This window comes from Megalops cyprinoides, chromosome 2 (genome assembly GCF_013368585.1).
Source record: "Megalops cyprinoides isolate fMegCyp1 chromosome 2, fMegCyp1.pri, whole genome shotgun sequence".
NCBI lineage: Eukaryota > Metazoa > Chordata > Actinopteri > Elopiformes > Megalopidae > Megalops > Megalops cyprinoides.
Window position 1 is genome coordinate 53,603,166 of NC_050584.1, and position 144,179 is coordinate 53,747,344.

The 144,179-nt window shown below is 39.8% G+C and overlaps 3 protein-coding genes across 3 annotated transcripts; 1 reads left to right on the forward strand and 2 right to left on the reverse strand.

Moving 5' to 3' along the window:
• Positions 1-12,387: 12,387 nt before the first annotated feature.
• On the reverse strand, positions 12,388-18,173 carry LOC118772674 (uncharacterized protein C1orf226 homolog). The gene is made up of 3 exons (XM_036521209.1): positions 18,047-18,173; positions 15,718-16,054; positions 12,388-13,225 (listed from the first exon to the last, which is right to left on the reverse strand). The coding sequence occupies exons 2-3, from the start codon at positions 16,041-16,043 to the stop codon at positions 12,637-12,639; spliced, it is 915 nt and encodes a 304-aa protein (XP_036377102.1). The 5' UTR covers positions 16,044-16,054; positions 18,047-18,173; the 3' UTR covers positions 12,388-12,636.
• A 9,296-nt stretch (positions 18,174-27,469) lies between these two features.
• Positions 27,470-110,949, reverse strand: nos1apa (nitric oxide synthase 1 (neuronal) adaptor protein a). The gene is made up of 10 exons (XM_036521208.1): positions 110,426-110,949; positions 109,871-109,942; positions 72,233-72,325; positions 70,066-70,124; positions 54,652-54,760; positions 50,471-50,612; positions 49,457-49,614; positions 36,445-36,609; positions 28,775-28,940; positions 27,470-28,326 (listed from the first exon to the last, which is right to left on the reverse strand). Exons 1-10 carry the CDS (start codon positions 110,528-110,530, stop codon positions 27,887-27,889), a joined length of 1,509 nt encoding a protein of 502 aa, XP_036377101.1. The 5' UTR covers positions 110,531-110,949; the 3' UTR covers positions 27,470-27,886.
• A 26,239-nt stretch (positions 110,950-137,188) lies between these two features.
• Positions 137,189-141,159, forward strand: rgs4 (regulator of G protein signaling 4). The gene is made up of 5 exons (XM_036522515.1): positions 137,189-137,333; positions 137,889-137,993; positions 138,259-138,320; positions 140,173-140,339; positions 140,582-141,159. Exons 1-5 carry the CDS (start codon positions 137,290-137,292, stop codon positions 140,828-140,830), a joined length of 627 nt encoding a protein of 208 aa, XP_036378408.1. The 5' UTR covers positions 137,189-137,289; the 3' UTR covers positions 140,831-141,159.
• Positions 141,160-144,179: the final 3,020 nt, after the last annotated feature.

Below are 144,179 nucleotides of genomic sequence, written 5' to 3' on the forward strand. Positions count from 1 at the left end.
GTAAATGACTATGAAATTATTCGTTCCAGTTGACATTATGTAGCACTATGAATCACAGTACTCATTAAAAAGACCCATATTCTGTGGATCCCCCATCACTTAGTGAACAGAAACTAAAAGCACACTTAATACTCTGTGAATATGTTCATTTTTATTTTTTCTAAGATGAGATGAAAGGACTATGCATAAGGCTGCTAAGTGCCTGAATGGAAAATGTTGAACAGACATTGCAGTCATTCACTTTACAATCACAGTTTCATTATAAACTTGTGTTTTTTTTTTTTTGCTGCTTTTACAGCAAACTTTTTTTGAATATCACCCATACTTATGTTGCTTATTTTGTTAAAGGTGACTGTGCCTGCCACTTACACTGGCAGATCCTTACACGTGATCAGAACCTTGCCTCAACTCAGAATTGGATATTAAGAGCTGCTAGTGATATTTAAATGATTAGGTTTAGCTGTTTTCATAATTAAACAGGCAAAATAACCCTAAAAAATGAGAACACTGGAATGCACAAATTACCATGCACAAAGAAATTTGCAGCTTCAAATGCCTTGACTGGTAAATTTCGCCAAGAAATTTTTCAAAGGACTGTAAAAATAATTTGTACAATATTTAAAAACAAAGACAAAATTAATGAATACCTTTTACAAACCAAACATTTAATAATAGAATCCAGCTATGGTATTACTGTGAGTGACACTGGATATAGCATGTCTCCTGTCCATTTCACGAGGAATTTCAGAGCACTGTCAATTGTAAAGATTTGTAAAGTTCCTACAGATCATGAATCCACCCAACATCTCCCTCTATTTGTGGCTAATGCACTTCAAGGTTCACAAAGCACAAAATGAGCTATTCCCCATCAGACAGCCTTGTTGCCATAACCGTCATGCTGTTGTAGGCCTGAAGCACTCCTCGCATTGATTGATTTGTTTTTAACTTACATATTTTCTGAGGTAAATTATGAATGCTGACGTGATGTGTTGTAGCTCCAGCAGTCAGGAAAACTACTCTGTTGAGATAAGTGCCAAAACCAAACTGTAGCCTTCTCTTTCCTCCTCACAGCCTGGTGTTTCCTAAATCACAGCTGGTAAGATGAGAGGTCGATAGTCGATAGTCATTTCCTCAACTTACTTCACACCAGTTAGGGTTGACGTCTGGGGTCAGATATGAAAATGTCATTTGCTGACCTTCAGAGCCTTCCAAGTGTTCAGGGTTCAAATGGTCAATGTTGTTTACAGACCTTTAAAACAATCGGAGAGTAAATGTCAGGAGAAGGGATTCAGTGATAGAATGAGGGCTGTGCTGATAGGAGGTACAAGTAGTGTGGTGTTCTTAAACAGGGCAATGTGTCTGTCAAAGTTCTAAAAATAAGGTTCATTACCTGAGCACTGAAGTTTGTTATATTGTACAGTCACTAACTGTGAACATTTGATATTTTGTCAAGGTGTCAGGATGTCAGTGGCACTCACAGTCCAGACTAAATCAAAACTTTGACCCTGCACAGCAGAATGATTGATGCTGAACATTTTTATTCCCACTGAAGATAATCCTCTGTGAAAATGAAGCTGCCGTTGCTCCGGGTGGCTCAAAGGTTTGATTTAATCCAGGCTGAAGATCTTAAACTAAGCATATTCAAACTTTATTAACCTCTGTGATAATGCTGGTAATTTCTCCTGCTTCCACCCTCATAAAAGTCAAATCTTTGAGCTATTTAAAATGGATAAGCCTGATCCTCCACCTCAAGAATCGCAAATATAGCCAAGTAGACAATAAGGTATCTCATAAATAAAATATAATTAAATTTTATGGAAATTAAGTGTTCAGAGAGGTCACAGGGTTTTTAAGTTCATTGACAGTCAGGTTAGTAGGTTATTATGATTATCTGGATTTGTCTTGATGGGACGGACAGAGGTGGTATATTTACTGCAGATAAGCTCCCAGGTTGCGGGAGAATCAGGTCATGGTTTTAGCCTTGGTACCTCTGTTGAAAATCATGTGAAATACTAGTGATGAAGAGGCATGGTAAGAAGAAAAGGCAAAAATTCCCTTGCACTATGATGGCATTGATTCAGGGTGTTAAGTGGACTAGTTTTATTCTGAAGTAATTTGCAGTGAGTTGCTGTTTTAGGCAAGAACATTTGGCTCAGGCAGAACGCATTATTTAGATACAAAGGACGAGCTTCACTTTCAACAGGAGCGTGGATGTTTTTGTGTCAGTGTGTGGAGATAGGGCGATAGGATTAGTTTAGCTTGATACATGTTACCATGGAGTGAGCTTGTCTGCTTTTTAAGAGTGAAGTGCACAAAGAATCAGGAATGTTGGATGTGCTGTTTACAATCACTTTTGTTGTTCTGGCAGATTGCTGAATTGAGCCATCTACAATGGCGTTGGTGGGCAGTTTATAAAATGCTTCTGAAATTCGAATGAGCAAAGAAGAGGTAGCTGTGCTTTTCATCCCTGATGAAAAGAGAGATGTAAACGATCGATTCCTTGGCAGAAAGGATACAGAGTGCTGATAGTATGAATGCTTTGCTTGAACTGTACCGCTAAGGGTGTTCTTACTTTTCTGTTTTTTTTATTTGACTTTTTTCTATTTTCTGAAGACAATCATGACGTTTCTCTTCATTTTGTGGTAGCATCTATTGTTAACTTCATTTGCATGCGAACAAACTGGAAATGAGTGAATCGGGTGAATGGCGGGAGTGAGAATTTGACTGAAATGCCCTACTGCCATGCTACCATCCATCGAATGGGGCATTTAGGGTGGGAGGGGCTTCGGATGCTTCCATGCTGAATGTGGTGAAGTGGGGGGTGGAGGGTGAGGGGGGTTGGGGGGAAAAGGGTGGGGGGTATGTCGGGATGGTACTGCAGAACTTGAATCTTGCAATGTTACAAAGAGAATTAAACATGCACACTTGAATGTAAACATGGATTGTGAAGAGACCCTCCACAAGCATAAAGGCTAGAAACATGTTAATGGCGCACAGAGCGGATTTAATGCAGAGATCAATTTTCATGTGTTGTTTTGTAGAACTTATTATTTTTTTAATTAAATGGGAATGATGTACTCCATGATGTTTGCATTGCTCACAATAAAGTGTTGAACACCTATGTGCTTCTTTATTCCTGTTTCCCCTTTTTCTAGTGAAGTGCAGAATACCTCTCTCTTTCAAGCTGAATTCTGTTCAGCATTCTGTTCAAGGTAGTATTGTGAAATGAGATTGTTTAATTAAAAAAGAATCCATATCACTACAGTGCTAAAAGGGTTTAAGTAGGCAATCTCAGCAGAGTATTGCTGTTTGGCTAAATGCACACTGCTAGGTATGGACATTTGTCTTCAAGTCTCTGTCTTTCTCCAACATCTTCCATTAAATTACTTAAGAAGAAGCTTCATTATAGGCTCTTTGTGTGGTATTTGTCCTCAGAAAATTAAAAGTAGGTTTTATGTATGATTCATGAGGTTGGTTCAGTTTCTAAAGAAAAAAACAAGTTACAATGTGCCATTAATTTCACTAGAGGGTGACAGAGTTCTGCAGAAGAGAATGTTCACGAGGATTCTCTAACATATTTGCACTGTATTTATGGTCTCTTATATATGGCATTATTTCAGTGCAGGCTTACTCCTTTCTATATGAAGGAAATCAGAAGTGGAACAAATGAAATATAAGAGTTTAGATGACTTGAGGCCATCTTATGCAGGTTCATCTGGTTTTCCAAAAGTGCACATTTTCATATCAAACAAATGGTTGTGAGCCATATTCTGTTAAAATGTTTTTAATGAATAAACTACATGTACACTGAACTAGAATAAACTATATTTTAGTGATGGGTTTAAGAGACAAATACATTCTACACTAAATCTTTATTCTGATTTAATCACTACATACAATCTTGCCAAGAATAGCATGGGAAAGTCGGGTCTCCTCTTCCCACCAAACTGGATGTGAGAGGAAGAGGTGAGGTAGAAGGTGGCTCTGGTATTTTAAAGGACAAGCTGTGTAGCTCCTTCTTAATGCTAGTGTTCCACTATACCGTATTGTTTTTTCCTGGTAATGCTGGTAATGCTGTTAATAGCTCTGCTTCAATGCTACTTTATGGGAGTTTCAGTTTACGACATGTCCGATAAAGGAGGCCTTGTCTTCGCCCTCAGAGCTTGAACGCTGACAGTGTCCATGAGGCCAGAGGGGGAAGCAGATTGTCCGAAAGCCTTTCCAGTAGTTAAGCAGGGCTGTTGCCCATATCGTAATGTCTGACAAATGCTGGATTCTATCCTTTCTAGACTAAAATGGGGCAACTGACTGTCCTATTGTGACACGGTCGCTCATCTCAGACACAATCCCTGTCTGTATTGGTCCCTCAGTGGTGGAATGAACTTCCCATGGGGGTCAAGAGAGCGGAATGGCTAGCCATCTTCCGACACAGAATGAAGACCCACCTCTTGAGTGCCTCTCGGTTCCACCTCAGGCCCCACCCCCTAACACCTGCTGCTTGTATTACTTGTTTACTTTATGTGTAGTATCATGATGCGTTTTGAATTCTTTGATCTAGTTACTGATGGCAATACACTTGGATTTCCTCGTCTACTCAGGTTAGCACAAGTTAACTTCTCATGGGGCTTAGTATTACACTCACACTCACTGACACTGTTGCTCATTCAACTTGAATGGATGCACTTCTGTTCTTTTGTGCTGGAAGCTGCTCTGGATAAGAGTGTCTGCTAAATGAATGTAATGTAATGTAAAATGTGTATGTGTCACATTATGACACATTATGTTATTTGGAGAAACTAAGCATTCTTGCTCAGTAGTCTCAAATGTACTGTATACATGACATGAGATAGAGAGTAGTGCCCTCCTGATGGAAATGATTGAAGGAACCTGTGAGAGGTAGTGAAGTCTCACTGACACCTGGGTTTTGAAGTTGTGTACCTGGCATCTGCTCCCTGCTGGTGTGGGCGCTGCTGCTTGTCTCAGCATGCCTACACTAGACTGGAATCACTCACGTTTAGGATGATAGGAGCAGTGAAATACGACAGCCCAGCTGGAGCGGGAAAAAAACGCACCCTTTGTTCCAGACACGATGCTGGGACGACTCACCTTGTAGCTACGTGCGACGAGTGCGCTTGCCCCATTACCTCATAAGCAGTTTAACAGAGGTGGGATTTTTCCGTAAACCTCTTGTCTGACTTCATCATATTACAGTATGTTTGCTTAGCAGAGGCTCTCATCCGGAGTGACTTACACAGCTTTCAGTTTGTACATGTTGTCCATTTATACAGCTAGATAGTTACTGAGGAAATTCAGCATAAGTATCTTACCCACGGGTACAACTGCAGTGGGGTACACCTGGGAATCGGACCAGCAACCTTTGGCTTTCAAGCCTACACCACTGTACTGGTCCTCCAGGTTTGGAGATCAGGTATGCCTGCACCATTTAACTAATTATCTGACTGTGACGTCATTGGCAATTTCCTGCACATTTTTTTTATATAGGACTGAGCCTCAGGCATTACTAATACCTGTCAGAGCTGGCATCAAGAGAACAGTACCATTTCACCATACTGTGCTTCTCGGAACAAAATGAAAGGATTGCCTTGATTACAGAGTTAAGAAGCATAGGTTAAAAATGAAACCTCAGTTGCACAAGTGTTATCTTGGGTTTTCCCCCGTGCAATTTATGCAATAGTCCTTGTCATCAAGGTATCAGGACTGTTTCTCTTTTTGAACATCCATTCAAGACAGTTTCTCTCTCAGTGAATCACAGTGACAAGGCCCACTCGGATACAAGGTGCTTTCAGTAATAGCTACAGATTTCTATAAAAGCTCCAAGATACAATTGTAAAAATGTATTCACTTGTGTAATTGCCCTTGAGGTATTAATGCAGCTGTCTCATAAAAGCAGAAGAGAGCGTGGGCTCCAGCACTTTAACGCAGAGGCCAAGTCTGCACTGCAACCAGAAACAGCCTCCGGAGCCACTCTCCTGCTGCAATATTTCAGAGAACTCTAAGCATGGCATTTTCATTGTGGCAGTAATAAAGGGAAGGGTAAAAATAGAGCTCGGATCCATTCTCCTGGAGGGCCTGTCGCTCTCTCTACTTCCATTGCCCTGAACCCTGTCAGATGAACAATCCCCCATCTTGCATATGCCCCCCAGGGCTGCTCAATTCAGCTCCCAGCTCCCAGCTTTCCGTCGCTAGGCCTCCCTGACCTGAGACTGAGTGCAGGCTGAGGAGCACACGTACACCGTTATTTAAAGTCATTAAAAATGAATGATAAAATGCAATTAATTTCTGCTTTAAATTGACAAATCCATTCTCTTTCTGCCAGAGGCGTAATTATTATTGATAGGAATTGGCATGCACTCCTGTACGGATCAAAAGTTAATGAAGTAATGCACACTGGCAAATGCCACTCTGCTCATGGTTCAGACCTCGTCTGTGCCACCAGCATGCTGGGATTGGCATTCCCCTTCTTTGTCCCTGTCAGAGCCCCTGTCTGGCAGGACAGTGAAATGGGACAGCCCCTGTCAGGCAGGTGAGACAGTTTGCTCCTCTTCTGACATGAAGCCACCATTTCGCAGCCCTCTCCATGTCCACTGTAAACATCACCTCAGTGTCCCTGGTCAGGCCCAGGAGGAAAAACCAGCTAGACAGCCTTCTCATCCCTCATATAGTTTCAGAGTGAGACTCCAGTTAGGAGAGAGTCGCAATACATCACTTCTGTGAAGTAAATAAAACTGTGCCCTCTAGCACATGTAGTGTCTCAACAGACCTGCCACAGTCAGTTCTGAAAGAGGCGACAGACTATCTCCGGTTGCTTTTTCTTGACAACATAGTTTATGTGAATATCCAGTGTGACTTAAATGTTTTTTTGTTTGTTTGTTATTATTTTCCTTATGCACAAAACGGTATTCACTGAAGCAGTTCAAATTACCTACCTTGGCTCAAAGGTAAAACAGTCCCACCTGGGACTTGAACCTGCAAGCATGTACATACAGGGCCAGCTCCCTCATCATTCCACCACACTGCCCTTTTTAACAAACAAGCTGTTTTCCCAACCTGTAAAGCTGAGGACCACAGCTGATTGTGAATCTGTGCATAAATCTCTGAATATTCATCAGGCACTGTGTGGCGCTCTGTTCTGCTTCCCAATTACAACACCCTGCTCTTCTGAACAAGGCTGTGAATTATGAATAGCCTCCAGGCTTGAGCTGCATGCACAATCGCACCAAAACCATTCTGAACCACTGCCCTGGGTCAAATGCCCACTCATAGTGCGGGAGGAGGAAACAGCAGGCATGGGCAGAGTCATCTGTACCTTCAGGATTACAGCCCTCTGCCTTAATCTGTCTCTGCATGTTTACTCATGAGTACAAAGTATAAACACTATCATCCAGTTGTTCTATGTACCATACGCATCTCAGGGTTTGGCTCATAAATGGATGAGAGAGATTAATACTTTACATGGACACTGAGAAATTGTTATTCTTTCCTTTCTTTTTTTTTTGAAGGTCTACTGCAATGTTTATGGTGACAGGTTAGATTCCAAAATCCCATAAAAAGGATTAAATATACATTAAAGGGACTCTCTCAAGACTCTCAACTGAAGTTTCTCTCTGTAAAGCTGGATTTTTGCAATCATAAAGCATCTTATGTTCAATGGCACCTTCGTCTGACAGAATTATTGACTGCAATGTTTCCATTGTGCAATGAAGGCACACAAATGCATGCGCGATCTATATATCCCCACTCCCTTGAGTAAAATTTAGAATAGTAATGCTCCGAGTTAAATGTCATTTACACTTATTTTGCACTGTTTTACCACAGCCTCTTCTGTTAACTCTAGTAACCAACTCAAAAGAACAGTTGAAACTAAGTTCTAACTGGTTTTGCCAGTTTCCTTATAGTAGTGCATACCCCAGATCTGCGCTGCTGACCAGTGTCACACCATGACCTCAGTTGCTGAGGTCGTCCACTCTCTGTAGATGGCAAGCTTCACAGAATGAAAGTGAGTGACCAGAGCAGCACAAGGCACAGCATTGTAGTTGACACATTGGATTTGGCTTCACCAGGACTTGATTTAACTTTGCCACTGATTAAATGTCCCATATGTTTTCTTTTTCTCTCAGCAAATTGTGATGTAGACAACTTGGTAAAACTTTCAGTTTCAGTTAAGTTTATCCGATGCACTTACTCCCCTTCATGCAAATAGGTTTGGAAAGGAAGCAGGGCTTAAAAACGGAGACTGCATTTGAAGGTGTTTGTTCACTAAAATTAAATTCATTTAATCATGCCACAAACAAGCTTCTGAATTCAAACAGAAAATTATGATTAAGATAATGTAAGGTTTAAACTTACTGTCAAATGCTGAAACCTTCAACTTATTTGTCACATCATTGTGAGTCAGAACCTTGAAGATAACACTAATCTCTTCCATCCCTTAAGAGGAGTCTGATGGAACACAGAATGTCTCGTTCCCTTTCCTTCTGTCACCCTGCAGTCATTCTTGAAGCCTCGTCTCTCCACCTCCTAATTAATCCATTCCACAGTCACAGAGGTGCCTGAGGAGTGGGACCAACTGAGGACATCAATGCCATGCAGCCCCCTTTATAAAAAGTGGAGAAATACAAGAGTTCATTGTCTTTCGAAGAACACACTATGTTTGTGAAATGATGGTATATGCAAGCAGTTAAATTCACGGTAAACAGCATCTCTGTCAAATAAGCACATTGTATCAATGAATGCAATAAAAGCAAGGACCTCTTATGATAGCAACATTATATATATATATACAATTGTAAATCAAATGGTAGTTGACCCCAGGTCTGTTAATATTTCATTAGTCATGAGAATATACATGCTCACTGCTTATGTACATGTTTATTGCACATTTTAAGGATAAAATGTTTATGAAGGTCCCCCCATAAAAAGAACACAAACATAAAAAACAAGGATTTGTAGTGTGTCTATATCATGTTTATTTTGTATGATTATTTTGCGTGAGCACTATTTCAAATGCACTTCATGTGCATTTTAATTATTAACTACAAGGCTGTGAAAACCAACTGGAACACAGAACTTCCTGTTTGCATACTTGATCCCAATAGACCTACAGCAAATAAATCTGTCAGATTTACATATCCATCAATCCATCTTGCATAAAGAAATGTCAGTAACCCTAATTACCACAAGTACTAAGTACTAAGTACCACAGCGGTAGTGAAACATATCTGAAATTCTAACATATGAAGACCTACAGTCTATCAGCCTCAATATATACTTTATAAAGGAGGAATGCACAGGAACATCAAGTACATTCTCAAAGCACAGACCCTACTTTCAGAAGGCAGACTTGTTCCCTCCAAAATAGATTCTTTATTTTTGCCCCCTGAAACACTTCCAAAAGTAGATTGAAATTGGAAAAAAAAGGCTATCTTGTTCAGGCAAGCTCTGCTGTGGCACAGAGTCAGTCAGCCAGTCTAGATATCATTCTAAATGAATCCGGAATTTAAGAGCAAGCCCTTTCCCCATATTAATATCGTATCGGAAATGAAGAAGAGATGTGGGTGGGTATAACAATTGATGTGCTTCAATGTGGGCACTCTGATGCTGCACTAGAATGCACTAAATCTGTAAAGGCCAACCTATTATAATGAAATGCATTGACATGTCTATGTCCAGCTGCTTTTGACATGTCTGAATGCTTCTTCCAGGCAATTCTTTTTGAAGTCAGCTGATCCGTCCACTCTTGCACTGATAAGCAGCAAGTGTGGAAGGTCTTATGGTTAACCTGAGCTGCACCAAGCATGCCAATTGAAACACACAAGTAAATATGCATTAAATACTGGGACATCCTACCTATGTGATTTTCTCCAAGTCAGGACATTAATCCTTTTCAGGGCTACACAAATTAAACAGGATGTCCAGCTGGCAATGGTCAATGTGACATTAGTTGCCATGGTTATATGAAGGAAAATGAAACACAGGATGTGGAAAATAGACAGGCAAGGTGCCAGCAACATGTTAAAAATAACTCAGAGGTGAATAAAGTTTCCACTATTATCATTTGTCAGTTTTCATTTTTGCCAGTGTATTGTGTCTTAAAATGGAATAAAACATTGAAAACCTAAGTAAACATGCAACACTGAACACTGATATATACATTTTTTTCCAGAGAACTAAAACTGATCAATTTTGCCATTTAAACATCTGCAAAAGGTATAATATATGGCCAAATGAACTGAATTGAATAGATAAGGTGAAAGCACAGTGGTATATCTTGTCCAAATAGTGATCCATTTAGGCTTCATTCTACATCTACACTTGTCAAGACAGTGAAGTACAAACCTGGATAATACTATAACTATGCTGAGCTATGAGAACTGCAACAGATTACTGTCCATCTGAAAAAGGAGAAGGGTGTGTTTTTTCGGTGCATACTAGAATGTGTAGTTTCAGTGCATTTTTTAAAGAAAACAGCAAAAGAAACAACAAAAGAAAACCATCAGAGCCACATTTTCAGTATTGCAGTAAAGACTTCATTAGCTTTTCATCTGATTGATACAGCCCTTTCCTTCATTTAGTGGGTACTTTTATGAAATTTTACAGACCACTTAACATAATTAATTAACAAAGCTCAACATATAAAACAAATCTTGTAATTCATATTCTCACATTAATATCCACCATGATGGCAAACAATGCCTTTTCACGTTTGGTTTCCACTCTAAAAAACATACAAAATAAATCATTTTCCAAATTCTAAAAAATAAAATGTACTCTAAAAGACAAATTTAAACAAGTCAAGCAAATTAATTATCCAAAGTTAGATAATTCTGTGTAAATGTAATTTTCATATACTGCATAGTATCCAGACATACTTATAAGCTTAGAAGCTTATTTGGACCCATGGATCTTTCGTTAAGGTGTCCTTTTGGTGTTCTTGCATTTAAGTGATAATGTTCTCATAATTTTGCTTATCACACATACAAAATGCATCTCTCATTAACTGATACAAAACTATTGTGATTCCATAATTGCATCTTAATAATACAACTGATTCCCATTTTACTACAATCAGTAATACTCTCCACCCACACAAACTACACAAAACAAAGCAATACAATGTTATTGTCAAAGCATGAACAGCTGGTTAAAACACTGTCCTACAATTTTCTTTATAATTTTGTTTCCCAGGTGTTATTCTATCATCACAATGTTTATTTGTCCATTGCAATATCAAAATCTTACTTTGGAAAAGCAACTAAAATCCAGATAAAAAAAAGAAATACCCTTCAAAGTTGAATGTTTTGTTCTGGATTAGTGTGAATTGCTGTAATCTTATATTTTCACAGTTTTAGAATTTTCAGTGCTTGACTCATAGCACTGTACTTAGGGAAAGGTCATTACGTCTATTAGAGTTTAATTGATTTAACAATCTGTTCATTGTTGTATGACCTTACAAATGAGGCACTGGTGATGGGTTTGAGTACTCGTTAAGCAATCTATGGACTGGTGTAAATTACACAGAGAAGACAGATATCAGTCTGTAAATCTATGGCCACTGAAGATGCATAAAATTTCTTTTCTCTCATTCAAAACATGCACATACATTTCTGTATTTTTTCAGTCGTCAGGCAGGTACGCACGCACACACGTGCGTGCGCACAGAGTACACCAAGGGGGCTGATCGACTGGTTTTCTAATTAGGAGAGGTGAAATATGTGGAGCCAAACAAAGCCTGCCTTCATCTCATTCAGCTGCTCCTACATTTTTATCATACCAGCTGACCTGAGGCACCTGTGTGATCAGAGCTTGGGAAAGCAGCTCCTCTGGTCCCTGTCCATTAGTGACTTACAGGCAAAACACTGCTTTTAACAAAGGCTATCCGCCTGGAAGCAGCCTATAGTAGATATTTATGGGAATGTGGCAGGGCTGCGATTAGAAAATAAACCCCTAACAGCATATGTGCTGTTGCTTGACCAAAGACCAAGATAAATCTTGTGATGAAAATGAGGGCCTTGAAATACATTCCAGTACTTGTGTATACACCAACAGTCTGTTGAATAGTGTGTTTAATACAGCAGAAGACATGGCCCTTGCTTTGGTTCATAAATTATAACACGGTGGAACATTATTTTCAAGGGACATTTAGTGTCCAGCATTTACCAGATCCTGAATTTCACCATATAATGAAGAAAAAAAATCTCTCTGTGAAAAAGGTAATCCTTTTAAAAAAGAGTTTTGATTTGACTTCCATATAAATGTGATACATACTTTCTTAAAAATTGCTTTAAAATATTTTTTATGTATATATATGTACACTATAAGAAATGCCATCAAATATTTATCATCAGAGAGCATGAATATTTGGGCATTGTGTGAGGCTGTGTACTATAATAATTATGAACAACTTTGGTCTGTTCCCTCAAGATACTGCTATAAACCATTCACTGCATCATTGGAGGAGGGCTAATGTTTTGATGACATTTTGATTCATACAGACAAACTCCATCCAAACTCATCTTTATGAAGCTAGTGAAGACAACCTTTTTCTGCTCAGTCACTATACAGGAGAGGGATTGGGAGGGGGGTGAGGTCAGAAGGTCACAGACATGAAGACAGCAACTACTCAAAGGACAGCAGGTCTGGATGTGGCTCTTCGTTGTCTACACTGGAGGACCTCTGTCTCGGCACACCCAAGACCACTGATCCGTTGTCCAGGAGATCATCCTCACCCACACTGACACGGATGTCTGACTTCACTGGGGTGGATGCCATCCTGGTCTCTAGGCCTCCAGGCTTCTGCCTGGGGTCCAGGTTGTCCTTGTGGATAAGGTCAGGCACAGACAGCAGGAGCTGAGACAAGTCCTCCTCGTGGTTCTCCTTTGGTCCGTCCAGGCCCACAGCATCCGGTTTGGTGATGCCTTCAACTTCCTCTTTAACCTCACAATAAATAGCACTGGTCTGCCCTGAGTCTTTCTCCAGCTCCCTCTCGTCTGCTTCTTCCTCATTGAGCTGCTCCTTTGACTTGTCTTCCTGGATGAGAGGAGTTTTGTCAGGAGAAGATGCATAGGATGAGTCTGGGACCTCGGGGGTGGCCACCACGGGGTCAGACGAAATCATCATGTCTTGAGTGGTCTTCAGAGCACGAGGAAGGCGTTTCTTATTGGTGGGAGGGGGTGGATCAAGTCGGGGGAAAGCATCAAATGTGTGACTGTGAGAAGAAAAATACCATGCAAAAAAGTTTAACAACAAAAAACTTTTCAATGCAGAAAATTTTTGAGTCAATCATTAAACAGCAAAAACAGGTCTGTCATTTAGATTATTTGTCTAAATTGAGACAATTTACAACAAAGAATTTGGGCTACATTACCTCACAAAGTAAACAAGCACTATTCCAAAGCAATGGTACATAACATTTTAAAAATTACTTCATGAAAGAGAATGTGGTCTTTCAAACTTTGGAAAGCAGTGAGATGTAAGAGACATTTCACACCACATAGGGAAAAGGTTTGAAGTCCTACCATTTCAATTACAAAACAATCAAAAGTTCAACCGTCTGAGACTCAGCTCAGATAGTACTGTACAAATGTGGAGACCGTTCAGAGTGCCCAGCCTTATTTATAGCTGGACATTAAACTCCACATTACAACTCATCCCAAAAGATTACAAAGTGGGCATAACAGGCAGGTGTAAAAAGTGCCTGCAGATAAAATTGAGGAGGAGATGAAAGGCCATGTGATTCATTTGCTTTTGGAGGGGACTGGAGGAGGAATGCAATGTGAATAATTGATCTTGTGGGAAGCGCTCTGCTCTCCATCGGTCTTTCAGTTTGAATGAGAAAAGGTGAATATGAAGGACATGATTCTGAGCGTCCCACTATTCTATTCACCTTTCCTTTTGAGATATAACCAAAAAAACAAAAATCATTACATATACAAAATTAAAATCAACTTCTTGGCCATACCTAATATTCACTGTTGGCAGCAATTTGAATGTGCAATGTAAAGCACTGATCATGAACCAACAGCCATGCTGGCAATCACATTTTCCCTGAGTCTTACTTCAACCCTCCATAAATGTTGCACTTCCCTTATAACCCTGACGCCCTTATAAAACTGACTTTGTCGCAAAACGTGAGTCTCAGCAAAACAGCTTGCAATTTATGATGGCTAATAATTGCTGAACAGGCTGATGCAGTAATTCATTTTGTTGACAAGAAACTAGAGGAATGGGTATACCACAGATGTTTGAATCATAGCTTCAACTAAAATACAAACTTTTTACACAAATATTTCCCATTTGTACCAAAGTTAAATTGCAAATGCAATTTAAGTAAGGTACAATTAACTTTTCTGTATGTCCTGAAATATACTTTCTGTGAGTGGTAAAGGGGATGCACATCTTTTCTCTGTGTGATTATCAAATCATTTCAGTACTCACTCTCAATCATTTGAGAACATAGATATTTGTATTATTATAATGAAGATATAATGTTATCTGAAATACTTGATTGGAGCACAGATAACTAGTTTTTGATACTCTAAGCTTGGCAAGGCACATTTACATATTTACATATTTTCATGTGAAATACCTCCAGCTATCTGACCTCACAATCTCTGAACTTACTTCTGAACTGATGGATGTCTTCATTTCAATGGCCATCAGTTGCTTCTATTTTTCTGTTTTCTGTCCCCCCCCCCCCCATTTCCACTATATTCCAGGTAGAGATGAACGGTATGAACATTTAATATCACGATTATAGTGACCAAAATTATCACGGTTATCAGTATTATCACGGTATTGTTAAAATGAGCTGAAATGTTCAAAAAGTACTGATACACAAACTGAAATCATTTCACCAAGTTTTATATTGAAAACCACAAACAAAATTAGCAACACTATGCACTTTTTGTTTGCATGAACATTAAAATAATAATATAGCCAATACTAGCATATGTAAACATATGAAAACCATATGAAATGTGCATTAACATTAAAGGTGGCACCATGTGGCCATGAGAGGTAACTGCACTTTGTGCATATTGCAGATAAGAAAACCGTATTTAACGTGAGTTTTTCAAAGCGCGGTAATGTTTTAATGATAATTAAAATTTGAAACGGTAATACTAACCGTTGCGGTTTACCATGAAACCAGTAACCGTTTCATCCTATCACAGTATTTAACGTGAGTTTTTCAAAGCGCGGTGATCAACTGCGGTTTTAATGATAATTAAAATTTGAAATGGTAATACTAACCGTTGTGGCTTACCGTGAAACCGGTAACCGTTTCATCCTGTCACAGTATTTAACGTGAGTTTTTCAAAGCGCGGTAATCAACCGTGGTTTTAATGATAATTAAAATTTGAAATGGTAATACTAACCGTCTGGAATTTTACCGTGGTTTACAGTGAAACCGGTAACCGTTTCATCCCTAATTCCAGGAGTCTCTTGATTGCCTTTACCTGGGGCTGGTGAATCAAGGGAGATTGCCATAGTGTTCTTTATCTCATTTTTAGTTAATTCAGCCATTATCAAAAGTCGTTGTATGTCAAGTCATGATATATTATAAATAATGATGTAATCTATCTTTTTGGCACTAACTCATACATAAGCTATGATGCATGTGAGCCACTGGGTTTCGGCCAGCTGTGCAGTTGAAATCTACTGCTCTGGGTCCCTCAGGCAGTACACGGCTGATGTTACCTGTTGGCTGTGACGCCCTGTGTGGCACCCTCCATGCAGGCCCACACGGCCCCCACATTCTTGTTGACCTCTGTCACTCCGATGTCACCCAGGCTGCTGGGGTCTTTCCGCCTCAGCAGGTCATTCACCCTGGCCCCCATGGCCTTGCCGAGGTTGAGGGCGTTCTTCAGGTGCTGGCTGCTGCCAGTCTTCGCCCCCGCCATGCCGGGGGCATCTACAGTGCCTGCTAGACCCGAGGAGTTGGGCAGCGAGCGTCGGTTCAGGGACGGAGCCGACTTGGCGTTCTGGAGCTTTGACGGGTGTGCGGCGTTGGAATTCTCAAACATGCTTTGATCAACTGAAGACAAGAGACAGAGGCATTAGAGAAGTTTTGTCTGGGATGTGCAGAATGCATTACAATGAATTACAGGAAGCTACAGTATATATAATCTATTAATGCAGTTATATTCAGTTGTATTCAGTGCAATTCAGTGTAATGGCAGTATGTAAGAAATAAGTTACTACAACAGAGCACTAATGCTAAAGTAAAAATGGACAAATTTTAACATTCGACAAGTCAAACAGATAGCAAACAATACACATACAGTGCTGGCCAAAAGTATTGGCACCCCTGCAATTCTGTCAGATAATGCTCAATTTCTCCCAGAAAATGACTGCAATTACAAATGTTTTGGTAGTAATATCTTCATTTATTTTGCTTGCAATAAAAAAACACAAAAGAGAAAGAAAAAAAAGTCAAATCAAGTATCAATTTACACAAAACTCCAAAAATGGGCCGGACAAAAGTATTGGCACCCTTTGAAAAATCATGTGATGCTTCTCTAATTTGTGTAATTAACAGCACCTGTTACTTACCTGTGACACATAACAGGTGGTGGCAATCACTAAATCACACTTGCAGCCAGTTAAAATGGATTAAAGTTGACTCAACCTCTGTCCTGTGTCCTTGTGTGTACCACATTGAGTATGGAGAAAAGAAAGAAGACCAAAGAACTGTCTGAGGACTTGAGAAGCAAAATTGTGAGGAAGCATGGGCAATCTCAAGGCTACAAGTCCATCTCCAAAGACCTGAATGTTCCTGTGTCTACCGTGCGCAGTGTCATCAATAGGTTTAAAGCCCATGGCACTGTGGCTAACCTCCCTAGATGTGGACGGAAAAGAAAAATTGACGAGAGATTTCAACGAAAGATTGTGCGGATGGTGGATAAAGAACCTCGACTAACATCCAGACAAGTTCAAGCTGTCCTGCAGTCCGAGGGTACAACAGTGTCAACCCGTACTATCCGTCGGTGTCTGAATGAAAAGGGACTCTATGGTAGGATACCCAGGAAGACTCCACTTCTGACCCAGAGACATAAAAAAGCCAGGCTGGAGTTTGCTAAAACTTACCTGAGAAAGCCAAAAACATTTTGGAAGAATGTTCTCTGGTCAGATGAGACAAAAGTAGAGCTTTTTGGGAAAAGGCATCAACATAGAGTTTACAGGAAAAAAAACGAGGCCTTCAAAGAAAAGAACACGGTCCCCACAGTCAAACATGGCGGAGGTTCCCTGATGTTTTGGGGTTGCTTTGCTGCCTCTGGCACTGGACTGCTTGACCGTGTGCATGGCATTATGAAGTCTGAAGACTACCAACAAATTTTGCAGCGTAATGTAGGGCCCAGTGTGAGAAAGCTGGGTCTCCCTCAGAGGTCATGGGTCTTCCAGCAGGACAATGACCCAAAGCACACTTCAAAAAGCACTAGAAAATGGTTTGAGGGAAAGCACTGGAGACTTCTAAAGTGGCCAGCAATGAGTCCAGACCTGAATCCCATAGAACACTTGTGGAGAGATCTGAAAATGGCAGTTTGGAGAAGGCACCCTTCAAATCTCAGGGAGCTGGAGCAGTTTGCCAAAGAAGAATGGTCTAAAATTCCAGCAGAGCATTGTAAGAAACTCATTGATGGATACCGGAAGCGGTTGTTCGCAGTTATTTTGTCCAAAGGTTGTGCTACCAAGTATTAGGCTGAGGGTGCCAATACTTTTGTCCGGTCCATTTTTGGAGTTTTGTGTAAAATGATAATTTGATTTAATTTTTTTTTCATTGTCTTGTGTTTTTTCATTGCAAGCAAAATAAATGAAGATATTACTACCAAAACATTTGTAATTGCAATCATTTTCTGGGAGAAATTGAGCATTATCTGACAGAATTGCAGGGGTGCCAATACTTTTGGCCAGCACTGTAAACCATGCAAATAAAACATAAACAGGACAACCTATTTACCGACATATACAGTTTTAATACAAGATGAGAAAGATACAGTAGTCAGATATAAAAAAAAAACCCTCTTACCTCATTGAGAAAATAATTTCTCGGAAAGCATTTAGGTAAGACATAAAAAAGCAGATTTTCATGTAAATGAAGAAAAATCCATGAAAACATTTAGTTAAGGCAACATGTATATGGATGAGGTAATTCAGATAACATGAGCTAATTCAGACAAGCAACAGACAATCTTGTTTTTTAATAAAATTTACAACAGGAAAAATGTACTTCCAAGAATGGATAAACACAAGGGGCAGCATTAGTGTTCTGGTTATTTACTGCAGTGAGGTCCAATTCAGACTGTTACACAACACCAGCATGACCCCTATGTGGATTTACCCCTCTGAGTTTTGCTACCCTTAATGGCCTGTGCTTCAAATACATAAATGAAAGCTCCTGTCATTTTTATGGAATATTTCTATGATCTTGACATCTTTCTCCCCACGATTAGAAAATTACACTAATAACGGGCAGAGATGGATCTTCAAAATTGCGCCAGACACCTTTAAGAGCATGTGTAGCTCTACACTATTGCATCACAGGTGATACTAGAAAAAAAAAACCTACATGAATAATCGAGTTATAGAAAACGTAACTTACTGCTGGAGAGACTGGGGGATGGAGACATAGATCTAAGCAAGGATGAATGAAAGAATTCACATATGTTGTTTGTACAATGCATGCATAGAAATTATGTGATTCTTCCATACATTCTACATTACTGTGAAAGTAACTGAACCATACTGACCTGAAAAACATACTCCTATACTGAATGTGGACAAATATAATTTTGAATGTCATTGTACATCCTTAAGTCATTACAGGGGCTGATGTGTTAAAGTGTCCATAAGCAACCACAACACACACTGTAGCAGCAACCTTGGCTTGACGTGTTGAAACTTTAATTCAGGCCCATGCAAACAATTTCACATATTTGTTAATAAACAAAGTATAATTCAAAATCAATCAACAGGAAATCAAAGGTGTCTGAAGCGGCATAAACGGCGCCAAATGTGAGGTCGCCACGTTGATGTAAACAAATCCAGCTCCCTTGCAAGAAACAAAGCTGGAGAAAAACATTTTCATTAGCCTGTCAGGGCCCTTCACGACTGACAATGCTTTTAACAGCTGCGCAGACTGCAATCTACAGAAAACCAGAGGGACTTGAAAATGACAACACACGTAATGCTTCATATACATTTGGCTGAATGCAGCCATTTAATTCTGAACAAATATTTGGTTCCGCAGCATGAGCAAATTGCAACGCGGAAGTGCCAGAAAGATTAGCATTTAAATGTAAACCCCAGAGACAGCATTAATCTGACATAATAGACAATTCCAATGATTACTTATCGTCCGTGCATGGCTGCTGAAGTTTCAGAGCCAGAAAAAGTTCTAGAGGACTGGCAGTAATGGGGACTGATGTGCTGGTTGTTAATCAAGCAGCCACAGACCAATTAAGGCAGCTCTTCCAGGACTGATTGTCTTACTGCTACACTTCCACCATCACCAGAATGGAAACAGATCTCCTGCCTCTTTCCCCCATGGATCTGGTGAATTTCTCAGAATTCGGGCAAACACATTTATTCAAAGTATGAAGGAATAACATAGTGTGGCCCTCACATTCCGGGCAATGTGCATCAATTTGCGTGGCATTCTTACGCTGCTCACAGATTCAGAAATAAAGGGGACATATCCATCATGCTAACCCTGACATTGATTTTCGTGGTGTGGTGCCGGGGCTCGGAAAAGGCTCTACTCCGATGACTGATTGCTCATGTCAGTGTTGTGACAGCTGGCTCTCTCAGCTGATCATGTGACTGTGTGGATACCTGTAACCTTTGCCCAGGAGGCTCATTAGATAGGGTCCTACACTGAAACATTAGCTTCCACTCTACATTACACACCTAGCACAGAGCAGCGTGCCATAGAACCTCTGTGCAGAAATGCAATACAGAGAACAGATTATTAAATCATAAGAAATTCAAGAAGAAATTCAAGAGTAAAAAGATTATTCTGATAAGACACTATTATACAAACAAATTGACTGTCAGCTATGAACTGTTACTAGTGAGTATCCGCGCAGGATGTGAACCAAGTCATTCACTTGCTGTTCTGGCACTACAGAGGAATGTCAGCATTATGACATTTCCCTTCTACCACTAGGCACCATAAAACACATGCAACACCGGACCCCAGAGAGTACCATCTAGAATATCTGCGGAAGGGCAGCCACAAAACGCACAGGCGAATAGCATGTCTGACACGGGCCTTATTTAGGGTCATTTATGGCCTACCACTCCCACCCAGTCCCAGCGGGTGAGAAACCTCCGGCCAGAGCTGCAATCCTCCATTGGGCAGATCCCAAAACATCATTTCCAGCTGGTTACACTTAACTAGTGTGGCCTATTTCCTGCAGGGGTGAAAATATCTGTGGTCTAACACGATCATCACCCCAAACCCTGTGTGAGGCATCTCCGCGCATTAGAATGGACTTTTCTTGCTGTTTGAGGGTCGCAAAGGACAGAGAAACAAGAACGTTCATCCAGTGTTTGCTGACACACAGCTACAGTTCAAATGGAAAAGAGAAAGAATGCAAAAGAGTGCAAGAAGTAAGAAAAGGACAATTTATTCAGCAAAAGCAAGGTTAGTGACAAGATGCAGAGTAAGTGCACTTCCACTCCTAAAGATTATTTTGGATAATTTTTAAAAGACAGAAGGGCTCCGTTTGCACACATTTTGAGAACAAAAACTGATACTAAACAATACGTTTCAGTGCAATTAGCAGCCTTTCAGAGGAACGGCAGGTATTAGGGAGTCTAGAGTGAGGCTACAGTGTAAAACTCCAGTATGTGCCATTATCTCTCCTGCCTGATTCATACACACCAAGACCCATGCTCATTTGGCATACATTAAAATGAAACACACAAACATTAAATAAATCACTTTGTCTCACATCGATGCTGAATTTGTCACTTTCAGTGCAGTTATTTTTTTTCTTTCTTTAAAGACATTTTTTACTTAAATGATTAGCCTTCCAACTTATTCCCCATCCCTATCACTGCATGTCAGGAGAGATGAATCTAGTAAATTCAAATGAGAACATAAACATATGTGGTTCACAACAAACAGCAGAGATTTCAAACATAGATCTGCCACAGCGGTGATGCTCAATCAAAAGTTAATGGAAGCATGCTTTCTGTAGGTCTTACACAGATGAGTGACAATTACATTAAAAAGCAGATGAATGCTGTATGGAGAGGAAGGAGTCAGGCCTATGTAGGGAGACATTTCCTTTTCATAATGTACGTCTAATACCATGCAAAGTTATGCCAGCCAGTAGTCTGAAACAGACATTTATGCAGTGTAAATACACAAGTTAGCAAGCCAGCTGAGAGAGACTATACCATATGTTCGCATTATTACAAGTGGTCACCTACTTTACTCTGGATCAAGACGAGGCAACTCAACCCCTGAACATGGCCCATGCCCTGTTCTACTCAAACCTGCATCTGTTGTCATCTGTTTGATCTGCTAGTAACTGATAATACGGTGTGTGTGTGTCTGCTACAGCTTATTTTCTTTTAAGAAGTTGTTCTTACATTTTCTCTTTGTGTACCATCCAGGGGCTGAAGGGGTATTTTCCACTTTTTCCCCCACATTATGTATGAGCACTTCTGTTCTCTAAAGAGTAAATCTTGTACAATACCTTATTATACGCAACTGTAAAGGGTTCCACTGAGACGTTTTGTGCACTGACCACCATGAATGCACATCGCACACTTCTAAGACTATCACTCCACTATTTGCAAAGTGTCACTGCTCTTTCTTTCATGTCATATACACTATGACTCACATTGATTCTATGCTTTTTGAAGTGCTGTCTGACGATTCCTTTGTTCTGTAAAGTGCTACCTTAAATCAAAGTCTGACTGATTAGTTTTTATGTCTGAAAAGCCCATCATAATTCCTTCAAACTCTCTCTTTATCAGAAAAAGCAAGATGGTCCCTTCAACCATTTGAAATGAGCCTCCACTGAGTTTATTTCCTAAACTCCAGGAAGGGAGGCAAAGTTTTGAAAAGCTCCATTAATGCTGATTAAAAAAAAACAGAGGTCACAGAAAAAAAATGAGGTTTACATTATGTGCAAAGGGGCAAACATAGTTCTGCTGGTCCCTGAGTTGGTTTGTTGTAAACAAGGTTGATTCAGGTTCATTTAGAAATACTTAGACTAAATGCAGAATGATCTTATTGGCTGACATAATTCCAATCTCAAGTAAACTAGAGTTCAAAGGCTAGACAGTAGGCACCCATTACTGAGGCCTTTTATTACCTTGTGAAAATCATGGATTGGAAACAGGCAGCAACTAAGACATAAATGGAGATTTTCTGAGTTGATGAATTACTCTTCAGTGCCTGCTGGTGATAAAACGCTAAATAAAAGTTGCTCAAGACTTTGGTAATAAAGCTCTCAGTCCAATGCACAGGACAAATTAGAACAGCATGGCTTTCCAGGAGCAGTGTTTGCATAGGCCCAGAGTAGACACATGGTCGGAATCCTGCTGGGGCCACCATAAATATTTCACAATGACTTGTATTTGCACATAAATCTTTAACAGGGTAGAGAGGGGGAGGTAGGGGGAGAATTGGGGTGAGACGCTTTATGGCATTTTGTAAATCCCTGCAATCTCACTATCATGCTACACCCAAGGATCCAGGGGGGGGGCTGCAACAGGATTATAAACACTCTTCCTGTTATTAATCCTGTCCTGACAAGACTCCATAGTGGCACTTCCTGTTGAGCGACACAGAGAAAACACATTACCTGTGTGATTTTGTCTTTGTGCTCCTGATAAAGTGCTTCTCAGTGACATGGCTGTGTAACTTGAAGAGGGAAGGGACAGGTGTGGGGGTGAAAGTTACGCCTGAAGTATGTCAATGCGTCACTCTGCGGATGTCTCGTGACTGTGAGACATGTCGCATGTCAGTGGGAAAACGTCAAGGGGTACCAGCATTCTCCTGTGATTTATTGCTGATCAAAAGATGTTCGGCCTCAAAAATGCCGGTTTGAGGGCGAAAAAAAAATAGCTCAAAAAAAGTTGGAGAAGTTTAGAAAGGCAAAGAGATGGTTCATCCTATCACCTGAAACCTTCGTGCTCCCTCCTGAACTTCCTTGTCCTTTCAAGAAGAAGTAACACAATTGCTTATGTTCGGTGGTCACCAGGGTATGAAATCACGAAATATAGGCATCAGAGAAAGGAATGGAAGTGGGCAGATGGAGGGGCTGAATGTATCCCCCCTTCCCTTTCTGCCCCTATTAAAGCACTTCAATGAATATTTAATTTGCCATCTCAATGTCTGTCAGAGTGTCTGCATCACAGTGAGGGCAGAGTGGATTGTGTCCCAATTAATGTGCTCTTTTGAGCTCAAGAAATCGTGGTTTTAAGATTCAGACGTCTGATCGTATAGCCTTCACTGTACAGGTCAGAATACAATGCACTCAGAAGTATAGGAATACAGTCAGTTCCCTGGATTGACTGGGGTGATTGACTGTATGTAACACATATTATGTAAGTTGCATGAAGACATTAAGAAATAGCTCCATACTGTTTGTCTTAGGCATTATTACAAGACTTGCATCAAAGCTCGTTGTGGAAATGATGAAACTGCACAGTTCAAGGGATCAATAAAATAGAAACAACAAACTCCTTAGCATAAACCCACATATGTATTTCCGGTACAACGGACAGCCCGGTCTGAAATAATCTACAGACACAGAATGATCAATACTGTCCTCCCTCCTGTGAGAATGAACCTTGCACCATGTGTAATTAAAAAATGCTCACATCTGATTGGCCTGGCTATGACGCTTACACAATGGCAGTCACCTTGTACAATGTGCCTCATTGATCACCAGATTTCTGGCTTTTCAATGCTGGGATCAATATGGCCATTTTCAAGTTCACTGCACCTCCCATATGTCATGCTGGTGCTCCTCTCTCCAATCAGATCAATGCAAACAACACATCAATTCAAGCTGCCAGCTGATTTCTGTGAAATCTGGCATTTTTTTATGCAGAGGCCCTATAATAATAACTGATTGTCTATCACTATCAGGAGAATGCTAATTAATCATAACTCATGACCTTTAAATTAAAGCCAATTTATATGCAACACATTAAAGTTGATCAGTGAAACCAAATAACCCACTTCTAAGGGTGGAATGCTTTCAAGAGCTGATCATGGAAGGGGGAGATGGGTCCACATATCAGTATTCATCCAGCAGAGATGTTTCTACTTCCTACTTATCAAGACACTTTGGCAGCAGTGGCAAAACGGGACATGATGTTCTTATAAGATTTCAATTATGATTCAACTCAAAGCTTGGAGGTGATAGCGGCTTGCTGCCATGAATGGTTGATTTGTCTTTGACACTTTTATGACATCTCATGGTTCTGTAACTTTTCCACTGTTAGGGCACCTACTGCAGTTTGCATAGGAATCTGTTTTCCTGTTCCCTTTCCTGAAATGCTTAGGACCTCCTGATTGTTTTTTTACATGCCTTCAAGTATTTTTTTTGGGTGTTACATTTTGCTAACTCCTGCAAACTATCCTTCAAATTATCTGAATAAAATATCCAAGAAAAAAAAAACACAGTAATCATAACAATAACAATAATAATCATAACAAACAATAATCATATAATAAATGAAAATATTAAAATAACAGTTATAATTATTAGGCTCTGATATGGTAACTACACTGATATATTTTCTCTGTGTAAAAAGGAGTTATTTTAACATACAATATTTCAACACGCATTTTGAATCTTAAATTTTAAAAGTAATGCGATTCATAAACACAGAACGTACTTTTGAATGTACGAGACCAACAATGTGAGCAAAGCATTATCCATTCTTTGCCCAAGAAAACAAATCTTGCTCAGGTTATTCTGACAACCACACTAAAGTCCTGAAAGTAATGAGCTCATGAAAGTGAGCTGTCAGTGTGTCAATAAATACATAAATAAATAAATAAACAAACAACATTAAGACTAGTAACAGGCTTCCAGTCAATGGCTTGGAAGCTTACAGTGATATACTGTTGTTCTGGGCCACAGTGCCACAGCAGTCTATCAAGTATATGTTTCTCTCCAGGTCTTCCCCTCCCCGGGCTCAGCTCAGAACACATTACAGGAACTTAAAGTTGAGAGAATGTCAGCTTGTAACCTGTGACACACACACACACCTCAGAGGGACCAAATGACTGCTCCAACCAACTTTTACTTTCGTCATGTACATTTCTGAGCATTGGTCATAGAGACCAAGCAAAAAAAGTCATGAAAAGGTAAATACTTCAAAGCACACAAGAGGAAAAAACCCAAACAACTTAAATCTAAATTTTAAACAAATACAGACAGGTGTCTTCAAAGCACATACCAGCAAGTAACAGATAGCAGAAGCGCCATATTCCCAGTCACAGACCACTAATAAAGATGCACGGCTGTCTGCACCAACTAACCAAACACCCTGCTCACCCAAGGCAGCCATAACTTTTTAAGAGCACATTAAAGCAGTCTGTGGCCGCTGACTACTGAGGGAGAAGAGGAGGCCTCACTTTAAATGGTTATTACTGTAAAACTGACCTTAACAAGATGACGCACAACGTGCTGCATGCAATCAATCATCTCGGCCCATCACAATGAACTTTAAGGGCGTGCCACTTACTGTAAAGTGTACCAACTACATGGTAGCCCTTACAAGGATCTCATAGCATTATGTTCATTTTCTCACTGCCATCTGCATCCAAACGCATGCATGCTGTGAGTGAAATGAATAGATTAGCTGTTGAACATTACTATTACGGACTGACTGTTTTTACTCTACAGGACAGTCAAATTCAAAACAACTTTCAAACAAATCAAACCACTTGCTTTTTTTGTTTTAATCTTTGTTGTTACACTACATTTTCTCCACCCTCTAATTATCATGCCTCACTGAATGCCCGCAGGTCTCTTTCCCGCTCCTGCAGCCCGGCTCTACAGGGCGGCCTGTCCCCGAGGACTCTGGGCTCTGCTGCCATTGGCCCACCAGCAGGAGCGCACATCGCTGACATGTCAGAGAGATTATACTCGGGCAGACAGGGGGATAAATGGGCAGGGCCAGGTTCCGAATGGGCAATTGATTTTGCTGTGACATTACAATTTACAGCGATTAACAAGCGCTCCAGAAGGAGATGAAAAAATAAAGTCAATATTTTCCGAGAGGCCCGTGTTAGGTTACCCAGGACACTCCTCTGGGTGAGGCTTTTGGTTCCACGTTCTACATCTGGGCCTTGGCCCGAGGACCCAGCACGGTGCGCACGGGTGGCCACGAATCCCTCATTAGAGGGAGTGAGTGATTGCTATGCTCCTGGTCTACCCTCACCTCTGCGCTGCAGGCTCAGCGACAGACTCACACTCCTGCACATTTATTAGTCTCTCTTTGTCTCTGCAGACTCAAACTCAGGGCAGACGAAAACAAAACAAAACAAAAACAAAAACAAATTCAGCTTGGTAGTACACGCGACTGGATGAAAGGCAGACGCTGCGGCAAAGTCACCCACTTGACAAAACAAGGTCAAACACTGCAAGGTCAAAGCAAGAGTGCTGCGAGCAAGCTTTTAACAACTGTGGGGGTAATATTATGACTGAGGGGAGGAGTGATCCTGCTTAGAAATACCCAAAAGGTCACAATAACTGTTGTTCTGGTCAAATCAGAAAAAAGCAAACACGAAATGCTTGTCTCTAGATAAGCAACACAGACAGAATGATACATAACAAGACAGCAACTGATACAGATGCTTGAATCAGCACCTGGTCACACTGCATTATTCCGCAGTCTTCTATGCAATACAAACAAGGGCTTGTAGAAGCAGTGACATGGACCTTATCAGTGATTGGCTGCCCCAGTTCCCCTGTACTCATTTTGTTTTAGTAACTCTGTGTTGTCAGTAAAGCCTGATTGCTAAGCACACCTTGATGGGGACCATAACTGCCTATGAGCAGAATCCTGCGTTGGAGACAAAGCAATAGCATGCTGTAATTCGTAAACAGAACCAAATTTGCGTCAGTTTGAGTACATGCAATGAGTCATGGATGAAACTGAATTTGCATGAATTTGACTACATGCCAAGACGCATGAGCAAAACCAAATATGTGTGAATCAGAGTGTTGTGTGAAACAGCGCATACATGCTCCATGGATGTGAACAGGCTCTTCAGCACAGAGACACTATAATATTAAATTGTCATTGTACAGCTTCACAGTAACATGTATAAAATCTAATAGTCTTTCCTTCCATATACATATATATAGATAGATATAGATATAGATTTAGATATTCTGCTAAAAAAATGATCTTTGCTTGAGATTTTGAGAGGGCTGCCCTCTGACTAAACAGCAGCGGGTCACTGGATGTCCTAGATTTGTGCCAGGACTTTTGACAACCAAACACCTGTAAAATGAGCACACACGCACTGCGCCGAGCACTGCACTGGACACGCTACCCTTTACACCTCTGATTCATTGTTCCCAGCTCACACTCTTAATAGGTGTCAGCAGGGGAGGGGAGTTTAAGGGGATCAGTCTTCACGACCACCTGCTGGCTACTCTCTACACTCATAAAGATGTTGTGGGATCTTTCTGTTGAATCCAGATGCTCTACACAACGTACAGGATGACAGCCCTGCGTATGGGGGCCGAGGCAGGAGGAGCAGTGGAGGCTAAGTGGGGACCGACACTTCACATGTGTATTCACCAGGTGCTTGGAATGGGCGCTGGGACGGGGGGCAGGGTAGGGGGCTGCGGTCAGGGATAGAGGCAGACCGCTAGACCGCGATCTCGTCGTTGAGGCAGTCGGACGGCCCCTGCTTGTTGAGAACGTTGAGGAGGCGCAGGGCCCCCTCGTCCTGACCCCAGCTGTCGCGGTCATCGCTCTCGTCCGTGTTGGACTCGTACTCCGAGGCGATGCCCGACTCCCGGAACTTCAGGAATTCCAGGCTGCCCAGGAACTCGTCCCGGGAGGACTGTGGCGGTCCCTGACCCTGACCCTGCTCCTGCTGGGGGGGTCCCGGCAGGAAGCGGAAACACTCCAGCTTTACCAGGCAATTATCCCTACCTAGTGGGCTGCCCAGGGGCAGAGAGAGCTGCGTCCCATCATTAAGCGGCGGCAAGGCCACCTCCTCTGGCCGCGGCGTGGTTGGGTCACACAGCACCGGTGGCACGTTGGAGCGGAAGGTGATTTCCAGAAGGCTATCCTGGGAGCCCACTGCAGCGAGAGGGTGGCGCACATTAGGAGCTTTCCAGCCATATTACAATTACAACTCTCACAGAACACACACCAGCCTGCTTTACAATGCTAATGTAATCTAGACTGCTTGTCAGCAGGATCTCTCAAAACTGAATAAATTACTGCAGGATGTTTTTCCCCCCCAAAATTACAGCCAACAAACAGAAGAGGATAATTCTCACCGATTTCACAGGCTTATACAGCTTTAAAGCATTCATTTGTTTGACGAGCTCTATGGGTTAACCGGGCCATTCTGACTGAGACACTCAGAATGGGCACACTTCATCATGCTGAACGACTGGGGAAAAAGACATGAGGGAGTGAGGGCCTAACTCATCTTGGCCTTTTTCTCCTCTGGACAGGTTTAAAAAGGTGTGAAATGGCTGTCAAGGTGAGAGGTACAGGACATGATGGAGGAGGCTCTTACTGGAGTTGTGTCCAGAGAGCTTGAGCTCCAGCTCCTGGATCTGCTTCACCAGCAGGGAGATGTGCTGCAGCAGGTCTTTGTTCTGGAGTAGGAGCTGGTGAACCCGCGCTTGGGCCTCGATCCGGGCCGCTGCCTCCGCTGATAGCTGGTCCTTCAACAGGTGAACCTGTGGGAACACACACACTTGCTCACTCAGCATGTGAACCTGTGGGATCAGTCACACTCGCTCACACAGTAGATAAACCTGTGGGAAGACACAAGCTCACTAACAGGTGAACCTCTGGGAACACACACACGCACACACTCCTAACAAGGGCACCTTTGTACACAAACAGTCACTCGGCAGGTGAAAGGAGGTGACTCTTTGCACATACCGGTGCACTCATTTAATCAGCACATCTGTGCTTATGGGTTTCCTCTGTACGGACAGACTTCCAATATTCGCTGAGACTTTTGTTTTAGTTGATCTCGTCACCTGTTGTCCACACACTACAAGCCCATGTACTGTATATGATTTTATAATTTTTTAAATGCATATTTTTTCCATATACATACCAAATGAAGAGCAAATCTCATTAAGACAAACAAACACACAACACACATGCAATAAGTATATATAGCACCCCCATCTGCATTCCAGGTAATTAGCTTTAGTCCCTTGTACTCATTTCTCTGCCAGTTCAGTTAGAAATCGTACAGACTCATCATAAAGAAAAACATCCAAAGACTCAAGCATAACTGGTCGGATAAGAAAAGTAAATCAATAACAACAGTACTTCAATGTGAAAAACAAATGTTGGATGTTTCCAGCTAGACACTCACAAGGTTTCCTTATCATTAAAACTGGTTTTTGCCCAAGACTTTGAAAAAGTCTTCAAAGTTCTTTTAATGACTTCAGCCCTGTTGGCTACATCAAAACGTATGCACAGACTTCATCTAAATTTAATACAATAGTTTCCTGAGCTCCTGAAAAAAATTTTTGATTTCCATTAAGGCTTAGCTGACAGGGCCATTATGCAATAAATCATTCACATATATAAAAAAAGAGCCTGCGTCAAACTCACTCGATGTTCAATAAAACTGTCGGGAGAGACTGAGCATGCCACAGTCACTACAGGTGAACACACAGGGAGATAATTCTTAACTTCCTACTGCATACTGCAATTCACTGAAAACGTTGTCAACTTAAGCATCTGCATTCCAGCAAGAGACCACTCCAGTAATGCAGGAAAATAAGCACTTCTTTGTAAGCGTTTGATGCTAATGAACATAACAAGAAGAGCAGATTGTTGCCACTGGTACATGCTATACTCTGAGTATAAGTCATTGTTTGTCACTGAGTATTCATTACAATGACAGGTAACAGCATTCATAGCTCTTTGGTCTAATGCCTTACGACTAGTTGGTTGATTGGTTTTTCAAATTATATGCAGTGACCACCAAATTGAGCGCATTTATAGGTGGTATGCATAATTGCGAAAAGATAATCCATTATGTATTGATCAATCACGATACTCCCATATTACATGTGTTGGAAACACTCCATCATCATTCATATTTAATTAGCCTGGGGACATGATACAACTAATGACTTATCAGGTGGTAAAATATTCACACTGAGCCAAGCAAATTGGATTGTGCTACATGTTACACGCTCTACAATGGTGCTCCCATAAAGAAAACTTTAAGCAATCCAGACTATGAGATGGAATGTCTCCCAGCACTACAATAGTTTAGATTTCCTGTGATCTCTGAGCACAGAGTAAAAAAAGAACCAATATGCAGACTGTTCACATTTTCAATGCAAAACTTTGGAAATACATTACAGTAGACATTGACTCTCCACACTCTGAGTGAGGAGCAGATATAGAAAGAGCCAGTGTGCTTCCATTCCCACAAAAGCATATAGAGCCTAGCAATGAGAGAAAGTAAACCTTTTATCAGAAGGCTTCCTCCTTTACCTTTTTTTTGCAAAGTAGATAACCCTCATATGTATGCATATGACTGTCTAATAAATAGGATCCATTTTGAACTTTCTCTGTATTCAAACAATGTTGCTGAATTATATTTTTCAAGATGTGTGTTTTCATTATGCAAATGTGATACTAAGTACACCGTGGCCTCTGAATTGTTCTATGTATCATATTGTAGTGCACTGTAGTGCAGTTATATTGTTTCAGTCCTAATGCTTGACACAACTTTATCATCACTAAATGTGGTAAAATAATGTCTTCAGTTTCTTAAGATGTTTTAGAATGATGAAGGATGAACCACTAGGACTTTTCTCTCCTCATAACATGAATCTGAATCTGAATAAATTTGAATTTGGTTATGACTGCAATGTGTGTGTGTGTGTGTGTGTGTGTGTGCTCCTCGAGTACAGGCACACTGGTAACTGCCACCCAGGGTAATTAGTTAGCACACTGTCTACCACCCTCCTGTTAACTTGTGATAGGACATCTTGAGGGCCACTGGCAGCCATCTCCCCTGCAGTTTCACCAATCCAATGTCAGGATCTATCAGGATTCAGACTGTTTCAGCACTGCGTTTTAGCCAAGGGGCTTCACGTGAAGCACAACTAAGATTTAGGACCTTGTATGGCTCTAAACACACCACTACAAACAACCTACTCTTAACATGATGTGAAGTAGCCTAGAATCTGGCCTCAGACAAACTGCAAACAGATCTGATAGCTTTTTAGACAAAAATAAAAACATTTACAGGCTTTCCAATCTCAAGAAACATGATCTTGATGAATGATTAATGTATAAGAGAGGACAGATTGTCAAACCAAGGTCAGCTTAGATGATTAAGGTCTCAAAAATCTCATTGTTATTGTCTTTGTGTGAAAGCTTTAGTCTCAGATGGTTTCACTTTCACACAACAAGTCTCTGGTGCATCAAGGGGAGCAATTGGTCCAGGAGCTGATGAAGAGAATTGATGTCACCTCTACTTTAGAAGAAAGAGAAGAGGACCCGTCTACTTCCTGTCACTCTGTAGCTCTTGACCTGCAGCGCTCCCTCAATTCACTAGAAGAATCGGAAGCGTGAAAAGACGATGAAATTACCCTTTATTTTAGGACCACTACTTTCTCCATTCACTACTTGAGGGGTATTAAAGGAATAAAAAAAGAACAAAATAAAGATTTGACTCCATTATCACTGCACTTAGTGGTAAACAAAAGTGATCTGGGCTGGATTTGTGAGTGCGTCAGCTGAGGCGTTCCTCTTTGCGCTCGACACGGTAATCACGCTGTCACTGTAATTCGCTGCTCCGGCATGTAAAGTAGTGCCGGGGGAGAAATGACTGACGAAATGCGGCACATCCTACACTGATCACGACTTCCGTGACAACACGGGAGCGCCTCTCTACTTTTTTTTTATTTGCAGGGCATCTGGAGGAGTCTGAGGCCTTTGGTGTCTGCAGCATTTCCCCCTGAAACTAAGGGTGAAACAAGCCCAGGTCTATTTGTAATGAGTCAAATTATCAGAGGGACTACATCAAGGCCTTGCTGTCTGCCCCTGAGGAGAGCCATGGCTTAGAACTGCAGCACACGCACTCAGAAAAGCAAGACGAAACAGGGTATGAAAGCCTAATGCCTTTAGAGGCCAGAGAGGTGGTGAGCTCAACAGCTTCGGTTACCTGTTTATCACTGGAAGTCATTTCCACAGAACATTCATCAATCAGAATTTTCACCTTGGGTGATAACTGAATATGATGTAGTGGTACACTCATACTGCTGCTATAATAAGCAACTGCATGCGACATGAACAGATATAAAGAAGAAAAGACAAGACAATGAATGATGGCCTAAGGGCAACTCATTCTTCTGGCATTCATATGATGTCAAATTAAAGAACTTCACTGCTGAGAGCTGTGTGTTTTTTTTGGTGTACTTGAAAATGCAGACATGAATATTCTTGTTAACTAATATCCTTTCAATAAAATAACTTTAAAGCTTGCCTTTTTCACTTCCATATTTGTGTTTTCATTTCTTAAGCACTATACAAATGATCAAGCTTGCAGAGCTATTACAAAAGGATTCCGTTTAATGACACTTCCCGGCGACTCATGAAGTATAAATTAAACTGAACCACAGGCTCAACAAGTTCTGCTATTAAATTTACACAAGCCAGGAACTCATCAGACAGGAGCATTCACAGTTACTTGAACTGATTAACGAGTTCCTCCCCAAAAACCCAGGCAACTGCTGCGTAATCTCAAATGTCTCGGCAACGCTGACATTTCCGCTGTGCTGCACTGAGTATTAACTACATGACCAGTCTGACCACTGTGTATTGAGAGCAGATGTAATGTTCTTGACCCATCCTGACACCGCTGAATTGCCCAAGTGAGAGAGGCCTCTCTCTGCCAGGCACGGTGGCAATAACAATAACCTCTTCTGGGGTTGTCCAATGAATAACAGTCAGCGGGGTCAAGGGTTGGACGTTTTCAATCGTCTGCCAATGAACAGGTCAGCCAGGGCTCAGGAACAGCCTTGATGCTGGCCAGTCACATCCTTCTTTTCTTTATTTCAATTTCCCCTGCTTTGATGATCAGCTTTAAATAATTTCTCTTTCATTTTCTTTTAAGTAGTATTAATTCATAACTCTCATTAACAGCAGTTTAAACTAGGTGGTTGCATAATTCATTGGTTTAGTCTGGGCATGCCATGGCAAGATAAGCTGGATAACAACCTAACTTCTTAAGCTCCCCACTTCAATAATGTTATGTATGCTACTTAAAATGAAGAGATGCAAATTAGATATTAGAAGCATTAGCACTGACTGAGGCCTGATCTTAACTAAACGCTCTGCTGTGAGGGGAGGCCGCACTGAGATTATGATGTCTTGCATGTCTAACTAGTTATTCCCCTGCCCCCACTTCCTGTGTGTGTGATGCTTTTGCTTTCAACTCCATACACAAATACATTTCATCTGCAAATTATGATTTGCACCCTGGATAAGGACGCCCGCAAACATAAATTAATAATTAAACAAATAACGATCAACAGCGCAAGTGGCTTTGATAATGCACTTCAAAGCTCTCCTTTTCCTTCAAGAGTAAGGGACATGTGAAACCAGCCACCAGAATGGCATGTGGTTCTATCAAAGAGGACGTGTGGACCTACAGCAGATTGGCAAATGGGACTAAGTTGGATCAGGAATGAACTGTATATCACTTACTGATCTCACAGGGCAGTAACACTGTGCAGAGTTTTGACTCCTAATGAGGAGATTTGAAACCAGCAATGGCACTCCTGTTATATCCTTGAGAAAGGTACTTAAGCTGCTCTGCTTCAGTAAGTATCCATTTGTATTAAAATGGATAATACGTGTAACGCAAGCAATAAATTAGACTGGATAAGGCTATTTGCTAAACAAGGAACTACAAAAAGGAGGAATAGGACCACCTCCACATCTCAGGAAAACACTATGCTTCCCAGTTTTTAAAGGGAAATGCCCCCTTGGGTAGAAATACTGTAACACAGACATGCCCTCTGTTTTACTACTTTCAACATGATCACTACAAAACAACCACCAAAAAACCCCACACATTCAGGATATAAATAAAACAGATAAAGCTTACAGTTCTTCCAGATCAGCATGCTATTGCCAGGGGCAATGTGACATATTACAGCAAAACATTCTATGACACTTCTGGGTCATCTGCCTTGATCTGGAGAATTGTGGGAAATAGGGGAGAAATACAGATTACAGTAATCACAGTGAGCCCAATGCAGAACAGCAAGCTCCCAACTCTCAGGTGATTTCCCCAGTAGCTGGCAGGAGCTCTGGCTCAGAGCAGCAGGGAGTGGGGATGCAGGGCTGAAGTGGACACCCTCATGTCACGCCAGGAAGACACTCACTGGCAGGGCTGCTAACCAGCCTGCAGCCCCTTGGCCAACTGGCTGGCAAGAGCACAACTGGGCTACTGACTGAGCTGAATGAAGGACTGGATAGTCCATCCCGGAAACTCCTTCATTAAATGTCTAGCATTTCAACTCTGCCTGTAGGTGTATGGCAGCTACAGTCTGCCAGTGAATCAAACCAAATATTATTCATTATGATATTCTAAACCAAATAATTGTCACTGAGCTCTCTGCAGATTGCAATTCATATCAACAGTTCCAATAATAATAATAATGCACACTGAACACTTTATTAGGAACATCTGTACTACACAACTAATATAGGATTTTTAAGACTGATACCGATTTCAATATTTCAGGATTTAAAAATCTGATTATGATATATTGGCTGATATTCTTTTTTTTTCCAGAAACAAAAAAACAAAGATTTTCCCTACCATTTGTTATGTGTAGTTATTTAAGAGCCCTCACCAAAGATAACATGACATAATGCAGTTTAAAAATAAACTTGTTTTGATGTCATAAATAGTACTTTGAACAAAAGTACAACAAAATATCTTAAAGTTTTAATAAACAGTCAAATGTTTTAAAGTACAAAAAAGTTTAAAAAAATATCATGCCATCTTAAACTATGCAGTAAACTGATACAGTGACCTAGAGTAAATGCTGCTGTTGAATGCATCTAATACTACATGACTGTCTGCAACAAGGACTTGCGACTTTGGGATTTCGCACTACACATTTGAAAGAGAAGCTAGATAACTTTGTTTGGCTACCAAGCCATGTTAGATACTTGTTCAGCTCACGATTATTTACGTGTCCCCTCTGGTTTAACCCTTTCGCACGTAATTTATTTTTTATGCTATATAGTGCGCGTGTTACCTTACATGGTTCGTTACGTTTTCATTAGCGTTATTTAAACTTGTAATAGTTTTCAGTTAGCATTTTCTATAATTCTAATTCTAATAGTTAAATCGCGGTTTCCTCAAAGCTAAAATTAGCTAGAATTTTCCCAATCTAGTGTTCTAATCGCACCAGTTTCAGCATACGCGCTAAACTGCTAATCACACCGGAGTGACCGTACACACGAAAGGGTTAATAATTTCCAATGCACCGACTGTAACTACAGACATGCAAGTCACAGTTATATTTACCTTTGCTTCATTTAGGCAGAATAAGTTAAACGCTGTAGTTTAACCGCTCCTTAAACTATGAGGGCCTGTTAATACCAATCAATCATTGCTTGAATGCCACAGCCTATTTGAGTATTGTTGCTGACCATGTGCATCCCTTCATGGCCACAATTTACCCATCTTCTGATGGCTACTTCCAGCATGATAATGCACCATGTCACAAAGCAAAAGTCGTCTCAGTGGCCTTCCCAGTGACCGGATCTGAATCCAACAGAACACCTTTGGTATGTGGTAGAACGGGAGATTTGCAGCATGAATGGGCAGCTGACATATCTGCAAAAATTGCATGATGCAACCATGTCAACATGGACCAGAATCTGAAAGAAATGTTTCCAACATCTTGTGGAATCCATGCCACAAAGAACTGAGGCTGTTTTGAGGGAGGCCCTACCTAGTATTAGTATAGTGTTCCTAATGCAGTGCTCAGTGAGTGTATATAACCCAGAGGACTGAAAGATGTCCTAATGGAACACTGTTACATAGAGTGATATGATAAATACACAGAAGAACCACAAAGCACCTGAAACATCAGTGAGGGGGGGGGGGGGGGGGGAAGCAGAATGTTTCTCATCATCAAAGCTACAGAAGAAGTGGGGCATCCTCACCTGGGCCACTGCCACTTGTGTCTGCTGCTGCTGCTGCTGCACCTGCTGCTGGAGGAGCTGGATCTGGTGGTGCGCTGAGAGCGGGGTGCCGGCGGGCAGCTGAGTAGAGGACGATGGCAGGAGCATTTTTGGGGTGGCCAACATGATGATGGCGTCTTCGGGAATCTGCGGAGGCAGGAGAGCAGATACTATGGTAAACAGGATATCCAGAGGAACAGCTGAGATGGGGCAGCACGTGGCTGCTTCGGCAACCTGCAGGCAGGTGCAGGCTGGAATCTTTCTAGAACATTCCATGATTCAGTCTCCACTGCCAATCCACAAAGGATACATAAATGAAACTCCTAACCATGCGTTAAAAAAACCTAACACATGGTACTGTATGGTACATGGCTTCCCTTGTACACACAGCCCAAAGTGTTGCATGAATGGATAACTAGCCTGGTACTTGCATCTGAGAGATGAATGGCACCAATTCAGCCCCAATACAAAGTGTTTAAAGGCCTGCAGAGCACTGTGTCAACTGTGTGACCATGCCTGGTCGTTGGGTGCGTGCACCGGTGACGATGTAGAATAAGAAGTGACTCCAGGAGCACTGGGTCAGTGTTCATCAGTGAGTGACCTGGCTAGCGCTATAGCCATTAATTACCCCTCTGCCCCTCTGGTCTCGGAAGCCACCCTGTAAACACCAAGCAGCGGAGCTCACAGAGGGAACTAGAGCAGTGGCCGGCGGCCGGCGCGGCAGTGACAAATTGGCAATATTCCAGTGCGCAGCTGGGTTATTTATTTCCCCTGGCTGAGATGAAAATATGGTAATATTGCCGGTCAGATATTGACCTCCGCAGTGCTGCGTGTGCAGGCTGCGTTATCAAACCACAGGCACAATTTCATAGTGTCAACTCTATTTATTCCAGGTTAAATGTGATATGTGATTGTGCCCTTTTGAGTCCAGGCAAGGCCATGTGCAGTCAGAACAATGAGTCACACACAAGGACAGAGAAAGACCTGTTACTTTTTGCCCCCACTGACAAATACACACACCCATGCACACACACAACACATGGATACACACAGACACATATACACACACAACACATGGATACACACAGACACATATACACACAGACACAGACACACACACACACACAGACACACACACACACACACACACACACACACACACACACACACACACACACACACACACACAGACACACAGACACACAGACAGCACTTTCTCTCAATTCTGCCAGACCCCCTATGTCTGCAGCTCAGAGAAACTAACACGCACTATAAATCACCTTGTAAAACACAGTTACAAGGATAACAAGCCAGACAGTTGCATTTCGCTTCACTCCGCAACGTTCAGAGGCCGCTACGGTCAGAGGGCATCCTGGCTCCTTTTGAGGGGCAGCAACAAACAGGGAATTCAGTAATCTCCTTTTAATTGTCAAGAACAAACCTGCATTTTTTCCTCTCACATGTACAATACATGAGCAGATTTCAAACAATGCAGGGTGCAGGGGTCTAATTATGTTTGCTAAGTCTACTTTAATCTGTTTGTCCTCCACATCAGGCTGTGCTGACAAAAGATGGATTTCTGCAGCCACAGAAGAGCTAATCATATTTCTGAAACAATCTGTGGACCAAACAAAGCAGCCCAGGTTTACCTCCTGCATTCTGATGCATCCCGCCTGTGTGTACATGTGTGTGTGTGTGTGTGTGTGTGTTTAACAGCAGATGCTTGTTTGGGCAATGCTGCAGAACACTACCTTGTAAACACCACCTGCTCCTACACTCCTTGAATTTCTTGCCTTCAATTTTCAGTTGCGAGTAAAGTAATGAAAAATCAGAAATGTTTTCTATCTGAACTGTTGCTTGCCATGTTCCAACTGACTCTAATTTGACCACCTGATGTAAGGCTCTAATGAGGATTTCTAGGGCCAGTACAATATTGACCCTTGTCAAGCAATATTTATAGGGCAAAATGTGCTTTAATACAGAACAACAAATAAATAACTGTGTGTCATAAGTCTTCTGTGTCCTTTTCTCACCAATCCTACATTAATATTTTATGTGAGGATGAAATCATAGGATGAAAAGATTACATGTTTCAGTCAATGACGGCCTTCAAGCAAAACGGCAGGTGATTTTGAGCTTTGGTCAAGAGTACTTTGCACCTAGCAACCATGGAGAATATGTATAAAACTACATGGTACCTAACTATGTACACCATTATCTTCCATCACCTTATTAATTATTATAATGTATCCCTGGGCTTGCTGTTGATCAAGGCAACACTGACGTGAGAACCAGAGCTTTCTTAAATACCCAATGAAACTGCATATTACTGATATAATATCTGTAACAGTGCCTAGAGCTCTTTGAAGAATCTGTGCTTTGTCTACTACAATATTTATGCATACAATTATTTAGAGTATTCACACCAATACAACCATTGTTTAATTCATATTTGCTTAAATAATATTTCAGATTACCAATTAGCTTGGAAATCAGTAACACCGGAGTCATATCAATGCGCACCAGACAATCCATTGGTGTTCACTCTCTACCTGCTTAAGACCATAAAATACCATAAAAATAGCCAGGTGTTGAATTTAAACACAAATGTCATGGTGATGCCCATTTATGCATCAATTCAATGGCAATTCAAAATCAGGAACAGGGACATCTTTGTTAGTGAAAGGCTATTTATATCTTAACATGTCTGACAACCAAATTGTGCATGACTTGAGGCCCAGTGCAACAAAAATCATGTTACTGAAATTAATGGACCAATAAATGAGTCAAATTTGAGTGAAATTAGGCACTGCCCAAGAGTCATGCGTAAAATAAAAATGGAGGACAGAAAAAAGTAAGAAAGAAAGAAAAAGGAAAAGAGAAAAAAGAAAGAAAAGAAAAAAAAACAGTCTGAAATGCACCTCAACAATTAAGGCCTGAGTCTAGAATAGAAAACAGAAGACAGAGACTGGAGTGGCATTTGGTAGAATGCCATCCTTAATGGCTGTCTTGTAAAATGCCCAACTCAAATGAAAGGACTTTCTAACATCACATAGAAAGCCTGTTGTAAATACCTCATATACAACACAGTTGCCTTTTCTTCATTCTCCCAAAGCCAACACCAACAGTTTTCACTTCTGTTCACAGATAAAGCACAGTGACATTCACATGACCTTCCCTCCACCTATCAGTGGCAGAGGTTTATTGGTCTGAAAGCCTCCATATGCAGTTAATGTAAGTACTAAGGTGTTGAGACTATGTGTGATTGATATGTTTTCCTGGCTTGTTATTATTGTTATATCAATTTGCGGGGAGGTATCATGGATCAAATCTATGACTGCATTGACGTGTTTGTCACCAAGTAGCTGCTTGAAAGATGTGTGACAAAGTGCCTGCACCGCCACGCTCAGTAACGCTTGCCCTCTGTACCATGTGTCTGATGTGTGCAGCAGAGAGAGATAAGTGCCGCCGCTAATCCGTCTGCAGAGTGACAGCAGACCCAACACTTCATGCGTCCTCCAGCGCAATCAGACCTCATGTCAGTCAAACTCTGATGTCTGAAAGACTGCATTTCGACGCTAGCAGAACCAAAACGAAAGCCTTCTTAGCACTCAGTTTTCCAGACTCTAACTCCAGACTTCAGATTCTATGAAGAATTCAGGATACGGGCCTCTTTGCTGTCACATGACCTTAGTGCACAACTGCTGAGTATCCAGCATCCAATGACTGCCTCGATCCACGCTGTTCTCATATTTTCATAACACAGGGGCTGAAACCAAAAAAGGTGGCACTCTCCGTGGAGAACAAAATTAATGTGAAGTGACCTCATCCTAAATGCAGTTGTCACCTAGTTTCAGATTACTGTACGTGACCAAAATTAGATGTTGGAACTAATGGATGGTCTTGCCATTTGCCCAGTAATTATATGTCATTTTTAACAATTGCAGTTCACAGAAAAACCTTTATTTTGCTGTGAGGTGTCAGGAATGTTAAGCCACCACAGAAAGGATCAGGGTGTGTGTGAGTACATGTGTGTGTGTGTGTGTGTGTATGATTGTGTGTGTGTGCGCATGTGCATCTACGTATATGAGTACGTGTATGAATGCGTATGATTGTGTGTTTGTGTTTGTGTGTGTGTGTGTGTGTATGATTGTGTGTGTGTGCATGTGCATCTACGTATATGAGTACGTATATGAGTACGTGTATGAATGCGTATGATTGTGTGTTTGTGTGTGTGTGTGTGTGTGTGTGTGTGTGTGTGTGTGTGTGTGTGTGTGTGTGTGTGTGTGTGTGTGTGTGCGTGTGTGTGCGTGTGGTGGTGGGGTGTTCAGAGGGGGACAGAGTGGGTGAGGGATGGCCTTCTCCATTGCAGCTATCAGCTAATGAGGTGTAATATGGCGAGGTGTGACAGGCCATTTAGTCTCCTCACCAGCCGGGGAGGACATCAGCCATTCCTCCATGCTGTAAGGGGAACTTTGCCCCTCTTTCACAAACACTTCTCTTTGTTTCAATTGCCCACTATTTGGCCCAATAGTTCATAGTGAGGGAGAGACAGTGATGCTGTGCTGTGAAACAGTTTCCAGACTAAAACTGGCGGGAAAGGAGGAATCCTTGTCTCGTCAACAAAATAAAGAAGAGTGGAGCGGATGAAAATCTATAGCTGGTAGTAATAGGAAAGGAAAACACTGTCATTTTTACTTTTTATATCAACTTTAAAGTGTGCTCGGAGCTATGAGGAATGGTATCACAACAGCACTTAGATTGAATGCACAGTGTACGACTGTCAAGGTTGCCTTTATCATCTGAAAATGCAGGTAAGCATTCTATGAACAGTTGCAGCCAGATTTTGAGCCAGATTCCAAAGGCTGATTCAATCACTGAATTCCCCTTGGGCCTCTCTGTGGATTAAAGTCATGGCCATATTAGTCCAGTTAGGAGAATAAAAAATATTGCATCACACTTTAAACCGCACCTCACCCCACCATGTCCAGAAGCCACAATATACAGTGAGAAGCTCACCTGTCAGTCATGATCAAGGCAGTGTTTTTCTGATATCAATGTTATCAAATATGCAGTTTCCTTTACTGCTGACCTGCACTCTGAGAATGAAATCTACAATGGGTTTTCACTGGGGGGAAGCTGTGTTCAAATAAGAAAACAAGGCAAAGCAGGGAGACTTTTTTTTAGATTTCTGTGTCGCTTTGTTGTTCTTACAAAGGGATATTCAGAAGCTACTTGGGACAAAAAGATGCATGTCATCAACATGTCTGCGACAGCTAGCCTGTGGAACAATCTATCATGGCTCCCCAAACTGGTCTTTTCATCACGCTGTTTTGACAGTTTTCAGAAATATCACTGCAGGCATTACAATAGTGAATGCATTTATCCTCCTTGGGTCCCTCGTGCTGGAGCAACCGTCAGATGTACGCAGCTCCTGACACAACCTACAGGATGATGAATGTGAGGGCTTGCTGTAAACATTAAAGCAGGAATGATCAACCCTGCGAGAGGAATAGAGCTCGGAACAATGAGGATGTTTTGGGATGGGACAGCTCTCAGAACGGCAGCGTTTAAGTCCTGATGAATCACTGCTTTGACACGTCAGTAATCTCCATCCACACAAAAAGATCAGAGGTCTGCTAATTTGGACAAAGTGACACCCTCCTGTGTTAATGACAAGTTCGGAAATTAGCTTCAAAGTGCCTCTGAATCCCCCCCTTCCAATAAGGGTGGATCTGCAGCCCTCTGCAACTTAGAAATATGATCTTGGCCAGCTTCAAAGGGCCTCTTGGAGTCTATCTGGCTTGTTTATTTATTCAGTATCATTTAAATGTCCTTGGCAGCAATCGGGGCAATTCATCTCTCTGCCAAGATTTCCAAGCAGCGACCATCCACGATGAAAAAGAGATTGGCTCATCCAACAGAGGGCCGATCTTGCTCTGCCTTCAGATGTGATTACTCCACACCAGGCCTTCTTTCACCGCTGACCTGCCAGGACTCACCTAGCTGCCAATCAAAAAAAAAAAAAGCTAAAAACAAAAAAAAAAAAAAAGGAGGCGGGACTGGTACAAGCACTACTTGTGCAAAAAAGACAGAACTCCAAAGGCTTCAATTTAGTCTGACCATCCCAAATGTCATGGGTGTGGCCCCTATTAAGTTCAGGAGGGATTAGCAAAACACTGCTCAGGCACCTCTTTATCTGCAGGAAACATGCAACGGAGTGAAGGACACACAGTGTACTGCTAGCATGCCCTGCCCCCTACTGTGACATCACAGCTGCGCTCCTGTAACATTTGACATTTGGAAAAGCACTCTGCCACAGTGGTCCACCACTGAACAAGATTTACCGAGGGCAGCATTAGCTCTGCAGAATCTCTTGACCTTGGCTGTTGCTTGGAGAGACAGAAGCACTGCAATCGGTGCGTGAGCACCACCTCGTTACTTTCTCAGAATCAACCCCAGACATGAAACATAGAATTATGAATTCTTGCCAAGTTTGTAAACCTGCAAAAGGTACATTTGGTACCTAGAAAGTTTTGAATATTTCATAATTCATAGACATCGTGTTTTACACCATGTTTAACTCAGAACTATAGATACCTCAATTAAGTCAGCAAGGGATAGCCCCAAGGCAAAACTGCAATATCTAGTATACCATACCACAAGACAAGTTCGGAAGGCAGTGCTTAACAATTTACATGTTACTGACTCAATTTACCCAGTGCCATAATGGAACACCAATCAAATAAAGGTGATCTCTTCTAACAACACAGTCATAGTATAGATTTGTTTACTGGCATGTTTTATAATCAGTCAGTAACTTAGTAACTACACTTTCAAGTAGAATTATGTGAGAATTTGCAGGAATCCAAATAATGTATTCAGACAGACAAATTGTTGCACTTAAGGAAAAAAAAAAGACTGGTTGTTCACCAATACATTTAAATGTCATCGTGGAATAAAAGTAGACTCAACACAAAAGCTCCAGAAATAATTGGCCAGCAACAACTAACAGAATAAAGCAAGATTAAAAAAAAAAAAAAAACTAAATGTAAGCACATTTCAAACAGCTTCTTTCAGGTTAATGTTAAATGTCACCGTAACAAAACAGCACGGATGAGATATTGCAAACGGTTTCATGCCTGGAATTAAAGCCTCCACTTGAAATGGCAATCGGTGCTCGGAAACAAAAGCTCCATTCTTCATAGTTTTTGAATAGATTCTAGGGAGCAAAATGTCAGATTGCTTATCTGAAACTATTTACTTAGCGAGCAACAAAGCCAGACTAATTGAACAAGAAATTCAATAGCATCTGTTTGTGTCTTACTGTATTTGGTTTCTGGTCTCTGGGGAAAGCTCTGAAGGCTTTAATTAAAAATTAGACTCATTACCACTGCAGGTTTACAGCAAAATATTACTACAGATGTCCTTGTCCAATAAGAGCAGGGCAAGATTAAAGGAAGAGACAGATCATGCATAAAAGGTTTCACAATCTCTGCTACATCTTTAATAACAATAATATTGAGCCTTCAGGACATTTCAGCTCCACAGACCTCACAAAGCTTCTGCCACAGCAAGTGAAATAAATCTCTAACTTTTATGTGACTGTTTGAAAGGCATTGATAGTCTGCACAACCTTGCAAGAGATAAGTTTTTTATTCAAAAAAAAAAAAAAAAAAAAAAAAAAGAATTCCTTCCCACCTGTTTAAGAGGCCTACATCAAGTTGAATGAACTTCTACATGCAAAAATGAAAGCCCATGTCATGGAACAGAATGATGGTATTACGGTCAGTAAAACACGGATGTAACTGAATAAAAGAGAAGACAAAGCATAAATAAACTGGAATTAGAAAAATCTACAAAGACTTATGAAGTATGTTTCAGAATGTGTCTTAAAAGAATGTGCCTTTAAGTCACAAATGACTTAAAAAAACACAGTAATGACTCTCTATGTAACCCTGATGTGCTATGGTAAGGTGTTCCATAGTTACATAACACAGAAGAGGATATGCTTAGACATACTTTGTATGGTAGATTAGTATATTACAGAAAGAGTGAGGCTTTGTGAACTTCTTGACTTTGTGAACTTTGTGACTGAGTTGAACCAATTATATACGCTATGGAAAGCAAAACCTTTGGTTCATCAGAGCAGTGACCAACAGCTTGTGGGATCTCCTAATTAATACTCCATTGTATGGAGCTTCACTCATACTGTATGTCCATAACTGCCACAGAACTAAACTGAATATGGGGGCTGTATTGAACAGCAAGCTCTCATGGTATTTCTGTCTTCTGCTAACATAAATTGATTTACCTTTCTAAGTAGAGGTCCCATACATAACTAGCTGAAGTTAATGCCATTATCAGTGTAATCTAACCATGGTGCTTGCTGTTTCCATCTTCTAAAACACAGTCTTTCTGTCAAGTGTGCATCTACAATGTTGTACAACTCTAAGTTATGAATGTGCCAAGGGAAACCTTGGAATCTTCCACCCAATGACTACAATACATGCACAAGGTAGAGAATGAGAAATTGTGCATGTTAGCTAAGGTGGGGAATGATCATATACACAGCGATATGAACAGCAAGTGAAAGCAGAATTGTGAATCTCATAAATAAAATAGCATGTGTGGCATTACTATTGGATGACTCCATCAAATTTTGCTCTGCAAGGCCAGGTCAGTGACTCGATCAAAGCTTTGGGTGTGTACTGTGTATTGCCAGTGAAAGTGAAGTGGCATTGATGATGTGGAGGCCTTTGGGCTGACAGGCCTCTGCATTCTGCTGTGTCTGGATTCTAATATGATTTAATATTGTTTTCAGAAATTGTACTCTTAAAATGATCTACCTTGGCTGTTCAAGTCCTTCTGCTGTAAAAAATGAGTAAAAAGTACAGTATGATTACGATCTCCTCCATCATTTTCACAAACTTCCTCTGGATGGCATTCTGTAATTTCAGCGTCATTTGACATATCAGGAAGTCTGATATGGTTTTGATTTTGAGTGAGATATTGACATTCAGAGTAAAAGTGCCCGCTGAGCTACCTTCACTCTTCAAGTTTTTAACATGCTCATTACTCTCACAACACCATGTTTGAAACTGACAGAAACGAGGCAACAGCAACTACAGCCCTCAGTTAACTAAACCTCCAATGGCCAAAGGATCTCTGTTAAAACATAGATTCCAAGATTTAAAACCACACTGTAGCATCTGATGGTGAAACAGTGCTCCAGGCATTTGTGCTGTGTTAGTGGTAAGACCAATGCCTTCAGTACTGCAGGCTGAAGTAGCTCATAACTTATTTAGCAGCTTTGTGTGAAATGCAGAACACTCCAAACCCGCTTAAAGTAGAACAAAAAAAAAAAAAAAACAGGTATGGCTTCAAAAATCCTCATCTGAAATACATTTTCTGGCACTGAAACCAGTCCTTGTTCAAATAGTCAGCAAGAATTTATACTCTGTGATTTTGTGAAAATTTGTCTTTGGACCCAAATGTTAGCAATATGGTGAAGAGAAAACACGCATTTGCTTTTACAAATAATTGGAGGCAACAGAACAGAAGCCAGAGGCACATCTTGTTTACACAATTTGTTTAACTGTTCCACTCTTCAAACACTGAGGAGGAACTGCAGGGCCTTAACTTCAGTATGAAATGGCAGATTTTCTGTAGTACTTGGAACACAGTGAATTGATTTACAGGTTTTTCTTTTCTTCAAGAGTATAAAAATAGGCATAATGATTAACGATTTTCTGAATGAAATGCACACTAGTGCCTGCTGCATAACAGTAAGCAAGAGAGCTTGCTCTTGCTCTCCTACCATAATCAAATCAAATAAAAAAATTTTTATAGCGCATTGTCACATTCAGATTGTCCCAAAGTGCTGCATAAATAGCAGAGTGGATTTTGCAGAAGAAATAAAAACACAGAAAAAAATGCAGAACAATTGAGAAAAACTGGAAAACTATTCCCTGACCTCAGGAAAAGACAATTTCCTGGAAAATAGTGGAAATGCATAAGGCATAACACATAAAAGGCATTCACTTAATCACAACTAGTCCACTCTATAGCAAGCAAGTTGGACAGGGGATGACATGGTGACCTCCTGCAGGCTATGAGTGGGGCTGTCCTCCATCCGACAGTAGACAGTGCAGCGACAGTCAAGTAACCTTGTTCTTTGTGGCCGGGACATAACAGGACACGTTATGCACTCTCCACACATCCGCCAATGGAAATGTGTCTGGCTTTGCTCCATCTACTCCCAGCCCAGGTTTTGAGAGGCATTATCAAGGATGCCCAGTATTATATTATGAATTACACTGCACCTTCAATCATAAGGCATTAAGGCACCATTCAGGTTGTGCAGAGAAAACACAAGCACTACAGCCAAGGCCTACTTCAACAATGCAATGACACTGTCCAAATCAATTGCTGTGTAATCTATCACACTATATACAATGACTGGTGCAAAGCAAATCTGAACACAATTATTCCTACTTCAGTGATGTTTTATGTGATTTCATGCCTTGTTGGTTTCAATCACATCTTCTGCATACCCCTAATCAGGTACACGCAATAGGATGAAACTACCACAGCCATGATTGTTATGTGGTCTTAACACAGACAGTGACTCTGATTCCATACAGAGTACAGCTGAAGCATACTAATCAGTACAACAGTACAGATACAGTATAAGTCTTTTGTTACATGGAGTGCTCAAACTTCACTGATGTTAGGCAGGAAGGAGCAGGACATCCCCATGACATAAGAAAGGCGTCAATGACTGAGCTACACTAAGTGACAGGACATGGTGTGTATCTCATTTACCATAACAAATTTTAAAAACAATAATTTTTAAAATCATAATTACCCACTCGTCTACCAGCACTGTAAACCCATGACTGGCACAGCATTCATTGCCACAAGACATGGATTAGCATACATAAAATATAACAAACTAATACTACAACTCAAATGGTGATGCTCCCACAAAAAGGAAAGTCCAAAAGAGAGAATATACAATAAATCACAAAGATAAAACCTTCACATGCATTGAATTTGTTTCTGTCTTACTCTTGACATCTGTTAGGCGGGGCATTTGAAAAGTAAATATTACCATTAAAATACTGTTATCCTACTACTGCTACTCTTGTTATTGTATTCCTGGGTTGTTGTTGGAATGATTCAGCCCTACTCTGATACAACACTAATGACAAGCTCAGGCTACACAGTGTAATATGAATGTTTCATCAAAATGTAATATGTAATAAGATTCCTGACTTTTTTCTTCAAGAAATACTGGTTAATGTTTCCTTAAATCAGTATGTATGAATGAAGAGAATTGTAAACTTCCAAGCTTCAACTCTGTTGGACAAAAACTTTCAAAACATGTTTATCAAAAAGTTCTGACAGGTCTGAATTGAAACAACCCGAACTACGACAGAAAAACTATGGGCCCTCAGGTAAGATATCTGTATTTAAGCACTGGAATCTAAAATTGTTGGCTAGCCATTTCTTCAGGGAAAATGATTGCTTTCTATTTACAAAAGGTGACACATTGAAACAGGGTAAATTGCAGACTCTTTCCAATTACAGCACACTGAACAGACTTTGACTTGCCTCTGGCATCGACATGCTGTATTGTATTGTAATGAACTGGATACACACAATGCTTCAGGAATTGAAAGCAGCTACCAGAGCTGTACGTGCCAAACACAAAAAATACCACAATCCAACCTCTCTTCACATACACAATATGCAATAGTGTATTCATATTCTTCTTCCTATATCTGGACTATGTATATTCCGCCAGAGCCTGTCCCATCATAAGGAACCCACATTCCCTGTCCTCTGGTTATCTAGAATGGCACGGAAGGAAACATAACCCGAGATACACGACTGACATGATATAGCCTGAATAGCATTAACAATGCCGACTGAAAACAATCATACCAGAGTGCCCAAAGAGACGTTTTCAGCTCGCAGCCTACTGAAAAGTGTAGGTTTGAAAACAGTGATATTAATATGTGACTCAACAATTAAAACCCACCAATGAGAAATCCCTCCTCACTCTTACACAAATCTCTCATAATTGTAGCATAGATGTCTAGTACATAACCTCTGAAGGTAGTTTAGGAATGGAAGTCAAAATGTGATGTACAAATGGCTTTACATTAAAATGCATATGCATTCTCCATATAACAACTGCTAACTGACTTGAAAAGTGCTGGTGTAAATAGAGGCATCCATTGAAGTCTTGTCTACCCTCTCACTTCACTGGCTGAAGAGCACAGAGTGAGAGGAACAGGGATTTCTGTTATAATGATGTTGCAAGAGTTTTAATTGCCATTCAATATGCACTAGGGGGTTAACACCTCTTTCCCTTTGTTGTTTTGAACCACCAGCCTTTTTTGTGAACTTCAGGTTAAATTATGTTCAAAGATCCATTCCCTTTTCCGGATCAGCTTGATGGACTCTCTGTTGTCTAAGGCTAAGAGCCTTACATTCCAATCAGAGTTTAAGCCCTGTGTAGATCATTGCCTGATTACTAATAAACTAAAAACAAATTAAATCACCCCAAAAAGTAGAAAACAATCATCTTCACCAACCATTTAGAATGAACATATATTAGCAACTTTGCTTCAATATACTCTCCAAGGTAAATCATTATTCACTCTTGTCTAAACAGAATTATGTAGCTGCTGTAAAAGTAGTCCTTCAAGGTTCACTTACACTGCAAAAATTTAAACATTATCTAACTCCCCAACACCTACTCAGTTCTACTGCTTAATTAGCTTTATTCCAGTCACATTTTAGCAGAAGCAATTTACCAAGAAAAGCAGATTCTTTCTTATGTAATCCCAACCGGAGCTGCATGGTTGGTAATGTGTCTAATCCCCATTTATTTTGAAAAGAGGACAGGAATTGAATATGTCTGCCTGTTCATTAACAAGTCCTTTCCATCTGAAATGGGGCGAGTAAAGTAACACTGTACCTTCTTGTCTTTGCTGATGTCCTCCTCCTTCTTGGCTGCGTCCAGGTCAGTGACCCCGCGGTTGAACTCGTCCACTGTGCTGTCCGGCAGCGGCACCTCCTCGGCGTCGATGTCCGTCTCCTCAGCAACGGTCTTCTCCGCGCCAGTCAACTGCCGAGCTGAGGGAGAAAACGCATTTTCATGCTAAATACCCACCACCAGGGGCCCTTCACATAATTAAACAGGAATTTAATACAGTGCGAATCAGAGACAAGGAGACTAAAGCAGAGAGAACTAAGAGATAAGGGCTTAATTAACACGGCCCGATTGGCACCTAAATCATCCACATGTGGGGAAAAAAAACTGCCCCATTTCCATCCATATGCAAAAAGCACAGGTACAGGGCTTTCAAGAACTTCTCTTCAAACCACTGCTTTTCCAGATAAAATAACAATTACCCAATCAAATACCTGCTTTTACTGCAACTGTGTCTATATATTAGAACCAGCAGCAGTGAGCTTTCTCCCTGACAAGCAGCGGTACATTTACTGAGGTGACAAGGGACCGTTGTGTTCCTCTGTCGTAGCGCTTGGGTGTTAGGGCTGATTTGCATTTGAAAGAGAGAGCTGTGCTACATTGCAGTGGCCTGCTTTGGAATCAAACCGAATGAGGAAGCTGTGATGTTGATAAGCCTGAGCCCGCAGCCGGGGGAGTGCGATGAAAGAGCAGCCCCTGCTCCACGGGCGTTAAAACACACAGCACTACTTTAAAGGCCTGGCTGCCAGATTGCACGCTTCCCCTTTCGCAGCGGACCTGGCCCGACGGAGTTTTCTTTCCAGGAGAAAAAAATGCTACCGTATGAATGTTTACCATTGTATGCAGCGAGTAAACAGGTGGTTTACTTTTAACTTTTTGAGACAAAGGAACTGGTCTGAGTAAACGCGGTGGCAGATGGGAGGGAGGGGGAGTGAGGCTTCGGCAGATGAGCGGAAGGGGGCACAGATGTGCCGGGCGCAACTCGTCACAGTTCCATACCTGGCACCCCTGAGTCGTTACTGGTCTTCTCGCTTTCGCCGTCCTCCTGGCCGTCGGCGTTCTGCTGGGTGTGCTGCAGGCTCAGCTTGTGGCATACCTCGAAGGCCTGGCCCACAGTCCGCACAATTCGCATGGCCTGGCTCTGAAAGTGGGCAGGAAGAGGAGGGGTGTTTTAGCCCATCCTGGCACAGAGGACACAGGCTGTAAAAGCCTGCATCAGCCAGGTGTGCACCATCAATTTCATACATCCGCACACCAGGGAAAGCAGCTGAAGAGCCGGGCCTGGTCCTTTCCCGATGAAGGAGCCAAGTCCTCTACAAAACCATATGCTTCGCCAGATGGATTTCAATGGCCTCTGTTTTGCAGTGCTGTAACTCTTATCAACTTCTCCTTTGTTGCCATCGACCTTGGGGTATGGGTTATGATGACAAGAATATTCCGGTTGTGCAAACACCCTTTTCTTGAATGACTGGCTTTTTATTATTGGAATATCTACAGGATATGAAGTCCACACTTCTGCATTATAGCCTTGTCTTTCTTTGTGCACTTGTCTGAATTATCGTCAATCCTTAAAACGATACAGTACAAGACAGGTAAGAAAAAACAACACTGGGGCGCCGAATCGATTATACAAGAGCTGTCAATTAATCACCATTTTAAAACACATCCTCTATATGGCTGTTAATCAATTTTAATGAAGGTAATACTCTTCTCTGATCTTCAGTCTAAAGCAAGACTAGGGAATGTGAGAGAACTGCACTGCTGTAAAGCCGTAAGGGCACTACCATGGCCCTGAGCTGATACTCTTATTTTCATTATATGTGTCAGGTGCAGCCATGTGTGTTACATGAAATGATAGGTTAAGAAACACAATAATGCAAGGAAAGGAGTCTTCTCTGTCAAACCTCCCTCAGTGCTTACATACTCTGAAATGTCACAATGAATTCTGTATCCAAGTCTGAGTCCAAGTCTATAGAACCCTGAAAGTCAGTACAGTATTTTATGCCTTCATTATTTTTTCCTTTTTTGCTCTCCCTTTTCTTTGTCTATTTATAGATTAAGTATGATATACAGAACTTGAGCAAATGTACATTGATTAAGTGTCTTTTTCAGGGACAACAGACACAGGCCTTCTCCTCTAATAGAATACACTTCAGTGTTGAAAGGCAAAAATCAATAAAACCACTCTTATTCCATAAATGCTTCTGAATTGGTCGAAGATGAATAGGCCAAGATGGAGGGTTATCAATACTTTTTTAATGCACAACTTATCAGAGGAAAATTAGCACAGTCAATCTGTAATTACTGTGAACAGTGCTGAAACACTCAGCTGTAATGAACACTGATGCTGACGTGCTAAATGAGCCGGAGGAGTGCTGGAAACTCGGGAGAGCAATTACCTCTGCAGAGTCCTAGTTTAAAAAAAAAAAAAAAAAAAAGGATGCTTCCATCCAGACGGCCTTGTCCGGGAGATCCGTTCCCTACACAGAAATCCCTTGTTGGCTCAGGAGAGAACGCGGGCAGAATCGCAAATCTGCATTATGTTGTTCTAATTACTTTTTATCTTTTAGTCATCTGCTCCAATGTGCCAAACTGGAAGGTGTGCCAAGTTAAGTGTCTTCATTCCCTCTGTCATTTATGAGCCATTATGTGGCTCTGCATTTCCAGACAGATGTAAAAATGTGTTTTCAGTCAACATCCAAAATAAACAGTGAGCGGAATGACAAGGTGGCAAGATGACAAGCTAGTGAGGTGGAACAAACGGAGATGTAAAGTAAAGTCATAATGCAATTAATGTGCCCCGCAAAGGACTGCCAGAGCCATGCGTAGCATATTTTAGGACCAGCATTCAATGTTTAAAGTAGGGATGAGAGTTTTGTGGCCTGTGTTGCCCTGGAGTGCTAGAGTTGAGAGTCCTGGAGTTCCGTTTTTCACTTTGTAGCTGAGGACATTACTGGTTAACTGGAATTGAAAGCAAAATTAAAACACCTGTTCCCTAGTCACGCTCATCCCCCTCCAGGTTTAATCACTCACAAATTAAACTGTGCTAGTAGGGAACTGAAATATAAACCGGCCGCCAAAAGTAGTGATGCTCATGAATGATGCGCCTTTGTAGAATGGATTCATCTGTGACAAAAAGGATGACTTGAAAGGAGCATTAAAAGTAGGTCTCAGTTCCTTTTCTCCTACTGTATGCAGGCTATAACATAAGGAAAAAAAGCCCAGGTACTTTTATGTCCAGAATGTTTTGTTAAAACATTAATAACAAACCAGGTCAAGAGAAGTGAGGTGCACCACATCATGGGTGGGAACTCTGAATTTATTTTTTTCACTGACCAAAATTTAACAGTCAGGCATACAAATGTCAGGCCAGTCAGGCAGAGCAATGAGATATTTCAGAAGGATTCGTAAATCTTCCTTGCAAATGTCCTGGTCGGACACAGCCTTGATTGAAGTTACCAGTCTAATTAAGAGGTTTTAAATACAGGTCCTGTATTAATCTGTGTCCATTTGACCTCATTTCTACATTGTCTTTGCAGGAGGATAAAAAGGAGTCACAGCCCGGCTTCAGTACAGCGGATAACGTGTTAGCCTAAACTGTGACTGAAAGATCGCTAACAAGAGACTGTTCTGCTGCTGCCAGTGGCTTCATGACGTAAATTGCAGGGGAGGTTGAACTTATATGCGTTTTAAATTTGGTAGGGGCCGGACGTACCATCCCACTCTCACCCTACAGGGCTCTGTGTGTCACTCATTAAAATTCAAGGATGCTCTCCTCCACACCCGCGTTCACATTATAATTGATTCCCTAAGGTGCCACCGTCATTTAATGCCCTCGATAAAGACAGAGCAATTAAAACTATTCCCTAAACCTCGCTTAGCTGGGAGTGAACTCTCTCAGGACGTGTAAAGGAACTCTTTCAGGTTATGCTCATTACAACCTGTATTCCACATCACTATCTAGCGGAGAAGACCAAAGGTGCAAAAGGAGATGACCATGAGCAGAAATAGGACATTCACCACCTTACATTCTTTTCTTCCTTCCATTCCAAACTGCACATGTTCAACATTCTTCTGGCCAATCCTGGTCAATCCAAAGTTAATGGAAAATTCAAATAAAATCACAAAACCCAGCTTTGATATCATTTCCATGTCCCACAATGGATTTTTTTTCTTGCATGAGTAATTTGAAAAAAAAGATACTAGCCTGAGTGCTTGAGCTGTCAAAGTGTATTTCAGCCTACTGGAAGACACTTTGGAACAGAGTGTGTAGGGCACTCACGGCTGTCTGTGTCTGTGTATGTGTGTGTGTGTGTGTGTGTGTGTGTGTGTGTGTGTGTGTGTTGTATTGGGGTACAGTACTGTACTGAGTTGGGGAATAGAGAGGAAAGGGGTTCTTAACCTATACCCATGCCACAACTTGCAGAAATTGTAAGCCACAGGCAAAAGGAGCAGAGAATAGTTGAACAGCAGTGAGACACATTTACAAAAGTACCTCGGTCAAGGGCAACATTACTAGGCACCTCTGGTGAATAACTCTACTGCCTGATGGCTAGCTGACATTAAGTAGGGTTAGGTTTGGAGAGCATTTTGGTGAGAAAAGCAGGTTTCTCCTGGAAGTGGTACTGGTGTACCAGAGGGGAGGAAGTTTTCCCTCACCCAAGCAGAAAAAAACTAATACTGTGGGCAGTCATGGGAACACTGTACTTTAGGGAACGCCATCATTTGGATAAGAAGTTCTGTATCACTTATGACAAAAATTAGGATGTTCTCCAATGTTCTGGATGAGTGGTCTAGTGTGTGCTACACATTGGTGGTGGTGCTCTGAGACCCACAAAATGTAGCATACTCTATACATGCATTTACTGTTCTTGTTATTATTATTACAGCACAGTAACAATGTTTGTCTATCTCACACGCGTGACTTTCTTCATTTAGGGTGGAATTCAATCCTACGGCTTTGTGGTTTAACATTAACGTTGCATAATTCATTAAACAACATTTAAGCTTTTATTCTAAGCTGAAACTAATGAAAGTGCTGTGTAAGTGAGAAAAAAAATAGTAAATGTGTTTGCCATTCAAAGCTCAAGCTAATGATCAAAGAGGGGTGACTGTATTCCTTCCTTGACGTCATATTTAATTAAAGCTTTCAGTAGAATCTGACAGTACAGAGGGCTTACCTTCTTCTTTGATTTGAAGACATTACAGCGGAACACATTGCTTTGCCCATCTCGTGCTATATAACTGAAGATTTTCAGGTCCTGGGAGTCATGAGACACGTAGAAAATTCTGGAAATAAAAATAACGAAAAGTTTATTTTCTTATTTTGTCATTTGTTGATGGCATATTTTATATTAGAACCGTAGGAAATACTCTGATATCTCTTCAAGCTGGTGAGATATCAACATGCTGGTCACTGCAGATATTTCATTCATTGTGATTTGCTTGCATTCCATTGTAAATAATGGCATAAATGTCCAGAACCTTCCAGAATTCCAATTCATTATGGACAATTGTTGGAACTTGGCATTCCTGAGTCTGCACCTGCTCATCATCAGTGTACCCCGACTGAATGAATGAATGAATTAAATGCTGAGCTAACTTGACAGACATGTGCCTAAATCTTTAAATATGTGTGATGTTCATGTCACAATGCATTGTTGGAACTGCTTGATTTATACATATGTTGAGATAGGAAAAAGTCCTAGAGGCCCTTATTAGGCAGCCAAGTATCATGTGACATGCTAACTTTGCTTTTGTGCTGTGTTGCATTAATATAACAGAAACAGATAACGAATAAGGTACTGTTGTGGCCTAGCAACCATCTCTTGTTCCAGTGGCATGTTTATTTTTAGTACAGTTTGTCTTGACACTGCAATGCTGAAATTATACTCATCTATATAAAAAATGCTTATATCAATGCACTTTGTTGACATATGATGTCTTTGAAAAGTAAAGAAATATTTCTTTGCTGCTTACACAATGCACATTTGAGTTCACACTGAAGTCAGCACCGCTATGTAAATCACATCATGATGTGCTGCTTCTATCCTGTTAAAAGCAATTTCTATGACCATTACCGAACATTCTTTTTTCCATTTTTTTGTAGTGCCTGCTTGTGGGTGGTTTAGTTCGGAGACCCTATACAAGGGGCAAAGAGTCATTCAGTAACAGACAAACAGGGTCTTCCTGTGTGGGTGAATGACAGAGAACAGAGCATTTATCATGCAAAGCTCACAGACAGACACAAAGGCAGGGAAGAAAATGAGTTTGCCAATCAGGGTGCCTCATCTACTCTGTGAAGGTATGGAGAGCAATCATATTCGTCTGGAGATCAGATAGAGTGTCATCTGCTCTCTCCTTTAATCGAACTGATATCAACTCCTCTGTGAAAATTCTCTTTAATGTGGGAAAATAATGCTTTCCTCAAAGCCTTCCTGGCTGACAAATGGCTCAAGGTTATCAAAGAACTCACCCTGCTGAATATCCTCCAGTGCCGCCAAAAACAACAGCCAAAATACATCTATATCAGTGTGTGCCGCCAAAAGTTGAGAAAGGAAACAGACTATTTAGTGTAAAAGCACAACAAAAAAAAATAAATAAAACAAACACCAGACTATGCCGCGGCACAAATCCATCTGAAAATGGAAGTGACTGTGCATTTTTCTAAAGCACCGAAGCTTGACAAGCAAATTAAAACTTCAGAAGATCCCAATGGGTTTTGTGTCACAAGATGAAAAATTGTAGGAAAGCACACAGACCAAGGAGGAATCAAGGAGCTATGGGTTGTAGCAGCACAGGGAGGGAACTATAGTGTTCAAAGAATGGATAGGATGTGTATATATACATCCTTGATATTAATATTAATATTCTACATATATATATATATATATATATATATATATATATATATATATATATATATATATATATATATATATATATATATATATGGTGTGTATAAATATACTCAGAAAACAAATATAATTTTTAAAAGAATGTTTATATTTGAGAAAGCACAGCTGATTATGAGGAGGAGTTCTTCACAAAAGCCACTGTGACCAAGGGGCACAACCTTTCTTTCAAGTATATATATAAATGCAATTACACAAACAGCTACGCTTTTAAAAGAAGACTCTTTGCATTACTAGATTCTTAGTTTTCAAATTTTCCACATTTCATGGTTCAAAGGAAAATGTCTTACATGCAGCAGTACCTATTCAACCTTGTGTGGATGGAGTGACTTTGATGTCCAACTGTAGTTATAAACATCCAATTACTGCTAGTGCTTCTAAAATAGTGTCCCAGCCTTTGGCAATAGCCAGGTGTGAGGGACAGATGCTGTAAAAATCACAGGCATTTGGCCTGCTGCCCTTCTCATCCCTTGGTCACACATCTAAAACGCTAAAATTTGGCCGACCTTCCCTGACAAAGCACTGACACAGAGGGTGCCCTTCTCAATGCTATCTTCCTTTCCTTTTAAGTAAAAAAGAAAAAAAGACTAATGGCCTGTCACTAGATTAATTGTTGGCAGACTAAAGTTTTCCCAGAAACTCTTAATTTGAAGAAAGTCTGCAGCTGTACATACCCAGAAAATGTAAATCCACATACTCCTGAAAGCTCCATGTCCCCTTTTGGGACAAGCCCAAAGGCCGACAGGTGAGGCTGGGGGCTGTCTACAATACATGATACTTGTCCAAAGCCACATCAAGAGGAAACAAGATGCGGGGCTCCAGGAAGTGGTTTACAGAATGTGAAACAAACTCTCGGGGCAAAAGGTGTGCTCAGTTGTGAATGAGTGGTGTATACCTTCAGCGGAACGACACTCATATTTAATTCCTCCCTGTGCTGTTGACGTCTGCTCTGCTGAATCAGCGCTTTTCTGATGCAGTAAAGAGCAGCTGGAGGATGGCACAAGTTTAAGAGCTTCCTGTTACTTCATCAGCACAAAAAGCCATCCTCCTTTTTTGGGTGAATGAAAACTCTGATGTCACAAACCGTGCATGGATCAAAATACAAGGGTTTGGTCAGAACAAAAATGATGTGGGGATTTACTTAGACACCACTTGTAACACCAGTTTTACAAAAGGTGCAACTAGTCCTAAACATTTAGATCTGAAATGGTTTTGCAGAAACATGAATATATACATTGAAAAGTCCACAAAAAAACTTACTGAGCATCTTCTTGGAAGAAATATCAGTGAATAGGACCTTCAAATGATTCTTGGAGACATGATAGTGGCACCTTGTCTCCTTGTTATGATTTCAAGCCTGTCACTTGACTTTAGAGGGACCATACAATCAGATACACTGCCCAAGAATGAACGATTTTCCTTGGACACCAAGCTTTTTGTGTAATGTGGCCATTGTTTTCATTTCTTACTAATTTATGCCATGCAAAAAGGACCTCAGATGACAATTACAGTGATAAACGGCTCATTTTAAAAACATAAAGGTGTGAAAAATGTCAGTGAGCAGCAGCATGCTGTTATTGTTAGCATTTTGGTATGTCTGCAGTTTCACATTTACAAAGGGTCTAGTTACAGAGCTACTATCATTGCAAGTATTGTGACACATAAATAAAGAGGATTTTTTTCAACACTCACAATCCCAGCCTGCCATTCTGTATGACAAGAGCTGAACGGACCATTCAAATATCCATAAATAACAAAAACTCCCATTCAGGTTTCCTCCCATTTTCAAAATAAACTATTCAAACAAGAGTATAAATGCCATTTCCTTAATAACCAGCATCCTTTAAAGGTCTGGACATTTCAGCACCAACATCCTGTGACCCAGCCATGTTGTCATAACACAACAGTGGAAGCTGGAGTACAGTGATAATTGTGGTGGTAACTGCTTCAGAGCAGGGAAACCACAGACAAGTCCATCTGTTTTTGCAGAGAAGCCCAACACAGTGCTGAAAGGGAGAAGCACAGTGTACCTGGGAGAAATACACCACCATGGCAGTCCTCCATACTATACCAGCTTCCCCTCTCTCCTTTCCACACAATGTCAGAGATACACTGTTGGCAAAACAATACAAACAAAAAACCCTTCCAATTACTGTCACAGGCTGACAAAACAGTTGAAACCAGACAAGTTTCAACAATCCAGATGTAATCCGGACTCACCTGCACAATGTGGGAACGTTTCCATTTGCTTCGACTGCTTGAGCAATACATACACATTCTTCATGGGAGCATATTTAATGTACTTTTAAAGACAACAATAACAATGCAGTAACCTTTATTAGCACACTCTCCTCTCAGAGGAGGAAGCTGGCATTTTAAGCTTGGTAAACATTAGAAACACAGAGCTAATAATGTCTCCCAATTATGTCTTTGAGAAGAGTTTGACAGCAGAGGGAGAGATTACAGAGTTCCTACAACTATGATGCTCAGCCCAGAAAGCGGGGTATTTCCAGTTCACAGCATGTTTTCATTTCTATTTATTCCTCCAAAAATAAAAACTCCTATATATAGATTTGCAAATTTGGCACATGTCAAAAAATATGCAACTGTGCCATTCTATTCAATAGGAACAAAAAAGGAACACAATTTAACAGTCCAGAACTGGATTTACTAAATATTAATTGTGACTGTTTTCCTACCATCTCTCATGAACAATGGCTGCACAGTGTTCAGACAAAAACAGGCAGTAACTATATCATACCGTGAAGATAAATGTTTTGATTGTCACAGTCCAGGGACTGCCCTGCGTTCCTCTACAGAATCTGCAGGGTTTTCTCATTGACCCTGAGATGGGAGTCCCTCAGCTGACACCACCATTTTGGGCTTTTCATAAGCAGAGTGCAAGCAGGAGCATGAGAAATAAACAGCCGTGTACTGCGGCTCCTTTCACCACACTCCCTTTACCGCGAGGAGAATGAAGTGTTTGATTAAAAATTGCATCATCCCTGTAATTACCCCGTGAAATGTTAGGTCTAAACTGTAGTCTCCAGATTTCCCCACAAGGCAGTCTCTTTAATTGAATGTGTCTGTCTGATTGTGTGGGACTACAGTATGGGAAAGTGGGAGGGCCAGACTCTCCGATTTCAATGTTGTTAGTTTCTGAGGAGGCCTCTAATTAACTGTCGTCCACCCGCCTCTCCCCACTCCCTCCCAGATCTAATGAGACCTTGTTTTACCCTTTCTTTTTCTGCTCCTGCCTCAGAGGCATGTTTCCTCTCCCAGATTTGATGGGGTCAGAGGTCAGAAGAGAAGGTTATTACAGGGAATCCCTGAGTCATCGCACAGAATGTACAATCCCGCAAAACAAGCCCCAAATGAGGGAGTCCCCTGTCGGAGGGGCACTGCTGGAGTCAGAAGACAGAGGACATTGCCTCACATACAGACATGCAGAGACTGCAGCTTGGTTAAATTTGTCAGAGAGCCAGGCAAGACAGGAGATGAAAACATTTGGAGAATGATTTCATGACAGCTTCATGCAGGGAACAGTCTTTTTATAGCTGTTAAAAGAAGTTACAACAGTTTGCATTTTTTGCCACAGTGGACACAGGAGGCTATTCCTTCTATTGGATGTTCTCTTTTCAAACTCATGGCTCTTTTGATTGCAAGAGCAGCCCTCTCGTATATCATCCATTTGCTGTGCTATATGGTATTTTCCAGCTAAATGCCAGGCTGCCTTTGAAGTTGCTGTATTCAAACTGCACCTCTAGCTGAGCCAACACTTATCAGGTCAGACAGACCTGACCTGGGGGGAGGGGGGATGTTCAGACATATATGGGGAGTTACTGGAAGAAGTGAAAACAAACTTCTCTGTGCTGATGGCTGATGTTTTTCTAAGAGTGTTTCACGGCAACAGCAGCTGTTGGCGGACGCACACCCCCAACCCCAAACCTCCCTGCCGCCCCCACCTCTCCCAGCCCAAATGCAAAAATCCTCCCTCGGAGCGGCGTTGCAGTTCTGTTATCAGGAGCCCTTCAGAGCTCTCCTCTGGAAATCACACACAGACAGCAGAGTCTGAAACCCACAATTCATTAGCTATACCACACTGGAAGCGGAGTCTCCCATGGCTAATTTATAGATAGAGCTTGAGCTTTCTGTGAACGCTGGAACAGGGAAAATTTCTATTCAACAACCTGGGAGAGTAATAATAAAAAGACAAAAAATGGATGTTTTGTTTTTGGGTTACACTAGTATTAATACAAAATGCATGGATAAATTATCTACAGTAAACACAGAGAGAGCACACATGTTCAAACCGAAATGTGACATTTAAATACAGAATTTATTTATACATTTGTAATAGCAAGTGCATGAAACGTAACTATCAGACAGACTTTACAATTAAGCGTAAAGTGCATGCACAGCTTCAAGTAGCTTTAAGAACAGGCCTTGTATTTGAAGTGGATGTGCATGTTTTAAATGTTGCTCCTGCAGAGCTGCCTTATATAAGTACAGTGATGGGCATAGGGCTGGAACCATTCAAGGTCAAGAGCTTGTTTTTCATAACAACATATATATGCAGTTTTCAGGGTCGTCAGCATTCAAGTGATTTTGAATATTATGCATTTTGGACGCCTCGTGAAAAGCAGTTCTGTATAGTATACAGTGACAGATCACATAAATGAGCCAAACATGCCAGAAAAAAACTACGGCTTTAAACTGGCACGCTTCAACACACTTCCAGAGAAACAAGGGAGCAGAATTTCTTCAACATGTTGCAGAATAACAAAAATGCTGAAGAAGTACTTGGATGCTTGCTCTCATGGTATGTGACCTATTGTGCTTATGCATGTTATCTGCTATCTATTTCAAACAGGCATTGTGTCAGCGGTTTCCCTGTTGAGCTACGTGGGCCCACTCTGTTGATGAAAATGCCGGTAGAATGTGATCAGTGTTTTTAGAGAGGCGCCAAGGTCACGTCCACCAGCTTCTTTCAACAGAGCTCTACGGAAAAAGAGCCACAGTTGGGTGTGTTCAGAGAAAAAAATGAACTTCTGCTCAGTAGCCTTGCACTTCAGAGAATCTGACATAACTCCCCCCACAAAAGATTTTTTAAAAAAAACTACAATGAATTTGCAGCAAGACTAAGATTACTGATAAAATCATTGACCCCCACTGTATCCCTAGACTAGAATCCAGAGCTATTCTTGATTTTCAGCACCCATGTAATGATTGCCTTTATAAACTAAAATGTAATTAAAAAAAATATATATGGCTGAGATATATGCATTTGTCTTATTCTGTCACAGTTCACAACCAATGCCCACTACATTCAAAGCAGAAATGGAATTTGTATGAGCTTTACAAGTTTTCTTTTCATAAAACAACAACAAAAAAACATAACGGCTTATTACATTCAGTCTATCCCCTTGAAAATCAGCTATAAAGAGGACTAAAGAAACTTTTTTCCCTGTTCATATTAAACAGGATTCCATCCACAGCTTTAATAAGGAAGTGTTGTTATAGAGTTCTTGTGGCACTTAAGTGTGAAGAATTTCCTTGAAGACCATGCCAATCTTTCGTCTCGCCTCCCCCGACGGGCATAAAAAAGCTCCTCACTTCCTCCTTACACCAAGAGTAAATGGTCTGCATTTCCTGCAGCACTGTCTCTCATCCCTTGGGGTGGAGTTATATGCCACTGAGAAGCACTCCACACCTAACTTAACTATGTAAATTTCACAAATGTGAATCTAAGTACCATCCAGTGCTGATTCTTATTCAAGGTGGGCGATTTTCACTCACCGATTCTCATTCAAATGATGCTCTTAGCAGCGACACATTCAAAACAGAAATGATGCTATATCTGTGCTGCCAATGAGTCATGCCAACTGCTTAAGATTTCCCAGAAAGTGTTACAGAAATGCATCCGTTCTGAATGATGAACACATTTCTTCACAAGTATGCATCACTCCCTGCCAATCCCTTTTATGTATTGCTTTTTTATTTTGACACGCTACTTCTGACATCTCAGACTAATCCAGCAGTTGCAAGAAGTATAATTAACATCTGAGCTTCAAATTACTATGAGGGTAGGGGAAACCAAAAGTTAAGTATAATTTCTTTAATATGTGACACTCTATTTGGTGGAAGACATCTACTTTGTCATCCTCTGAAAAGATTAACAAAAACAAGAGATGTGAATATAGAACATGGCACCAGACACTGTCTAGTGGTGGCATACTTTTTTTGAGAGCCTTTCAGTTCTTAAGGGTATCTGTGTCCTGAATGTGACAGACAAAACTCCTGAAAGCACAATGTAGCAGTGTTTTCAGGCTGTGTCCTCAGGTCTGGTTTCTGATGGTGCTGCATATGTGGATGTGACACTTTCTCTCACACCTAAACCGGGAACGTTCTCATTTGCCGGTGAAGCAGCCTGTCGTTGAGCACCGCTGAGCTCCCTCTCCCTCAGGTCACAGACAGTGCGCCAGAGCCCAGAGGAATGCTGTGTGTTTAGCTACGGCATGACGGAGACTTTGGCAGCGAGCGGCGGGAATTAACCCCTGCCGACCTCCTCCGCTAATCTCCCTGTAATTACAGCGCTTACACACAGATCAAAGCAGTCACCTCCCTGTTATGGCATTTGCTCACTTTACAGACCCAGACATTAACGTTAACATTAACCCTGGGCCAAATGGCCACAGAGATGTCATGCTGACTTTGCATGTGGTTCATTCTGTCAGTCAGAGTACAACATGGTTAGTCTGGCTTCCATAACTAAAACTCACAGATACTGCTCTATTGCTGACAACGTTTTCTGTGTTTATCAACACAGAGCAGGGAGCATGCCCAGTTTGGACACTACAGCATATTTTTTTCCTGTTGACAAAGTGCTACAAATTAAGAGAAAATATGCACAATTGAATGATTTAAGAAGTTCAGTCACGCTGAACATAGTGGTACTCAAGGGAGCCTAAAGTGAAATACACACAGCAACAACAACAGCTGCACAGTAACGCATCCTGAAAATCATATTCTGTCACGCAACTGCAAATATGAACCCAACAATCATTCCTGCACAGCTCAAGATGAACTACTACTACCTGGTAGTAGTCAGATTAAAACTATGACTGATTACCTGGTGTGCTAATATAATTGGGTACACTGAGATTATGTGAAATAATAATGTTCAAAATTCTCATGCCTGCAGATTCTTTACTCGTGACTCACAACCTAATAGTACTAAATGAGCCAAAAAAAAAAAAAAGAAATAATATGGCGAGCACAAAGACCAAAATAATAACTGGAAAGTGGAATACACTGCTGAATAATGAATCATTCATTTCAGGTACCACTTACCTTTTCAGTAAGTCACCGAAACACGCAAAAAACCCAGGGAGCCCTAAGCATTTGAGTATATGCTGGATATGGCTGTGTTTTGTAAATAGCTGTTTCATTTAATAAGGGAATGCTCATAGTTTATTGTAGTGAATGTCAGCCTATTTGTAAAGTTTAAGTCCAGTAAACTTTTGCCCCTAAAAACCATTCTTAAATATCTGTTTAGACACACTGTGGTTACTCTACATTACTTATTATGCACGATTTCCTTCACTTCAAAGGTCTGATAACGTGGAAACTATACATTTCACACAGTGCTGGAGTTAGATTACCTACGAATGAACCTTTTTCATTTTTATAAATAAGTTATGCTACAGAGGTTGTAGAGAACCACAAAGTTTCTCTCAAGAATGGGAATTAATGGGAAATAATGCCATGGGACAAGGTTTAAGTAGTGGCAACAGTAGTTTACCACACTGGATGTGGCTTGGGACCTACAGTCATGACCGACAGTTCACACATCATCCAATGATGCCCATGCCTGAGAATGTGCTAAACATGACGGGGGGATACTCTCAAATGTTACTGATGTGTGAAAAATGAATTTTGAGGTCATTAAGGCGACACAACTCACCATATTTCACACACATCTAAACACTACTAATAATAATTGTGTGAAACCCGAGCCTGTTCAAGCAAAAGTTTCAAGGTTAAAGGTTAAGCAAAAATCATGTTTTGTGACCCAGCTGAATGGAGTTGGGTTTATAAATATGTGTATGCCTGCCCAAAACTGTTATATTAACAAGGCTGATCAAAGACATCAAGATTAAGAAGAATTGTACTTCATTAGAAAATTCTGTAATAAGAGATAAAAGTAAAAAATTCTATTATACTTAATTCTATTGAAAATGAAACAAATTAATTTCAAATTAAAACTTGTAATCATTCATCTACCAAATAAATCCACTACACACCATAACCCTCACACATGTAATTAACGTATCTTAATCAAGTCTGGTTGTTTGTGTTTGGAATCATGAATAATAAATAGGGCACTGTAACAATAACCTATCAAGACATGAAAGATAAAAATATATAGAGAAACATATAGAGTTACAGGGAAATTATATAAAGAAAGACGTATGTACGATGTATGTGTGTGTGTGTGTGTGTGTGTGTGTGTGTGTGTGTGTGTGTGTGTGTGTGTGTGTGTGTGTGGTTTGGGGGGTGTATACGTGGGTATTTCTTTAAGGCATGGGAGACCCAAAGTCAAGCCCTTTGGGTGGCAGTGTGGCACAGCAGTCTGCCAGTGCCAGTTGGGATTGAGGGTGGAACACTCTGTATTCTATCTGGGCACACAGATACTAAGGTACTTAACTGTTTCAGTAAATATCCAGCTCCATGGATAACAAAAGGGAATAACGTGTAAAAATCTGCTTTATAGGTCACCCTGGACAAAGCCGTCAGCTATGTAAATAAATGACGAAATGCAGCCCCCCTCCCCCCAACCCTTGTTCCCCTGATCCTTGATAAAATTTAATAACTTCAATTTCAGAGGCTCAAAGAGAAGGGTTGGAGCTAATAAAGATGGTATTATCAACAGATATGATGACATTTGAATCAGGCTTTCGCATTTTTTTCTGTGCAGCCTTAAGTAAACACAGCATAGGAAGAAGCAGCATTGCAGACTACGTAGGTGGTCTCAATTTAGCACCTGTTTCATAGAGACTGGCATGAGTCACCTCAGAGGGGAAAAAATGCAGAGCAAAAAATACTATTTATTGGAGGGCAGCAGAGGAGACAAAAGCTGTTCGTATTACTTTTATAGATTAAGACAAACAATAGTGCATGTAATTGAGGCATTGCAAATGCCAAGAAAAACAATGGCATGGCTCCATTCTCTTCCAGAACAGCAGCCTGAAAATTGGTTCAACAATGTTATAAAATTTGTTGTTTTAAAATAACAACATGCTTCCTTTCTGGCTTTTAAAAAAAGTCACTGCATTTACAATATTTGACGTTTTGTCTGTGTCTTGAAAAAGACCACAGAGAAATCTACCAACTATTGCAAGCAAATACAGACCTGAAAGTCAAAACAGTGAGATACATGGGAGGTGCTCCAGAGCTTGAGAGGACATTCTACCTCAGAAATATGAGCCAAACGCATGAATCAACTCCCAAAGCTCCTGATAGGATTGGAGCTGCTTCAGTATTTTAGCCTCATAATCTCAAACCAGGAGAAGAGACAGTTTATGCCTCTGCTGAGCACCAGCACTTTCTGGGGTTGTGCACTCTGGTGTTATTCCAGGAAGGGAAGTGGTCAGGGGAACAGGTGAAAACGCATAATCAAATCTGACTGCACTGAGATGGGAATTCATGATTCAAAAAGTTGAAGCTGGGTGCAGCTCAGGAGCCCCAGGAAGATCGTCTGGGGAATACAGAAACGCTGAGGCGATAATGCAGCAAATGAAACAGAACGAAACTGCCACCTGCCAGGCCAGGATCCACACATACAATGACGTCATGTCACTCAATCCCTGCATTCTGAAGGCAGAGACACTGACTGATCAAAATCAAATCCGCAACGTTCACAGTCATGGCTCACGGGAGATCTATTTTATATGCTCAGCAGGTATTTTTCTGAGTAAACAACCACAAAGATTATTGTGACATGGAATATATTTGAACTGCCGTGCAATTATCTACAAACACCAATGATCAGAGCTTCGGGGTGCAAAAGCAGACACCTGTAATTTATTACCTTGGGACTGCAATCTTTAACAAGCAGTAGCATACAGTACAACATTACTCTTAATTCGTAAAATGGAAGGTTTGCGGAGCATTCCCTAGCATGAAGCTCATGAGGAAACCAGTATGAGGTCTTCAAGCTTGCCATTCAAGTGTTTGTCATATCTTAACAACCAGTACTTGTAAAACAAGTCTTCATTAGACTGGCATTACATGATAATTCCATACAATTTCTAAATAAAAGATGTCATGCCCTCCAATTTTAGTGTGCTGATCAAAACTAATGTTTTCAAACATATGATATTTATGATACTTATATATGATATATAAGTATTATCAGCAATTTGACTTCACAAGAAATCATCAAGAAGTGACATTCTAAGATTTAATCAATTTAATGATCAAAGGCAATGTAACTAAGATATAGTTGACAATAAGATTTTCTGCAAGAATAAACCATTGCACAAGGTCATCTTTTCATATTTTCATTGGGTGGAATGCTGCACACTGAATGTAAGAAACTGAGTATTCGGGGTGAGAACAGTGCTGGTGCCAGAGCCACAGTTCCAATTTCAACATTAGTGCAGCTTAGCTGGGCAAGGAAACACCAAACTGAAACATTTTATCTTTAAACACAGCCTTTTAAAGGTCAGTGATACACAGGGACATCTCTGAACAAACAAGAATGGTTTCTTGTACTGTTCTTGTAGTGTAAAATATAACTTGGTTTTGATAATGCAGCTCATATTTTCTAATATTACTATTTTAGATGCCTTCACACTGTACGTGGAGTTTGACTGTCCGTATGAATGAATTATATGTAACTGTACAACTTATTGTGAACAACTGAAGTCACAATAACATCTACAAACGTCTATGTTTATTTACATTATAAACACAACTGGACTGGCATATTAAATTTACATTTACATTTTCTCATATAATGGACACTCTTATCCAGAGCGACGTACACAAAAGCAAGCAGGAAGTGCAACACGGACACAACTGCAATGCATAAAGGACACAAATGCAGTTCAGTCTACAAACAGACGAAAGCCAGTGACTCCATTGACCTGACCATTATGGGAAGATTGTTCCATTATATTGGGGCCAAAACAGACAGGATGCTACCAGGATGTGTGGCTATGAAGAGGAGGGAAAGCAAGTTGTTCTGAAGTTGCGGTGTGTAGGGTCTAAAAGTGGACTGAAAATAAGGAGGGAGCCATAGGATAACACTAGCATTTTTAAACTGATTCAAGCCAATCCTGGGAGCCAGTGGAGGGAGATCGAGAGCCGTGAGACGTGAGAGAATTCGGGGAGGATGAAGATCCGCCGAGCAGCAGAATTCTGGATGAGCTGCAAGGGTCTGATTGCACCTGCAGAGATGCCGCTACAGAGGGGGCCGGAGTAATTTAGGCTGTCAAGGACCACGGTCTGGACCAGGAGATGGGCTGAGTAGTTGGTGATAAAGGGGAGATTCTTCTGATATTGTATAGGAAGAGTCTGCACGACCTTGATGACCAGCAAATTCTAGTATGGTGAATTCATAATGTGCTAATTCATAATGTGCCAAACATAATCATGAGATGTAAATGTTGGGATCTTTGTTGATGTTCATTAATTTTACACAAATCACTGTTTTACACCAACAGTGTCATATGTTATCCATTTAAAGCACAAACGGTTTCTGAATAAACTACAATTACTTGCATACATTTATGCAACAACATCCAATGAACATCCAATGAACATGGAGGAATAATTTGTAGCTTGATTAAGAATGCACAAAAGACATTCAGTCTTCACTCCTATCACACAATCCCAAGCATACAAGTTTAAGACACATTGAGCAAATCATGCCCATCATTGGCACTTCTCAGCAAAATTCTTCCATTCTTCCAAAATTCTTCCAAGATTCTTTCATTATCAGCTCACTTGATGTTGCCAAGACTTTGCATTGTGAAAGTCTACCTTCAGTCCCTTTTGATTGTCGGCCTGTATCATTGTTCATCTACGAGGCATCTGTCAGCATTATTATTATTCAGATTATCTTTTAGGATGCAATGTCATTCAATATGATTTCAAAAAGCCCTTCTAATATGAGTCCAGACATATGCTTCCCCTATCCTTTGTTACCTGCCAGGAAAGATATGTATGTAACAAGAGGATGGGCCTTTTGTTGCCAACTAAAAGGGTCTCAGATTCCGTCCAGCCACTTCATTGAGAACTTTGACAAGTGATTACATCCAAAGCCAAAACCAGATTTGACTGGTGCGTGGTAGACTCGCCCTCTACCACCCATTTCACTGAGTACTACTGCCTTCTTTAACACTGCTAGATACTATCCCTTACACACTGTGGTCTTAGGAGTAAATACAGGGCCATATTCGCCACCTCAATAAGATTTCTCAATAATGCAAGCGTCAAAGCTTTGGTTTTCATGTGTGCACCTGGCTGTTTCTGAGCCTCTGCGTATAGTGATTAATGTCTTAGTCATACCAGAGCATTTGTCTCATATTTCATCAAATCTGATTGAGCCTCAAAATCCACCAGCGGCTGGCTGGAGGCACAGGTAGATATGAAACCGCTGCCTGGCAACCGAAGCCCTGTTAGTCCTCTGGCCCTTCTCCTGCCCTCTGCATTCGAGCAGCCACATCAAGCTGCTGGAAAGGTCATCCCCGCCTCTAATCCTGAAATCTGTATCCAAACCCTAGCTTCTCATCACCTGATCTCGTAGGCACACCACGGCTCTGCCAACAGTTTATTGAGCACAACAAAGGGGTCTGACAAGGTTAAGTTCACCCTGGGGGTGGGTAGTGGTGGTGGTGGAATTATTATTCAGTGCTCCGCACTGTGATCAGTAGCATGATTTCATTTTGAAATACAGGAATGTAATCAGTGAATTCAGTATTAGCAGCCACAAAAATATCATCAACCGCTAAATCTGAAGGATTGTTGTCCTTCTCTCTGGTCAGCCTGTAAAGGGACGTGTAGTACTTCATTACCGCAGCACATTTCTACATTTTCCCTACCCATTTAACAACCCAAGAGGGATTTAAATGTATTTGGTCATATGTAAAATTAAAATAACATTCACACCTTGTCTGAAGGTGGTGTAACCTATGCAAGGATGATCCAGGAAGCTGGTCGTTCAGGAGGTGAAATCGGACTTACTGATGTGCTCATGTAGCAGCTGCCCATGGCAACCTTGACAGCTCTACCTTCCATGGGGATACAATTGCCTCTGCAAACTCTCTATTCATTACTCAATACACATATCTGCTATCATTAAATTTAAAGAGTACTTTTGATTCTGGTACTTTTGAGTCAGCAATGTGGGGTCATGGGTAAGATGAGTCTATGAATGGAAAGATGCAGGGTTGAAAATGCTCTTGTCCTCTGAGCAATTCACCTGCATTACCTCAATAAAATATTCAACTGTACATAGTGGCTAATGTAAAAATGCTACCCATGCAGGTTGACAGATAAAATTTAATAACATCCCCAACTATTATGCGATACTACAGTACGTTTACAAAACTACTTTCATGATATGATCGGTCAAGTCCAAGGGGAGCTCCTTCAAACTGCTGCTCTTACCTGTAAATAGGATCTTGCATCACCATCATTTTGCTCTCATCCCATGTCCACTCCTTTTTCTGTGGAGACAATCAATGATAAAACTTGTATACCTTAATAAATAGCCACAACCATCATGAAAGCAGACAATGTTGTGAATAAAAAAGATCTGATGACTACTTTTCTATACATTTACTGCCAAGTGAACAACATTGACATGTTCCTTCTTGAGGGACAAATTAAGCCGCATACTGCTTTTCTGCCCATTAAAACTTCAGTAGATTGTCATGATTCTGTTCACCTACCCTCATTAAAATACAAAAGCACCGAAATCAACCCATGCTGTATGTTCTAAGTAGCATCTCTCATCCATATTAAAGTACTGATTTTTTTTTCCACGTCTCAAAAGTTGGACCGAGAGGAACATCACCATCTGAGAGATGGTGTTAAAATGTTTTGCTCATAAGATCAATAGGACTGTGTCAGCTTGTTTAAAAGGTGTTAAACAAACTATGGTAGGGTCACCCTCAATGCAACACCTAAGATGACAGGCTGTCACCAGCTAGCCAAGCTTGGGTAAGGGCCTGCTCTGTCTCTCTCTGGTACTGCCCTCTGTACCTGATTCAACTTCATTTCATTCCAGTAGGTCAGTAGATATTGATCCCCAGCCTGAATTAAATACCTGCGTAAATTATAAACTGGCAAAGATGACTTATGACTCTCTGGGCGCTACCCTGCATCCTGGCCACTGACACAATTTAAATGTCAACGGAAGAGCACTTACAGTGTTTGTACTATTCATTTTGACTCCTTTTGGCTACATTTTTACAAACATGGATACTTTGAAATGTTAATGCAAAGCCATTTGTTTCGCTGACATTTCATTGCTGGAGTGTAAAGCAAGTCGGCAGCACAAACAAAGCAAATAAAGTCTGTTCATTGTAAAATACTTTAATTCACCCATGCTGATATTGTTAAGTTTCCCAGGCGAGAGGACAGCAAATGTCTTTTATGGACAAAAGGCAACTTCCTCTTCCCATTATACTTTATCAACCTCTACGGAATAACTTCTATACAGCCAAACTGGCCCCATCTGCATGAAGCCTACAAGCAGGTCCTAATGAAATGCAGTGCCCCGAAGATTAAAGACTGCATTTAAATCAATTCAGCAGACCCTGGAATTAATCTGAATAAAGAATAAGAAAGTGTTCCCTTAACAACTTTGGATTCTCATACTCCTATGTATTCTGAATTCCCATTCCTTATGCAGCGTCTTCCACTGCAGTTGTTCAATATTTTCAGCCCCAGTTAATTACAGCCACCTTCTATTGGTAGAGTCCTTGTGTGGTGCTTATCTTCCTCTTTGATGAGTAAAAGGGGAAAAATCCATTAGTGCTACATACCAGACTGGAGACAACAGAAGACCAGAGACCACATGACATCATTACAAAAGGAGGAGAGATGTCTTCAGTGCCTGACTTCTGGATCTTTGCGCTGATTTGCCTTTTTGTAATTACTGTGATTTTAATTTTGCTTAAGAGCGGCATTTTAGCAGACCAGGCTATATTAAACCAAACAAAGAGGGTTACATAAGGTCTGCCTGCCTTATTCAGTCAATTCAAGAGGGTAACTATTTTAAACGGACATAAATCCAGTCACTTCCGACCATGGATATGTTTTACGTCAGCTGGATGAACTTGTTTGTTTCTTTGCCAAATTAACATGACTGAACTTAAAAGTATCATTTTGAACACTATCTTTTTAGTTTCTAGATTTTGGGAACAAAAAGGAAATGCATTATTAGAAGTGCATCATTTTAAAATGGGAATTTTAGCTGCTCCTATGGTTAACTGGTGTGACTAGGGCACATCATAAAAGAATTGAGCTATTTAATGTCTGATATGCAAAAAAAACAAGCATGGAATAAAGGGCCGAGAAAATGCTGACATCTGCAAGACCCCCTGCGTCTCTTAATTTGAGCTGATGGCCTCCCACGCTTGGCAAACAAAGACAGACCGTCTCCCCCGATCTCTCTCAGTCTGGGACAGCCTCCCCAGGGCCTAGCATGCGTTAATCAGCCTGGCGGTGCTATCCCCAACTCTCTGGCGGATAACGCGCCTGACCACACATGACCTCATCCGCCAGCAGTGCTCAGGTTATAAACAAATGACATGTAAATAAGGCTCACCTTTTTCTTCTTCCTCAGAACCACCTTGACCCCGTCCACTGACACAATAATGTTCACTTTTTTCTTCTTGATGTTCTTCACTTTGAATTCATACTGGAAAAGAAAAAATCATTTCATCAGTAAATGGTTTTAAAGAAACCAATCACCAAGTACACTGGGTTTTTTTTTAATGGAAATGAGGCATTGATTCAATCTAACCAATTTGCTGTTAACACAGAGACAAATTTGTGCAAGTGTTTCATTTTTAATTTTTTACAAAAGCAAACGAGACTGCCATCACCAATGGCTACCAAAATGTAATGCAAGAAATATGAAAATATGGAAATGTGGAAGAAAGTATGACTTTACAAATTTGTGAGTCAAAGTTACAGACAAACAGCACTGTTAGACTGTGCAGAGGCCAGTGGGATAAGTACAAAAAGAGCCTCCATGCCAGTCATCAATATGGCTCATTTCGGTCAGAATTAGACTGTTCTGAGAGTAATTGCCGGGATGCCTCAAAGGGGAGATTGACATGAAAAAGCGTATCAGAGGGGCTGCTGCTGTGAAATGACTGCCAGCCACAGGCAGCTGGGAGGCAAAACCAAAGCACAAGTAAACAAGAATCCACTGGGGACGCTGTGTGCTCCAGCAAGAAATGTCTCCAACAACAAAGTGACCTGCTCCCCAGCCCAGCGCTGGAGAGACTTAGCGGGATTTGCTAGCCCCCTTTCCTTTCATCCATTCATTTGATTAACACTGCCCCCACCCCGACTCCCCCCAAGCGCAGGATCAATCATGGTCAAATACACCAAAGCTTCTACAGTTTCACACTTTAAATGCATCACAGGCAAGCTGGGTACAAAAAAAAAACACATACCCACCATCTGCATAAAGCAATCTGTCATCTAGAGTAACCAACAAATCTCTTAGAAATATGGTATACCAAGATGTGATGCAAATCATGACACACTGTGAGACTGAAGATATCTGACTTCGAGCACTCCTTCATAGCTGGGTAGGTACCCACTTGCATGAAAAGTACAAACCAGGAACTAATAATGTGAATTTTATTCATACTGTGTTAAAGAGGTCATGTTACATCTCTAACTTTAAAAGGTAAGGTGTACAGTCTGGGGTTCATCACAGCAGTTTGGCATCCCTTTTTGATATACTCTGAAAATGAATTCCTTGCAGAGAATCAAGACTGGCTGTTCCTCAGCCACACCCTCCTTGTCCTTCCTCTCCCCTTCTCTGGCTTTCTCTTTCTCCTCTACTCATTATTTTCTAATGTTAATTTTACTCTTTTCTTCTTTTTCCCTATTCATCCATTGACTATATTCTGATTTTTTATTTTGAATCTATTATTATTGTCTTACTGTGTGTTATTCTTATTGGTGTTTGTCACTGTATGTCCACATATATATGAAGTCAGAAAAATGCTCAATGGCATGTGAATTAGTTGAGTGACAATTTTAAATGGCCCAGTGATAAGAAACTTGTTTATTAGTTTATCAGGAACCTTTTTGAACTTGATGGTTAACCTTTTATCTTGAGGATTAATAGACCTCTGGGGAACATTTGTACACAATTTCATAAACAGAGAGTTTAAAAAATTATGCACTATTCACCAACTAAACCAACCACACTCCTATGTGACCCTCACCATTTGTAACATTAAAATCAAGGCAGTTCTAGTGACAAATGAGGGAAAGATTTACGTAAAGTTTCAAAAAAAAGTAATCCCTGGCCACGTTGGTGGCAGAAAATCACTTTTATGACCAAAGGATGAACAACCCATTTCATTTCTTTGTGTGTTATTACATGGCTGCCATAACACAGTGTAGTTCCTAAAGCACATTTGTTTGTGAGGCCAAACACTATACTGAACCAGATGAGAAACTTCAAGATGACAATGTTTGGTACATGCTCTTCCCTTCCTCACTCTCTGTGATAATGATTTCCTGTTTTTCTTGGTTCCTGCTGGGCTTTTGTGGTTATCTGCACTCTGCTTCAATGCAGCAAGAATCAAGACCCACTGAGATGGACAGAGCTCTCAGGCAATCGAGCTACTGCCTTCTCTGCAAACAGCTGCCTTCAGAACTGACTGGGGACCTTTAAAACAATTTTCCCAAGAATTAGTCTGCACAGGACAAAAAACTGTTCTTAATACACTCCTCAGACAGGGATATTTAATGAACAGAGATAGGAGACAGAGAAACCTTAGCTGGGTAACTATAATTAGCCATTGTCCTGAGGGCTTAATGAAGTGCCTTATCACTCTGCCAGCACAAAATGAGAATGCAGTTACTTAGGAGGTATTCTAATTTCTGGGCCCTTTGTAAAAACCTGTAAACATCCAAGTTTTCCATGGCATGCAGAGTGAAGGAATGCGTCAAACTGAGGCAAATTACCTCTCATTTCAGGCACAGAGCCCACTGAGCTAACGGGCACTGCTCAAGTCTCTGCAAAGAGAAACACTGGACTCCAACAAGAGAAAATTAAAGTGAACAATACTTCCTAGTCTCATGCAGAGCTCAATTTTCAAGGACAAAAATAAGATGCTGACCAACACCTGTTGCCACGAGACAAGAAGTGAGAGGTAGAATGGTTATTTTCAGGGTCATTTCTTGTAAAGAATATGCAGTGAAATGCACAGAGACAAATGATTTTTGAGACTGATGACCTGAAGGCAGAGGAAGTTAGGATTCATGAGTATGTCCGATTTCCTTTCTCCTGTTACCTGGTGGTGTAATTTCCCTTTTCCCCCACCTCTTTCCATGCGCCTGGAGCGGAGGCAGATTACATTTTTCATGGCTCCATTTTCAGAGGCCCCCTCATCTCTTTAAGTAACTGTCAGTGACAGGAAAGGGAAAATCTGTACGTGGTTAAAGCCTAAGACTCCTGAGGTGTTTTCATCCGATGACTTCACTCTTTCAGGACACCCGCCTATCGGATGTGACACTTGAGCTCAAAATATGGAACGTGCCCTGTCACATTCTTTTCTCAAGAGCTGTGTGCCCGCCTCAGCATTTGGGGGATTAGGACAATGCAAGGTCTGCTAGGTGTGTTTGGGGAATCTGGATCAGAGCTGACTAGCCCTGTGGACAGCACGTGCAGAAGTTGGTCAGAAAGGAAAGCCAATGTGATACAAACGTAAGCATTGGCTTCCTCTCTGATTCAGATTCCAGGACTGAGAAACAATGACCGTGGATTCTCAGAGGCAAGTCTGCATGCATGCAAACACACACGCATGCACAGACAGACAGACAGACAGACAGACAGACAGTGGTTAACCGCTTAAGGGATGGCTGCCATATTCTGTTTGCTAGTATTGTCTATAGTGGTTTAATTAGCACACAACAGCTGCTTTAAACCAATTATACACAACACTACTAAATGATAGAACAAAGAAGATCTAGGATGTTGAAAACAATAAAAATTCTCTGCATACTTTAATGAGCCTTATTTGGTAAAACTGATGAACTACCATCATCCAATGTGTCCTAAATTTTTGAATGTCATTCATTTACGCGCAGTGATAATTGTAAATCAGAGAACAAATAAAATTGGCTGCGATTTTTTTAATGTAGCATTCTTCTTTTTAACATAACATACTTTTAAATAAAGCATAAGACTTGTTTTCAGGCAAATATGAGTCACAACCATGCTTTATGTTAGGCAACAACCCTGCATACCAATATAAAACCAATATCTCAATCAAGATGCCATTATGATACAAAACAATATAAAATTTTACACTGTCATACAGAACCACATTTTAATCATATGATGTAAGAAAGTCTTCAAATAGCTAAAAATGTGACGTTTAACTGACACCATGGCTGGGTTTAAAATAAAGGCCCTTGAAAAAGTAATCAAATACATACTGGCTCTGTCACACTGCAGAGCGGTACCAGTCAGCCCTGAGGTAAAACACACACAACCTGCCTTCAAAATGACCAGGTCTAAAAAATCAAATCTACTCTGTCCAACGGCCATAATTACAGAGCTCGGCCAAATTGATACAAGGCTCAGATAATTGAATCCTAACAAGTTAAATTAAGGCCACATTACTGACCTGTGCTGTCAGGAAGGCTAATCAATCACATTGCTGCATTCTCTATAACAGTGGGAGGCAGAGAGAGAACTGTGCTTGATCCAGTGAGAAAGGAAGCCATGTCACTGGGATTTCTAAGGCTCTGTCAGCTGCCATTGGAGAGATGAACAGTGGTATACACATTCATATTCCATTCCCGGGAATAGGCCCTGCCTTGGAACATAACAAACGGCCGCCGGTAGATGCTTTGTACTTTGGCAGTTCCTGCTTCCCCTGGAGAAGGAGACAGGTGGTATGGCCATAGAGCTATGTTACACTTGTAATATCTCGCTACAATCCTCATTACTCCACTGCTACCAGGAGGACTTCTCTGAGATCTGTGTGTGTGTCCCAGTGAGTAGGGCCGTCGCGACAACCGCAATATTGCAATACCGCGGTACTGACAAGCCAACTGCAGGGGATGCACACAAGCACACGAGAAACTATTTCGGTTGAGCAAAAAAAAAAATAATAATAAAATAGTTTCTCGTGCACACAATAATTTTTTTTCTCATGTCCCCTAATTTTTTTGCTCATGTCCCATTAGGGGCTCCGTAGATTTGCACTTAAAAGATTTAGCCTAAACAATTTGCTTTATTTATAGGCTAGGCTTAATCCTTTTTTTCCATAAAGGTGAAAAGCCCTGTAGCCTACTTTGCGTTCTTATTGCGCCTCATTGCCCTTCTGTGTTCTGCATTTAACAGTAAACAAGTACCGTAAAGCTTCCAATAACAGCCCAGTCTCCAATAAACGCAGGCTTCTTATAATCGCCGGTAGGCACGACCCTTTCACTGAAATAAACGCCTGCCTCAAATAAACGCAGGGGAAAATATATATATATATATATTTATTTTTTGTGACAATAAAAAGAGAGAGCAGTGGGTTAAAATGCTTACAGTAGTCCTATTTATTTTTTGTGGCTAAAAAACGAAATAACAAACAAATAATTTTTTACATTAGACTAAATGAGGTTGTTTTAGTGAATTCAATTTGCCTTATGTGTGTTCATCTGTTCACGAATTAGATTAGACATAAACAAACAAACAAGCTCTGTTTCGGATCATGGGAGCCTAAATTCACAGTGATACTGCTATTCTTACAGACTGTGCTGGTGGGTAAGGTGGTAATACCGCATATCGCGGTGTTGCGCCACCCTAAATCACCACAGGGGAAATTCTGCATTCACCGCAACAGCCCTACCAGTGAGCAAGAAACCTCCTGTTGCAGGGCCTCGATTTAAATCACTTCAAGTAAGTGCATACAGACTTTCGCTCTCTGCTGACTGGGTTCTCTGCTCTCATAGCCGTTTGAGTTCAGGGGCCATCTAAAAATGACCATGCAGAATAAAAAGGTGGACTGTGTTTGCTGTCATGGATTTCATACCATCATAATTATGTTGAATCCTGTAATACCACTGTAACTGTGCCAATCACTTTTTTTCTATTTAATTATCAAATGGGTTTTATTTCTTAACTTTCTGGACATATTTATAAGAAAACCAGGGATGTTCTCTGCTTCAGATCACCCTCCCTGACCTGCACATAATAATCTTATAACACACACTCTGCCAGAATCAATCACAAAATGGGATGGATTCAGCTGACATCCGCTCCTTATTAATATGCAACGCTTAGTGAGGAGTGCTGCAAAAACAGCAGAGTGCCCCCATTTTTCAGCATGCAGAGACTCCACTGAGGAATGTGACAATCCATTTCGGCACAGACAGTATCTGCTTTAAGAGTAAAATCTCAGTAGCGATATTGCTAATTTGACTGCAAGAGGTGCCCCTAATTTAGACCCACTTCAGTATGCTGGAATGCATTCTCAGTCCTTGCTGCAGCGCAGATGTATTACACATCTTCACACCTGGTCTCTGAGCCAGAAAAGTAGGGAAATGTAGAATAAACAAGTATTCATTTCATTCTAAATTGTAGCTTTGAGTGGTTGTAAGACATTCAAAATGAATACAGTGGAGACAGACTTGATAAGGGTGATGTCTGAATACCAATCGAATAAAAAGACGCATTTCATGTTTACAGCTGATGTATGCTCTGTCAAAGGCTAGTTTGCCTCTGTGATAGATGTAGTTTGCCAGCTGCAAGATCCTGCAGGATAATATTATTCTCCTGCAGAAATTTCATTGCTGCTCTAGCCAATATTTGACTTTAATATTATGTCAAGTTACACAGCATCAGTGTTTAAAGTTATGTGACTCCATGTTAAGCAGGGACATGCTTGCTGCCTTGTTACCCTGAATCTTGCTTAGAGGTGAAGACTGAACTGACTTTGATTTGAGGGATAAAAGTGAAGTGATCAATTGACAGCTAACTGCTCAGGATGAGACAGTAAATGAGGAAACAAGAAACCTCCTGTTTGTGCATTTCCCTGTCTGTACCCCAGTATGGAGGATGACTACAGCCTGTGTATAACACTTGCCTGACGCCTGGTCTATAGGCATGATGTCTCATGTATTTATGACTCACGGAAGCTGCCAAACCCCACCTATGTTACAGCTGCTGGATGTAAATCATAGGTCAAAAACAAAGACCATATGGACATAATACAGAGGCAGACAGGTACAGACAGGGGAGCTCTCTGACGTTTTAAAACATTCAGATGTTTTCATGCATGTCCACGGTTGCCAAAGACACAGCAGAATAAGGTAATCTGGGGTATCATACAGATGTCCACCATATCACTAATTTAAGTACAGCCATATACTGCCACGATATGATTAAACTGATTTAATTTTCCTTGATCAAATCCTCCCCAGATAATAATGGTAAGCTGTCATCATCATGTTCAGGGGCAAATTACTGTTGTTTGCTTACTGTTGTTTAACAAAATATTCTTGAGGTGTACACTATAAAAAATAAATATATTTTTTTATTCCTAACTTTATATGCTTACAGAAAGTAACTTTAACACTAAAACCATGAAAATAGTCATTGTAATGGAAAGGTGTTGGCTTTACATTCCTGTTCTTGTTCAACAAAATAAACGGCAGCAAAGATGCACCAATGTCAAGCTATCAATGCTTTACATCATGGCAGTCCACCAATTAGCTGCTCATATTCATATAAGCATTTGCATAAAATTGTATGGCATAGAAGTAGACCAGGCAATCAGCAATGCTGAGAAGCACTGAAGGGAAAACTCATGGTTCCAGTTCTAGCTAGCGGCACACATAACATACACTTTAATTGCTTGCATGAATAGAAATTGTGTTATTCTTCTTAATCACATGCCTTTGGTGAAGCTTGTGATGAATGCCACATTTTATTTGTGAAAACAATGACGGTGTCAGCATACAAATATCAAATCAAATTTTTCCTAATAGAAAGAAAATACAGTTTAACAGCTAAGAATTCTGGAGAAATGCAGTGTAAATAATTAAAACCAGCTGAGTGTGAAAATGAATTTTCTGTTTAGGTCTTCAGGGAACAATGCCACCCTCTTATTCTCTATACTGTCACCCACGAGTGAGCAAAGCCGTACACAAGGTACACTTGCAGCCGGCATGTCATGCCAACACTCATTGAACCTTTGTGGAATCTTTTTGCCATCAGCTTTGTTTTTTCCTATTCATACAGCAAGCTGTCTGTATCTCACTCCTGGTTAGCTAACATAACCTAGGCATGCCAGCCACAGTAGTTTAGTAGTTTCAACATGGAGAACTGTTAAATTAATCTTTAACTTCACGTTTTACTGGTTTCCGTTGGATTTTGAAAAAAAATCATCTGTTCAAAGACAACTGCTCCTGTATTTACAGTTCAAAAAGGAGAGAGGAAAAAATGACCAGGTGGGACTGACACTTCACAGTGGGGGATACCTTTTGCATCATTTTTCATTTGCACCTCAAAGGCTGCCAGAGATTCATAGCAAGACATGAGCAATTATCATGATAAATGGGAGAACCTTTGAGGTTGTGTGTGGCTTTAAGGCCACTTGTTGCAGAAGGAAGACTATAATACTGCGCTCGGTTGACCTAACAATAAATTTCATTAATCATATTTCAGACCATATCTGTCTGATGCTTTCTGTTTTATTAAGATAGCCTAATGGGCCTATGTTCAATTTGGCTAATGATATAAATGACTAACAGAAACACTTTATGTAAACACTTTAACCTCTGTAAATACACCTGGAAGATTTAAGATACAGTTAGCAGGTGATTATTCCAAATGCTTATCAGCATGATCAACATATTTGAAGTTATTCCGGCTGTTTACTTTAACTTGACTTTAGCAAAAACAGACCAAAGGCTTGGACCCAGAGGAGTTATGTTCAGCGAGCATGCACTGAATGCAATGAATATTTAGATGTGCACCAAAAATTATGCAATCCTCAGAACTTCATTACTGTAGTCACAGTCTAGCTTTACAACTCAAAAAGGCCCCAAAACTTCATGAAATTGTTCATTTCAAGGGTCCTGGCAAAGACTGAACACAAGAGAACTATTTCATAGGTAAGAAACAACATATACCCTTTTTTGGTGGAGCACTCCTTCAAAGGAATTTTCACATTTCAATTTCACAGCTGATCAGTGCACAGTCATGAAATAGCACCCCAAAATGATATCACTGATGTGTCCAATCCCAGCCTCCTCACGCCTGCAGCCAAACAGTGGTCCACACATTGCGGCCCTTCATAAAGACATAAGAATCCCTACCAAAGACACAAAAAGACCACTTTTAATTAACAGTGCCCTCCAGACAGTGGTGGTTTTCTACGGCTCAATTTATAAATATTACTGTAATTAAATGCAGAGGCATACACATCTAATACTCATGATCTTAAGTATGCAAAAACAATGTTGTTTCTCCATTGACTATAAGACATATTATTTTGGTCTTTTTAAGAGTGACTTCTGTTGTTACAGAACAAAGAGGGTATTTGGGAAAAATCCATCTATAAGAAGAAATTTCAACATGTCTGATTTGTCCTGCCATGATTTGTGTTCATACAGGTGCTCTGTCGACACTCCAGCAGCTCTGAAAGCACACTTTTAATGCAATAATGCACTTTTAAACAATATTAAAAACATGGCTAAAACAAAGACGTAAAGAGCTCAAAATGTAACTCCTTTCTCAAGGACAGGCATAGACTCCCCTTTACTTAAGAAACCCGAAAGAAAATGCTACCTTCAGTGCTTTAATATTTGAGAAGAAATGGGATCATCACAGGGATGTAAATAATGGACAGAAAGATATTTGGCAAACCCATTTAAAATTGAAAGGATCATTCGATTAATATTTAACGATGAAACCTCAAACGTAATTTAAAATATAATTCACACTATCTTGTCTTAGAGCATGGAGGGATACGTTACTTTATCAGCACCATGAATTGAAAATATAGCAGCATATAGGAGCAATTAGGCTCCTCAGAGGAATGGATGTAGGAGGAGTGAGCAGAAAATGAGTTTTATACTGTGGAAGAGTTTTTTATTCCTTCTCTTGATAGTATAAGATTCCTGTTAACCTTGATCGTGCTACACCGACATTGCTAATGGTCACTCTGATGTGAGGTGATTTTTCTCTTATGGATCCTTAGTTGGAGCCCTATAAATACTGATATTTCAAAATAATAAAATGTAAGGCTGCTCTTGCAGGTCATTATGAGGCTCTATGTGCACCCTGATGTAGCATGACGTAGGTATGTTACTTTTAGGGATAATTATTAGGTGTCTTAAAACAGTTACTGTTGTGTGCTTACACTCTGATACTGCGTCACTGTTTTGAAGTGTGACAGTCATTCACTGGCTGTTCTGTGACTGTATTGCTCTTGTCTTTCCTGTTATATGCATGTATGGAATTCTTCTAAGAGAACTCTGCAATTTGCCACAGGTAGTTGTGTCTGCTAACTGACCAGCAATATTGACAAAGATGTGCCTTAGAACACTGCATGCTAACAGCAACAGTACATTGTAGATGTTAGCGAGAGTTGTGACTACATTATTTCCATGTTACCTTACTCTCTCCTCTATCCACTTTGTGTCTGTAATTCAAACCTTCCCCTCTGGAGCCATGGCAAGCCAAAAGACAGGAGACAAGAAAGATTGCAGCGGGTTAGAAAGAACAAAGCCTTCTATTGACACCTCACCTTACAAGACCTCATGTCTCCAGCAGCATTCCAAACGGGATTACCACATCAAAACAGCTGGTATAATGATTGTACTGTAGCACTCAAGGAAGGACTTTGGGTGACTAATTATAAATGGATAACTATGCATCTCTATTACCATCAACACACATTAAACGTATAACATATTTTGTCATTATAGTAGATGATGTTATAATAATGGCATAGGTTCCTTTGTCAGAAAAAAGATTAAGTCCTACATTTGCTATGCAATCTGTAAAGCTACAGTTTCGTGTGCTATACGAGATGGGTGAAGTATGTTACTCCCACTCTGTAAAACGCTTTGACATCTTTGGAATTTGAAAGTCATTATCATGAGAATATCACAAATTATTCACACTGTGAAATACCTTTTGTATACCTTGTATTGATCCAGGCACTCACTCCTGCTAAGGGGAAGCAAAACTGCATACCAGATGCAGCTCTGGGGGCAAGCACAGAGGCTACACTGATATGAAGTCCCCTTGATCCAAATCTACTATCTCTTTCCATGTGACACAATGCTTCTGCCAAATCCACGAAACTGACCTCAGTCTGTCTTGTCCTCTCAGTCAAAATGGATCACTAGCAGTCAGAAAAATCATTCTGTTGTCAAGCAATTTAATATTCCTCTTCTCTTTATCATTCATGGTTCTGACCTCATATTAAGCTTTCATTTCAGCATACAAAGAAAGATGACTGTTCTCCTCCCTTCTCATATAAATGAAATTTTATCTGGATGGCTGAGCGTATGTGACGTCCCATTGTCATATTTGTTGATTAAAAATCATGTTCTACGTTCTTGCAGATGGAACTACATGTGATTGCTTTTTCAACTTGATGTTATTCAACACCTCAAATGGAAACTGAGCCAATGAGAAGTCAAATGTGGAAACAAAAGCAATTTAAAATGAAAATAAAAAAAGATTTTAAAGTCCAAAATTCACACTGTAGTTGATATTCACAACAGAAAGACTAGTAACAGACTTCCAGGCGGTGCTAAATTTGGGTAAGGTTTTGACTCGGGGACCTGGGGGGTGAGAGTCGTGTGCTGGCTGGCTCCTCCACCAGAATGTGTCATCACACTTCAGACTGCATCCCATTCTGAGTAATACCACAGCTGAGGGACTGGCTATAACGCTGTCACATGACCCATGGTTTTCAGATGGCAACGTTATTCAGCAAACAAGACAACTCCAATAAGTACTGATGGATCTTTATAACATTTCTAAGTGCTTTTGGACATGCCACACAATATCGATTCTATCACAGAATCTCACCATTTTGCATTTGGGCTGGGTTTGCCAATGTGTGAAAAGACAGAAGAGTGTGTAAATTAAAAAAGAAACCAAAATAAAGCCATAAAGCTAAGTCTCTGCCTCAAGTAAACATGTTCTGAAATAAATTTCAGAAGGTGCAGACAGCACTGACACCAATCTGAATCTGACTAACACATGAAGCTCAGAATCCAAATTTTTTTGCCCCATGAAGTCCACAGACAACTGCTTCTCAATCTGAGAAACAAACCAGAAGTTAAGCTGTTGGAAGTTACATTCAGCAAGGTACCAATCAATAAAGTAATGCTCCTGTGCCCTTCAAGAACCCTCATTCACTCCTTCCATCACATTATACTTAAAATGCCTGTGAGCTCAGAGACGTGATAACATTATCCGCGCTCCTTCACATAGCGCTGAGCATTCACAAGTAAGGCGGAGTGTGGGGAACACCGACTGTGTGCTCTTACTGCGGTTAGTAAAACCAGCAGGATACTACGGTGAAAATATATTTCTGTCCTCTACTAAAGCCAAAAGCCAAAGCAGAGGAACATATTTTGGGGAGTAAAATGATGACCAAAGCATTCATATTCCCACTGAAATGATGAGAATGGCTTTTTTATTACGCTGGGCCATCACCAGGTTTTTCTGTAATATTTTCACAGGGAAACGCTGATGTTGGGAACAGTGGCTCCAACAAAACAACAGGCATTGAATGCCTCCCCCCTCCAACCCCGAAATATGAATAAAGCCTGAAAGTACAAAAAACAAAGCTTGGAAATACACTCTGTAGCTCTATTGCTGCCATAAAGCATATGGAATCTGAATGAGCTCTTCACTTTCACGTCATTATAATGCAGTTATTGCATTATAGGACACTGCCAGTGGCATAAACACCCAGCACCTTATCTATTCTGTAGTTTCTCAGCAGGGGTGCAGGCAGCTGAGGAAAGACCAACATTCCAGAGACATGCTGTCAGTCGAGATGTGCCAGACTTTGAGTGCAAAGGGTTTTTGAAAGGTCAGTAGCTGGACAGTTCGCAGCCTCAACCTCCACGCCAGAAGATAATGAAAATGGAGGTAATGAAAGCTGAGAAGTACTTTAGATTGGACCGGAATCTTTCAAAAAATTTGAACCACTCCATTTCCAACAGACCAACTCCAATTTACACAGTCTCATAGGCAGGAGCACAGGAACTCTGAGCTGTCTGACCAAAGCACAGAGACAGTAAATGGATTTAGTCCTCATCAGACATTCCAGTGAAAATGAATCAGTCTCACACTTTTTATAGAAGTACAAAGTATTTAAACATAATCTAACTTTCCATGAATTAATGTATCTTAGGCCGACTTCTGTCCAAAGACAAACACGTTTTGTCACTGTATTCCATTAACCAAAGTATACTCAACTGATTAAACCTAAAACTGTTACAGACTATTACAGTACAGTCAGTGTCATCAAATTAGCAGTGACAGGTCCTTTTAAAATAACACATATCATCCTGTCCAATTCCTCCTGCCAACACTAACCTGTCAAATAGTTCTTTATAATCAGCATTCTGAGGGGGTGGACAAGAAGCATACCTCTGAGAATTGTTCATTTCAAAGTCATGTGCAGGGAAAACCTCATCAACAACTCTGTATTATTATTTACTAGTTAAAGGTTGTTGTTTGAAGGAGTCTGCATATCATGTGTTTACAAAAGGGTTTCTATTGTACCTCAAACCATTTTATTCCAAACTCCATTATCAACATCTACCACTAACTTCATCTGCTGTATTGAATGTGCCAGTTCCCCCTTCTCAGTAAATTGTGTGCACAGACCCAATCAAAACATGTCCTTAGCCTAAGGTCATCTTTTCAGAGTTTTGTACCAGATGGTGAGAACAGAGGGCCTTTTCCCAGGACAGGACTGACATGTGCTGGCCGGCCAGTGATACTGCTTAGTAATCTGACAATAACCCAGAAAATAATGGATGCAAGCTCCATACACACCACAACAGTAATAGCATGATGACAACAGTGATCATGTGGGGTGTTAAAGGAAAGGAAAAAGAAGAAGACAGGATTAGAAAAGAACAGGAGAGGAGGGAGTATAAAGAAGAAGCACCTTGCATCACACACAGCGTTCGCCTGAGTCATTTTCCCAGATGCCTCAGCAGCCAACCATGTGAGCAGAGTGGATCGATCATTAATAACACGCCTGGCTCAATAACTTCCATAGCCACTCTGCTCTGTGTTCTGTTTCAACTACTTTACTTCATTCTGGAGGCACAGCTACTGCAAAGAATCAGTCACCGTTACACTCCATTTGCACTCTTGCTCAATGGCCATCCTTCCTCTGAAACTTGCTAAAGAAATAGACCTGTGGTATTTTTTTTGTCAACTCTGCTTGAACTTTCAAAACACTACACATAGTACAGTAAAGTACATCAAGGCAGAAATTGTGCACAATGTTTACTATGCCAATGACATCCTTACCTGTATACAGCTCTATCCTATCCACCTTCTCCTCTTGTGATAATAAAGCCAAACTCTTATAAACTATCCAGAGATATGCTTCATATTTCTGTGTTTTGGCTGCTACAGCATGGTCTACTCAGAAGCACAATGAAATTGCTACAATACTACAACAGCCATTTCCTTCTCTTCCTCTGCCTCTCCTGTTGAAAGATTTGGATCTGGAGCTGCAATACATGCCTCTCTGTGATTGAAAACTTTGGAGCACCGGATGGGAGAAATACTTTTCCAGACTGTGTACGGGCAGTGTGCTGAGACAGCTCTCACAGAAGTAGTTGAAGGCATTATTACGGATGCATTATCATTGTGTGGTCGTGTGCCGATCGAATACTGCATCTTCTATGCGGCGTGCCCCTAACATCATGTATCTGCACTGTTCCACACTGCGCTCACACACTCCGCTCCTCTCTACTCTGCAACACTGATGAAGCCATGCCACGTGTTCTCATCCAGCAGTTGTTGAGGCTGTCAGCCTCACCAACAGGCCTATTTTTTTCATTATGTAAACCTGGGGTTATGAAATGCATTGCCTGGGACTTTTGTGCACACAAAAACATTTGCTTCTCATTTCAGAAGTTGAGTCAGTTGCTTAACTGTGCACTTTGATTTACTCCTCTATGATCTTTGGGCATCCATGGATGAGAGCAATCAAGGGAACTCTCAACAAAACTTTGTCTCATTTATCCTTAAAAAAGTACTACTATCTCACTATCAGAAGGATATTTTACATGTGCATATTTCACTTCCCAAAAAAGAGCAAATGGTCCAATTTATTTTGAGAAATGTGAGGTGACATGTATACAGCAGCTTTCAAAATGTTCAAATGATCAGAGATGACTCTGGGGTGTTGTACTAGCCAATACATCAAAGCAGATAACAGAGATGGCATTATAATTGAAAGGACCAGATGAACGGTCTTCCACATGGCTCGCACAGAGCTCATATCATTAAAAATTTAGCACAGCAAGTGGATAAAAGTTCAGCCTTACCCCACATGTCACACACTTCTTTCAGTTATTGCTGTGGACTCTGTTCCTTGGCGATGTCCCACCATTTCTCAAACTCTTCCATTTCAATTATCTGCTCCTGAACTTTGCTGTGAAGCCTCCTGGAGTGTCACTGCAGGAAACTGTTCCAAACTCAGCCCTGTGTGCTGACCAGCCAAGAGCAGATTTCATCTAGTGCTGATTATTTCCAGGCCTACTTCAAACTTTGCTAAAATGGTTGAATGAACATCTCTCATTTGTCTCCCTCACTACAGTAATGGAATGCTCCACTTGACAGATCTCAGAAAAGGGAGAAAAGCTTAAGACAAATATACTATTACAGATTAGTTATGAGTATTCATTTCATGAGAGATGAACACTGAGTGCAAGTTTAAATATTTTTTGTTTGTATTCTCTGGCATGAATACTGTAGACATGGTAGAAAGCTTTTGGGTTCAGTAACCATTTGAGATTACATACAGTGAATGCTGCAGAACCATTTCTTAGTTTATATTGGTGATTCTTCATGCAAGTACACTGCGTACAACTGACATATTGTGTAACTTTTAAAATTGCATCAAAGAATCACATTTTAGTTTTCACTAAAGACAATTTAGTGGAATATACGCAAACAGTTAAACTACCATAAGCATTCACGGGAGGGTTTATGGATTATTTGGAAAAATAAAACAATGATGCTACAAACAAATTGCCATGCCTCACAAATAATACGCTGGGCCGATTTCCTACTCCACAGGCCTTCAGAATGTATCAGTTAATATTGTTCAAATAAACTGTGATTCTACCCAGCTACTCTTGCACTGCTGTATACCCCATACACTTCCAAAGACATTCTATTTGACAGACTTAGTTGTTCTGACCACCACTTTACTCACTGAACCAATTCCCATGAACAACCACGACAAGTCACGGTTACGCACGAGTCAGCAGTGATCACAATTACAACAAATCTTGACGTGAAGCTGACATTAAAGTAAATATTCCAGACACCCTTGTAAAACTGTACCTCACCATTCAAAATGAGATCAGGTTTTACTGAATATTAGAGATGAAAAAGAGTAAAAAACCTTTGGGCTTGCACCTTGCAATATCCGTGGATGAGCTTAACATCAGCTCCATGTGTCATTTCCTGTACTCTTCCTTAATAAGAATTTGCATTGGAGCTGCCTGGCTGTCTCAGCTGCAGCTCCTCAAAATGTATTTCCCGTGTCTCTGTGTGAATAGAGCTCTTTAAAACAAGCTAACCGGATTTGCAAATCTCTACAAAATGTGGAAACTAATTTAACTTCTAGGCATTCTTATGACTATCAGGATTTAAAACCTCTGTTCTCCTATTGCCTCAACCAGCATAAGCCTTTGAATTAATTCTCAAGCTACTCAAAGCTGATAAACTTGAGAATTATCCAGTGTTTAATACATTTTCGTGTCACTTTTGCTTCTGCGAGACCCAGGAGCAATTGCAGGTGCAGCCAAAAGCACAACATACAGGTTGAATGTGGACTGAATCCTAGCAGTGTTTCTTATGACTCTACTGTTTGTCAAACAAGCAAGAAAATTGTAATAACCACACAATGTTTGCTCGGCAGATACCAACAGCAAGTTTTAAAAAGATCAATAGATTATTTGTGGTCATCAAATGGTGAGAAAATGGGGCTACTGGAGTTTAAAACTACACATCTGAAAATGTCAATATAAGACCTGTGCACAGGGCTACATTAGGTGCTGGCTTCATGAATCAGCCAATATCAGTCAAACAAAAACACCATGTAAGGACACAGATGGGCAGCGCCAACAAGGTGGAGATGGACAAATAAAAGGCCATAATCATTTAAACAACACACGCATGCTGATGGCATAATGACTGGAAAGAAGAAAGTAAAACATATTTTAGTCTTCACTGTGGTCCACAGCATTTGCTAACCTCTGCTTTCTTACACTATTTTTGAACAGCATTTAAGTCAAGCTGGTAGCTAAAGTAATAGCACCATGCAGTGGAGACACATACAGTACAGGCTAGTGGCTTCACTAAGCTAACACATCCACGAGTCCAGTAAATGATTCAGCACTCGATTGTTGAAGTTTTGGCTGATTTTGTGGTTGTTGCAAAGTGTAGCTCCACATTTCATCCTCCCCCAGGATTCCTTCCTTCCTCCTTTCTTCCACAGTGATGTGCAGGCTTCCCATACTGACAGGAGAATACCCAGAGGCGTGTGTGTAGCCTTCAAGCCTCACAGCTGACAGTGGAATTCCAAACTTCCTAATAAAGCCTCAGCTCTGGTGCATTCCTGACTCTCTGAGCCTAAACTCAGATCACAAAACTGCTGCAGCCTTCGACAACATTCACAAAATTGGGAGTGCTTTTCAAAGCTGAATTGCTTCGTTTCAGAAATTTATAAAAACAGGCAACCCTCTCAACATCACACTACCGCCAAGGCCTACGCCTACATTCACGGTCAGCTTTATGAAGTAGTGCCAATAAGCTTCTAACTGAATGGTTGTGTGACCAAATTTTCATTGGAGCACTGCTGCTGCACCCCAGAGCATTGTACTTAACCTGAATTGCTTAAGTAAATGCTTGGTTGGATTATATGTACAAGCAGAATCTAGAATCAAGTTACCCTGGACAAAGAAGTCTGCTAAGCATAACATCGTAACATTAAAAATTCTCTTAACACCTTTACACAGAGTGCTTCCAACAGGCCATGCAAATTATTTTCTCTTTTCAGAGCTATAACTCTGACGGTAGCATATACCTGCAGTACTTTTTCAGAGTAGTTTTTCAATTAATTCATTTAAATTCACGTCTCTTCAGCTCTAACTGCACACTTGTTCACACGAGGTTGCCATAACAACTCACCCTATGTCTGTTGTCATCTTCCCAAAATTTTAAATATCTATTTACATAATTTCAAGAACGGGAAAGGTTCCAGCTACTTGATGGTAAAAGAGCATTTTATGCATTTTCTAAAATGTCATCAGGGAGATTTTTTTTATCCCCGTGCATGAATTAATGAGTTATCAGGGGCTGAAGTTGCAGGGATTTTCCAATTAAAAACTAAAATACAAAGCATGAGCTTGTAGAGGATAATATACAACATGCACTTTGAGGATGCAACCACTCAAAAAACTGAAAATGAATCTGCGTTGACATGCATACTGATAGACAAGGCATTGGAAACTGTCTTATTTGAAGAAAAAAGTACTTTTTTCATTGTACAACTTGTGGTGGGTCACAATGTGCCTGAATTTGAACAATAACAACTTCTTGTTTTAGTGTTTGTTACTGGTCTTCATGTGCCTTAAAATGATATTGTAGACATCATTTTATGGACCATGACCTTGTGCAAATTCAGCCCAGATATTTCTCTAAAAGATCGTCTGCAGGTAAATGAGTTGTTTAAACCTGCATTCCTGCATATCACTTACTGAAGGACGGATGGACATTGAATGGTTTTCTCCAGTGATTCAATGTTTGTTCCAATTATTCCGTGCCAACACAGACTGCTGTATTCTGTATGCGCAGAAAAAGGCAACCTCAATCCTTGGTAACAAATCCTTTATATTTTTTAGCACTAGTGAGGTCTTTTCAATTTTCAGAGGTATGATTGTTTAGTGTCTGTTATAGTGTCAGTCTTATTTCTTATTTGACAGTCTTTGACAGCCTTTCCTACTGCGGGCTTCTAGAAATGAATGCAATTCCTCAAAGAAAAGCCCCTGATCTGTTATGCATACCATACAACATCACACAAGTCAAATCAAACAGCTGCCAAATTTGTTAATACATCATACACCATCCAACACGCTTGTCCTGTCAAATTTAGGACAACAATATGTCGATAAAGGCTCTGCATCAGTTATCTTTATGTAGACATCTCCAAACCTGGGGAAAAAGGCAAGTCTTTTTTTACAAGAATCTACCATGAGAAAAATCACTTCTCGGAAAATTACTGGTGTCCCTACCACCTTGACCTTCAGCTCACCTCCCTCTTTTGAGGAGTTCACATGAGCGTTGACCTGCCTCTGGCAAAAAAAAGGGGCTCCTATGCTATTGACTGCCTGCCTGTGTCCGTAGCGATTCTAGTCTGTTATCAAATCATCTACACTAAAAATGAGATTTAAGGAAAAAATATTACTTCCGTGACTTACAACATTGACACACACAGCAAAGTGACAAATGCCTGCAATCCCCCACAAAAACTGGCAAACAACGTGACATGAATTGCAGGTGAAATGTCTTGATTAAACACTAGGATGTGCTCACATAGCGTAGCTGGGCTCTGACAGCGTGGCTGAAGCCAAGCTACAGAAACACGGACTTCCTCATTACTGCACAGGGGCATTCATTTCTCCTGTCTTTTTGGATCACTGATGGATTTTTGGCACAGGGTGAATATTTCGTATGCATGCATGCCTAGAGGGCTAAGAAGGTTTGTTTGTGTTCAAAGTCCAAGGCTATCCCCTCGGGTGACACTGATATATACTAATTGGTGGCAGGTCTGGATGTCCAGAATTACTTTATGTGATTGACATGGCATATCCATTCCCCTTATTAGTCATGAAAGAATTGTGGTTTATTTTGTTAAAATGGACAGAGCATTCAGTCAGTGGTTCACTGACCATTATTGAGGATTTTATGAATACTGTAGCTTGGATTTGTTTTTCAGTTATATAAAATGAAGCATAAAATGACAGCTACATTCTTGAGACTGGTACATCCCTAGGCCAAAAAAGCTGTCTTTCCAATTAGCAGTGAGTGAGCCAGCCCAAGAAATAAAATTCAGATAGGATTTAACTCACAACCAAAATCCAAGTGTTCACATTATAGCACCATTCATTTGGTTCATTTAATTAGTATTTGTTTGCTTGTGTATTTAAGTTCTAGGTTTACTTGTTCAAAATGTGTCATGACCAAGAACCAAGAAGAAGTTAACGCTATACTCCTACAGTGCAAGTGTCAGTTATGAGCTTTTTTTAAACTGAAAAGAAGCAAAAACTCTTAACGACACAAACCTACGCAGAGTATTAGCTTGCTAGTGGTTGTAAAAGAATGCCATTTTAATTGACTCAGGTAATCAAATCTTTAAATGCAACTTTAACCAGCTGTAAATTATGAGTCTATGTTATTAGATTTGTAAACATTTAAGTAAAATATAGGCCATTTTCTTTATTTGGTATCATTGTTGTTAGCAAATATATACCCATATTATGCTTCAAATTCTAGATACATCTTCGTGAATTTTAGATGATTCACCTTTGTTCTTTCCTGGTTTGAATGAATCACAACAAAATGCATCTTAATCCTGATCACATTTTTCAAGCTTTTGCATCTGTATCAGACTGATCTGGTTATGTTTAACATTCCTTATGTGAACATATCATTAGGATATAATGTAAAATTTTCAGGTTAAAAAAAAAAAAAAAACAAAACAAAAAAAAAAAAAAAAAAAAACTTATCTTATTTCTCTGACAAGCTGCACAAACAACAACAGAGTCACATCCACAAAAACCAATTTAAACACATAATGAAACATTTCTACATTCCCTGTACAAGTAACACAGAGTATTATAGACTATTATACTCCAATATTGGGTAAGTAAAGAGGTGAATTTGACAAGTTGTTTAAAATGTAAGATAATCCTTTGTTTAAGAGACTGGCTCATGCTTTTCACGTTTTATCTAAAATCCTACATTTAGGTTCTACATCTTTGATGAGATGATTACATTTCAAAAAACCCAGCAAGAACAAAACAACTTAAAATTGTATGAAGCAAAACAGCCAGTTTTGTCATAATGCAGAAATGCACACCGCAACAGAGCTTCTGGATAAAGTCAAAACATGAGCATTTAATTTAGATGTGGATTGCATTGGACTAGTTACTATAGCCAGGACAGCCAGGATCCAAAGTACAAGTAAAAATAAAACAAAAATATCTCCATACATTGATTTAGTTAAGAGGACAAATGCCTGTTCTTCATCACAAATTGTAAGAGACAAGATTATCCCGCTGAGCTTTTGACTTTATCATATAATTCCACTGGTACTGAAATAATTACCAAGCTTAATCCACGGAAAAGAAAAGTTCAAAGATATCTGAACAAGAAAAAAGTCCTCATATTAACAAGGTCTAATGAGCAGCTGGTCACAGGTCCAGACATTCGGCCATGTTGTTCTCCCATCTCCAAGCACAAGATCTCACGTCCCTATGGTGTCAGTTAAGAAACGGAAATGTAAGACTCCACTGGCCACTCTGAAAACCAATTAACCTATGAGAGCACCAGAGTATCTATGAGGGACACTTGTGTATGATCTATGAATATATCACTTCCTAAATGAAAAAAACTTTCTCAACTTTTGCACAAAACCGATTTTTTCTACTAAGAGGCTACACTGGTATGGGATTCAGTGAAACATTCATAACACAGGAACTCTGCAAAACTAAAAACTACTGGGCAAAAATATTCAGTACTGCGTACTGTGTGACTCGGGAATGGCACAACATGGGAGTACACCACAATTAGCAAGCTTTCAGGTCGTCATTTAGTAATATTTCAAGCAGAAAAGCAGAAAAACTCACACACACACACTCACACCTCTCTTCAACCCCCCTCATGGAGTCACTCAAAAAAAAAAAAGAACAATGACAGCTAATAAATGTGGCCTTCCTTTTATCTGTCACTCTGTTTGGCAAAAAAACAAATAACACATTTGAGAATTAGTCAAAAGATGGCAATGAAGAGGTCAACTTACCCCAAAACTGTATATATGTTTGCTGCAAATCAGGTTTTTTGACAGACAATTAATGCCGGCACTTTAAGGCAGACTGTACTGTCATAAAATGAGTGGACAGCTCAACACCTTGACATCTGACATTTGCACAGGACAGCTAGCTAGTACCTGAAAGTCCCCTTTTCTACCTTGTCTTTCCTGAGTCACTTCAAAATGATGAAATTCTAACCTGCCAAAGGAGCTAAATCAGCCTTGATGATCAATGGTGTACTTCATTCTCTGCTGTGATAAAATATTACACCCGACACCGCCTGCACATACTTGTACCAGACCATTTTCCATTTTGGACCTAGCTTTTCACTAAGCTTATGAAGCGTATCAATCTACTGTTGCGTTACCTTTAAAAGTGTCTCATATCTTCCCTTTGAGACTAATGATGAAGCAATAATCACTCTGCATTAGGCACTGAGCTCTACCCTTCCGAGGACAAGAGTGGGATGAGTATATCATGGCATGTAGATGCCTGCAGGGTGTACTCTGAGGTACACTATATAAAACTCATTAGTGTCTCTGTCCCTGCTTTTGAAAATGGTGAATAATTACATACATAAATGGGGCTATTGAAGCAGAAAGCATATTGCAGAAAGAGCAGATTAAGGCATTAATCATGTGGAGGTCATAAGCTATAAGTGTAATATGAATCTCGTATTACAGGATTAATTCCTGAGATAGTTTTGCATTCAGCCTAACTGCATTAAGCCCATTGCTTCCGATGAGGTTCTATTCATTGATGCATCTGATCCATTAAACGCTTGAGCAATCATTATGATATTGTACGAGGGCAGGCTCTGACTTTAAAGTAATTTAAAAAAAGACATGGTTCACAAGTTTCTGACACAGTGGCAGTTTTGTTCCATTGTTTGAAAGACCTCATTAGTCTCTCCCAGTTACGGATGTGGGGAAGAATGACCCTCTTCTCATACTTGTATTTTAGGACACAGAAGTCAGGCAGGAAGGACCACAGACTGGGCCACCAGTGTCAGACACATGAACATTTCACCCCGGTGACTCGTCTACTGTCAGCCAATCACTCATTTTAACCAGTCTACTGAAGCTCCACCTAGAATCACTGTTTTATGTGGTACACAGGGGATGACGCAAATATTAAGGGAACTACTGAGAGATTGCATCTTGAGGGTCCCTTAAATTTATGTACTATTTGTTCTCTTCTGTAAACAAAGTATTATTCTTCCCTGTCATTTGTCTTTGAGTGGCTGACATTGCTTTCCATTCATTCAGATGTGCGAAAGATTGATTAACATGCCTTCCAAGGGTTGTATCTTTGTCACAGAGAAAAATGAGAATGATGTTTTGTGCACAGCCACAGGGCAATTAACAAACATTTTACTTTATGCAACACACCTGGTGTTTTCCTCCACCAAATAGAGATGAATATATACTCTCACCTTTAATAACTATTGATTTTGTACTCTGATGGCTGGACAGACACATAGCATCACAAAGTTTAATTCAGTGTCACCTGCATCAGGCTGTGTTTACACTGATACAAACGTCAAAAATCAAACAGCAGGTGAAATGTAAGTCACTTGGCTGTGTCTGCTGATGGAATGAATAAAAATAAAGGGAATTAAAGCCTGTGGTGAGACTGTAACCCAACTACAGTTTGCGTTCCATTTTGTACTTCATCTTCTGGTCTGCGATGCACTTATATGGTGAAACACTGTGAAGTTTCCATGAATCGGCAGCAGTGCACGCAAGCTTCACCTTCTTCCTCTTCCCTGCTTCATTGTTCTCTGGTTTCCTCTCTTGATGCAGCGCTTCCTGAGACCAGTGTACACACTTGCAAAAAAATCCTCATCCCGAAATGCCACGCGGGCGGATACAGGCTGGCTGCTTACGTTTCACATCCTGAGCGTTCAAGGTCTTTTAGCACTGGGCATGTTTGTGCGCTTCTTCTGAAAGGAGGACATAACATAACAATGCGGGATGAACGGGCCTCCTTCCACCGTAACCCTTCCAAGTTAATAATAATACCCACAGCACATTTCATTACCGACCCATTGCATAAGAAAGTGATTTTCTCTGCTTGAGTAACACCATGCTGTGGTCAGACTCATTCTGAGGCAGCCACAGCACTGAGGCATCTGTGATGAGGTCATTTGTAAACCGTACTAAAGCCATGTTCATAGCAACAATGTTGAAAAAAAAAAAAAATCAGAAATGCAATGCAATAATGCCACTGCTCACTGACTCCCCATTCACACTACTGACCAATGCCGGCTGAATTACACCACATTGCTGGTTGGAACCCTTACACATCCACCAGGCATATGCAAAGTTATCATGTCAGCTATGTTATGGTGTCCCATTTTGTTTTTGCACATCACAGTTTACTGCTTCAATGAAAACAGACAGTTTCTGTGGGTGACAATGTGGTATTTGGACCATCATTCACATCAAAACTGAACAGAGGAAAAAATGCAGTTGGTTTACAGGAAATTGGCCTGGTGTGCATCAGGTTTGACTGTGGCAATGGAAAATAAGGTAAGGCCTGAAATTGGTCTGACAACACAGAAAATATGAACATGATTCCCAACCGGAGGCGACTTATGATTGTGATAAACTACAGTGTGTCGTGGGACTTTCATAATATCTTTCATGTCTGTGGACAGGCTGTGCAGACGGACACACTCTCCCACGTTTCAAATGAGCCCTGCAGTACGGCAGAGTGATGGTTATGGAAGTGGACTTGAAATCAGAGCGCTGTATTGCTGTTGTAGCCTTGGGCATGGTGCTTAACCTGAATAGCTTCAGTGAATATCCAGCTGTATCCACTCATATCCAGCTGTATGGACTCATAATGTAAGTTAAGAAAGTCTGTATTAATAAGGAAAGCTCTACCAGATAAGCAAATAAAAATAAGAGAAGCAGCATGATGAAAATTACAAATCCCATTATGAATGCAGAATTCGGCTTCTAAAAAGTGTCATTTGAATGTAATATTTATTTCAGGGCTTTTCCACACGCTCAAGAATTGTTTTCCCATGAAGAGTGGTGTGCTGGGGGAAACGAGCAATGACTCTGAACGCACTAATCCCTGCAAAACTAACCAGGAAACAGTGCACTTCCTGATCTTCACGCTGAGATTTACGGTGACACAGATCCCAAACAGAATTCCACCTGCATCAATTCATCTGTGATTACAGACCAAGCCATGTTGGTTTTCAGCACCAGGGCCAAAGTTTTGTAAACCTGGCAGGACACTGGTCATTATGTTGTCTGATTTTACTCTCTGATAAAATCCTGCCCTGTCTGGCTGCTGCTGATTGATTTTTTGCTTTTCAACAATCTGTAAGAAACTGAAAAACAAAAAATACGGATGGAAGATTAACACTGGACTTTATTGTAAAAATGCCTTTTCATGTAGAAAAAACTACACATAAATGCAGATCATTCTACACCACATGACAATGTATTTGCATGATGTATGATCGTTGGCTGTGTCTTGGCTTCAGAGTACTTTGTCTTAGCCTTACCAACAACTGTGCTGAATAAATAATTTTTAAACTGACTGTGTCTCAGCATCTAATCACATACTGCTGAATAACAGGGACATTTCTGTGTCAGGGAGTTTATGATAAACACCACCTCAGGTTGACAAGGGACCGATAATGGCCACAGCGCACATCTGAACAAAATTCAACAACGTACTTCACCCAAACAATAGCTTGTCTTTGCGGCTGAATTCTTCATTTTGATATGATATCTGCAGTTGCATCTTTTAACATCACAAAACACATTTTGGTTTATATAGGACTGCCACTGACACAATGTTGTTACCACGCGCTGGCTCTAACAGCACACAGACACAGATGGGGGCAGTTAATTTCTCCAACAGATCAAGGCAAAAACAATATATTATTACACAGCCTGTGGTAGAACTGTTTGCTTCTGATAGGCAAACAAGTGCATTTGTGTGCATTCAGCAAATTAATTTACACTAAGTGTCCCTTTAATCAGTCTCAACTGTTTTTTTTTTTAAGTTTGCTTTCTGATGCGGGCCCATGCATGCACTATCATGGCTATGTTTTAATGACCCAACTTGCACTTAAAAATATCAACCTTGCAACCTGTTTGGCTCTGTAACATCTGTCATTGAATGTATCTAATTTCTCCCTATTACCTACTAAACTTTGAGAAAAATGTGAAGAAAGTGTTTCAAAAACACATACTCATATTTGGTGATCCCCTAATGTAATAATTAATCAAAACAGGACAACTTAACTTTCCTCTTCACTGCTCAATAATAAGCTTAGAATGGGCTAAACATGACCGCCTGTGATACTTACTTTGATATGCTGCATCAATCTTTCAAAAACATCAATGACTTATAACTCTAATGACTGGAGGGACACATTTTCTCTAAAGTATGTCTTTGTGCCAGCAATTAACTCATTTGTCATGTTTCAATGTCATGTCACAGGCATTCTGGAACATTTGGACTACTTCCAGTTAGTAAAACACCACAGATATTATAGTACAGGTATGAGCACACAGAGAGAGAATGTCTGTTTGGCACTTATCGATAAAGCGCCACCAAACATAAATAGCAAACACCAAGCAAGCTAGCTAATTCTTCTTCCAACAAAATATTAATTAGCGATTAATAACATTTACCAAACAGCAGGTAGCCAAGCTTGTTCCTGTCAAATGTATGAGTGGATTACTCTGAGATGTTAAGCCTTTGAGTGGCATGTTGCTTATTGTGTCCAAGGTGTTTTTCATTACATTGACTAAAGATAAAAGATGTTCCTTTTTTGGTTCTTTATTTTAATTACTCATTTATTAATATATTTTAACATATTTTAAGTTACACACATTAATAGAGACTTATGCAAGTAAAGTATGAAATGTAGAAGACCAGCATTAAAACGATCCCAGCAGCATTAAGCATAATTTGGAAAAAATCACTGAGCAGTTTTTGTACCAGTACTTCACCAAACACTGCTCAGTACTGAATGCATAAAAATGTATGCATGTGAACATGTGTATGTTCCAGTGTGGGAGGGATGAAAGCATGTTGCTTTCAATCATGAAGGTTTGCTAATCCACACATATTGTTTCAGATAAATGCAGCCCATTATTAAAATGAAGGTGACATTTGGCAACCAGCTTTGAAATGTTATGTGCTTCTTTAAAATTAGTGTGACCACTATCGTTTTTTCCTCCTAGGACAGTCTGCTTTTATTTAATTTGAATCACCAAAAATGTTTATTCCCATTATGAACATGAATGCAGTGAATAAAAGGCTTTTTAGAGAGAGAAAAAATAAAGAGACCAGGACTGCTTAATTGCATCTGTTAAATTACTACATTAAAATATTCCACTGTTTTCATTTTTGTCTAAAATTCAGGCAATAAGCAGCAATGTTTGTGAGGCAGTGTGTATCTGCTACTGGCGACCAGCCAATGTGTTCATTGAAGTGTCACAATGTTCAAACAAGATAATATACAGACATCCAACACTTCTGTATCTCTGCTTCGAGAACAGGGACTATTTTAAGTATATATCAAGTAAAAATAGCAATGAAGACATGAATTCAATGTAAAATACATATGTAGGCATTTTCTTCATCCATGTTGGTAGCTTTCAATACTAATAACGATGACAAATTGAAATGGATTTTTTCCAAAATGTTGACACGTCAGATCTGCCCTCTCTGTTTTGCCCTTAATTGTGAAAATACATGTAAAAATTTACATTTTTCTCAGTATGAAGTTCTATCATGCTAATATACTCAGCTAATGTAGTGTACATCAACTTGAAAGCCTCTGCCCTCTATGCAAAGTAGACAGCCACCAGCATAAATCATTTCCTTTCTGACAGTGTCGAAATGAGAGATGTCATATCAGGTTGTGTAAGGAAAGAAAGCCCTGCCTATTTACTGAAAAGAGGGAAGCCTCCATTTTGCACACCTTTTTCAGGCAGTGCACCTTGACCAGCCCATCCGATTGTGGCAGACTTCAAACTGTCCCTGACAGAACCTGATCGACTCAATAATGATTGTGTCTGGACCGGGGATGGAAGTTTTCGAAGGTTTCATTACTGCCTTGTTTGAACCTGCCACCCAGAGCCAGCTGAATTTCAACATCCTGCATTAATTTCCTCGCAATAAGATGCAAGCCAAGGTCATGGGGAGAGATTCCATGATTAGATTAGGCACTCAGCTCCACAGAACTGACAGAATGTGTCACACTTGTGCACTGCTAATTTTGCTTTTCAAGATCATTTTGATATAAGAGAAATCCCACCATATCAAAATCATTCTCTCATTTTGAAGGACTAATACTACATTTCTAGTTTTAATATCTTAATTACAACAATTCAGACAACTCTATGACAGAACTTATTAAACATGTGTTACATTACATTTCATATATATATATGTAAAAATAGTATACATGAAATATATACACATATATATTACTTCTTGTGTGTGTGTGTACATGTGTGCGTGCGTATGTGTATGTGTATGTAATCATGCATGCCATGCCATGAATCAGCTGTGTTCAGCCAATACTGATGCCATTTAAATTAATACAATATCCCATGTAAGCAGAGGACAGTCTTCCTTTAACTGCAAATGTAACTTAAAGTCCCCTTGTATTTAGATGTTCCATTTACATTCATATATTGGGAATAAACAAACTATCAAAACTTGGTCTACTTCACAGTGTTTTGATGAAGAAGCTTCACCGTGTTGAGACCTCGTCTGTACACTTCCGTGATTTTGCACGCTCCTTTTTATTGGGGTGGTGAAATGATGAAATAGAGAGCCCTTCATCTAGTTCCCTCTGTGCATTATTTATGAACCGCAAAGGGTTCCCAGTGACTGCTGGGTGTGTGTTGTTTGCCTTTCAGTCTTTCACGGATGCACTTGTTAGCTCAAGAGCAAATGTGCCATGTTCAAACACGAGAACAGGTCAAACACTCAAACTGAGGGTGGTTCTCCTATTGCCCAGCTGTACGTGTAGGCATGTTTCTGTTGTAAGATCTTAACATTACTGTTGCACATCTCCAAATATCTACCAGAAAACATCTCAATGGCAGCAATTTCACAAATGTCCACAAAAGAGGAATCCCTCTCTATAGAATAACAATGTTAGGCCAGTATAAAGTCTCATCCACATCTTTCAGGTATTGTCCATTTTTTGCATAACTGAGTCAGTTTCTTTTTTCAGGATGTATCACTTGTAGAAGTTCTGTAAAGTAGTGTAAGTACCAACAACTAGGGGTCCACCGATATGGTTTTTTCAGGGCCAGTACTGATTATAAGTAATCAAGGAGACCGATAATCGATATTTGGAACTGATATACATTTGCATTAAAAATGAAAATCTTGGTGTCAAAATTTAGAATAACACAAACTCCAACACAAAACTTTGTTGAAATGCCTTTAAGCATATGTTTAATTAAAAGAGAACTTTTCAACATTATCTTATAACAAAAAGTGCAAGGAGCTCCCAGGTAAAATTGCTGACGTTCACTACCGCATTCAAGTTAGCTCTACGAGACTCAACATTAGCTTACATTATTGCATGTAAGCTAGTGTTGATTATTACATTATCATTACAACACCAACTCATACGGGCGAGTAATGTTATGTTTGCAATATGGTAGCTAAAATAAGTTCCAGCTTCACTGGCACCAATGTCACTCAAAGATATAGCTATCGCTACATAAATAAAATGTATAATCTCATTATAGTTAACTGTATATCACTGCAACAAAGTGCATTATTCAGGCATTTTCAGTGTAACTGGGAAACTGGGCATGGTTGTCATCATAGAGATAGATCATAAGATTGTGGTGTTTTTGCAACTTCAGCGTAGAGGATTGTGATGTTTATTGCAACTTCGGCAACACCTGCTGCCTTACCTTCGAAACACAGCTCCACTCACTCACCGCAGCTGCTCCAGTCTGCAAATTCAGTGTTGATAGGCTATTATTCGTGACGTAACTGATCAGATAGTGCTGTGGGCGGGACATTGCTTGAGACAACAGAGTGGTGACTACAGACTGAAGAGAGGCAGCTGCATCTGAGTCAAAGTAGCGCATTTGTAAATTAATTTATTTTATCGGCAATCAGATTTTAAAAAAATAACGATTCCGATAATTGTAAAAATGAATATCGGATCTGATATTCGGCCAGGCCAATAATCGGTCGACCCCCACCAACCATCAATTCCTTTCTGTCAAATATCACAGTTTCACTGTAAACACAAGCCAGTTATAGATTCTTCACACAAAGAGAGGGGCTTTTCGGGATGCTGGGGCAATAACAGACTATGGGTATGGAATAAGCCTGCTACACCGCACCACAGCTTAAATCAGAGCACACAGTGCTTGACTAGAGTCTACAGCCTACTGCCTTTTGTGATGCGCCAAGGAAATATCAACTCAGGGTTACTCTGACATACAATACAATACAGCAAATACACCAAGCGCAAGTCTGTCAGCACTCATAGGTCTACCCTTTTCGACTCTACGACCCCCACTGTAATTCATGCTCAGGTAAAGAGAAACAAATGCCTTTACTTTTAATATACAATGACCTCACCTTAAACACAAGTGCATAATTATTTTGCAGTGATATGGATAGCTATGATGGCAGGGACTCTATTTATACAGTACAAAAAATTCATGGGAAAGAATACAAAGTGTATTATGTAGCTCTGTGGATTATGGCCTTGAAACCTGCTCTTGGGGTTGAATGTCATTAAAGGGAATTTACTTAAATTCGTTGTGGAATGAAAGAATCAAAGAGTAACACAAGGTGGATACAAAATAGGGCCGGAGAGATTTTTCAGATGGGATTTTTTGCAGGGAAAGTTATTGCTTTTGCAAAACAGCATCCAACTTTTTTCTTGTTTCAACTGTCTGTGGGCTCTAAATTGAAAACACCCCTGACATTCTGTGTGAGAAATGAAGTCTCTGCTTCAGATCACAAATGTACATAATAAGATTAAGGGTAACATTTGGCTTTAACCACTGCTTTGTTCAATCCCTCTACAAGACTGGAAAGAAACCACACAATTTCAGACTCCTGGTAGCCGGCACACCGAGGTCTTAATTTTCTTGTCTTGGTTCATATGTAGCGTCTCATTAAGTTATTATTGATGCACTCTTCTTCCTTCAAATCAATTTCCCCATGGACCATCTACCGACCTCCCAACACGTTTGCTGATACAGACAAAATGCAGCCTTAAGGCAGTGTATATCATATCAGCCTACAGTGAGGCAGAAGGGGGGAGCATTATCAAGAAAACCATGAGGTCTGGTTGAAGATTTATTTTCATTTAGTTACTATATATTAGCAATGGCTCAAAGGAGAACACTTCTGTGTTTTTCCTTTAATTTATTAAGTGATTTCTTGGCAACATGAGTCTTTTTCTCTCACTCTCTCTCACACACACACACACACACACACACACACACACACAAAATCAAACTAAGGCCCACATTCAGCATATTCATCTGCTGTTACTGAATTTTTCTTGAGAAAAAAACACCTGCAGTGAGTTAAATCTCTGATGCGGAGGACATGATTAAAAAGGAGACGTGAATTAGGGCAATAACTTCATCCGTTATAGCCAACCTGAAAAAGGGGACGTTTCTGAACGCAGAAACCATGAATCAGCCATAGCTTCACACCAACTCTGATGAAAGGAGGAAGGTGACTGGCTTTACTGACTGCTTAGCAAAAAAGACACTGGGAGAAGTGGGGGTGGAGAGAGAAAAGCGAGGAGGTTGATTTAGAGATCTCAGTTACTATGGCAAACCACAGAACAGGGCTGGCTATGTGTCGGCTCCATTGCTTCACTCTTGGTCAATGCAGCAGCAGGGCAGCTGGTGCTGGAGAGAAGCACATATTCTCATTGAGAGTCAAAAGGAGCTCTTTCGCAGAGAAAAGACGGGACACTCTAGCACGCAGGCTGGCTTCCAAGAGTCATCAGCCAGTCTGCTCAGCGAATGGCTTTGCCCCCTCGCTGTACACACAGGAAGGAGTAACCCAACACGTTTCACAGAGGGGCTGGAGAATTCCACAGGAAAACACTAGGGCACAGGGAGACCATTGTTGAGGGCAAACTGATTTGTTAGCTGGGTTCAGCGAGGGATGTGGACAGATATTTCTATGCCGTGGCACAGCAATGCAAGAACCAATTATAAAGTACAGTAATATCCACCAATCCCGTTTCAGAGGAAAAAATACCAGTTGCTTATTTTTACAACTTATCATTATTAATGATAACCAATATGGTAAGGGGAATTCATGCCTTGACTTACCAAAAGCCGATACACATTCTGTAAATTACTACATCACTGGTCTTAACATGCATTAAGGCGCTATAAGCTGTATCCATAGTAGCTGTATTCTTTGCCAATGCATGAGATTCGGTTAAACATTAACCTGGAACCAATGACAAGCAGACAGCAGGTTTTACTCCTCTCCTAATGGTTCAGGTTGAATCAGGGGGCACAGCGTGAGCCAGCAGAAGTTATTAGCTCAGTCACTTGACCTTTCTACTTTGTATCGCTAACATGACTGAAGGGGAATGTTGTTAACATCATTTCCAGTGAGAGCTTGTAAAACTTTTAGGCAATGAAGCTCTGTTCTAATACTAGATTCAAACGTCAATGTTTCTCCGCATAGATTTTAAATGGTAGCTCCTCAACTGACAACTTCGTTTTTGGCAATTGTAACTGCTAAAGACACCAGATGCTGTGGTCAAGGACATATATCAATAAAATCTTACATGGATTTAACATGACTCAGAATGCCTACAATGCTCCTTCCAGAGGAAGCCATAAGACCCCTGTTTTGATTGGGCATCCAGTCATTAATGACCTTGATATTTCATTTTGTCTTGCACATCAGGATGAATGTGCCGTACAGGGCTGATTCACACAGTATGAGCAGACAAACGCCGGACACCCCAGCAAGGATGACCATTAATGATTCACAGCTTGTTTAAATTGACTGGTGTCTGGTGGATATCTTGTTGGTGTCAATCAATGTGTGGCAGGCAAACACAAGCCACATTTAATTAAACCTGGAGATAAAATAAATTGTAGGCACACAGCACTGCTGCCACTGCCTCTCATATTCAAGATTAACATGGGCCTAATGCTACTTCAATGGATCTGCCATTGTTAATTCCAGACAAAAGGATTACTTGGAAGGATTGACAAAACTCTCATAAGAGCAATTAAGAGCAAGGGCTGGGTAAATTCCACATCCAATATGCGGCTGAACAGTCAAACACCTCAAGTGCAAACTGGGAGGAGATTCTGCAGAGGTTGCTTTACAGCTGATCAGAGGCTCCTATTAGTAGCCTAATAATAACAAGCAAAACACTTCTGGGCCTCATTCAGCGGTTACACAGTATTGCACATGACTGAAAATCACCACCATCAATATCACCATTGTCGACATCACGGTACCATCTGGTCCAATCTATTTATAAGCAACAAAGACATCCAACCTCCAACAACTAAAAAAAAGTATACTCCTATTCCCTACAAAACTGGCTCAGTCTAATCTTATCAAATTCTGTCAAAGCTCATCCAATTTACAAGGCAATGGTAGATTAATGACAAAATAATCCATTAAATCACTACAGTGGTCTCTTCTGCATTTCAATCATAATAGATTCTACTAGCAATTATTGCCCTGATTATTATTTTTGCCTATGTAAGGAGTTAGTATTGATGTGATTTTATTGATCTTCATATGAAGACATACAACTCTACAAGATCCATTCTCAAGTGTTCCTCTTTTCACAAACAATTCTTGATCGAATTTCTGGTGCCAACATACCAAATTTTGCTATGCAATACAAATGAATCTACCCTGGTTATGACACATTTTATATCTTATGAAATATAAATAAGAATGATACAAAAAAACCTCAATTCCATGAAATCTATTGTAAAACGCAGTGCATCTACTTGATCACCTTCATATTCAGCTGCAGTTAGGACTTCTGAAGAGTGCTCTTGAGCAGAGATTACAGTAATGTCAGAATAAAGTTGCTAAGCAACCGTTTGTCTCAACAATAGATTTGAACTGAACTCAAGGGTGTTCTTCATATGGTAATGAATTTGGTCTTTTCCCTATTACATTAATAACAAATGCAAACATTGCACTTTCAATATATTCAATACACAGGTTCTTCAGAATGAAATCACCAGAGACTCACTTTAATTGAATAATACTTCATGCACTATATCATAAATGTGCTTCCACTCAACTAAACAAAGTAAACAAGCAAAAAACAATTTAACTGATACAAATCCATGAGATAAAGATTACATGATATCACTATGTATTCACCCAGCATTCTGAGATATGTGAGATTTGATGTCTGTGTGGTGTGGGTTACAAATAATGTCAGAATGGATGTCAGGATTCACCTTTGAAGCACAGTTGATCCTTTGCCATAAAAGCAAGAAATTGAAACCTTGGAGCTTTTTGTACCCTTTACAGTGTAAAATCTAGCTTGCAGTGCTGTTCATTAAATATAATAATATCATTTCACATAAGTAAATAAAAAACAAATGTTCTGTGTCCTTAAGGAAATGTTTAAATACATAGGCTACTACTTTAATCTGTGGAATTTAATTACACATCATGTTTAACACACACAGGCAAATGACCTGGCACATGAGAGATGCTTTTACAATCTACATGCTCAAAAATAGTATGTTGGCCCACCCACTTAGTCCACAGACTCAGATGGGCATCAGTGAAGAATCTGATAAGACAACTGATAAAAACAACAGGCATAAACCATAGAAACACATTCCTTTTTAATAAATCAAAAGGAATGCTGAGTAACACTTGCATCAAAATAGAAATTAATTACTGAAGCTGTAAGCCACCACTATGGGCAAGCTGTTGAGCCCTGGGTTTGTTTTAAGTACAGTAGAGATAGAGGGCACCAAGTTTAGCACCACTGCAATAAGGTTCACTCAAATGTAATTTCTGCCCTCAACTGGAATTCAGTGTGGTTAGGAGCTACCGCTGAGTATCCGGTCTGATTAATCAGTCTGTCTCACAGTGCCAGATTAAGGTGTGTCTCACCTACTGCACGTAGTCATGACGATAATACTGCAGGATCTCAAAACAAGACTGTGCTGCAGATGTGTATAGGCTATTTAGAAAAGTATGACTTTTACTAAAAAAACATTCAGTAATTATATATATATATATACTAAATTTTGCCTAGGATTTGAGATGAGAACTGAGATGCCTAAATTTTAGACCTAGGGGACTGTGAAATATGTTACATTTGACAAATTACACAGCACTACCTTACACAGCACTACCTTTAACTGTGAAGTGGATTCCAATATTGTGGCCCACTTCTTCGTTATGTTGCATCAATGACCACTTAAATTGCTGATATGGGAAATTATTAGCATACTATTCCCATATAAACATAAATCAACATATTTAAATAGATAGCACTGTGGTGTGCAGTAGGGCTGGCATTGTGTGTGGTACCAATGTGCTCTGGAGGCACAGTGCTACGGTTTGCATCACAGAAAGACATATGCAAGCATTGAAAAGCACACTGTAATTCACGCCCACAAATGGCTACTCCTTTGACACTGTCTTAATGTGGAAAAAGCTAAACACTGTGACTTCTCTCAGTAGGGATAGGCTCTGGAGCTACTGCAGAATGTAGAGCTAACCATGGTACTACGGTATTCAACAGGGGTAGAAAGTCTTAGAGCATACCGTTGTATAAGGGTCAATTATGTGTAAGTAGCAACGAGTAGATCTTATTGTTGGTATATCTGCTTATCATCAGAGTCAGTATGGAAAGAGACATTTGATATCCACAGGCTTCCTAAAACCCGCTTTTATATAAACAATTATCTGATGTGCAAATGACTGGCACTGGATTATGGGTCCAATTATGTGATCAAGCAGGGGATCATCTGAGGGCATAGTCATTAGATGATGCATTGTTTTTTCACCCTCATTTCAGAGAGAACTTTTTGGATATCCATTCAAGGGCTGAACAGAATACAACTGAACCAATTCCTGTCCCTGTGCCAGTGGGAGCATCTGCCACATCTAGGCAGGGGGTCCCCACTTTTAACTTAATAGGATAATTTGCACCTAGTGTGGTGGCTAGACAGAAATCATGAGTCTGCAGCAACACAGACTGCACTGTGAACAATACCACCACAAAATAAAATTAAATGCTGACTGAACATGCCATGAACTAGTCCACCATTTCCAGATATGGGCTCAGAGCGGATGGTGTGTAAATACAAATGTTCAAGACATTTGGATGCATTATTCTAATCACATGTGTCCATTATGATAAAATATAAATGAACTGTTTTTACCACATTAAAAAAAAAATTTTTTTTTGCATGATCAGGGAATAAAATTGCCAATGGTTGCCCATTGGTTCCCTGTGTTGGCGTCAATATTAAGATAATGTGCCATGCATGACACAGACTGCAGCTGAATAAAATTCATAAAATGGTCTTTAACAGAACAGGCTGTAATTCACATCTTGGTGTTAAGAATCGGAAGACAACCACAGATTTGTGATTTTAAGAATACATGATTTGATCACCATCTGTAAAGCATACACTTGAAGGGGAAAGGTGCAGCCTAGAGGTTGCATAGTTTTCTATAAATTGAAACTGAAACAGTAATGGCACTGAGCTCATGCAAGCAGGGCATCAAATTAAGCTTATGCACATCAGTACTTCGCAAATCATCAACAATATATGTTTGAACATTTGATTAAACACGTTTGGCATCTTTTAGGCTTTTTATTATTATTGTTATTATTATATTATTATTATTATTGTGTTTGCAAATACTTGTGTGAACTCACATTTCTGACTATATTGCATGTGTGTGTGTGTGTGTGTGTGTGTGTGTGTGTGTATATATATATATATATACACATACATATATAAGTAATTTATGTCCCGTCTAGCTCAAAGCCCATACATGTTTTAACATTTAGTGAATGCATGTGGCTCAACACTGTAGATATTTTAAGTATGTTTTATGGATGGTTGGAGGTAATTTATTAGTAAATGCATTAATCTGAGGGAACTCAAGCTGTAATAACTGTGTTCAAAATCAATCACAGATTCAAAACCACTAAATGTTCCCAATGCAGTAGACTCACCCTACTGAGCCGTCTGCATAATGTACAAATACGGTCTGCATCTAAAATAATGCCTAATTTACACATCTTAAAAATGCATGCTTTGTTCAGTATGACACAAACCGTACGTTTGGTATAATGACCAACACGTTCATCAGTTATAATATGACCATGCTTCGGATAAAATATAAATGCATACATAAATATTTGAATGAATTAAACAGTTGAGAACAAAGTCAGTGCACTGAGTGGTGACATGCAACAGCTGGTTACAATTGCAGGCTCATCTTGAACGGTTAAAAGTATTCCAGTACAAAATCTGACTGTTTAAAACAGCCTGTTTTAATGGAAACTACACAAAATTCAATGGTTGAGAAAAACGGGCTTCAAACTGCATGCTTAAAATGTTGACTCTCCTCATTCCTTTCTTGATTCTCACACCTCTATACGTGACTTTTGTGAACCCGTGGAGGGATACCCAGTTTGGCACTTAGTGTGATGGAGACCAGAACTTATTGCGCAGCGCAGGGCAAAAATTCCTAGAGATGCATTCCAAAACATAAATGTCTGAATACAACTAGAGTACATGTGTTCCAAATAAAACACAAAATCGTTAAAAGGCTGGTACGAGTTGTGTCGTCTGCTTTTGCGTGGGAATCTTGGAACAGCACTCACCCGTATTCGTCTCATCGCAGCAACTATCTCCACTCGGCTATTCGGTCGCGCCACGTCCAGACTACCAATATACTATCGATTAAAAAAAGAAAAGACTGAATTAACATTTGCGTCTCACGATTTTACATATAAACATATCCTACGAGTTAAAGCAGAACATTCGTTTGTCAACTTACCAAAGCACCTAGCTACTGTGGGCTGACGGGCACCAGATACAATATGAGGTTTTCACGTAAGACTGCCATTTATAAAAGAGCAGTTTCACATAAGACTGCCCTTTTGAAGAGTAGTTGTAATCTCCAAGTATGCATATACCTAGGCGTCTATATTCAAGTCTGGACAAAAGTGACCGAACAACAACTTCCATGTCCAAGAAATCGCCTACAACTGGCCGTGGTACCATTTCGTTATTTATGAAGCTAACATTTCACTTGTTAACATCAACATTCATCCAGTTGATAGTCTCAGAATGCTTGTCTGCGACAAAATGTGTGCCTAACTTCTAGTCTACAGCAGACAAGCAAGCACCCACCTAGCATTTCGATCGATACTCACCTTAGCTTCGAAATTGATCCCATGCTGGAATGCTTCCTCGTTGTGCAAAGGAATCCGCAAATCATGCCCATCATCAACTAAATTGTATTTGGTTTTCCCCGGCATGTTCGCCGTGTTGATCAGTCTCTGATGGAAGCGAAAATTATATATAAAACTCACTTCGGTTGAACCATACCACAAAAGCCTAACGACTTCAAACTTAACTCCAGCAGTCCTTCGCAATGTGTTTTCGCCAAAAGGTCACAGCGATTCCATCCAGTCGGATGGGTAGTAACTTTGTAGCTTGTAGCAATCATACACACAAATCTACTCGCTCTCTTAGTCTAATGCAGTAGTGCGATTCAGTATCGAGGTCCTTTCCTGGTAGAAATAATCACAGTCGTAGCACATGTACGCGTAACGAGTGCGGAGTTTGTAGTATCTTCCCCGGTTGAATAACATTAAAATTTCTGTTTTCCTTGCTTGTCCCTTCCTAGTTTACAGCAGCGCCATGACTGGCTACACTCACTCTCTGACTTGGATAATTCGGGAACAAAGCGTGATTGGTTGAATCTGGGAATTCCACCTGTTTTCATTGGAACAGACTTACATCATAGATTTGTAGGAGGGGAGAAAGACTTCGTTTTTCCTCATTCATTTGAACGCTGCAACCCGGAGAGGCAGTGTTCAGCACCTAGCGGCCTTTGCTAAGCACCGTGGCAGGCAAATAGTGCTTTTTCAAAGTTACGGGAATCAGTACGTTTGAATATACTAAGGTAATGCAACGAGTACAACGCTTCGCAGTCAAACACAAAAAATCAGAAACCCCTGAATATCATAAGACGTTCACACAGAAACGCAAACCCACTCACAGAAAGGCATTATCTATCCACACACACACACACACACACACACACACACACACACACACACACACGCACTTTGGCTTTGTGTTTTGTCAACATAACATTCATCTTTTTATTTTCTTAATAAATTAAGGATTCGCTACCCACAATTTCACGTCCCCGAATGTTCGCAGTCTTGAAAACAGTTGCAAATACGTTCGAACTTACCACCTCCGTGAACAGAGCATGGGGGTTTGACCCAACACTCGACATACAAAAGAAAAAGGGGAATAAAGATTACTTTACAAGTGCACAGGTTATTTGCACACGGTATATAAATAACCAAGATCATGTTCGGTATTTATGTAAGTGCAAGACTACCTGCTAGTGGCCACGTTCCATACTGAGATGACAACATAGTAACTAAATGTACGAATTTATTGTACTGAAACCGCTTCAAAATATAAAATAATTAGTTAATTAACAAACAACAATAATGATAATGACAAGCGTTAATTTACTTGTTTTGAACAACAATAAAAGATGTGTGCTGTTATTAAACAATGACATGATGCTGATATGAAACAGCCACTTGGGTTGGCAGCTGTCCATTGATTTGAAAAGGATAGGAAAATATTAAATTGTAAATATGCCTTTTATGTTTATTTGTATGTTCATGTGTATTTTATGATTCAACATAAAATACAGATTTATGTCTGGAAAATGTGAAAATAACATTTCATTTTGGATAAAATTGCATGTGCAGACACAGTCTGCAGCACCAGTGATATAAGATACTGCACTTCCTTTTTTCACCCTTTCAGGAAAAGAAGTAGAGCAGCATAATTTTCATTCTTAACACATCAATAGGGGTAGAGGCAGCCAATGTCCTAGTCTCTATGCCACTCTCCAACAAACTCACTAGTTACAAAAGAACAGCAATAGGAAAATACACTACCTACAGCAAGAAGCTGATGTACCTATTTCCCCGTTGGACCACAAACCTGCATCAAACCAAATCCAAATCCTGTCCCCCTTCCAGTTCCCGCTAGTCAATATTTTATATTTGCTGGATGACAATGGGGCTTGACAATATTCTTATTAATATATTAATGTCACTTTTCAGCTGAGCATGTCTGTGAACTGCTAAAGAAAAACATGTCCAGAAATGTGCTGAACTTGATAGCAGATGCCCCAGTTATTAAGCAGCTTTTCAGATTATTCACTTAAACCTTACAGCAATTCAAAAAGGATGCAAAAAGGGCATTACAGAAAAACCCTCTGCAAATGATTGAAGCTTTTCACATTTTGGTGCCAGTGAATGTTTCTTGCCTTTCTTGTTTACCGTGAACATTTATATCACGGTCAGTGGGTCAGCAGCACAGCCGGATGGGCCATATGGCAACAGTGCTGCTCTCCTTAAAAGCCATGCTGTACTCCCCTCTTCCAAGAAAGAACCATTATATCTAAATTAATCATGAGTTTTTTGTTTTTCCAAGAAAACTGGGTTCATACGATAGTGAGAGTCTCCTGTGTAGGCTGTACAAGATAAGAATTCCTAACATGCTTTTTAATGAGCATTTGAAGATTGTTATGTGAGCTACGTAAAGGTGCAAATGATATTGAAGAGGTCTTCCCAAGAGAAAGACTTTTGCTGAATTCCACACAACATTGTAAGTCAGTTGTATATCAACATAGGACTTTTCTTCTTAACCAATGTGTAATTTTAACAGCTTAATGATGAACATACTAGATTTATTGTTACTGAAATGGCATGTCACTGTCATTTAAGAAGTAATAATAATAATAAAAATAACCATGACATTTATTTTCAGAGGAAGCATTAGAACACACAGCAATTTCCTGATAAATTCTCTGTTGCAGATCCGAAGCAAGTTTGCTATCCTTTTGCCAATTAAAGTTGCAGTATGAAAGCAAAGTCTGGTTATCTAACATTTTCTCACTCCTGTAGTTTCACGTAAACTGTACCAGTGCCATCATTAAATGCTTTCCAGGATAATTCTGTCCTTGGCTGTATCCCAAAATGGTCCCTGCAGCTGAAGTTTTTAATGGATTTTAGTGTTGCTTTGTTTCTGTATTGCCCCGAGTCACATTTCAATGGGCACTGATTACATGATTATGAATGTATATTTTGTTTGTCAGCATTGTCAACAGGACCTTTATCTGTTACATGGAAAACAGTCACGGAACAGTTAAATGTGTTTTCATTAAAGTGGACATTTTTTTTTTTTCTGGCTTCATATCAGTATACTGTAGCTAATCTAATATTCATTATTACATTATTAATCTGAATTGCAGTTGAACAAATAATTCTGAAAGTTACTTTAAAAATGAAAGACTAAATTTACTCTTAATTGAACAAATTTACCAGGTCAACACCAGTTAAATTAATATGCTGTGAAATTTGTGATAATCTGCACATTATTAATAAATATGCAAGATGTGCATTAAGATAAAATTTTTGCCTGGGTAATGTAAATCCATGGATTTATTTTAAGTTAGACAGTAGATGTTGACCATTTTTTGGTTAAGGTTTTAGCTCACATGTTATTAAAAAAACACAAATAAATCACATATAACTTCTGTCTAATCTGTCCAACAACAGCAATCATGATTTCAGTCAAGATTAAATTTTTCAAGATTCAGTCCTACATGGTAAACAATTCTTTGTACATGGAGACAACAGCTGACCTCAGACTACATTGTCAAAGGTCAATGTGTTTTAAGTAAGGGTTAAATAAGTTTAATACCTAATAATACAATTTGAATTTCATAGTGGAAACATATATACATATATTCACGACACAAATTTCTAAATGTTAAACAGCTGCACAAGGAAGTCAGATAACAGAAGATATTTATGTCAGTACTTCGGCCCCCCAGCTGTTGTTTTTGTGTTCTCCCTGTCTGTCAGTGTCATCCACGTGCTTTTGTTTACAGTTCCCATGTGTTCCGGCCCTGCCCCTCTCTCCACCCTGTCCCCGCCCATTTGATTCCCTGATCGCCTCCACCTGCTTGCCTGCCCACCTGCACCCCATCTCCTCGTCAGCCCAGCCCTATATCTACCCTGCTTGTCTCTTTCTTGTTGCCAGTTTGTCTCAGTGGTTTCCGCTGTTGCATATCTGCCTGGTTTCTTGTGTTGCTGAACCTGTGCTGGCTCCCTTCTGACTGCCTACCTTGTCCCTGCCTGTTGTCCTGCCTTGGTTGCCTGATCTGCTTGCCTACCTGGTTTGACCCACCCTGTTTCTGTTTTAAATCCCTGAGCTCCTTGTTGTTCTGCCTCTGACTGCCTTCCTGGTTTTTGACCCTGCCTGTTCTGCCACCACAAACTTGCCTTATGATTCTAAATAAACCCCTTAGAACCTGAGTATGCCTGGTCTGTGTTTGAGTCTGTGCCTGTGCCCTGACAAGTTATTGAAAAGTGGCATCAGGTAAACTATCTTAAAAGCACAAGCTCATAAACCAGGCCAGTTTTCACCCATTTTCAGCACTTCAGTCTCTTCAATTGTGACATTAAGCAATAGAATCAGCTGCTTTTCATCTTGTGGTTTGATCCTGTGTAGTACTCAAGTATAGTAAGGGTACACTATTTAACGCTAGCGTGTCACCCTGCGGCTGGAAAGTGCTGTAGGGTCTGTTCCCTGAAAAATGCCCATAAAGAAAGCTTTTGACCCCAGTGTTGATGAACGAGACACCTCCCCCCCAATGATATAGCCAAGTCAAGCATAGAGGCTGCTGCTTTAGTTAGAACCCTAATTAAGAAACTGTGCAGCTCCTCTTTGCGCAATGCGCGGGCGGTCCCTTCATCACTGTTAATTGTATGGGTTTGTGTGTTGCATTACACCAGAGTGCAATGTAAAACTATCTTTGAGTGTCATGTGTGTATGGGAGTTCCTATTGATTTATCAAAAATGCCAAGCTTTTCCTCAGTGGAAAAACTAGTAATTAGACTACCTTCATTAAAAAGTAACAATATAAAACATTACACTCAAACATGTTTTCTGTTGTAATATAACTTTCATCTTAAAAAGGTTACTATAAAGAAACAGAACCCTTGTACATAATCATAGTATTATTTCAGAACGTGCTTTATTTAAAGACCAGTTGTATGTATGTCTACAATATCTGTAGGTTGAATACATGCAAGTTGCAACCCAGAAAGGTGAAAATCATCAAAGAAGAAAACAACCAGGATCTTCGAGTGATTTGGGAAAATGGGTTTTTCAGCTCTCTCCTCACTCCTAATTACTTCAACCTTTGAAATCAAACTGCCTAACAGTTAAATTGAATGAGAATGTGAACATTCTAAATTAAAAGGTTTGAAAATTCTTGTTGCCAAGGGTGCCAAGGTTCTATAAAAATGTAGAAGTGAGTTGCAGAATCTTTAGCTATTCAGAGTTTAGTGTGAAACACTAGAAAATAATGCCATATTTTTACACTTGCATTAGCCAAAAAAAGTGATGGCTTTATATAATTTACCATTAGCCCTTCTTTTTCATTATTTATTCACTAATATTCAGGGCAAAACAGGTCATTTTAAATCAGTTGGAATTAATTATGTTCTCCAGTCTTTTACTGCACTCTCACATGCTCTAAACACAGCTCTGCCCACAGGTTGATTCTTCGCTTCATCATTACTGTAGAGTCAGTCACCTTTTACAATTAATTTTACTGAAGTGAAACTTGTACATGAAGACAGCACCAGACTGAATCCCTTCCTTTGTGAATTAGCATCTGTGACCTTTATTGACCTGAATGATATATTGACATCTGCGGTCAATACCGCTTAGAGCAAAAAGTGCTATGATTGCTCATACCAGCAGATGCACTAATGCAGGTGGTAGTGTCATCACTGCAGTGAAGGAGCACACCAGGAGCAAGGTGATGCAATGTTAACACATGTCCACATCACAACCACTTTTTGTGGTGAGAATTCCCCACAAGAGATACAGTACACAGACAGTAAAACACACAGTAAATCCGTTTTTTTCAAATGCTCAACCTTTTTTTGGATCAAATCAAGTCCTTAAATAAATGCACCTCTAACCTCATCATAAACAATTTGATCAAAGCTGAAGCTATTTATGCAGGTACTAACCATTTCTATCCACTGTTCTGTGCAGTTTTTAGCTAAGTGAACTAAGAAAGACTCCTGCGTTAAATGCCAGGCAAATGATAAATAAAATGTTCTGACAGTTGTAAAGTACTTCTGACACACCATTTTAAAAAGAGGCATCCATTGAGCAATTTTAAACACAAACATACAGGCAACAATCACTTCCCTAATGTCCTATATGAAAAAAAAACTAATTTCTGTACTTGTGAGGGGAGTTTTCGCATGAAAACTTGTTTCCTGGCAACGCATGTCTAGACCATCAACATTTAGAGGCATGCAGGCAGGAATAAAGGAACCAAGCAGAGGAATTCAAAATGGAAACAATAATTTGTTCTTAACTGGGGAAAAGTACAAAACAAAAGCTCTGTATTTATGAAAATGTACATCTGTATGTACTAGGTAATTCAAAGGAAAAAACCTCCAGACAATCTGTGTAGCTATATTGCTGATTTGACAGCAATTCTCAGTTATTTCAGATTGACAAGAACAGTTGTCAGTGATAGCCAGCATCATCTAAGTAAAACATTTGAGCAAAAATCAGAAATCTGTTGATAAGAAACATAGAGAAAAGACTTTATAGTTCATTATTTAATGATCTAATAAAGCAATCAATTTTAAGGGCAGCCAAACTATCAATCCCAACTTTATTCAACATGTCTGTCTCTGTAATGGGATTTCACAAAATCTTTGAATAATAGTAATGGCAATTGTATTCATTTTCTCATATTCTGATACAGTTCCAAATTCCCACTTATCCATAAAATGTATTCATAACCTTTTCATACGCTGTTTAAAAAAGATATTTAGAACCAATCAGTTTTTTTTTCTAAAATAAATGAAAAATTGTGACATCTGCAACATTGCATTTTACCAATGATTCCCTGTTTTCCAGAACAAACATGTAAAGGAACTACAGAATGCATGCAACAACTATTCATCAAGGAACAGACCCTTGGGTAAGCGTCCTGCTGCTTTTGCTTATTTCAGACAGTGGGAAGACAAACTGAAGATCTGGAAAAAGGCAAGTTCCTAAGCAGTCCAGGCCTGTGTAATATTAGCAAGCACCACACACTGAGACCGCTGAGTAGCTGAGAGCAATCTGTGTGTCAAGTGGCCTATATGGGTTTGAAGAAATGCCAGTTAAGATACACAGGGTTGCAGCTACACTATAGGGGATGATGGACTTGGAATTGTGCAGTTTTTCAGGCTACTCTATGGTATATATAGATGACCTTATTATGTGCTCCATATGTGAGATGCATCTGGAACACTTGGCTGATGTTTTCTGCTAAATCCATGATATAGATTTGGGTGTCAATGTCCGAAGTGTATCTAGCAAAGGCCGATGGGCAACGCCTGGGCTATGGACTGGGTGAACACAATAGCAAGTCAGAGGCTGTTTAGGCATTACCACTCCCAACAAAGAAGATGATAAGATAATTCAATGGATTGGTTGGGAGGCAGCAGCAGCTGATGTCTATGTTTTATAGAAGGGCAGGGTTACTCATTTACCTGACCAGGAAGTGCAGCTCACAAAAGGTAATGCTGACTGTGAGGCCGCCTTCAAGGACTTGATACATGGCAAACTCCAGAGGCTAAAGCAGGGGCCAGGTCCTAATTTAAACTTAGCATTCAATGTGCAGACTAATGTATCTGGAGTCAGCCCGAGGGATGATCTTTTACAAGGCATAGAGGAGAATGGGAGGCTTATGCATTACATGAGCCGCAAGCTGGGCTGGAGGGAACTAAGGTACTCCACGGTCAAATGAAATGCTGGACCATTATACTGGGCTACTTCAACCTTATGTCAGAGACAAATCATCATACCTTGCATTGTTTGTAATGGATTTTGTGGTGAAGTATGGGGCACGGATCCAAAACAGCATTGCTAAGTTGTTATCCTATCATGTGGGTGAGTGAGAATTTGAATGAGAGTTGATCATGATCAGTTTGTGATCTGTGATGTCGCAACCAAGCGCTGTTGTCTACATGTACAGACATTTGAACTCTAGTTCCACTTAGTTGGACCTCCATTTCCTCCATTGATGTGAAAAGGTTTTCACTGATTCCTAAACTGTATGCCATCTCAAACAGATCTGACAGTGCTCTTATTATCTGTGTCCTTCCGATGCCTGGTAATTGGCCCAAGCTGCCGACATAGCTTCCTAACATGGAACTCCAAGTTAACCATCCCTTCCAACATTGGTTTTGCTGCCTTAGCAAACTGATGATAGATGGTAACGACAGCATATTTTGTTTCAGTTTTTCTTTTTACAGTAGATTTTGTACATATTTAATCATAGGCATATTTTCCTTCTGTAAAAATTCTGTTTTGCAAGCTAATGGAATATTGTTCACCTGGGTACGCACTTGTAATCTCAGCACTTAGTTTGAATGTAGTCAGTAGTATCCTATCTGCACAACTTTCCATGTCAATTTATTATTGCACCTTCTAAGTCATTCTGGTTACGACCATCTGCTAAATGACAAACAAGTGTTGTAAGTGTCTGCTAAAAGAAGAGGCTAGGTATAATAACCAAGGCTGTGGAATGTTACTGGAAAGAAGCAACGGAAAATGTTTCTATTCTTATGTTGTCTGTGAGTGATTTGAGCCTATGACCTATATTCAAAGAGTAAAAATCCCTGCTCTTGTTGTGGAAGCATTCTGAGTTGACTGTGCTTTGCTGCCCACACTGTCTATTGATGTTCTCCCACGGTTTGTGGCCGGGGGAGAGGCAGACACAGCCACGGACCTTTGACTGACCACTGTGTGCCTTCAAGCCACACAATGTGTCAGAGCTCACATAAAGGCCAGCATCATGCTTTTGTTACAGAAAGTATTGATGACTGCAGTCTGGACTTCATCTGGAGTGAGTCTGTAAGTGAGCTTTTTAACCACAGCTCTTTCTATTCTTCCTCAAGAAAAACAGCTCTGCATCTTTAATCATCTCAGTCAGAGGATCGATCAAAGTAACTACCTCAGATCTAAGATTTTGTTCTAAAACAACCACATCTCTGCACGTGAAACAACATAGCCAAGATACACAGATAGTGTCAAGTCTAAATCTTATTTTGAAATGCCAGGCCATGATTTCTAGGCAATTCATGAATGTTACAAAGTGCAGAGGGAAAAGTAAAAGAAGAAAAAGGTAGTTTGCAAGTTAATAGTAGAAGTGAATAACTGCGAATGTTTTCCAATTGAAGGGTATGACAGTTCATAACAAGACCTCTACTGTAATTGTGTCTAACAGTTGTGGGTGAGTTTTTGTTGGAAGTTACTACATTTGAATACTAAAATATGAAATTCATTCAGATTCACCATTTAATAAACAAGTCAACATTACAAGATTATGATAAAGTCAGAAAAATTCAATAGTTTTTTATGCAATTGCAAAATCAATTTGACACATTGAACTACTGGCACATGATTCAAGCCTTTCCACCCAAAAGCCACAGCTGTAACCTTCAGCAGTAAAGGCCTCTAAGACATGGAAAATCCCTCATGCACATGCTTCTGAACCACATTTTTAATTAAAAGAGGGAATTGTTTGCCATCTCACGCTTTTGTTACAAATATCACAAGCTATTCAAATAGTGCACAATTGATGATGTCAACAACAATTGCAAGCAAAAAAAAATAAAAATAAAAAATGGTATGCTGTATGCAAGCAAGAGAAATATATTTTTGAGGAGAGTATATGGGGTCTTGAGTTATGTATGTTATATGTGAACATGTAAAATGTGTTTAGACTTAACTAAATCTTAATGTTTTTGAGCTTGTACAAATTTATTCAAAAACTGTCTTTTCATAGCTGTAACAAACTGAATTGCTAATCAAATTTTACTGAAAAGTCCATGTACCGTGCTGTTCAGGAATTTCCCTTAACAGAACGACACCTCAGTTGTCGTAAAAGGACTGCGGTAAACAGGAACACAACGTTCTGGACTCGAAACATAGTTCATGTTTTTCGCCCAACCACCAGATGTCGCCAGAGTTCGGTACATTTTATATAGAACGAAATCTCAGCTCAAGACATGTTGTAAGACAAGGCTTTCACTACTGCCAGAGTGAAAACACTGCTCTCTTTCACTACAAAACAAATGAAGAACTCATATTTAAGCAAGGCTTCTAAAATATAGCATAAATGTAATTTTGTAAACAGTATTAACCTGCCATCACTTCTAATACTGTTGACTCCTTATGTGGCTCTTTGCTTGTGTTGTACTCTGCCTCACTTGTAAGTCACTTTGGATAGAAGCATCTGCCAAATGTATAAATGTAAGTGTAAATGTAAATCAATCTATTGTTCCATCGATATTTCCTGAATCATGAATACATCGTCCATATCCTTGCTCTGCCTGGGTCATCTGTACATCTGAGTGATGCATCTGAGTGATCACTCTCATTCCATTCTCTCATTTCCAGTGTCTTTCCCATCATGTCTATTCCCCACACTCCAAAGGTCAAGGAGTTGGGTAGGTCACTGCTCCCTGGAGAAGTTGCATTAAAATCTAATTCCTCTAATTCAACTATTTTTATACTAGATACGATGTATTACACACATATTTGCGTTGGTCTTACGTAAGATATTACTTGCCCTTTTCTCATATCATACACCTCTTTATATTTAATGTTTATACTAAAGATGTCTTTTTTTAATCAAACAAGATGGTAAAACATGATGACAGATCACGATGACAAGATGAAAAATAAGATATACATATAAAACCAAAGAGAGCTATAAATAATATGATGTGAATTTCATCTACATCTTAAATATATAGCCTGTCATTCCTGCCTCTTTGCTGTGAAGCTTGTAATTTCAGGATCAACTAGGGTTTGTTTCCCATGACAGGTTTTTTACAGATAACAAATGTAGTGCACATTTGTTATGGGAAATGGGGTGGGATCATGAAGTATGCATTTCCAAATCATTTGTTACCTTCCTCTGTAAGGAAGAAGTCATCCATTTCAGCTTTACTTAAAAAGGCATTAGAAATGCTGTCATTAACATGGTCATATAGCAGCTTCAGACACTTAGGAGATTTAAGTGTCAAATGATTGGTATTATATAGTATAGTGACAAATATCCCTATTCAGAATTGATGATAAATCCACCTCGAAGAATAAAGATATAAAAACACAGAACATAAAACACAGAATGACAGTTATCTTTTGTAATGTTCATCCATTTTAAGAAATACACCTGGGTATGGTAATATTGTTGTAACATGGATGGACAGCACAATTCCTCATTTGATGCATTTTACCCATACATCAATTGGTGTAATGATTTAGGCAGGACATCACCTTGTTTTAAGGGTAACTACAAACTGTAGAGCTAGATTGCGCATCTTGCAGCCCTGTACATGCTGACAAGGAGTTTTTTTGGGAATATTATTAAGATGGACCAACTTCACCTAACCTGGTTTAAAATGTGTTTGTCTGAGGGGCTATATTGTATTCAAGAGAAAGCAGTCTGTCCTTTTGTCTTCAAAAGTATGTTTTGGTATGAATTTATTAGAAAAACTCTTTTCTTCCATGTTATAATGCAGGGAAAGGATGCTGTCTTTCTATGTCCTTGGAAGTATAGGGAAAGGAAAAGGAAAACATAAGGAGTTGGAAACGGTTAATGGGGATTTGTGTACTGTAGAATATGGTCTCAGATTTAAGTATAACCACCGCATGAGATAGATATAGATATTGCTTGTGTTCATTTTTTTTGTAATTACTTATCTTAAATTAAAGCAAGCATTGGGAACCTAGAAGAACCCAGATCATCCTTGCGATTGACTTCTTTTCCTTGAAATACAGTATAAACTCTTGGGAATAATAAAGTTTATGAATTTAATCGTCATTAGACCACAGTGTTTTACAGATGGAGGAGTCTCACCTCAAGCAATATAGACACACATTGTTGCTCCCACCATGTATAATGTAAGAATGATTCTGAAATCCAAAATGTCTGCATTTGAGAATTGACACTCCAAAAAGAATTGGACATCCCTATATCAAAACATATCTATATTCATTAAGGTTATGATGTTGTGGAAGAGTGTTTGCTTGGTGAGGAATATTGCCTAACTTTGGAATGTTTTCGTCCACCTAACCTAGCTTTGAAGGTCCTGCAAAGCATCTCCTTTGAAAGGAGCATGGTTTTCTTCCTGCTCTTCAAAAGAACATGTGCGTCTAAAGCAATCTAAGAGATTAGGAAAGGGTTGTTTTCCCTTTCAGATTGGCAATGCAAGAAAGATACTACGTCCATTTGGGCTGGGGGGGCGGGGGGGGGGGGGGGGGCAATTTAATCACTGAGAATTTAAAGAATAGTGACAAGCACCTGATGTGGAGATGTAGAGATTAGGAGTTTCAGCTTTCACTACACCCACAGCTGGTGGCATATGACCATTTCCTGTGTTTTTTTTCTAATTGGGCTTTAACACTTAATAAGGTCAACCTTTCCCTATGTTTTTGTGCTTGTCATCTCAAGATGTATCACAGAAGTGGCAGTACCGACAGAACAGATCCCATCCCATCCTTGCTATTGGCTTGTTTCCTTAGAAACAGAAACACTCAGGAGTTAAAAAAAACAAAAAAACACTGAATGATTTCATTTCCATTCTTGAGAGAGAGGGGGGGGGGGGGGGTGATATAGACATATATTGTGGCTTTCAGTGAGGCAAAAGAATAGAATTTTTCTACTTTGCTGCTCATAATGGCATAACTGAAATTATAACCTTATCAACCAATAGTGATGGCAAGCACAAGGATGACTGATGCCTAATTTCACCATGCATATAGTACCTTCTCAATATGCCTCCTGCAAGCTCGGCTATATTTTAATTCACATCTGTACAATGTGGGAAAATTGATCAATTTCAAGCTTCAAACACACAAGCTCTAATGTTAAACCATCTGCCTGCACATTTGGTTTATAGCTAAAAAAAACAATCCCAAATGTGGTTTGACAATCCTGTTCCCTCTGTGATTAAATATCCCTGCTGGGCAATACAACAAAAGGGTTTTCTGTGATAGTTTGTGATAGATAATGGGTGGGAATTCTAGTATATGCTTATATTCTTCATAGTCATGGGTTTGATGTACACACAGGTGTTCTATATAACAACAACAAAACCAAGAGAATAATTCAAAACCATGGAACTCTGGGAATGTCATAGTAGCACAGTATATTTTTAAGGATATAAACACAAATCATTTCTAGTGCCAGCTGGGTATCTTGACTCTGCTGTTGTACTCTACAGCAGGTAACTTTGCATGGATTTCTTCAGTGTGCATCCAGCTGTATAACTGGACACATGTTAAAATGTAAGCTATGAAAGTTACCCTTGATAAGGCTACCTGCCAAGTGAATGAATAATTTCATCAAGTGCATTTGTTCTGTGAGCGTAGGAGATATCAGTAAAAAGCCCCCTTTTTACGTTGCTTTTAGGAGCGGATGTTGGAAGTGAGGTCAAAGACTTGGCAATAAATTCTGTCCAGTAAAGAGTCTCCATAAGACATCTTGTGTCTGCAGTGAACCTTTCAGTGCTCTCCGCCCTCCCTGCTCTTGAACTGTGTGCCACTCAGTAGCAGAGGGCATCGCTAATGATGTCATGGCTAATCCCTGGTCCTAAAGTCCATTAAAGTAATTATACGTTAGTGATTAAAACTTCCAAAAGGTACAATGGAGTAATTATGGTGACCCCCTTTGGAACCTTAGAAATTATCCTTGACAGGATCCTTGCCTGCATTCCGTGAGATATATGAGAATAACCATTTAGGAAATGTAATGAATAAAAAAATGTTGAATATACAGTAGAACTGCATATTAAAAACTATACATGATGGATTGTTAAAATGTATCATAATGCATGCAAAGCATATGTGTTGTTTTATATTACTGTATAAATAAACAAAAACAAGTACTTGTTGGAACTGGACAATTATGCTTAATATTACTTGTAGTGACCTAATCAAATAAACTTCAAATGTATTTTAATTCATGCTTGCCAATGTCATATTTACATTTGAAATATAGCATCATCATGACTAAAATAACAGTGATTAAAAAAGGTTAAGAGAACAACAGTGGCTTTACAGTCTGGAATTTCAATCCAAGTTTGAATTCTAAATTTAATCCAAAAGTTAATTTAGATGGTTAAACCCTGAGCACAATGGGTTTTGCTGAAGGTAATCATGCCTTCCAGGACAAAACTCTGGGAGTTTAATGCTGTTTGATATGAACTTGCAAAGAGGTCAATGACTCACTTGGAGGCCTTTAACCATGGCAACAGTTTTCCTGAGGAAAAAAAAAGGCTCATGGCACAAGCACCACTTTTGGTGTGTGATGTAAAACATATTGCCCTCTGCTTGGCCTGGAATGAACAGGTGCAGCCTGAGTTGGGTTTGATTGGTTGCAGGACCTGTGCCTCCAGAGCACACTCTGTCAGATGAAAGCATTGAGGCCAGTCACTCTGCGCCATCTGGTCTGATAGTCATCTGTACCTCTGCTTCACAGCACGTAGCTGCTTGTTATGTTATACCTTTACTCAATGTGACCAGCAAGATCACAACGTAATGTGCATACCGTTTGTGCTCCTTTTTTCAGGTCATTAACATTTTAAAGGCTTACATATAAAAAGTCTGGCAGTCACCAACATGTGTACAGAGGGAGGGTTCTGCTATTTGTTTTTCATTATGAACCCATAGAATTTCAGCAGTGAAACAGATTGGACACATTCATTTAAATGTAGGCATTGCCAAAATAGCTTCCCATAGTGAGCTCTTGCTTAGACATGGGCAGATTAGTCCTGCGTAAATACAACTCAGGCAAAAACAGAGAAGCTGTCACTGATAAAAATGGCACACTCTATTGTATTATAATACACTTTTGTTTTGTTTAATGCTGCTTATTTCAAAAATAGGTGCAGATGATCCATATAAATAGACCCCTTAAAACAGCTGGCTCTTGAGAATACTGTACCCATGTCCTTACAGGAATAATCAATGTGGAGCTCTGGAGTCACTAGAGGTAATACTATTAATACTATTACCAATGAGTAAATCTTCCTCTGCTTTAAGTATACATATTAACATCAATCCTCAACAGCAGTGTCCTGTCTGATAAACACACAGCCTTTACAGTGCATTTCCTGCTCCACTCCACTGTGTTCACAGCAGAAAGGAAATGACTCACCGCCAGCAGTGACTAGAGGTCATTTTAATGGCCATGCAGCTAACTTCAGATCGAAACGTTAGCCCTTCTGTGTTATTCAACTTTAGCCACACTGCCTGTTTGCATTAATTTAAATACATACTAAGAGGATCATTTCATGCTGGTGGGGTGTTTCAGTGCTTGGAAAAACAATCTGATGCTAAACTTACTGTGAACTGAGAAACTGATCACACATATCACTTATTCCGCTTGATATCTACTGAACAGTAAACATCAGAAGATCATAATTATCACAAATTTTTACCAATAGGTGGTGGAGTTGTATTAATGAAACTCGTGGGATCAGTGTTAAGGGTTCCTTTTTTCATTTTTTTTATTGAAACAATTATGATGAACACTTGTCCTCTGGATACTGTATAATCCCACTGCAATTTGATGACACTAATCCAGCCTCTCAGGGAACAGACAGATGATGTACTGTTTTTCACCATAATAATGCTTGAACCTAAAAAAAGACATACTGTACATGCATCAAAAAGAGTTCTTTGATAATTACAAAAATGCATACATGCATGTATTACAACAGAATTACACTGTTGACTAACACACAACATGTTTCAAATACCAAACCTTCATCACGGTATCTGATTTAGCTCTGACAATGAAGCGCGCTGCATCTATAAAGGACTCTGACAATGTATGAAGTGACGTGTGTACCAATAATTAAGAACTCATGTCATCGACTGTCAGAGAAATCATATGAGTAAAACTGGTACAAAATAACCATGAGCAAGTTTACCACATATTTATTTTAAAGCTGACCTTCTTCTGGACTATGTTTCCAGAGTTGTATTTTTCTTCCTTTTCTTTCCTTCCATTTTATTTATAAGATTAAATCTCGGCACTCAATTTCTTTTTTCAGGTAAACATAAACCCTCAAATGGCCTCTATTGAACTGAGGACAAGAACCCCTGGGAAACTTCCTTGTAAACAACCTTAAGCATTTATTTGGAATAAGCAGCATTTACTGATATGATGCAGCCACTCAAGTTTACTGAACAGTTTAATGAGGTCTACATCATTCTTTATTCCCTGTAATAACGTCAAAGTCTTGCAAATCGTCACAGCTTGTTCCCGAAAGTAAACCAAATATTTACTAGGGACCATTACATTTTATATACAAGTCTGTTGACTGTAAGTAGAAACCAGTGAAATCCTTCACTTAAGCAAAATACATTTGTTATAGTGCATTTTTACAAGTGAGGCGTTACAAAGCACTGCCTTCAATGCAAGAAACTGCAGAGATGAAAGGTATTGCAAATATCCTAACTTTGAGTTTAGTTGTCTAAAGATGGACACACACACACTAGACCAGAGGGCTGGTCAAAAACCATTGGTAGCTGATTGTCTCCTGTTGTCACTGTGGTGCATTTTGCACTTAGGGGCCAATTCAGACTTAAGATAAGCGTTTGTAAACCCTGCTTAATTGCTTCCCCAGAGAGTTACGTGCTCCTGTTACTACTGCATGGGCTGCCCCTCTGAAGCAGTAGATGTGCATTAGGAGTAGAGTTTGCCCAAAATGAGGACATGTTGCTCAAAATGATGGTGTGTCTCATTGTTTTCCAAGATACACATATTCTGGCTTGGGACTTAAATCCGTTTTCAACACTTCTTTGCAGGAAAATCGTTGAATAAGTTGTGTACCGCAGTGGCCATCATATGTATATGTATATGTATATATATATATATATATATATATATATATATATATATATATATATATATATATATATATGGCCCATTCCAGAATTGCAGGTACATTTCAAGTATAGGAAGAAAACCAAAAATTGTCAACTCTGTTATCGTTAAACTGTTTAAACCATTGACAGAGTTCACAGTAACAGAGTTGACATTTTCCACCATTTTGTGCCTTAACTCCATGTGTTAACCTCAAACTAGATACCACATGGTATGTCTAAAAACAGAATTTCATGGATTTTCATGATATTATCGTTTTTTAAAAATTGAATGAGAGATTCACTGGAATATCACAATAACAGAGTTGACAAATAATTAATCTACTGTTGGTGTATCCTCAACATTTTGTATAAAATAATGAGGGAAGAAGCATGACATACCTCACTGCCTTCCAGATGTTTCCCACCAGGGGAAGAGACATCACTGGGTGCAGGTCACATGCTTTTTATTAGAACTCTTTGCAGATTTTTATGCGGTTTTACAACAGAGGTAACAGAGTTGACCAGAACATTGGGACAGACATAAAATATATATTTTTTTATTACTGAAATTACATATTATACAGAAAATAGATATTCTGTGCAACTGATTTTATAACTGTTAATAGAGTAAGCACAAAAAACTGAAAATTAGACTTAATTATTTCATGTTAATTCAAGTTGAATGTATGAATCAGGAGCCAAAGACAGTCAATAATGTGTGGGGTGGGAGTCATTTAGTTAATATTTTATGTATAAATTGCACATAAAATATACATCAAGCATTATAATTAGTGAAAGTTTAATATAATTAGTATTATTATTCAAAACTGATTCAATAAAGATTTTTTTTTTGAAAAATAACAAAAGGTTTATCTGGGAGACGCGAAATGTACTCCCAGTACCATATATATATCTCGCTATTGTGCCTGATGGAGAAGGTTACTAGTGTGGGCTGCAAGCTAGTACAGCAGAAGTTAGACACTGCTGACTTCCTGGTCTGGAGAGCTTGGAGAACCTTCATCTATACCTCAAACAAGTAATTGTTGTTTAATTGTGTTACATTACATTCACTTAGCAGACGCTCTTATCCAGAGCAGTTCCACCAAAAAAGAACAGCGTATCCATTTAAGCTGAACAAGCGACAGCACCAGACCAGTGAGTGTGAGTATAACACTATTCAAGCCTATTCACAAGTTAACTCATGCAACCTGACTAAACAGGCTAGAAACTAAGGTAAGCCAAGTATACACACTATCATACATCACAGTCACTAGATCACAGAATCCATAACACATTGCAACACTACACATAAAATAAGCAGCAAGAAATAGATGTGTGTTCTAATGTGTCTAAGGATCCTTGTCTGCAATTTTCTAATTAGTTGATAATTGTTCTACCTTAAATCAATTCAGTTCAAACCGGTTAATAGTTTGTCACTGTCTGTCTGTAATTGTCTGATATGACCAGGTGTTGCAGGAGAGCAAGAATCATTCACTTTGAGTTCTGTGTGTTCAGGCTGTTAGATTACATTATTGGGTTTTTGAAAGTTTCATTCAGTTTAAGAAAGTATTCAGAAAGTTTCTTTTTTGTGAACAGCATTGGCCAGCTCCACAAGTTAAATAAAAGAAAATATATTTTTCAGATTCTGTGAAGGACCTTTCCTCATTATTACATCTGTAATGCATGAGTTCCCTTAACTTGCTTGTAGTTCCCTTTATTCACTTGCAGCTCTAGCTTTGGTACCTACACACCTGCAACGGATTAAATGATTACAGACTGACAAGGTACAACAGCGGTAAGCTGTGAGCTATGGTCTGGGATGTGTGACCCAGCACTTCTTTATCAAAGCTTATTGGCCAACTCTGGCTATACCATCGAAGCACCTCAACTAGTGTTGCCACCTTTTCAACAAGCCAAAACCGGACACCCCTATGCAATAACACACTTAAAGTCAACGACCTGACCACATGATTTTATTGCTTTTTTTTTCCCCCCAGAGAGAACATTGCAAAAACCAGACAAATGACAGTCCTAACTGGACACCCGGACATATAGCCTGGAAACCGGGTTGAAACCAGACAGATGGCAACCCTAACCTCAACCGACCATTGGGTGTGTGTGTGTGTGCCCAGCTTTAGAGACACTGAAACATCAGGCTCAAAGAAAATTCCATGGAGCTTGGTTGTCTTGTTTATTGTTTGTCAGGAAGGTCAAATCTACACAGCTGGTGACAATTTACTGACATTTTACCCATCTAGTTTGGAGATTCTCATTCATCAGTCCCCAGATTAGCAATCATGGGCTCAATAATGTAATCTGTGGCTAGTTCTTGGAGTTACAGCAAAGCTCTGCATGCAATGTATGTATTGTTCCAAAAGGTTCTGTTGAATTTGTTTCCAAACGATGGATTTGAAGCATGCATTACATTACAGACACAGCTAGTACTCTTTCTTAGCAGTGACTTTAATTGGCACTGCATAGGGACCATGAAGCCTGAAACATACATGTGGTTATTGTGGTAAACTGTTTTTGCTTTTTTTAGTAGCTGCTATGAGTATGGGATGAAAGCTAGCATGTTAAGAATTGAATAATGTTGCCAGAGAACAATTTTTAAATCAGTTGCAAATGATATTTAATTCTGGTCTTAATGGAATTAATGTATGTGCCCTAAAGATCACATGCAGTGCATCCTCATGACTATTCTTTAGTTGTACCTGAAAGTGAAAAATTCAAAATTCAAGGCAGGCTATTTAACAATTAGTTTTCAATCATTTTTGTATTCTTTGTATTATTACAAAGCTCATTCAACTCAGTTTTATTAGGCAGAGTGCATATATTCCCAGTGTCTACCGCTGTGGCATTAACATAAATGTTCACTTATGCAGTAGGATAATTAGAATAGTTAGAATCATCATCATCATGAAAGGTAACAGCTGTCACCTGTGACAAGCAAATACCTTCCATCTCAGAGTACTGTGTAGTTCATTCATCTATAATTTCGATATGTATAGAGCTGTAGTAAACAAAGAAACAGAGTGTACAATGACATTGGGCTGATTGACTCAGAGTGTACAATGACATTGGGCTGAATGACTCTGAATCTGATTCACAGTGAGTTCCTTTTCATACAGTAGAGAGAGACCAGAGAGAGGTAATGAAAGATTGAGAGGAGAAAAGTGATAAGTTAGGTCTGCAGAGTGAACGGGAGGGATGAAAAGTTAAGGGCATTATGAAACCTAAGAGGACAGATGAACTGAAAATAGGAAGGGTAAGAGGGTGAGGAGATGCAGCAGGAAGGAAGAGTGCAACAAATCAGTATTTGATTGGGGAGTAAACAGCAAGTGTAGGATTTATGAATGCAGAGGAGGGCAGTGCTTTTTACTGTAAGTGCTTCTGCTGACATTTTGAACAAATCATACAAAAATACCACTTTTGACTCATAATCAACGACAATCACAAGACGTTTGCACAAAATGCATATAGTAGCCATTGAATGAATTTGGTGATTATGCTACATTTGTAAAATGTGTTTCTTAAGCTGGCTACCAGCCCAATCCTTTTATGAGTACATTACAAATCAATTAACCAAGCTTTGCAGAATGAGTGACCACAAATGCCTTACAATATTCGGCACAAACCTGTACACAAAGAAGTACAAAAATGTATAGATACTGAAGAAAAGCATGTTAATCTTAAGGGGTCTGTGCAAAATGTAATCCAGTGATCCATCATAACATTGTCATGTAAAGGCTACATTATGTGAGATGTTTGTTTTTTTAAGCTCATCTTTCACTCTGTCCTTTTCAGCCAATCAATGAAAATAAGTAAAATATTGAGTTGGTAAAATACAGTGTCACTCAGAAGTTAAATCTTCTGCATGCTAATGCATTAGCATCAGTTTGCAACATATGCTGCACAGATTTGGTAACCATTGAGGAATTGTAATTAGAAGAAACTTAATATCTGTCTCCAATATCAGCCCATCCAGATTTTCTACAGTTCAGTAGAAAATCTGGTTGACAGTGTCTCATGTGACATACATGGCAGTTATGACTTCAGATTCAGATATCCTTTATTGTCATTTTATCATGCACTTGCTTACGATCAATGCAAACATGATTCACATGGTTGTTACAACCATGAGCTTCTTACTGAGTAAATGTTACCCAGTTAACTAATTATTTAATAGATCGATGTAGCAAAGGGCAAGCGCAGTCACCCCACTTGGCCTTGAACCCAGGTCTATAGGGTACCAAACTGCAGTTTTGACCGCAACACCAAAGAGCCAGGCTTGTTGGTGTGGCAGTCAGAGCGCATACTCAACTGTAGTGACAGCACTCTGTCACACTGCCCTCCCCTTTGGGAAGCACGCCCATGCGCTTCACGCATCAAGGCGCCCCTTGCGCATTCCCCCACCATACTTCTCCCATCCCAGAGTGCCCCACTCACTGGTGCTTCACCCATCTCTGGGGTCCCTCACACCGGGGTCAATCTAACCTGTAGTGACAGCACTCTGTCACAATGGACATATGCTGTTGATTCACATTGCCTTATTTTTTGATTAGAATGTAAAAGCACATGACCCCAGGTATGAACAACTTGCATGCTGACATGACTTTCACCGAGACAGTGACTTTCAGGGACAGGCTGTCACCTGCGCACCAAAAGGCACACCTCTCTTCAATGGCAATCTCGGGCCACTTACTGGGTCATTACCACTGAAAACAGTGGCAACACTGCTGAGCATTCAATTGAGCCCCTCACTCTGATTGCGTCAATGTAATTTCACCATGACTGCAGTCTCCTGCCGGCCTGTAATCAGCACAGCTGAGGAGGAGGGGTCCGTCCTGTTCTCAGTACGAGAGCAGATCCAGTCGGGGACCGAAGGTTTTTCTGTGCTTTTTCTGTGCTCTGCACTCTGGCCCCAGCTGAGACAGACACAAGGAAATGTGAGATGTGCCTCTCAAGAACTGGCTCTAAAATTAGATTGTTGATTGTGTGAAATATTAATATGTTCACAGTAAGACAAGTCTAACTTTAGAACCAGTCCCCTTCATGGCTTAATGAGAAGTGGATGTATGGTCTTGTGTTATATCATTGTGTAAACCCATTATAAAGTGTTAAACTGTTCATTAACTCGTACTTGAAGATAAATGTAACAATTACACGTACATTATAATCTAGTGGTGATAAAATAATGACTAATAAGAAGGATATTAGTATAACAGTTGATTCAGAAACAAAATTTTGACACACTTCTTAATAATAAAGCAAACCAATTGCCCATGGGCAACAAGCCATTTAAAGTAACAGCCAATCACTTTCATTCACAACAATGGGAATACTGTATTTATTCCAATATGTGAAAAAAATGTGTGTATGTGTTTAAAAATCTCAGATGTGGAACTGTGCCCAGTTCTGTGTCAACCGGGTGTTGTCAATTTCTTTAGGAAGATTCTAAAGAAATTTAAGTGGATGTACTGAAAGCGTGCAATGCTGGCTTAATTTACCTTTTGGGACATTGATAAAGCTTACCATAGAAAAAGAGAAATTTGGTAAGATTTCAGTCTGCATGCAAACCCAGATATCCTGTGGGGCTGCTTGTTGCCGGCTGTTTGTCACATCTTGAGCCTACAGAAGTGCTTGCTGACCCAGTGTTCCCTCCTGAGTCATGTCTTGGTGCGTCACCATGGTCGGCTTCACATCTGAATTGCACACTGCCTGGCTCTGCCTCTCAAGCCTACATACTTCGGGTTATGAGTCGAAGAGGGTGAGAACCGTAGATTTGCTGGTCGTGTCAGTTTTTACATATTTAATGTAACAATTTCCAGGGTGATGAGGCTGTAACCCTTGGAACTGAAGTCTCCCTCAGCGGCAGACCTTGGCCGTTCATCCAGGGCACTGAAGATAGACAATGAATGATCATGACACTCTGATTTGAGACTGCACTTTTTCAATTCAAGAAGGTACTAGCCTCTCAAAAGTGACTCAATCTATTTACACATAGCTACTCATCATGTGCACATAACAGGAAAACTATGCTTAACGCTGTACATTGTATCTGTTAATTCCATTATTACAAATAAAAAGGAATAGTGAATATACTTATATTGAAAGTAAGGAATAGTGAACATGCTCTTGAAAATGTCAAAATGGGGATCCAGCAATGGTTATTTAACTTCCTCTTTTAAAACATACAGAAAGAAATTTCACGTTTGAGTTAGTTGGGCTGAACTAATGAGCTATCCTACCGGGAGTCTGCAATGAGCAGGCTGAAGCAGTTTGCCTTACGCGGGCAGTGCAACATGATATCAATACTTTCTGAGTCTTGGATCTTTCTGAATCTCTATTTTATTTTTGCACAGAAAAATTGATTTGTCCTGGCTATTAGTTTTGGAAATTATTCTGCTTTTTCCACTCTCCAGCAGTGAAGATTTCTTCTGATTGAATTGCCTGTCCCATCCATCCTCAGTAACCACATTACCCTGTTGAGGGTTGCAGTGAGCCAGATCTGAACACTCAAACATTGCAGTCTGTCTCAGGTGATCAATACACAAACATCTGGTGGAGGTGGTTTGGGTTAGTGATGACAATTAACCTAGACAGATTGATAAAATTTTGAGCAAAAACTCATGCAACTCATGCAAACGTCGCACCAACTGGAAGTGAGATCCATATGGCTGACTCTTGAGTCTACTGGCACAGCTTCCCAAGAAGATGGACCCCCTTGTGCATATAGAAGAGGCCATCCAATAATGTACCATTAAAATAGTACACCTTCTGGAAGCTGGAATTAAAAAACTACTATGAACTGGGTGAGGTAGAAGAAGAATATATAATATATTTCCCTGCAAGCAAGATGAGACAGATTGTAGATTATGCCACTCGAATGAACGACTTTTGCAGTTATATCCTTCCGATAACGGTCTCAGCACTTTCCTTGGTGTGTTTGCTCAGTATACGTACAGATCATAGCACAGAGCTTATTTGTATTTAAAGATTGTGCTGACAATGTGTTTTGTTTTAGAGGAGCTGAGCTGAACAGAAAAAGGCTATATGTTGTGGTGACCCACTGACAGATGAGAGGAAAGAATGACTAACTGTCATTTTCTTTTTTTTCAGCAGAAAATCGATATGGTTCTGTCTGTGACCGAGAGAAAGAGATACATTACTAAATTTATGAAGTTTTTTTTTTTCATTGTATGATTCAAAGTCTTAAGCTGTTTGTATAATTTTTGGTACATATTTTACTATTTGAAACCTTCTTCCTTCTTAAAAATGCTCTGGGTACCTGGGAATATTTAAAAGTTCCTTCAGGAGCTCTTGAGTGACTAGGGCTCAGTCTTACAGCCCAAGTTTGAAAATGAATGGGACCCCACAACATTGGAACAAGCTAGATTTGTTCCACCAGAGAAGAGGTGCATTGTGGGACTGGAACTGTAAAAATAGTCATTGCTGGGGTGTGAGTGTATTGGAGGATTGCATTTACCATCCCCAGCTCTCCTGTGCAAGTGCAGATGTTGTTGTGGTGAGACAGGCCTGGTACGCAATTGCCTATTCCAAAGAAATCAATGTGCAAGAATGGATATTTGCACAAAAAATGTCTTTCAGTTTATACAATAGACTATTTGCTTTTATAGCTAGGCTGCCATGTTTGCTCCTTTTTGCCAAGAGTTGAGATGCATTTTAATTATTTGACATAAACTTATCAAGTTAATGCTGTTATGGCTAGTCTTATTTGAGACACTAGCTGTTTTTTTCCATTTTGGCAAAGAAGAATCAAACATTCATTGCACATGTCATGACATAAACTGACAAAATAGTAGTAAATTATTTTCAATTATGTGACCTTTAGAATAAGCTGTACTTCTTCATGTGACTGAATGATTTCAGTAATCTCCCCTTCCTGACATCAGCTCGACTGATATTGCACTCAAGTCTCTCATAATTCTACATTATGTAGAAATATGGTCAGTCTATGTGTTTCTTTGGAGAAAAATACAACATTACATCATAAAAATATTCTCAATCTGTCACCCTAAGTGTTTGTGACATACTTCCTTTTCAGTCATCCCGACTAGGTTAGACATATGGGCTGTGAGCAGACGGCCTGGCTCATTTTTAAATCAGGCCTATTGCACCTTGGCCCTGTAATGTCTGCTGGCTTCTGAGACAGACAGACACTAAACTACCTAACAAATGATTGCATCGATTGAACCAATTTAGCTCCCCTGAACTGCTCTTTGACTGCTAGATTTTTGAAGAGAGCAGGGAAGCATACTGGATTTCAGCTCTCCAGGACCAAAGTTTACTAATAGCCTACATATGTAGACTGTTAACCTACATTTAATATTTTGGCTAAGCCATGTTCAGTGTTTCATTACCAATACTGCTCTGCAGCCTAGTAGTTTAAACACATATCAGGTAGAATTATGTAAGATAGATCAATATTAACATTTACACTTGCACAATTCTTTTCCAAGATAAGAGGGTATGTCCATATCTACAGGGAAGCCATATACTCCTACAGTGTACTTCTGGGTACTTTTTCCAAACAATGAATGCTAGTCTATGCTCTGTTGTAAAAGTTACTTGGAGTACGTGCCATCCGTACACAGTTGAGATCAGGCTCTGACTCAGGAGGTGTATTACAGTAATAAAACAGCTGATATCATAGCTCCAGCATATTCAAGGAATGGATAAACACACGGTGTAACCAACCAGATTGCGTGGGAGAAAGATGTGCAAGTGTCATGCAGAGCAGTACCTGTGACATAGCATGTGTATTCTATTTTATGTGCAAAGGTGGTTGCACAGGAACTGTCTGTTATATGATACTCAGCAGACATAGTTCTGTTTTTTTCTTGTGTATATACTGTATTTTCTGTACCTACATGGTTCTCCCATACAAGTGCCATATATCACTCATATTTATAATTACCTCAAATGAAAAACATCTATGAACAAAAAACAGTGTTAACAGTGTTAATGTTGGAACTGAAATGGACAATAATGGATTTAACAGTGAGCCTGCATTTGGGGTTTACAAAAATCAAGGGCCGCAACCATAAAGCTTTGAAATCAACACCATACTGTAGTCTGTCGGCACAATGTTGGATGAGACTTGTTACCTCTCTAATCATACTTCTAAAATAGATAAGTAGAAAATCAAGGGGATTTCATGAACTGCATGCAAATTGCGACACGTAGACCTTGAAAACTGAGCTGGTATGAAATGACACTCATAACCTGTGTTTAGCATGTATCGATGGAAATTAAATTTTGTTAAAAGCTGTCAACATAGGTCACTGCTCACAGCAGTCTAGTGCTTCTAGAACATACATTATAGGATGGATTATCATTCATTTAATAATAAATGATAATAATTATTATTAACACTGGATTTTTTTTTCTCCTTTTCACATTTTGATATACTATCCAAGAGTAATCATCCAAAATGTTTATTTGCACCATAGATAATAGATAGAAATATTCTATTTTTAATTCTGTAAATGATACAGGTTCAGCGCAACTGCCAAGCCAACAAATAATATTGATATAACATGGGCAAGTGGAGGTCTGAAGTTGTTCACAAAGGTAGTATTGCTCTATTCTTCAGTCTGGCACAAAAATACCCTTATCTTCCAACACCGTGTTCTCTCTTTAACTCTTTAATTGCAACATTCAAAGACTTCACAGACAAAACAGTGTATTACAGGCTTGCTTCCTAGCGTAATTAATTTCAGTCCTTTTTTTTTTGCTCTCCGTTGTCTGCAGTTTTTCTTCAATGTGCGCAGTGCACTATTGTCTCAGCAGCTCTGAGGGGATTGGCTAATCGGCTCTTGCGCTGAACAGCCCAGAGCTATAAAACCACATGCGGAGGAGACGACTGCACTGGTTACACTGAAACTGTTGCTGATCCTCAGAACAGAAGAAACAGCTGCTCATTCTGTTTTCACTCTTGGATCTGTACCATTAACCCGGAGAAACAATGTGTAAGGGACTAGCTGTTCTACCGGCAACATGCTTGAAAAGGTATGGGAATTTTTTTTTTTTTTGGTGTAAACTGTACCAGAAGGTTAGACTTAAACATGCAGTGTATAATACAGATATGTGATACTAAATAGTATATTGTCAACAGTTTTAAATAACAGTGTGTATTGTTTGTTACATTTTAAAACAAGCTTGTCTGATAAATTAATCTTTCCAAGGATATGTTGTTTCATGATTTAATATAGTCAGATGAATTGAATATATTAAGGCTGTGTGTGTTTATATATTTGATACTTCAATTCTAATTTTAAATGTATAGAGATCCTCCAATATCCAAAACAATTAAATGAAACTTGTCTCTGTATATCAATAAGACTGCATATTGGTCTGTATTTCATGAAGGCTTGATAAATGTGGATCATTGGTCTGACTGATTGCACTCCATTTTGTAAAACGTTGAGTTGCACTTATATGATCATCTGTATCTCTGCCCTGACATGTGGCATACAGAATGTAATGAAGCATAATTACATGATTAAATGTAAACATAATCATTGTCAATCACCTTTGTCACCTGTTGAACCTTTCTTACTTCAGTGCAAAAGACATGAAGCATCGGATTGGGTTCCTGCTTCAGAAGCCAGACTTGAACCCTGATCAGAGGGCAGTTCATGGCAAAGAGAAATCCACCTCAGTGAAGAGGTGAGGTTGTTATACAAATAAATCCCTTTCACTACTTTCAGTTGCAATAAAGCAAAATAATGCAAATAACATTAACTGTTCAAATATTTCAGTCATTTTGTCTTTATTTTTCTATACATTTTTGAGTTTATCCATCTGAGCTACATTTACCTCTTTAAAAATGACAAGACTGAATATGAATGTGTCAGAGCCATTCTGATATTTTTTAAATTTCTTCTTTTAAATGGGATCCTTCACTGTTGAATGACATTCTGTTCTCTAACAGAATTTCACAAGCCGAAGTCAACAAGTGGAAAGACTCTTTGGAGACCCTGCTAAATAATGATGGTAAGCAATGAGTTAAGGAAGATGTACATGAATTACGATGAAGAAAAATATTCCATATTTATTACTCTCTGCATTAATCTTTCGTTCATATCAGAGAGGACAGACTGATTGAAAGGAATGAGTCTCAGTGAGCACTGAATTTAGATGATCAGCACTGTGTTAAATTCACTTGCACTCTGGTCTAACGGCTTAATGGAAATTACCATATCACAGCAAATGAGTGGAAATGATATTCAAAACCAGACACTGCAAACCAATGATTAAATTTTATTAAATTTTTAATAAATGAAATTAGCATGAAATTGGGTTTTTTAAAATCAAAAAGTGGATGTCGACCTTTGAACTAAATGGATTTTGACACAATATAGAGCACTATAAATGTAGAACACTACATAATATGTAAACATATTATATAATGTCAAAATCCATTTGGTTCAGGTCCACATCCACTTTCTGATTAAAAAACATACCTCAATTTCATGGTAATTTCATTGACTTCATTTGTTTTTCTGTGTCTGGATTGGAACATTTTAATCTTTCTAAGGTTACTCCTTATCCCTGTTTCTGACATACACACATCCTGTGGAAGTCATATTAAGCCAAAATAAGTATCACACATGAATAATGACATGAAAAACACAATCACTGGATTATTGGAAGGATTTTTAATGAAATCTTCTTGCAACCTGAGATTGGCCATGAACATCATTCACTTATGTCAGGGTTTATCGCTTTTCTTTTTAGTTATCTTTATTGCTTAGTAGATATGCTTATTCCAAAAACTCATTTAGCTGCATTTTTACTTTGTTCAGTACTTTGCTCTTTGGCACTTACACACACAAGAATGTCCCTGACTGGAATACAGCAACAAATTTGAAACTGCCCAAACTTTTTTTGTACTAGACACAACAATCTGTAATATTACTCAATATTTTTTATTCTGTTTTGAAATTCAAGGAACTCATTAACCATGATGTGAATTATGGATGGTTATTTAAACCACATCTCTTAAGCACTGACCAGTTCTTAAATAACTACATTCATGCATAAAGCAGTCAATTGAAGTCCCAATGAAACTGAAAGGCCAGGAGGGAATTTAGGAGGGTTTAAAGAATCAGTAGAAGCATTAAGTCTTGCCCAAATCTACCTTCACTGAAGAGGCAGGACTGTAATTTCTCGTCCTGTCCCTCGAGCCCATGTCACTGGGTCTCGGTGTTAAGGGGCTTGATTTGTGACAGCTGCTTTTCCCCCCTCCTGGCGGGTCCTGCTGGGTTCTCATGCTCCGGACGTGCTGTACGTGTCCGCAGGCAGCCTTAAGCGGCCTCAGGGGGAGAGGCTGTATTACTCTGGCATTCTGTCAAGCATCAGCTGAGTGGGGTGCTGCTGGGAATCAATGACCCCCTGGGAGCCCCTCTCACGTTGACCTCCTCATTCCACTGCCTCTAGCCCTGTCCTCCAACACCCGATCTCATCATTCGGGAAAAAAGAGGATGATTCCATGTTGTCATAGCATTTGCTAGAAGAAGTGGTTCGTCATAGCATTTGCTAGAAGAAGTGGTTCTCCCCTCAAATTCGTAGCTAGGTTGGTCGTGGCGCCAGGTTGCGGGAGGGCAGCGGGGTGGAGAGATATGATCAAAGAGCAAAGCACTTTAGCCTTATCTTTTCACTGAGAATTTCCTTTATTTGTTATTTGAAATAAAACTTCATTGTTGCAGAATTTCAAACAAGAAAAGGGGCACTTCCTTGAACATGTCAGTGAAATTTAGGTCCAATACATTTTGTGCTTAGAGCAAGCTTCTGCTGACTTTATTATTAGTAGAGCTCATATTGAATTTTTTTTTCCATTTTTCAGTTGGTCTTACAGCTTTTGCCACCTTCCTTAAGTCCGAATTTAGTCAGGAGAACATTGAGTTTTGGATGGCCTGCCAGGAGTACAAGAAAATCACATCTCAGGAAAAGCTGGCCTCCAAGGCGAGAAAGATTTATGACCAGTACGTCGCCGCTGAGTCTCCAAACGAGGTATATGTCTCAATGCCACATTAGTGACATGTCTCGTTCTTACAAATTAGCTGTAATAAGTACCATTAACATTACTATCATGAATATATCACTGGTGGACATTAAAAACGTTATTTAACCAATATTGCATTTTGTATCTAATCATGACTTTGAATGATATAAAAGAAAACACTAATTGTCAGGGTTACCGTGGACGACATACAGACAGTAAATCTAACAAGGCCGTTTGACAACATCCTCAGGTCAACCTGGACTCTGTCACCAGAGAGGAGACCAGGAAGAACCTGGAAAACCCTGGTCCTTCCTGCTTTGAGGAGGCCCAGAGAAAGATCTTCCTCTTGATGGAGAAGGACTCCTACAAGCGTTTCCTGAAATCCAAGCTGTTCCTGGACTTGGTGCAGCAGCCCACAAGCAACATGCCCTGTGGTATGGAGAAAAGAGGGAGGAGGAACACCTCTGAGTTTGGGCAGACCCTTCCTCAGTGTGCTTAGAGCACAAATGTGTTTGATGTAGAGCTGAAGCATACCTTTCAATACCCAGTTGCTAGCCACAAAGCATAGACATAGTGTTACAATGCCATCGCAGCCTGACGGTCAAACACCGACAATAGAAAGGGTTTTTTTTTTTTTGCTTCATACCTCACAGCACAATACATGGACAGATAACTGGAAATATCCACAGGAACTGTACATGTCTCAGTGTCCAGTAAATACAACCCTTGGCCATGCTTGCAAAGGGCTCAAAGTATCATAGTCATCATTGTAACTTTGTAGGTGCATATATTCAACTACAGTCTAAAGGGGCCAATTCAAGTGAAGCATTGAAATGAAACCTAAACTGAGGAATAGACAGCTAACATTAGTTTAAACAGAAATAATGCACCTTTTCTCCCTTAGTGGCTTGTTTCAACTGGCTGCTCCCAGTCAAACCAAATAATCAATGACAATTTGACACCAGGCACTGCAGTACATTACTTTCATATGTTTTTACTGTTTATGTTATGTGTGCTTGCCTTGCCCTATGTCTGCTTGTGATTACTGAGCATAGTTTAGTCACAGTGTTGCAAACTGCCAGCAAGGTTAAGCTGAGGTTATGTTGTTATTCACCACAGGACTTACTCGGTTGTCAAAGCAAAAGTCAAAAAAAATGAAAAGAAAATGAAAAACAACACACAGCAGCAGAGCAACATTACGTCTGCGGCTACCTCTTATTCCAACCCCAGCATGCTTGTCTCCTTCGGTCAACATCTACACATCACAGGAACACTGATGTATCAAACTGTTGTAGATTCTGTTAACATGGAAGGTTTAGTCACTGGAAAAGCAAACAAGAATTTATATAATGTGCTCCTAGAAAAGAGACCTGTTTTTCTTTTTCTTTGCATGTTGTGCTAAGATGCCAGAACTGCCAAGGCTTTCTATGGGGTGCGGTGTTGATCTTTGAATTTTGAACACCACATCTGCTTTCTGTGCAGTCCTTACACCCTTGTGTACAAGCAGTAAGCTTAACAGATTCATACAGTGATGCTAAAAATATTACATGCTAATATTTCATGCTATACACACTTTCATTGGTAAAATAGAGCAGTGACAGAGTCTGGATGGTTCATTATCCAAGTATGTAATCTTATAAGCTCTCTGATGTATTCTTGTGTGTCAATGTGAAGTATTGCATTATGTATCTGAATATTGTGAACTGTGTTCCATTTGATATAAAGGGACATGATATCATAATACCATGTGGATGTCCTAATAAAATCTCACTGTATGTTTATAGTTTGTTATTCTTTTACATTTACTAATAGTAATGATTGTGGTGTACATTTGTCTTTGTGTTATTTATAAACATTATTTGTAAACTGCATTTCGTCTAAAAGATAAATGACTATCTCACTGTATGTTTTTGGTCTGTTTGTTGCAAATCCTTTCATCTCTGATGAAAGTCTAGAATGTCTATTGTCACTGTGGATGTAAAACAGGCAACACAATTTTACAATTAAGGAGTCTCTGTAATTATTTTAATCAAATTAATCATAATACATGTAAATAATTTTGTTTGCTGTATTTGGTTATCCATTTCAGTTAACTATCATAACTTCAAACATTTTAAATATAACAATATCATTGTTTTCATCAACTTCAACTGAAGTTCAAAATGAAAATATTTTATAGACCTTCGCTACACAATTAATCAAACCTGACCAACCAGATCCATCCACAACATTAGAGTTGCTCTTTACCACTTTCATTCCACATCAGCTGTTCATGGCATCCCTTCTCCACTCCATCTCCCCACTCTGTTTTACCTGATTATGATGTCAAAATGGGGGGGTCAACAACTTTACCCCATGACCATGTATAATCACTTTGTTAGGCTCCAAGCCAAATAAATGTACTGCTATACTCATTTCCCCATAATACAAATATCTAGTTAGTTTCCCTCCACTGAATGAGCTCAGAAGTTTTATCATTCCCGTTCTCAATTTGATGTCCAGACATTTTCACAGGGCATGAAGGCTGTTGGGATTGATGATGAAAACCTGTTGCAGAAGAGTCAGTAATGATATCCTTCTGAATGCAGGATTCAGTTGCTGATCATACTAAACATTACAGTTTCCAAATGCAGGAATATTGAGAATGATAGTATCACCCAGTTGGTTAATATGATGAATATGTTTCAATCAAGGAATGAAGCAAGGTAGGAGCTGAGTTTCCTCACTGTTTTCAGCTTTGCCAAAAATCAAGTTCTGTATTTTCACCATCATTTACCTGTTGACTTTCTGATTTCGTGGATATACAGATATTTGATGTTCATTTCACCTTAGCAATAAAACTTACTTTCACTGTTGCACCTGTCATCATATGCTGCAAAGACAGGCATATTAGGTATACAAATTACATTTACCACAACCACAACTACATTAGGCCTGCACGATATGCGATAACATTGTTCAATATTGCGATGATGATATGACTTGCGATAAATAAACACATATTGAAGTGTGCATATTAGCTATACAGTTCCTGTGTCTTTCTGCTTTGATAGGTACACTGCTAACATTCAATTCAATTCAATTCAATTAATTTTTATTTGTATGGCGCTTTTTACAACACAAGCTGTCACAAAGCAGCTTTAGATTGTTCCCAGGCCTGAGACACCTTGAGAGCAAGCCTAAGGCAACAGTGGCAAGGAAAAACTCCCTATCAAGAAGAAACCTTGAGCAGAACCCGCCTCAGAGGGTGAGCCCATCTGCTTCTGGCCGGCACTGGGCAGATAGAGTAGACAACATAGATCCAAAACATTGAATAGCCAATGCCCACTGAATAAAGAAATGAAATAAATTATTTCAAACATGCTTTTATTGAAAAAATTGCACATGAATACCCAACCAATTAAAGAGAACATTAATTTAAATAAGACATTATAACTATAAGGAATTAAAGTTTTATTTCCCTTGCTCCTTTAAAATATTTTCTTCAAAAGGTCAAATGTTCGAATGCGTGAATGCATGGCGCATGTAAATAAAATGATTTTTCTTATTCATCACGTTTCAGGCAATCTTTTGCAATGTGTTTATCAGGCATGTTCATATCGCGATGACAATGAAAATACGATTTATCAGTCAGCAGCTCAGCGCTAAACTACATCAGAGCTGAATGAAATGTCTGGCGTTGGTTATGCTTACACATGTATTTCTGGGGTAACAGCCAAAATATTCTGTTGCATTTTCAGTATAAATACTAACCAGACAACCAGCACAGACAAACAACAGTCAATACCTTCCATCCTGAATGTCAAGCTATGCTTTTCATTCCCTTGCTTGCATGAAAAACAGTGACA

Bases quoted from the DNA above. Each gene is read 5' to 3' on its own strand.
- nos1apa (XM_036521208.1), bottom strand. From the start codon at position 110,530: ATGCCGGGGAAAACCAAATACAATTTAGTTGATGATGGGCATGATTTG. The intron at 36,610-49,456 runs GTACAGTGTTAC...CTGCCTCCGCAG, and splicing joins ACATCAGCAAAGACAAGAAG to ATTCCCGAAGACGCCATCAT. The intron at 28,327-28,774 runs GTAAGAGCCTCC...CTCTCGCTGCAG, and splicing joins GCTCTCTGGACACAACTCCA to TGGGCTCCCAGGATAGCCTT.
- LOC118772674 (XM_036521209.1), bottom strand. From the start codon at position 16,043: ATGTTTGAGAATTCCAACGCCGCACACCCGTCAAAGCTCCAGAACGCC. The intron at 13,226-15,717 runs GTAACATCAGCC...TTCTTCTCACAG, and splicing joins CAGGGCGTCACAGCCAACAG to TCACACATTTGATGCTTTCC.
- rgs4 (XM_036522515.1), top strand. From the start codon at position 137,290: ATGTGTAAGGGACTAGCTGTTCTACCGGCAACATGCTTGAAAAG. The intron at 138,321-140,172 runs GTAAGCAATGAG...TCCATTTTTCAG, and splicing joins GACCCTGCTAAATAATGATG to TTGGTCTTACAGCTTTTGCC. The intron at 140,340-140,581 runs GTATATGTCTCA...CAACATCCTCAG, and splicing joins CCGCTGAGTCTCCAAACGAG to GTCAACCTGGACTCTGTCAC.